At 48.7% G+C, this 144,179-nt stretch overlaps 1 protein-coding gene across 1 annotated transcript; it reads right to left on the reverse strand.

Annotated features, from left to right (window-relative positions):
- Nucleotides 1–1,237: 1,237 nt before the first annotated feature.
- On the reverse strand, nucleotides 1,238–104,819 carry LOC146194403 (uncharacterized). Its single transcript, XM_084596550.1, has 4 exons — nucleotides 104,670–104,819; nucleotides 104,444–104,512; nucleotides 21,636–21,725; nucleotides 1,238–1,375 (listed from the first exon to the last, which is right to left on the reverse strand). Exons 1-4 carry the CDS (start codon nucleotides 104,817–104,819, stop codon nucleotides 1,238–1,240), a joined length of 447 nt encoding a protein of 148 aa, XP_084452676.1.
- Between the last annotated feature and the right edge of the window lie 39,360 nt (nucleotides 104,820–144,179).

Below are 144,179 nucleotides of genomic sequence, written 5' to 3' on the forward strand. Positions count from 1 at the left end.
TGAGCAACGCTGGCAAAAACGACACCTCTCAACAAAAGTGGTGAGGCCAATATTCTTTCAAACTTTAGACCAGTGCAGGTGCTCATATTGTTTTCTAAACTATTTTATGATATAATTTATGACTGCCTAGATAAAGGCATTTTCATCGCGCATAAAGCGATTTTGTCACTTCAGTTTACTTTCCCGAAAGAAAAGTCTAGCGAGGATGCAGTGCTGGACATTGAGGAGAGTGGAACTCAAAATTTTGAAGATAAAATGTTTGCTCTTTGTTTATTCCTAGATTTAAGAAAATGCTGTGACTCTATCGGTCACGAAATTTTGCTCACAAAAATACACATTCACTGAATTCGGGGGTCGAGATAAAGTTAATAAGGAACTATATGTGCATAAGAAATCCATTTTTTCAACTTAACGATATGTGCCGTACCCCCTCGAACTCGGGAAGAGGCCGGGCTTTGTCGGGCTGGTTGGTTCATGTTGAACGAAAGGAAGAAACCGCTCAAACAGACGGGACGTGTAGAAAGGCGAGACAGACACATCAGCTGACTAAAAACCAAATGGTTTATTGCGACACAAGGAGCAATATAGCAGACAGCCAAAGCACATAAAACAAATCACTTGCAACACAATCATGGTCCTGAAATACACACAGCAGCTATCAGAACTCTCCCTGATTGAGATAAGTAAGCTCTTGTGAGAATAGAGCAACGGACGGTTGGCTGACACATATTTCACGAAATTTGTGAATGCATAATACAGATGCATAATAAAATTTTCATTACTCTCTGAATTAAGTCGGACAGCGCATTTCGGCAAAGAATGGTAACTATGATCTAAAGAGCGCACAAGAAGAATAGGAATGAACATAATTTTACTAACATGCATCAGAACAATCTATACGATCAGAAAATAAATCTACCAGTGAACACCTTACCATCACATTTAGTCAATTTTTCATCGCAGGGCGAAACAATACTATATGTGTATTTATTAAACAACTGTAATCCTTCGTATAACAAATCCTACAAGTAAAATTTTCGTTATGTATTGCCAGACAGGCGTTGTAATGACCGTGATGAAAAGGTTTAACGTGATTCAGCCTACACATACATAATCTCGTGACATATATATTTTTTTTAGGTTCGTCCCTTCGATAAAATTACTAACACTAGACAATCCGTGTATTTCCATAAAAATGGATCTGTTTTTGTTACTGCAACTTATTTGAACCTTGGAGTCACACCAAAAGCGAAGATATGGTAGACGGCTCCAGTGAGATGTTCATGGCAGGAGAGCAATGGGGTGACGAGTGAGAGCGACCGGCTAGCTTCGTCTGGTACAGCACCAAAGTGTAGGTGACGACGACACCAACCATCTGAAAAAAGCAAGAAGTCCTAAAAATGTTCGCAACATTTGGTTACGCCGAGGCGCTCCAAGAAAGAGCTGAGCTCGGAGGGCAAAACTGGCGCTATAAATAGCAGCATTATCACCAATACGAACCGGTAGTAATAAGCTCGAAATCCCTTGGCACTGCAACGGCCGCGATTTTCTGCGCCGCCCCGTCCACGTATCCAACTCGTGTTTCCGCCCAGCCGTGCTTGCACAACATTGATAAGATGAAGCAGTCATCACGCAAACATGCCAGTCTTTTTTCCCCGGAAATAAACATTTCCCTATCGCTGTTCACTGAATAGACGATGGACTATGGCACAGAAATATGGCAAATATATAATATAGATGCGGATATTATGCTTGTCCTTGCGTTGTGCCATTGCCAACGCTGGCCTTAATTGCATAGCTTGCAGGACAAGCAGCTTTCTTTCCTCGACAAGATTTTTGCTATGCCGAAAAACCTCGTGGTTTTCTCCTTTACAAGTACCACAGGAGAGCAAATGCACAAATCTCGTGAACAGGAACACACCTCTCTTCGTTGTATCCTGCCTGCAAACTGCGGCGTCTGCCCTAACACTGATATATATATACATATATATATATATATATATATATATATATATATATATATATATATATATATATATATATATATATATATATATATATATATATATATATATATATATATATATATATATATATATATATATATATATAGTCGGCGAGGCCTTGGCCTCGCCGACTGTTGGCTTCTTTCCTTTATGTATTATAACGAGCACCCTCATTTCCCCTTCATTTATCTGCTTGTCGGCGAGACCTTGGCCTCGCCGACTGTTGGCTTCTTTCCTTTATGTATTATAACGAGCACCCTCATTTCCCCTTCATTTATCTGCTTGTAGCTTACGGGGGTCTCGGTTCTGGCAGTCTTGAAGACATAGGTAGCGTAAGAGGGTTCTAGCACAGCTTTCGCCCTCGCTCTTGATCACGTTCTACGTGCCGCTGGCGGTAACAAAGGACGTTCCACGTCCACCGCTATGGTTGAGGGTGGCGCTGGTTAACACTCTCAAGGTTCGTATAAAGACAACATAAATACCCAAGAAAGTAGCAGGGGGGACAGCGGCCGATGTAGCTCAGTTGGAAGAGCACCGGACGCGTTATTCGGAGGTCGTGGGTTCGGATCCCACCATCGGCACGTTGTTTTTTCTTCTACTTTGTGTCTAATTATCTTTCCCCTTAACAGATTACAATACTAATTTCTGTGATTATCCAAGTAAACATAAAAAAAGACATGAATTACCATCCCCAACGCTTTCCTTGGCCTCGCCGACTGTTGGCTTCTTTCCTTCATTTATTATAACGAGCACCCTCATTTCCCCTTGATTGATCTGCTTGTAGAATACGGGGGTCTCGGTTCTGGCAGTCTTGAAGCCATAGGTAGCGTAAGAGGGTTCTATCACAGCTTTCGCCCTCGCTCTTGATCACGTTCTACGTGACGCAGGCGGTAACAAAGGACGTCCCACGTCCGCCGCTATGGCTGAGGGTGGCGCTGGTGAACACTCTCAAGGTTCGTATACAGACAACATAAATACCCAAGAAAGTAGCAGGGGGGACAGCGGCCGATGTAGCTCAGTTGGAAGAGCACCGGACGCGTTATTCGGAGGTCGTGGGTTCGGATCCCACCATCGGCACGTTGTTTTTTCTTCTACTTTGTGTCTAATTATCTTTCCCCTTAACAGATTACAATACTAATTTCTGTGATTATCCAAGTAAACATAAAAAAGACATGAATTACCATCCCCAACGCTTTCCTTGGCCTCGCCGACTGTTGGCTTCTTTCCTTCATTTATTATAACGAGCACCCTCATTTCCCCTTGATTGATCTGCTTGTAGCTTACGGGGGTCTCGGTTCTGGCAGTCTTGAAGCCATAGGTAGCGTAAGAGGGTTCTATCACAGCTTTCGCCCTCGCTCTTGATCACGTTCTACGTGACGCAGGCGGTAACAAAGGACGTCCCACGTCCGCCGCTATGGCTGAGGGTGGCGCTGGTGAACACTCTCAAGGTTCGTATACAGACAACATAAATACCCAAGAAAGTAGCAGGGGGGACAGCGGCCGATGTAGCTCAGTTGGAAGAGCACCGGACGCGTTATTCGGAGGTCGTGGGTTCGGATCCCACCATCGGCACGTTGTTTTTTCTTCTACTTTGTGTCTAATTATCTTTCCCCTTAACAGATTACAATACTAATTTCTGTGATTATCCAAGTAAACATAAAAAAAGACATGAATTACCATCCCCAACGCTTTCCTTGGCCTCGCCGACTGTTGGCTTCTTTCCTTCATTTATTATAACGAGCACCCTCATTTCCCCTTGATTGATCTGCTTGTAGCTTACGGGGGTCTCGGTTCTGGCAGTCTTGAAGCCATAGGTAGCGTAAGAGGGTTCTATCACAGCTTTCGCCCTCGCTCTTGATCACGTTCTACGTGACGCAGGCGGTAACAAAGGACGTCCCACGTCCGCCGCTATGGCTGAGGGTGGCGCTGGTGAACACTCTCAAGGTTCGTATACAGACAACATAAATACCCAAGAAAGTAGCAAGGGGGACAGCGGCCGATGTAGCTCAGTTGGAAGAGCACCGGACGCGTTATTCGGAGGTCGTGGGTTCGGATCCCACCATCGGCACGTTGTTTTTTCTTCTACTTTGTGTCTAATTATCTTTCCCCTTAACAGATTACAATACTAATTTCTGTGATTATCCAAGTAAACATAAAAAAAGACATGAATTACCATCCCCAACGCTTTCCTTGGCCTCGCCGACTGTTGGCTTCTTTCCTTCATTTATTATAACGAGCACCCTCATTTCCCCTTGATTGATCTGCTTGTAGCTTACGGGGGTCTCGGTTCTGGCAGTCTTGAAGCCATAGGTAGCGTAAGAGGGTTCTATCACAGCTTTCGCCCTCGCTCTTGATCACGTTCTACGTGACGCAGGCGGTAACAAAGGACGTCCCACGTCCGCCGCTATGGCTGAGGGTGGCGCTGGTGAACACTCTCAAGGTTCGTATACAGACAACATAAATACCCAAGAAAGTAGCAGGGGGGACAGCGGCCGATGTAGCTCAGTTGGAAGAGCACCGGACGCGTTATTCGGAGGTCGTGGGTTCGGATCCCACCATCGGCACGTTGTTTTTTCTTCTACTTTGTGTCTAATTATCTTTCCCCTTAACAGATTACAATACTAATTTCTGTGATTATCCAAGTAAACATAAAAAAAGACATGAATTACCATCCCCAACGCTTTCCTTGGCCTCGCCGACTGTTGGCATCTTTCCTTCATTTATTATAACGAGCACCCTCATTTCCCCTTGATTGATCTGCTTGTAGCTTACGGGGGTCTCGGTTCTGGCAGTCTTGAAGCCATAGGTAGCGTAAGAGGGTTCTATCACAGCTTTCGCCCTCGCTCTTGATCACGTTCTACGTGACGCAGGCGGTAACAAAGGACGTCCCACGTCCGCCGCTATGGCTGAGGGTGGCGCTGGTGAACACTCTCAAGGTTCGTATACAGACAACATAAATACCCAAGAAAGTAGCAGGGGGGACAGCGGCCGATGTAGCTCAGTTGGAAGAGCACCGGACGCGTTATTCGGAGGTCGTGGGTTCGGATCCCACCATCGGCACGTTGTTTTTTCTTCTACTTTGTGTCTAATTATCTTTCCCCTTAATAGATTACAATACTAATTTCTGTGATTATCCAAGTAAACATAAAAAAAGACATGAATTACCATCCCCAACGCTTTCCTTGGCCTCGCCGACTGTTGGCTTCTTTCCTTCATTTATTATAACGAGCACCCTCATTTCCCCTTGATTGATCTGCTTGTAGCTTACGGGGGTCTCGGTTCTGGCAGTCTTGAAGCCATAGGTAGCGTAAGAGGGTTCTATCACAGCTTTCGCCCTCGCTCTTGATCACGTTCTACGTGACGCAGGCGGTAACAAAGGACGTCCCACGTTCGCCGCTATGGCTGAGGGTGGCGCTGGTGAACACTCTCAAGGTTCGTATACAGACAACATAAATACCCAAGAAAGTAGCAGGGGGGACAGCGGCCGATGTAGCTCAGTTGGAAGAGCACCGGACGCGTTATTCGGAGGTCGTGGGTTCGGATCCCACCATCGGCACGTTGTTTTTTCTTCTACTTTGTGTCTAATTATCTTTCCCCTTAACAGATTACAATACTAATTGCTGTGATTATCCAAGTAAACATAAAAAAAGACATGAATTACCATCCCCAACGCTTTCCTTGGCCTCGCCGACTGTTGGCTTCTTTCCTTCATTTATTATAACGAGCACCCTCATTTCCCCTTGATTGATCTGCTTGTAGCTTACGGGGGTCTCGGTTCTGGCAGTCTTGAAGCCATAGGTAGCGTAAGAGGGTTCTATCACAGCTTTCGCCCTCGCTCTTGATCACGTTCTACGTGACGCAGGCGGTAACAAAGGACGTCCCACGTCCGCCGCTATGGCTGAGGGTGGCGCTGGTGAACACTCTCAAGGTTCGTATACAGACAACATAAATACCCAAGAAAGTAGCAGGGGGGACAGCGGCCGATGTAGCTCAGTTGGAAGAGCACCGGACGCGTTATTCGGAGGTCGTGGGTTCGGATCCCACCATCGGCACGTTGTTTTTTCTTCTACTTTGTGTCTAATTATATTTCCCCTTAACAGATTACAATACTAATTTCTGTGATTATCCAAGTAAACATAAAAAAAGACATGAATTACCATCCCCAACGCTTTCCTTGGCCTCGCCGACTGTTGGCTTCTTTCCTTCATTTATTATAACGAGCACCCTCATTTCCCCTTGATTGATCTGCTTGTAGCTTACGGGGGTCTCGGTTCTGGCAGTCTTGAAGCCATAGGTAGCGTAAGAGGGTTCTATCACAGCTTTCGCCCTCGCTCTTGATCACGTTCTACGTGACGCAGGCGGTAACAAAGGACGTCCCACGTCCGCTGCTATGGCTGAGGGTGGCGCTGGTGAACACTCTCAAGGTTCGTATACAGACAACATAAATACCCAAGAAAGTAGCAGGGGGGACAGTGGCCGATGTAGCTCAGTTGGAAGAGCACCGGACGCGTTATTCGGAGGTCGTGGGTTCGGATCCCACCATCGGCACGTTGTTTTTTCTTCTACTTTGTGTCTAATTATCTTTCCCCTTAACAGATTACAATACTAATTTCTGTGATTATCCAAGTAAACATAAAAAAAGACATGAATTACCATCCCCAACGCTTTCCTTGGCCTCGCCGACTGTTGGCTTCTTTCCTTCATTTATTATAACGAGCACCCTCATTTCCCCTTGATTGATCTGCTTGTAGCTTACGGGGGTCTCGGTTCTGGCAGTCTTGAAGCCATAGGTAGCGTAAGAGGGTTCTATCACAGCTTTCGCCCTCGCTCTTGATCACGTTCTACGTGACGCAGGCGGTAACAAAGGACGTCCCACGTCCGCCGCTATGGCTGAGGGTGGCGCTGGTGAACACTCTCAAGGTTCGTATACAGACAACATAAATACCCAAGAAAGTAGCAGGGGGGACAGCGGCCGATGTAGCTCAGTTGGAAGAGCACCGGACGCGTTATTCGGAGGTCGTGGGTTCGGATCCCACCATCGGCACGTTGTTTTTTCTTCTACTTTGTGTCTAATTATCTTTCCCCTTAACAGATTACAATACTAATTTCTGTGATTATCCAAGTAAACATAAAAAAAGACATGAATTACCATCCCCAACGCTTTCCTTGGCCTCGCCGACTGTTGGCTTCTTTCCTTCATTTATTATAACGAGCACCCTCATTTCCCCTTGATTGATCTGCTTGTAGCTTACGGGGGTCTCGGTTCTGGCAGTCTTGAAGCCATAGGTAGCGTAAGAGGGTTCTATCACAGCTTTCGCCCTCGCTCTTGATCACGTTCTACGTGACGCAGGCGGTAACAAAGGACGTCCCACGTCCGCCGCTATGGCTGAGGGTGGCGCTGGTGAACACTCTCAAGGTTCGTATACAGACAACATAAATACCCAAGAAAGTAGCAGGGGGGACAGCGGCCGATGTAGCTCAGTTGGAAGAGCACCGGACGCGTTATTCGGAGGTCGTGGGTTCGGATCCCACCATCGGCACGTTGTTTTTTCTTCTACTTTGTGTCTAATTATCTTTCCCCTTAACAGATTACAATACTAATTTCTGTGATTATCCAAGTAAACATAAAAAAAGACATGAATTACCATCCCCAACGCTTTCCTTGGCCTCGCCGACTGTTGGCTTCTTTCCTTCATTTATTATAACGAGCACCCTCATTTCCCCTTGATTGATCTGCTTGTAGCTTACGGGGGTCTCGGTTCTGGCAGTCTTGAAGCCATAAGTAGCGTAAGAGGGTTCTATCACAGCTTTCGCCCTCGCTCTTGATCACGTTCTACGTGACGCAGGCGGTAACAAAGGACGTCCCACGTCCGCCGCTATGGCTGAGGGTGGCGCTGGTGAACACTCTCAAGGTTCGTATACAGACAACATAAATACCCAAGAAAGTAGCAGGGGGGACAGCGGCCGATGTAGCTCAGTTGGAAGAGCACCGGACGCGTTATTCGGAGGTCGTGGGTTCGGATCCCACCATCGGCACGTTGTTTTTTCTTCTACTTTGTGTCTAATTATCTTTCCCCTTAACAGATTACAATACTAATTTCTGTGATCATCCAAGTAAACATAAAAAAAGACATGAATTACCATCCCCAACGCTTTCCTTGGCCTCGCCGACTGTTGGCTTCTTTCCTTCATTTATTATAACGAGCACCCTCATTTCCCCTTGATTGATCTGCTTGTAGCTTACGGGGGTCTCGGTTCTGGCAGTCTTGAAGCCATAGGTAGCGTAAGAGGGTTCTATCACAGCTTTCGCCCTCGCTCTTGATCACGTTCTACGTGACGCAGGCGGTAACAAAGGACGTCCCACGTCCGCCGCTATGGCTGAGGGTGGCGCTAGTGAACACTCTCAAGGTTCGTATACAGACAACATAAATACCCAAGAAAGTAGCAGGGGGGACAGCGGCCGATGTAGCTCAGTTGGAAGAGCACCGGACGCGTTATTCGGAGGTCGTGGGTTCGGATCCCACCATCGGCACGTTGTTTTTTCTTCTACTTTGTGTCTAATTATCTTTCCCCTTAACAGATTACAATACTAATTTCTGTGATTATCCAAGTAAACATAAAAAAGACATGAATTACCATCCCCAACGCTTTCCTTGGCCTCGCCGACTGTTGGCTTCTTTCCTTCATTTATTATAACGAGCACCCTCATTTCCCCTTGATTGATCTGCTTGTAGCTTACGGGGGTCTCGGTTCTGGCAGTCTTGAAGCCATAGGTAGCGTAAGAGGGTCCTATCACAGCTTTCGCCCTCGCTCTTGATCACGTTCTACGTGACGCAGGCGGTAACAAAGGACGTCCCACGTCCGCCGCTATGGCTGAGGGTGGCGCTGGTGAACACTCTCAAGGTTCGTATACAGACAACATAAATACCCAAGAAAGTAGCAGGGGGGACAGCGGCCGATGTAGCTCAGTTGGAAGAGCACCGGACGCGTTATTCGGAGGTCGTGGGTTCGGATCCCACCATCGGCACGTTGTTTTTTCTTCTACTTTGTTTCTAATTATCTTTCCCCTTAACAGATTACAATACTAATTTCTGTGATTATCCAAGCAAACATAAAAAAAGACATGAATTACCATCCCCAACGCTTTCCTTGGCCTCGCCGACTGTTGGCTTCTTTCCTTCATTTATTATAACGAGCACCCTCATTTCCCCTTGATTGATCTGCTTGTAGCTTACGGGGGTCTCGGTTCTGGCAGTCTTGAAGCCATAGGTAGCGTAAGAGGGTTCTATCACAGCTTTCGCCCTCGCTCTTGATCACGTTCTACGTGACGCAGGCGGTAACAAAGGACGTCCCACGTCCGCCGCTATGGCTGAGGGTGGCGCTGGTGAACACTCTCAAGGTTCGTATACAGACAACATAAATACCCAAGAAAGTAGCAGGGGGGACAGCGGCCGATGTAGCTCAGTTGGAAGAGCACCGGACGCGTTATTCGGAGGTCGTGGGTTCGGATCCCACCATCGGCACGTTGTTTTTTCTTCTACTTTGTGTCTAATTATCTTTCCCCTTAACAGATTACAATACTAATTTCTGTGATTATCCAAGCAAACATAAAAAAAGACATGAATTACCATCCCCAACGCTTTCCTTGGCCTCGCCGACTGTTGGCTTCTTTCCTTCATTTATTATAACGAGCACCCTCATTTCCCCTTGATTGATCTGCTTGTAGCTTACGGGGGTCTCGGTTCTGGCAGTCTTGAAGCCATAGGTAGCGTAAGAGGGTTCTATCACAGCTTTCGCCCTCGCTCTTGATCACGTTCTACGTGACGCAGGCGGTAACAAAGGACGTCCCACGTCCGCCGCTATGGCTGAGGGTGGCGCTGGTGAACACTCTCAAGGTTCGTATACAGACAACATAAATACCAAGGAAAGTAGCATGGGGGACAGCGGCCGATGTAGCTCAGTTGGAAGAGCACCGGACGCGTTATTCGAAGGTCGTGGGTTCGGATCCCACCATCGGCACGTTGTTTTTTTCTTCTACTTTGTGTCTAATTAGCTTTCCCCTTAACAGATTACAATACTAATTTCTGTGATTATCCAAGTAAACATAAAAAAAGACATGAATTACCATCCCCAACGCTTTCCTTGGCCTCGCCGACTGTTGGCTTCTTTCCTTCATTTATTATAACGAGCACCCTCATTTCCCCTTGATTGATCTGCTTGTAGCTTACGGGGGTCTCGGTTCTGGCAGTCTTGAAGCCATAGGTAGCGTAAGAGGGTTCTATCACAGCTTTCGCCCTCGCTCTTGATCACGTTCTACGTGACGCAGGCGGTAACAAAGGACGTCCCACGTCCGCCGCTATGGCTGAGGGTGGCGCTGGTGAACACTCTCAAGGTTCGTATACAGACAACATAAATACCCAAGAAAGTAGCAGGGGGGACAGCGGCCGATGTAGCTCAGTTGGAAGAGCACCAGACGCGTTATTCGGAGGTCGTGGGTTCGGATCCCACCATCGGCACGTTGTTTTTTCTTCTACTTTGTGTCTAATTATCTTTCCTCTTAACAGATTACAATACTAATTTCTGTGATTATCCAAGTAAACATAAAAAAAGACATGAATTACCATCCCCAACGCTTTCCCTGGCCTCGCCGACTGTTGGCTTCTTTCCTTCATATATATATATATATATATATATATATATATATATATATATATATATATATATATATATATATATATATATATATATATATATATATATATTGTCACTGACAGAAACATAATTTCAATGCGCAGGTTAGGTGACTAGAGGAAGCAGGCTATCCGGCCAATGTAATTTCTTGCCTTTGTGAGAGCCTTCTACAAAAACTGAAATCCAAAAATCCGCGTCAACGCGACGAAGGAAGGGAACCTGTGCACGGGAACTTGTACTTTCACAAGCTTTCGCACAATCTTAAGAAAGTAGCAAAGCGCTACAAGGTGAATCTGCGTTTTTCAGCACCATGCAAAATGTCTGGCAAATGCAGCATTCTAGAAAAGACAAAGAAAAAGCTGGAAGGATGTACGAAAAAACATGCGATGAAAGCCACAGCTTGTGCTACTGGTGTAGTGTACGAGATTACGTTATGTGCTATTGCATATATCGGCCAGATTGGCCGATGTGTTAATGACAGAATAAGAGAGCATAGGAGGTGTGTAGACCATTGCCGACCGTTGCAGGAAATGTAAAAAATGTGGCTCTGGTTATGATTGTGGGCCAGAGTGCGATTTTAAATTTGAACCACTGTACGATTAATCAAATACAAGGGCACGTGCAAAAGACCACCATGAAAGGGAGGTAGTTGAAGCTTGGCTTATATCTAGGGGTGGAGACTTGTGCGTCACCACTCCGTCAATTTGCTTGTCGCATGAAAGAAATTGCCTTTTTGGATGGCTTAATTAAATGATTATTTTTCGTTTCAAGGCAGGGATGTGCCTACAGTTTCCTTGTGGTGCTTTTAAACTGCTTTTTACTCCTGACTTTGCCTTTGCGCAGTTATGTCAAGTTGTTCCGAAAGTTTCCAATTGTTTTTGTTTCTGTTGTTTTTGTGGTTTTACTATTCTAACTCTCCTTTTGCTACGATGTTCCGGCTCTGCTTTTGCTATGATGACTCTTTTAGCATTTATCCTTGTTTTTGTTTACGGTTTTTGGTTTTGTAGTTTGAGTTAGCTTTTGCTATGATGATAAGTCGGAACTGCTAGTTGGTTAATGTTTTTAACTTCCCCTTTGGCATATGTGGCTGTGAACTTCGTCAGTTGATAAGATGACTGTCGTGCTGGCAATGATTATGCTTTGCTTCGTGTTTCCGGATTACTAGTCTTGTGTGGTTGGGAGTGTAAATTACGGCCTGTTTTTCATTAAAAATTCACTTGGTAGTCTGCGCTAGTCCTGTTTTTCAGTGTGTTCCTAGTGTCCCGGTTTCTTGTGATCCTGTTCTGCACGGTGCTTCACCGACTCGCCCACACGAAGGTATCAACCTACACGAGATATAGGTTGCAGGTAACCTATCGGAGGCGACGTAGACTGCTTGCTTCGTTGGCAAGGGATGCAAGACGCTACATATTTAAGAACAGATGATGAGATGAAGAGAAGGTGTTAGGCAAGGAGACACAATCTCCCCAGTACTATTCACAGCTTGTTTAGAGGAAGTATTCAGAGACTTGGAATGGGAGCAGTTAGGGATAAGGGTAGATGGAGAACACCTCAGTAATCTGCGATTTGCTGATGACATTGCCTTGCTAAGCAACTCGGGGGATGAACTGCAAATAATGATTAATGACCTAGACAAGAAAAGCAGAAAGGTAGGCTTGAAAATCAATATGCAGAAGACTAAGGTAATGTTCAACAGCCTCGGGAAGGAACAACAGTTTACATTAGGTAGCGAAATACTGGAAGTAGTAGGCGAATATGTCTACTTAGGACAGGTAGTAACCGCAAATCCGGACCACGAAAAGGAAATAACAAGAAGAATACGATTGGGATGGAGCGCATTTGGCAAGCACTCGCAGATTATGACTAGCAGCTTACCGGTATCGCTCAAGTGGAAAGTATACAACAGTTGCATCTTGCCTGTACTCACCTATGGGGCTGAAACGTGGAGGCTAACCAGGAGAGTTCTACTTAAGTTGAGGACAACCCAGAGGGCTATGGAACGAAAAATGGTAGGGGTAGCATTAAGAGATAGAAAGCGTGCAGAGTGGGTCAGAGAAATAACTCAAGTTACCGACATTCTAGTAGAAATTAAGAAGAAGAAATGGACATGGGCAGGACATGTAGTGCGAAGAGAGGATAACCGATGGTCGCTGAGGGTAACAAACTGGATTCCAAGGGAAGGAAAGCGTAGCAGGGGGCGGCAGAAAGTTAGGTGGGCGGATGAGATTAAGAAGTTCGCAGGGGTCAAATGGATGCAGCTAGCACAGAACCGGGTTAAGTGGAGAAATATGGGAGAGGCCTTCGCCCTGCAGTGGGTATAATCAGGCTGATGATGATGATGATGATGATGATGATGATGATGATGATGATGATGATGATGATGATGATGATGATGATGAGAGGTCAGGACAGTAGAAATGGTTCTTGATGCGGGCGTGGGTTTTCTTATAGCCAAGATGGCCAGCTGTGGAATTGCGGTGAAAAGCTTGCAGAATTTGAGGGCAGAGAACGGGCAACTACGGGAACCCAGGCGTGGCCAGGCGGGTATATAGTTGTGCCGAAATAGCGATGGCATCCCATGACTTAAATATTTTAGCTGATGACGGAGACGGGCATTTGGATGTTTAGTAACACCACCAAGACAGTCTACCAGCTGTCGACAGTATGGGTCAGCACGCTGGTAGTGAGCACAATCACAGTCTATTTCCGGCGCAGGATCAATGCATGGAGGCGGCGGTCATGAGTGTAGGTTTTGAACAGTGTGGCTCCCAAGGCGTAGGCAAAGATAGGTAGGGGTAGCGTTGCTACGGCGAGGCAATAGAACAGCGAAAGAGAGCGTCGGCGTCCTCGTGCTGCTGGCCTGATTTGTAAGTTACTGTGAAGTCGTACTCTTTGAGACGGAAGATCCAGCGCCCCGACACGACCGGACAACTTTTTCACAGATGATAACCAGCATAAGACGTGATGGTCACCGATGACAGTGAAGTGACGACCGTACAGGTAGAGACGAAATTTTGAACAACCCAGACGACGGCGAGACATCGTTTCTCAGTGATAGCGTAGTTTTGTTTCGGCGGACACAGTGTACAACTTGCGTAGGCAACGTTTTCGGTAGAGGAGTGTTGGCGTTGTATGAAAACAGCGCCAGTGTAATGCCCACTGGCGTCAGTGCGCAAATTGGTCGGAATTTTATCATCAAAATGGCAGAGGATGGGATCCGAAGTCAGAGCACGCTTTAGAGCTTCAAAGGCTGACTCACAAGTAGGAGGCCAGTCGAAGGGCGTGTCGGGGCGGAGAAGCGGTGAGGCAACAGAGGCGAAAATGCGGATGAAGCGGCGGAAGTATGATGCCAATCCCAGGAAACTGCGGAGATCTTTGACCCGAGTCGGACGCGGGAAGTGCAGGGTAGGAGCGATTTTCTCATGGCTAGACTGAATTCTTTCGCTGCTTACGAGAGGGCCAAGAACTTTATTAGATTTTGACGCAAAGCAGAATTTCTTAGTGCTTAGCTGAAGACCAGTGCTGTCGAAACTACATCGAGACGAGTGAGATGACCAGAAAATGTCGGAGAAAAACATTAGCTTGGGCGCTTAGCTTCAGTTAAGCCCGGTAGCTTGCGAAAGCAATAATAGCATGTCCCGTTCTATTGCCGCTCTTCTGTTTCCTGAACGCGGCGTTGCCGCCTACTTGCATTCCTACGCTCTTGACTGCTGGATGAACAGGGCGACAGTCTTCTCTGTTCAAAGCATTAATTACATTACATTCGGAGTCGTCGCCGGTTGAGGACGATTCAAGAGAAGCGCGATACGCTCGTCTAGCTGCATCTTGAGCGCGCCGTCGAGTGAGACACTGTTCCCGTTCTTCATCTCTCGCTGTAGCCCGCTGTCATTTCCAGGCTTCATCGAAATGGCGCGACTTTTCTTTCTGTTTATCACGATGCATAGCGAGTGCCTCAGATGAACAAGCGCGAGCATTTATATGCCCATCATTTTCTTCCTCCTCCTCCTCCTTTCAACTTCGAGAGAAGTAGTAACAGCAGTGCATCCACTCGGTAGCAGCGTGGCTCCAGCTGCAGCGCGCCGTGTCTACCGAACGCCGCCACCCGACGACTCACTTGGTAGCCCATCTCACGCAGCTCGTATGACGTCACAGTGACGTCATCATCTTATCCGTGGCGCACCGTACCTACCGAGCACCGCCAACCGACGACTCGACTAGGTAGCCCATCTCTAGCAGCTGGTATGACGTCACAGCCATCTGGAATCATTAACGGTCAAATGTTCCTACCGGCCGTGGCTACGCGAAGGGCTTGAAATATGAGTAGTATTGCTTTCACATTAAAATGACGATGTCGTCGAAGTAACAGAGACATGTTTTCCATTTGAGGCCTCGAAGAACTGTGCAGAATGCTGAAGGAGCGTTGCAGAGCCTAAAAGGCATGCATTACATTATTTTTATATAAATCATCCGGGTGTGACAAAGGCGATCTTCTCTTTGTCATCTTCATGCATGGGGATTTGCCAGTAACTTGATATTAGGTCAAGCCTGGATAAAAATTGGGCACCTTGCAGACAGTCGAGTGCGTCGTGAATTCGGGGGAGAAGATACAAATCCTTGCGAGTGATTCTATTGAGCGAACAATAATCTACAGTAAGTCTAACCAAACCCCCCTTCTTTTTGTGGTAGACGTAGCCGGCATAACAAGCAAAACTGTTTATTTGTACATCAGGTAATGGCGCCTGTTTTCGCTCTGCTTGGCGCGGTCGCCCATGCTAGGGTCTCCCAGCGGTCCGCCTGGTTAGCTTGCCGCTTAGGGCGCTGTCGTCAGTGGCGCCCACAACACCCCCCTTTCTTGAAAGGTTTGATCTCACAGGCCCAGGCGTTCTGGTCGCTTACAAACACGTCCACTTCTTGTGGTGCTCGTGTCCTGCAACGGTTGCAGGTGTCTTGCTGTACGTCTTGCTTGTCCTCTGTCGGTTTGTACAAAGTAGGACCTTGGTCCTGATGTTTTCTGTGTTACCACGCCGTGTTATGCAGCTCCAGCAAGTATGCGCACCGCTGTGCCTGGTGGTAAGCGCTCTCGGCTCCGTACCTTGTGCCGGGTGTCGTATGATCGTTTTGCACGAGCTCTGTAGGCTTCATTAGTTTGTCTGAATTCGCTGTCGTCCCACTTCGGGGCTAGCAGCTTCGAAGTGGCTGGTGTTCAGACGACGACCCATGAAGAGTTCTCCTGGTGAAAACCCTTCCACGCTGGGTGTGGCCCTGTAGGCAAGCAGTGCTTCTTGTATGTTGGAAGGCTTCCTCAAAAGCTGTTTTGCTGTCTGCACAGCTCTCTCAGCCATACCGTTGCTCTGCGGGTAGTAAGGGCTTGAGGTTGTGTGTGAGGCTCCCCAGTGATGCACTAGTTCTTTGAACTCTGTGGAAGTGAACTGCGGCCCGTTGTCTGTGCGTATTGACCTTGGAACACTGTACCGTGCAAACATTGACTCCACGACTAGGCTACGTTTTTTGTAGCTGTCCTCGGCAGCTGTTCTAGCTCGAAAAATCGGGAGTAGTAGTCTACTACTACAGCATACTCTTTCCCCTCCAGCATGAAGAGAGCCATGCCGACTGTGTCCCAAGGGTGTGCTGGCAATGGGGTTAGAAGCAGGGGTTCTGTTTCTGGTTTTCTGTGCTCCCTGCTAGTTGGACGCTTTTCCACGTAGTCTTCAATGTGCTTGCCTATGCCTCGCCACCATACGCATTCTCTTTCCCTCGCTCGTTGTGCCCAAGTGGCCTGCATGGAGTTTTTCCAGAACCTCTACTCTGATGTCTGGCGAGATTATTCTGTCGCCTTTGAATAGCAGACCATCAATGACCGAAATCTCACTAGCCACCTCGAGGCACCTTTTCAGGTCAGGTGACAGCCCATGTACAGTGGCCATGATGTAGTGCTGAAGGTAGCCACCCTGGAAAGAGTTTCGTCTGACTGGATGCTTGCCCTGATTTTGTCCAGCATTTGGTTTGAAGCAGGGAGCTGTTCAAGTGCTAATTCTTCAAACTCGCGCACTGCACTCTCGAGAGTTCTTTCTTTGTCTGCTGGTTTCCCAGATGGCTTCCGGGACAGAAGGTCAGCTGTGTACAGCTTTTTGCCGGGAGTGTGGGACATGGTGTAGTCGTACTCCAAAAGGCGCATCCTGAAACGTTGAAGGCGAGGACTCAGCTCGTCAAGTCGTTTAGTCGTCAGCAGCCGTATTAATGGCTTGTGGTCCGTTTACAGATGAAAGGTTGATCCCAGCAGGTATTTACCGAAATGTTCGCAAGCCCACGTGATTGCCAGTGCCTCCTTTTCGATTTGGGCATATCTTTGTTCAGTATCCGTAAGGGAGCGTGATGCATATGCCACAGGTAGGAGCATTTCGTGCGACTGCTGTAGACGTGCAGCCCCAAGACCGTATGAGGAAGCATCCACAGATACTGCGTGAGGCGACTGAGCGTCGTAGTGAGTGAGAATCGGCGTCCTGCCTAAAGCTTGCTTGAGTTTGTCGAAACTGTGCGGCTGAGCTGGGCCCCAGTGCCAGTCGGCGTCTTGGTGGAGCAAGTCTCTCGGAAGCTTCTTAAAGTCTGCCAGCTGTGCAAGAAATTTCGCTAGGTGGTTTGCAGAGCCCAACAAAGACCTGACTTCTGACACATCACATGGTGGGTCGAGCTGGAGAGCTGGACTATGGCCCTTACCTTTTCTGGGTCGGCGCTGACTCCTGTTGAGTTTACGACGTGTCCTAAGAATGTTACTTCTGTTTGTCGAAAGGAGCACTTGTCGATGTTGAGGGTAACACCTGCATCTTGCAGCTTCCTCAGCACCAGCAGTAGGTTGGTGTCGTGTTCCTCAGTTGACTTCCCTGAGACAATGATGTCATCTTGTAGACAACTCACACCATCTAGTCCTTCGAGCACACGGAGCATTTCTCGTTGGTAGAACTCTGGCGCTGTGGAGATTCCGAAGGGAAGCATCAGGAACTGGAACCTGCCAACTGGTGTGATGAAGGTTGTGTATTCACGAGAGTCCTTGGAAAGTGGCACGTGCCAGTACCCTGCTCGTGCATCTAGGCGGCTGAAAACTGTTGCACCTGCTAATTTTGCAAGACACTCGTCCACCGTAGGCATGAGCACACATTCGCGTATTATTTGTTGGTTCAGTTGTCTATAGTCCACGCAGATACGCAGCTCATTGTTCTTTTTTTGTGGCACAACCATTGGAAAACACCACTCGGTTGCTCGCTCGATCTTCTGGATGAGCCCCAAGTCTTCCATCCTTTCTAGTTCTTTCTTTACAAGTGGAAGCAGTGGAAGAGGCACGCGCCTAGGATAACTGACTATGTATGGCTCAGCATCCTTTTTGACTTTGACACGGTACTCAGTCTTCATGACTCCAAGCCCAGACGTTACCTTTGGGTATGACGCCAAGACTTTGGGGACATCAGTTGATTGTGCGAGGGTTTCGTCTAGCTCAAGAGGGCGCTGTAGAATCCCAAGTGATTCTATGGCTGTTCGACTGAGCAGCGGTTCTTTTAATCCTTTGATGATGAAGACTGCTTCTTGGACTTCAGTGTTGCTCCAGGTGACTGTTGCATCGATGTAGCCAACAGTGGCTATCGCTGTCTGGCCTGGGCCCATCAACAGCTGTTGCGTTGACTTAATGGGTCCCATGACTGTCCTGTCGTACTGGTCGTGTGCGATTGCAGTCACATCTGCGCCGGTGTCGACTTTGAAGGTAAAAGGCAAGTTGTTCACGGTAGCAGTAATCCTCCACGGCGTGTTCACTCCCACTTTGATTTCGCCTATATATAGCTCTCCGAGATCTTTTGGTCATTGTCGGATGCTCGAGGTCTCGTTATTCGGCTTAGACATGCAGACGCGGGCGTGGTGGCCTTTGTTCCCACACTGGTTGCACGTCTTGTCTATCGCGGGCACTGTGTCTTCGTGTGGTCACGCACACCACCACACCACTTGCAGCGTTCGTCTCCCGTCTTGTGTGTACGTTGAGGGCGCGACTTGAAAGGCACCTTCGCTTCGTTCCGGTGAGTTTTGACGTTTGTCTGGCCGCGAACTTCTCCCATGTCGAGAGCTGGATGTTCGATGGAGCGAATTTTCTTGTGTTGACGTTTTACGCTCTCTGAATTGCGGGAAGATGTGATTGCTTTTTCGAGAGTGAGTTCTGCGTTAAGCTGCAGGCTCTCGCTGAGTTTTACGTCTCGCAAGCCGACCACGAGCCTGTCCCGAATCAGTTCGTCTTTGAGAGTTCCGTAATCGCATCTTTCGGCCATCTTGAACAGTTCAGTCGCAAATGCGTCGACGTTTTCATGCTGCTCTTGTTTCCGAGAGTTAAATTGCGCTCTTTCATAGGTGACATTCTTTCGAGGTAGGAAATGCTTTTCAAAAGCACTCACCATGGCGGAGTATGATGCCATCTGTTCGTCTGTCAGTTTCAAAGCAGCGAGCACGTCCTCTGCTTCTTCGCCCATGGCGTAGAGTAATGTGTTGATTTGCGTCGTCTCGTCCTGTCCTGTCAGACCGGAGATGAGTCGGTAGCGTTCCCACCTGCGGTGCCATCGTGTCCAATCTTCGGGCTTGCGGAAATCGACCGTTGTCGGCAGTTCCACGGCGAGCGAGTTGAATGTCATTCTCGGAGTGCCGCTCGCGCGCTCTTCGCGCCGCGAGTGTCTGGCACAACGCTGCGGCCGCTTACGTTGGGCTCGCTGTCCTTCTGGGTGTCACACTGCGTTGGTTATCCCGCCGCTGCCACCGTGTGATAGACGTAGCCGGTATAACAAGCAAAACTGTTTATTTATACATCAGGTAATGGCGCCCGTTTTCGCTCTGCTTGGCGCGGTCGGCCACGCCGGGGTCTCCGGGCGGTCCGCCTGGTTAGCTCACCGCTTGGGGTGCTGTCGTCAGTGGCACCCACAACACTTTTAACTAACACAACGAGTGATGACCAGGAACTGGACAAAGGGCGTACTATTGGTAACAATAGTTCTTTAGGGCAGTTGTTTCATACTTTGCACATACAACGACCAGGGCTATAAACGGGGAGAAAGGAACAAAACGACGTGACGGGTGCTGACTACTAGTTGGTAATCAGCACCCGTCCTGTTGTTTTGTGTTCCTTTGTCCTCGTTTTCTACGCTGGTCTATTGATTTGCTAGGTGTGCTATGTTGAGGGCGAACATGTCAGAAACGTTTTCCTGGATAACCTTCCACTCGGTTGAGGTCCCACGATATAGCGGACGTCGTACAATGCCCGATTTATCGGTGTGAATGCGATGTGTTGCTGCATCGGTTGGACCCAATGCTCCAGAATTCACATCGAACGAGGCTGCGTGCTTGGTCAATACAACGAGCAATACTTGTACCTGGTGTGATGTGAGGTCGGTGCTGATCGTATTACAGAATTCTTCCCTGAGTGAAGCAGGGGATAAATCGGAGTGAGCCAATCTAGGAATGGGGAGAAGGATGCCAGGCTGGACGGGAGCGACTGATGCAAAGGTGGAGCCGCGGCGCAGAAGAATGGGCTGCGATTTTTTGTTGAAGGCGGCGAGAAGGGAAAAATTACTGTAGGGGGGGGGGGATTTAATGAGTGACACGATGGGTATAATACCGCTTGACAGGAGACGTGGACTGGGTGTAATCAAGACATCGCTATCAGTCAGGTCATCAAAAGTCACAGAAAGGATATCTTCGCAGCCAGGATAGAGTATGTGATCGGCGACCATAACCAAACGGGAGCAAGGGGGTTCTGAATCTGCAGGAGTGTTGTATAGTGACTTAAAGAGCAGGAATAGAGCACGCAATGGCTCCTGATGCATTGAGGAGGAAATCCGAGCTGATGATCAGTTGATGGACACATGATGATAGTACAGTGAACGCAATGTGGTGCAAGATGCCGTCAATCGTGATTCGGGCTGTACGAAGTCCAGATGGGTTGAAAGAATCTCCATTGGCAGCACGTAATGGAGGACCGGTGCAAGGAGAGCGCACTTTCATTGTCGTTAGCTCAGGTCAAGCTGCATTACGGAAATTGCGGCGCCGGAATCAGGTAAAGATTCTAGTGCATGGCCTTCAGCGACTACCATCAACATGTTCGATGGGGGCAGAAGAGGAAATGTAGCGACGGTAACCGGTGCAGTTTCACCTCCGAAAACTGCACAAGTCAGTTTTTCGTGCGGCAGCCAGAGTTCTAAGAAGGCGGGCGAAAGGGTGACGAGGTCTCGATAAAGGGTAATGGAGAGCGGCGGCGCGATGGACGTTCGTTAGTAGAGCGGTCAGAGGAAGTCGATGGGGAAGAGGGGCGATGGAACTCATTGTCGTAGTAAGACTGGCGAGGAGGAAACTGGTACTCGTCGTCACGTCGGAGATACCCGTGGCTTGCACGCTTATGTGGCATGCGTCGGCGACAGACACGTGTAACATGGCCGCGTATGCCCCAGTGAAACAAACTGGACGGGGTGAGAGTTTGCACCAAGCACCATACACCGGTGGTCGCGAGGACAGGATGGCGAGATTGTGCTGCACAGGTGCGGGATGGCAGCGTACGTCGGGACGTAGGTAGGGACTTGTGGTTCTGGAGCCACGGGAGGAGTGAAGGAAGTAATCTCGCTCTCGGTGATGTCCCACAACCCAGTAGATAGAACAGGTGGACGAGAAAAGGCAGGGGCTGAAGAAACATCACTGTGCAGCTCCTGACAAATAATGAGGCGAACTCATGGTGCGCCAATCGAGTAATATTCGAGTATGCGTGCCAATGGTTCGACAATAGGATTCGCGCCATCCCATGCCTGCCCGTCACGAGTTCTGAGCTCGTGGGCAAGTGTGGGTTATTGCAGGCAATGTTTTTTTTTTCTTTTTTAGGGCGACGGAGCTACTCTGAGTAAGGACATAAGTGAGAGCCTTGAAACATACCGGTCTGAAAACTGGTGTCTCCACGTTGAAAAAGCCACAGGCGTTGAAGGTGAACGCTTCTGGCTTGAAACATAGCAGCAGCGAATGCACCTGGGAGGCCATGCTTGTAAGCGGTCGTCTCGCAAAATGTTTTGCTAGTACAGCATTAACAAGGGAAGTTCATAATTTACACTCTCGACTGCTTCTTCTCTACATTCCTGGACCTACTGTGAAATGCGCTATGCACAAGATAGTACAGGCCAATAATGGGAGGGACTTAGAATGCTTGCATTTGTTGTAACTGGACAGTTTTGCGGAAGTAGAGTTTCGGGAGTTGCCAAAATTTTAAGCGTGAAACAGTTTATCCCCATTGCCGGCAAGCCAAGGGAACATAATCTGAACTTTTGCAATCAGTACAAAACTGTTTCTCTAAACTGTAAACAGCAATTAAAATTAAATCGTAATTAGCAGTTTCTATTTCATCATCACAATCATGTAAGCAACTTAACAAAAATTGCATTTAAAACACTGCAACGAGACAGGAATTTGACCGGACAAACAATAATATTACAAAGAGCCCAACCAAGGTAGGAACAAGATTACGATGACAAAATTTAATAAATATTTCATCGCATGTGAGTAGTTCGCTGAAACAATTCTTATAAAACTATAGATAGTTAATGTATGCATGAGCTTTGGACATGGTGCACACATTCAAAGCTCTGTTCCTGCATAGTCCGCAGAACGAATACTTGAAAGTGACGGTATGAACTATCAAACTGTTTTAGTGGGTATGTGTGCATGCGTGCGTGCGCGCGTGTGTGTGTGTGTGTGTGTGTGTGTGTGTGTGTGTGTGTGTGTGTGTGTGTGTGTGTGTGTGTGTGTGTGTGTGTGTGTGTGTGTGTGTGTGTGTGTGTGTGTGTGTGTGTGTGTGTGTGTGTGTGTGTGTGTGTGTGTGTGTGTGTGTGTGTGTGTGTGTGTGTGTGTGTGTGTGTGTGTGTGTGTGTGTGTGTGTGTGTGTGTGTGTGTGTGTGTGTGTGTGTGTGTGTGTGTGTGTGTGTGTGTGTGTGTGTGTGTGTGTGTGTGTGTGTGTGTGTGTGTGTGTGTGTGTGTGTGTGTGTGTGTGTATGTGCGCGCGCGCGCGTGTGTGTGTGTGTGTGTGTGTGTGTGTGTGTGTGTGTGTGTGTGTGTGTGTGTGTGTGTGTGTGTGTGTGTGTGTGTGTGTGTGTGTGTGTGTGTGTGTGTGTGTGTGTGTGTGTGTGTGTGTGTGTGTGTGTGTGTGTGTGTGTGTGTTTGAGAGAGAGACTGTCACGTATTTGCTTCGTTTAGAATTTTTACAATCAACGACCGTGGCCTGCAGACTGGCCCCTAAGTCAGCGGAGGGGTCTGTGGCCGTCCTCCACGGCGTTGGCGTGCGTTCGCCGTCAACGCTGCCACCATGTCGCTAAGCCTACCGTATGATGTCGCGGTCACTAAATGTTACTCTGGTGTCTGAAACGTATTCTGTGTTTTCCAGTAAAGGATACCGCTATAGCTGCAGACGGATAGATGCTCTCTAAAAATGGTCGTATTCAACGAAGTTGCAGTATGGAGGAGAACTGAGAAGTTCAGTTGTTTACAGTTACACGTTGTTTTTCATTTTTCAACCGAGCATGTGTGCTGTATGAGCGTCAAGCCCCGACACATCAAGGCAATTAAACTCTAAACCTTGTCCTTCGTCTAGCCCAGCAGCCGAGTGATGAAGATCGTCGATCGCGCTCCTTATATTGATTGAAGAGATTGCAATTGAATTGACACGCTGATGCAAAATTACACTGTTGGGCGCTTTTTTATTTACTTTAAGAAGTACAACTACCCGAATGCAAATTACGTCTTCGTATTCTTTACGGCTTTATTTTATTTTCTCTCCAAAACTCTGTCACACATCCTCTGAGACCTGAGCTGGCTGAACAAAGCGGAGTAGAAAGGGGACGAGGGTGAGGTGATTTGCTTTCTAAGCAGTATTTAGAAATACACCAGCAAAGCATGAAACATGTTCGGTTTTAAAGCACTGCCATATGACACCGGAGCTAGACATGTCTGAGAGCATCTCTGTTCACCACTGCGCAAAGCAACTAGCGTTTGTTTTCGTTTGATTCCCATATAAGCAATAAGGCACCATGTCCCCATAAAAATCATGGTGATAAGATATGTCTGAGGTATACGATTTTAGAGCAAACATTTTCGGACTATTAACCCCTGCACCACAAACCATCTAGTAGCCGAGAAGGGCTGACAGTATTTGGAATAATAATACATATTGCCCGCTTAATGTCTCCTGCATTCTATGGTATACTTTTCGCGTTAAAATGTTGTTATCAGCAGCACCGAATGAATTATTTACACTTGTCACCTGCCACCACTTCTCAATTGGTAGCACTGATAGTTTACTGGTGTCTACTCAAGGCTTTTTATGTTCAGCACCATCCCTTTAACCGAGCACTAGAGAGGTGGCACCCAGTGATGGAAATAAAGGATAACACGCCTCAATACTTTTAACGCGATAGCGTGAAATTTTCCGTTAAAAAGGAAATCCAGTGTCGGCTTTGTTAACGAAACAAATTAGTTGTGGTTTAGCTTGTGGTTAAACCTGGAGTTACGCGAGAGCAATATTGTCACGATATTGGCGACTAGGGATAGGCTATCAGAGCCGGTGCAGGTGGAATTATAAGGTCCAAGCTTTAGGTACGTCCTTCTAGTCCGGAGCCGATTCACTTCGTCCTCTTTCTCCGAGCGCCACTTCAACGTCTTTCGCTGCGAGCGCCCCCTGGCATTCCTCCCTCCTTAAGCGTGACGCACACGGCACACGTGCACACAGGTGGACAAAAGCAAACGAAAAAAAAAAAGTTTGCAGATGCCGTCTTTCAGTTACCGCGTAAAATACGGCTTCATGCGTAGGACATGAACTGTCTCTGGACGAGGTAGCCGACGGCCTCTCTGCTCTGGGCCATCTGGGAGGACCTCATAGTTAACGTCGCTGAGGCGCCGCAAGACTTTATATGGTCCGAAGTAACGGCAAATCAGCTTTTCTGATAGGCCACGGCGTCGAACAGGAGTCCACACCCACGCCTGGTCCCCGGTGTTGTAGGAAGCTTGTTTGTGGCGGAGGTTGTACCGGCGTGAATCCTTGTCCTGTTGCTGGGCGATGTGGACGCGTGCTAGTTGGCGTGCTTGCTCAGCATGTTGGGCAAAGTGTTCGGCGTCAGTAGAAAGCTCGGTATCTGTTTCGCAAGGGAGCATTGCGTCCAGCATCGTCCGAACCTCTCTGCCGTAAACTAGGCGAAACGGCGTGAAGCGTGTCGTCTCTTGGACTGCCGTATTGTACGCGAATGTCACATATGGTAGGATAGCATCCCAAGTCTTGTGCTGGGCGTCGACATACATCGCCAGCATGTCCGCAATGGTCTTATTAAGCCTTTCAGTCAGCCCATTGGTTTGCGGATGGTAAGCAGTAGCTTTTCGATGCGCCGTACCGCTGAGATGAAAAACTTCGGCCATCATTTGTGAAGTAAAGGCAGTCCCTCTGTCAGTAATAATACAGGTCGGAGCACCGTGCCGCAGCATGATCTGGTGTACGAAGAAATGGGCAACCTCCGATGCTGTACCACTAGGTAACGCTTTGGTCTCGGCATATCGAGTCAGGTAGTCTGTGGCGATGATTATCCAGCGGTTGCCCCCGGAGGATCGAGGGAAAGGGCCGAGAAGGTCCATGCCGACTTGATCAAACGGTGCGCGTGGTGGTATTATGGGCACGAGAAGGCCTGCAGGCTTTGATTGCGGAACCTTCCGACGCTGACATTGCCGACAGCTCTTAACATAGCGCTTAACGACAGTTGCAAGGTTAGGCCAGTAGAATGTTTTTCGTATTCTAGCAAGTGTGCGAGTATAGCCCAAGTGACCAGAAGTTGGTTCATCATGGCACGCGGAAAGGATTTCCTCTCGCAGTGCTGCGGGTACCACGAGGAGGTAGGTTCTCGAATCGGATCTAGAGCTGTGCTTATAGAGTACACCACTTCTCAGGCAGAAAGTTGAGAGGCTCCGAGAAAAGCACTTAGGTATTGTGGCTGGCTGACCTTCTAAATAATCGATCAGGGCTCGTAACTCTGGATCAGCACGCTGCTGATGAGACATGTCTGAAGCATCAACAGCTCCGAGAAAACTGCCAGAGTCACCCGTATGTGGTGAAGCGAGCTCGACGGGCGCACGAGAGAGCGCGTCAGCATCTTCATGTTTATGTCCGGACTTGTAGACTATAGTAAGGTCAAACTCCTGTAGGCGAAGGCTCCATCGCGCCAGGCGGCCGCATGGGTCACGCAGGTTGGCCAGCCAACACAAGGAATGGTGGTCAGTGACCACTTTAAATGGGCGACCATAGAGGTAGGGGCGAAATTTTGCAGCCGCCCAAATTACGGCGAGGCATTCCTTCTCAGTAGTTGAGTAGTTCATCTCGGCGCGGGATAAAGCACGGCTGGCATAGGCGACGACTCGTTCCACACCCTCTTGACGTTGCACGAGAACCGCCCCAAGGCCAATGTTACTGGCGTCAGTGTGGATTTCTGTTTCACCGTGCTCATCGAAATGGGCTAGAATAGGCGGCGATTGGAGACGGAGACGCAACTCGGTAAAAGCAGCTTCTTGCTCGTGACTCCAAACAAAAGGGGTGTCTCCCCGGGTGAGCCGAGTCAGCGGTTCAGCAAGATCAGCGAAGTTATCGATAAAACGGCGGTAATAACTGCACAAGCCGAGAAATCTGCGAACAGCTTTCTTGTCACGTGGAATCGGAAATTTCGCAACAGCAGTAAGCTTGTCAGGGTCGGGCTTCACGCCGGCAGCGCTTACGACATGACCGAGGAATTTAAGCTCTTGGTAGCCAAAGTGACATTTCTGTGGCTTAAGCGTCAATTTAGCGGATCGAAGGGCTTCGAGTACTGACCGCAGGCGTTTAAGATGTTGTGAAAACGATTCTGCGAAGACCACCACGTCATCTAGGTAGACTAGGCAACACTGCCATTTAAGCCCGGCGAGGACAGTGTCCATCATCCGCTGAAATGTGGCCGGCGCGGAACAAAGTCCGAAAGGTAGAACTTTAAATTCGTAAAGTCCGTCGGGTGTGACAAAGGCCGTTTTTTCACGATCTCGCTCATCTACCTCAATCTGCCAATAGCCACTTTTTAGATCGATTGACGAAAAGTACTTCGCACGCCGAAGGCGGTCGAGAGAGTCGTCAATCCGCGGCAAGGGGTATACATCCTTCTTGGTTACGGCGTTCAGCTTGCGGTAATCGACGCAAAAACGTAACGTGCCGTCTTTCTTTTTAACTAGAACGACTGGGGAGGACCATGGGCTATTTGAAGGCTGGATAACATCATCTTCGAGCATTTGTTTAACTTGTGACTTAATAACTTCGCGCTCGGTCGAAGAGACGCGGTAGGGGTGCTGGTGAATTGGGCGGACATCATCGAACGTCACGATCTGGTGCTTGGCAATGGGAGTCTGATGCACTTTTTACGATGATGCAAAACACTCTCTGAATTCAAGTAACAATGAAAACAGCTGTTCACGCTGGCTCACCGATAGCTCTGAGCTAATATCGAGGTTGTCGAGGGATGTGGACGGTGGCACGGGTTCTGTGGACAAGCACTCGGAGACTTCAGATATGCGTTCCGCGAAAGCTACGGAAGTATTCCGAAAAAGGTGTCGATACTCGTGCGAAAAATTGGTAACAAGTACCTTGGACTGGCCACAGTTAAGATGGATCAAACTGCGAGCCACGCAGACTCCCTGCGTCAACAGTAACGAGAGGTTAGTTTCGGCTATTGCATCACCATCGTGAAGTGCATTGCATTTGACATTAACGAAGGTGCTGGTTCGGGGTGGCAGCGTGACACTGTCCGCATAAACTCGAAGCACATTGAGTGGTCGCTGTGTACTGCTGAGGGCCACTGCTTTCTCAGTTGAAAACGAGACCTTAAAATCCCGGAGGTCAATAATTGCGCCATATTCACGAAGAAAATCTACGCCCAGAATTAGGTCACGTGAGCAGCTTTTCAGAACGAGGCAGCTTACCACAAATGTCGACTCTTGAATTTGAACCCTGGCCGTGCACATGCCTAGAGGAGTAACCAGATGACCACCCGCAGTGCGAACGTGTGTGCCAGCCCACGGAGTCAAAACCTTCTTGAGAATCGCGGCAAACTGGCTGCTCAAAATAGAATAATCAGCGCCAGTATCCAACAAAGCTCGAACATGGCGACCATCCAGTATTACTGGTATGTCCAACGACAGCTTCTCGCGAATATCAGGCTTCTGAGTGTTTGAGTGCTCTGCGTCGGTGTACGCGGTATGCTTCACCTGCAATTCGTCGTTGTTGCAGGCGCGTTGCGGTTTCCGTTCCACCGGCAATTCTTCGTCGTTGCGGGTGCGTTGTCGTGTCATCTGTTCCACCGGCAATGCGTCGTTGTTGCGGGTGCGTTGTTGCGTCGTCTGTTTCACCGGCAATTCGTCGTTGTTGCGGGTGCATTGTTGCGTTGTCTGTTTCACCGGCAATTCGTCGTTGTTGCGGGTGCGTTGGTGCGTCGGTTCTACCGGCAATTCGTCGTCGTTGCGGGTGCGTCGTGGTGGCGTCGAGGTAGCGTTATAATTGGCAACCGCGGACTTTTCCAATGTCGATTCGTAGAGTTTCCGTGTCCGCGTCGATGGGGGGTCTCCCGCGCAGCGAAGTCCAGCGAGCCTACCCCCGAAGGTCGCTGGTTTCAGTTTTCCCGCTGGGGGCTGGACGATCGGCCCTGCGCTGCCCATGAGGACCTCGCAGCAGATGGCGAAGGGCGAGCCCTGGGCGACGGTGATCGAGATTGCCGCAGACGAGACGGAACACCACGGCGCTGGTCATTGAGGAAATCTTCAACGGCTCGGGGCCGTTCGCCGTAGCGAGGCCGCGGAGAATCGGCGGAAAAACCTTCGAGGCCCAGTCGACGGTAGGGACAGCGCCGATAGACATGTCCTGGTTCACCGCAGTGAAAGCATAAAGGCCGTCGGTCGGGGGTACGCCACTCGTCTGCTTTCCGTCTAGACTGTCGGGAATCCGTTACGTACTGGATCACGGGGGCCGGTGTTGTTGGTGCAGCTACGTTAGCAGGAATTAGGGTCGGCGACTGGGGTGGCGAGTATTGTAGCACCTCAGCGTATGTGGGACGCTGGCGCTCAGGTGGCGTAAGGGGAGGAGCAGGGTGAGGTTCACCGCTTGGAAACGGAGGCCGGAGCGCTTGCTGCACTTCGTCGCGGACAACGCTCGCAATGGAGGTAGAAGCTGGTTGATGTGCGCCATACAGCAGTCTGAGTTCGTCGCGCACAATCGAACGTACGAGCTCACGTAGCGCCGATGCGTCCATGCCATGCGATGGTAACTCGGCAGAGACGGAGGTGGCGTGGACGGTACGATTCTGTGCCGAAGCTCGCTGCTGAAGCACTCTTTCTATTGTGGATGTTTCCGCAAGGAATTCTGCGACAGTTTTCGGTGGGCTTCGCACCAGGCCAGCAAAAAGCTGCTCTTTAACGCCAAGCATAAGGTAGCGCAGCTTTTTGTCCTCGGGCATTGCAGGGTCTGCCCGCTTGAAGAGGCGTGTCATGTCTTCGATATATGCCGCGACCGTCTCGTTGGGCATTTGAACCCGAGATTGGAGAGCGCGTTCGGCCCGTTCGCGGCGATCTGAGCTACCGTAAGCAGCCGCAAGATGACGCTTGAACTCACTCCAGGATGACAGCTGGTCTTCATGGTTCTCAAACCATGTCCGAGCGCCATCTTCAAGGCTGAAGTAGACGTTGCGAAGCCGGGCGGCGTCATCCCAGAGGCTGAAGGTAGCTACCCTTTCGTAGTGCTGCAACCAGTCGTCGACGTCTTCATAGGTGTCCCCGTGAAAGGTCTTTGGGACGCGGGGGTTCTGAATCGTCACGTAAGTAGGGGCCGCTCCAGGCATTGCGACGACGTCGTGGCTGCCGGTAGTCATAGCCGATGGGGAAAACTCAGGTGGTAGGCCTCGTTGCCTGCGGCTGGTGCGGTGAACAGGCGTTTCTTCGAATATATGACCAGCACTCCTGCTTAGCGGAGGGGTACGGGACATCAGACCTGACCTCCACCAGATTTGTCACGATATTGGCGACTAGGGCTAGGCTATCAGAGCCGGTGCAGGTGGAATTATAAGGTCCAAGCTTTAGGTACGTCCTTCTAGTCCGGAGCCGATTCACTTCGTCCTCTTTCTCCGAGCGCCACTTCAACGTCTTTCGCTGCGAGCGCCCCCTGGCAATATTCATTGCTACGCTTAGGTTCGGCTTGAAAGTAAACACAAGACTTTTTGACGTAGTAGTTTATGGTGCCAGCTTTATTTATGCCGTAGGGGAATCATTTCACGTATGAGCGCCCCTTGCCTCTCGTCGTTGACCAATCTCATTCGGGTGTAGAAGACTTCTAGTGGTATGAAATCGTCTCTACGTCAAACTCCGGGGCACACCGTCGTCACAACGTTTGAACGGACCTTCAAGTACCGAGTTATCTGTCTCCTTCTTCCTCTTCCTTTTCTTCTTTTTATTCTTCTTTATTTGCTCTTCGGACAAGCACGGACAGACATGGCGAAATGGCAAGAATGAGGTCAGTGCAGCTCTCGCTAGAAAACGCGGGCATGGTGTGGTGTTTTTTCCGTGCAGGCAGGAAACGAAGACAGCAGCCGTGAAGCACTCGGTGGGAATTTCTTTATTCCCGGAAACAGGTTACTGGCGAGCGCCAGCAGAGCTGGGCGCTGTCCCTGATAATAAGCCAGGGCGAAGTGCGCAGCAGCCCGCGGCGCTGCGGCATATATAGCCGTTATCACTGAGGGGCGTGGCGCACAGGACAAGTAGGCGCGCGACTACTACACTCCCCCAGTCTTATTTTGAATAGGGTGCATACAGTCAAAGAAAAATCACCACAGACTAGTTCAAGGCACATAGCGGTCTGGAGGGCGGCGGTGCCTTTCCGGATACCGCCGTTGTGTCGTGGATGGAGGACAGGACGAAGTTGGCTGAATCGGCGTCGTCGCTGGACGTGGCTGCTCAGAGTTACCCTGCTCTTCAGGAGTGTAGCGAGAGTCCAAGCCCACGGCCTGAATGATGTGGTTCTGGTGGCGCTTCCAGACGAACACTCCTTGACCGGTTTCCACTTGAAGTCGGTACGAAACAGATCCCGTTCGCTCTAACACGACAGCAGGCAACCACTTTTCACCCCGCCTAAAATTGCGCACTAGAACACTGTCACCAACAGAAAATTCACGTGTGCGCTGCTTGCGACGCACTGTCTGCACGGACTGCCTTGTCGAAACAGTCTGCTGCAGCGAGGGCTTGACTGCGTCCAGCCGGGTGCGCAGTCGCCTGTTGAGCAGAAGTGTAGCCGGCGCCTCGCCCGTCGTCCGGTGTGGGGTGCTTCTGTAGGACAACAAAAACTCTCCCAATGTTGTGGTTAAACTTGCAGCAGTACTTTTCCGTAGTGCCGCTTTCAAAGTTTAGACAAATCGTTCAGCTTGTCCATTACTACTAGGATGGTAGGCTGATGTTCGCACATGCCGCGTGCCAATGCTCTTAAGATACTCTGAAAACACCGCTGAGGTAAATTGCGGCCCATTATCAGACACCAAGACTTCAGGGTAACCAAACCTGCAGAAGAGTTCGTGGAGTCGATTGACTGTGCTTTCCGCAGATGTGTCGCGCATCTGGCACACCTCCGGCCACTTGGAGTGAGCGTCAACAGCCACCAAGAACATGGTTCCCTTGAAAGGTCCTGCAAAATCGATGTGCAGGCGCTGCCATGGTTTGGTTGGCCATGCCCATGGTTGCAAAGGGGCAGGACAAGGCATTGCGCTTTGCGTTAAACAAGCATTGCACGAACGGAATTTAGTCTCAATGTCGCGATCAATTCCTCGCCACCAGACGTAACTGCGTGCTAGCTCTTTCATTTTCACGATTCCAGGGTGTCCCTGATGCAATTCATCGAGCATCTGAGGCTGGTGTTTAGCAGGAATAACGACACGCATACCAAGAACGAGACATCCTAGTTGTGACGAAAGTTCACAGCGTCTGTGAAAAAACTGTTTCATTTCTTCACTGTCAACGCGCTCAGGCCACCCGTTCATTACGTGCTGCATGACGCGTCTAAGGATCGGATCTCTGGACGTTTCGCGTGCAACGTCACGATAGTTGAGTGGCAAGGATTTCAAGCGTAGGAGATAAAATTGATCATCCGAGCATTCTTCGCTTTCACTTTGCAGAGGCATACCAAGATACTTTGTTGGGCGAGTTGGTACTTATTCATTATTAATATAAACACCGCGAACACGAAAACAAGGGACAAGAAACAAGAAAGCCACAGTACATGCGCTGACTAACAACTAAGCCTAAGCCGTTTACTCCAAGGCCCAGAAAAACAAACATGAAGAAAACGAAACAGTCACGTGAAAAAAACCCCTGGGTTCACCTGCTGCATAAAAATTACTTTAAAAAATCACTTTAAAAAATCACTTAAAAAAGACACCTCTTTGCTTGAAAGAGCAAGTGACGTCTTGCTGACACACTTATTGTCCGTTGAAATAAAATACGCTTCCACTATCTCTCTCGTTATCTTCTCTTTGTGGCGATATAAAATCTTAACACTGTCAAACTTAGGAGTGCACTTCTTCTCCTTCTTCATTATTTCACATGACTGGCAATGGGATACCAGAAACGTTTTGTCCTTTTCAATTTCCAAGTTGTTACAGTGTTCTTGTAGTCTCTTATTTATACACCGTCCGGTTTGTCCTATATAACTGGCTCCACAAGAGAGTGGAAGCCTATACACCACACCTGTCTTGCATCCAACATAGGGGTTTCTATGTTTCACCCCACATTCTTGCTCCTTCTCTTCTCTTTCCTTTGAACAGCCGGGCAGATCCTCTTCATCTTGAGCGGGGCGGTCAGTGCGACGTCCACATTATACCTCTTGCCTACATTTTTGAGGCCATGCGAAATCCTGTGCACATACGGTACCACGGCAACCTTCCTCTTCCTCTCACCCATGCTGGGCAGGGATTTCAGTCTGTGTGTTCTTTTAAGGTTCTTCAGTACCCGGCAACTGGCCTCAATAATAATTGACTCCCGATAACAGGCCTTTGCAGTTCTCTTCACTTGTCTTTCAAAACTCTGGCCCATGCCATGGTAACAAGATTTCGTCAACGCATTTAATAAGCAAGTGTTTATCATCCCATTCTTCACTAATTTGGAATGTCCTGATTTGGAGCCTAGCAACGGCTTCATCGATCTCGGGTTGTATTCCCAACAAACATGATCATCACCGAATTGAATCAAAATATCTAAATACTGTAACTGATCGTCCACTGGTTTCTCAACAGTAAATTCCAGGCCGGACCCACACTCAGTAAAAACATCCATTATGTCCTTCATTCGTTGATTGAATCCCTCACGGTCTGTTAATACTAAAAAGTCGTCCACATACCTGAAGGTGGAATAATGCAAGCCTTCCAAGTTATCCTTCAGGTGTCTGTCCACGTACATTAAGAAGATGTCACTCAAGACCGGTGCAACACTTGATCCAATGCAGACTCCAGCCTTCTGCGTATACAGCTTGTTCTTCCATCCTATGAAGGTGGATTTCAGGTAGAACCTCAAAAGTTCAAGGAAACTTTCAACACTAACACCTGAGGCGTCAATGAAGTCACATTCATTATTGTCTTCTGTAATGCACATTTGTACTCGCTTAAGGAGGCAGTCATGGGGAAGGCTATAATATAAATCCTTGACATCCATGCTGAACCCGACACAATTTCTTGGGTTGTGTTCTTTGAGGAACACGACAAGGGCTTCAGAGTTAGGTAGCCTTAGAGGGTCTGATAAAGTCAACGAGAAAAGGTGCTTCTGCAAATACTTGGAAACCAGGTGCTGCCACGTGCTCTTCTCAGAAACGATGGCTCTGAACGGAACATCTGGTTTATGGGTTTTTGCTGAAAAGAATACTTCCAAATGTAGTTGCTTGCATTTCTTCACCTGTTCACGTATCCGTTCAAGCCCCAGATCATCTAGAAGAGCCATAGCCCTCTCTTTTATCTTGGTCGCTTCCATAGGAAACCTTTTGAAATTCTTCTCAACAGCAGCCTCGGCTTTTTCTTGAAACTGATTCTCAGAAAAAATAGTAAAATACCCTTCTTTATCTGATAGTATAACTCTGAGGTCTCTTGAGGCCATCCATTTAGCAATATAGTTAATAGGGCACCGTTTCCCCTTCAATCCTTGTTTTGTGTGCTCTAGCACTTCCATGCACTCATGGATGCACCGCGACCTTTCAGAATCTTCAACTCTATTTGCAATACAGCGTGACATGGTCACCTGTTCAGCCTCATCAACTCTAGGCTCAAAAGCATGTTTAGGACCCAGCCTCAGCATCTTATCAATGCCTAGAGGTATATCTTGATCAGCGAAATTCAATACCTTGCCTTGCTGATCTTTGTTCATCTTCTTCTTCCGTGGAAGCAGAGGTAGAACCACCTTCCAAAGGAATTCCGTCAATCTTTCACTCAGGGCACTCCACTCTGTGTACTTGCGAAACGCACGCTGCTTGCTATACATGCACTCACACACGTGTCGTAGACAATCCTTGAAATGGCCGGCTTGCCTCCACATCTCAGACACCATTATACGGCAGAGTGTCCTGCAATGACCAGTAGACGGCGTCAGGAACCCAAAGGTCTTCAGGAATTCCGGAGGCACTGTGCCGAGTTTGAGGTACCAAGAGGCCTTTCTTGCTTGGCAGACACAGAGCGCGATGGCAGGCGCTAACACCTCAGGGTCATTAAACGAAAGGTTCTGTAGGACACATGAAGAGCCCGTTGCGCAAGAAATATGGCTTACCAAGATACTTTGTTGGGCGAGTTGGTACGGCTTAGGCTTAGTTGTGAGTCAGCGCATGTACTGTGGCTTTCTTGTTTCTTGTCCCTTGTTTTCGTGTTCGCGCTGTTTATATTAATAATGAATAAGCACCAACTCGCCCAACAAAGTATCTTGGTAAGCCATATTTCTTGTGCAACGGGCTCTTCATGTGTCCTACAGAACCTTTCGTTTAATGACCCTGAGGTGTTAGCGCCTGCCATCGCAGTCTGTGTCTGCCAAGCAAGAAAGGCCTCTTGGTACCTCAAGCTCGGCACAGTGCCTCCGGAATTCCTGAAGACCTTTGGGTTCCTGACGCCGTCTACTGGTCATTGCAGGAGACTCTGCCGTATAATGGTGTCTGAGATGTGGAGGCAAGCCCGCCATTTCCAGGATTGTCTACGACTCGTGTGTGAGTGCATGTATAGCAAGCAGCGTGCGTTTCGCAAGTACACAGAGTGGAGTGCCCTGAGTGAAAGATTGACGGAATTCCTTTGGAAGGTGGTTCTACCTCTGCTTCCACGGAAGAAGAAGATGAACAAAGATCAGCAAGGCAAGGTATTGAATTTCGCTGATGAAGATATACCTCTAGGCATTGATAAGATGCTGAGGCTGGGTCCTAAACATGCTTTTGAGCCTAGAGTTGATGAGGCTGAACAGGTGACCATGTCACGCTGTATTGCAAATAGAGTTGAAGATTCTGAAAGGTCGCGGTGCATCCATGAGTGCATGGAAGTGCTAGAGCACACAAAAGAAGGATTGAAGGGGAAACGGTGCCCTATTAACTATATTGCTAAATGGATGGCCTCAAGAGACCTCAGAGTTATACTATCAGATAAAGAAGGGTATGTTACTATTTTTTCTGAGAATCAGTTTCAAGAAAAAGCCGAGGCTGCTGTTGAGAAGAATTTCAAAAGGTTTCCTATGGAAGCGACCAAGATAAAAGAGAGGGCTATGGCTCTTCTAGATGATCTAGGGCTTGAACGGATACGTGAACAGCTGAAGAAATGCAAGCAACTACATTTGGAAGTATTCTTTTCGGCAAAAACACATAAACCAGATGTTCCGTTCAGAGCCATCGTTTCTGAGAAGAGCACGTGGCAGCACCTGGTTTCCAAGTATTTGCAGAAGCACCTTTCCTCGTTGACTTTATCAGACCCTCTAAGGCTACCTAACTCTGAAGCCCTTGTCGTGTTCCTCAAAGAACACAACCCAAGAAATTGTGTCGGGTTCAGCATGGATGTCAAGGATTTTTATTATAGCCTTCCCCATGACTGCCTCCTTAAGCGAGTACAAATGTGCATTACAGAAGACAATAATGAATGTGACTTCATTGACGCCTCAGGTGTTAGTGTTGAAAGTTTCCTTGAACTTTTGAGGTTCTACCTGAAATCCACCTTCATAGGATGGAAGAACAAGCTGTATACGCAGAAGGCTGGAGTCTGCATTGGATCAAGTGTTGCACCGGTCTTGAGTGACATCTTCTTAATGTACGTGGACAGACACCTGAAGGATAACTTGGAGGGCTTGCATTATTCCACCTTCAGGTATGTGGACGACTTTTTAGTATTAACAGACCGTGAGGGATTCAATCAACGAATGAAGGACATAATGGATGTTTTTACTGAGTGTGGATCCGGCCTGGAATTTACTGTTGAGAAACCAGTGGACGATCAGTTACAGTATTTAGATATTTTGATTCAATTCGGTGATGATCATGTTTGTTGGGAATACAACCCGAGATCGATGAAGCCGTTGCTAGGCTCCAATTCAGGATATTCCAAATTAGTGAAGAATGGGATGATAAACACTTGCTTATTAAATGCGTTGACGAAATCTTGTTACCACGGCATGGGCAAGAGTTTTGAAAGACAAGTGAAGAGAATTGCAAAGGCCGGTTATCGGGAGTCAATTATTATTGAGGCCAGTTGCCGGGTACTGAAGAACCTTAAAAGAACACACAGACTGAAATCCCTGCCCAGCATGGGTGAGAGGAAGAGGAAGGTTGCCGTGGTACCGTATGTGCACAGGATTTCGCATGGCCTCAAAAATGTAGGCAAGAGGTATAATGTGGACGTCGCACTGACCGCCCCGCTCAAGATGAAGAGGATCTGCCCGGCTGTTCAAAGGGAAAGAGAAGAAAAGAAGCAAGAATGTGGGGTGAAACATAGAAACCCCTATGTTGGATGCAAGACAGGTGTGGTGTATAGGCTTCCACTCTCTTGTGGAGCCAGTTATATAGGACAAACCGGACGGTGTATAAATAAGAGACTACAAGAACACTGTAACAACTTGGAAATTGGAAAGGACAAAACGTTTCTGGTATCCCATTGCCAGTCATGTGAAATAATGAAGAAGGAGAAGTGCACTCCTAAGTTTGACAGTGTTAAGATTTTATATCGCCACAAAGAGAAGATAACGAGAGAGATAGTGGAAGCGTATTTTATTTCAACGGACAATAAGTGTGTCAGCAAGACGTCACTTGCTCTTTCAAGCAAAGAGGTGTCTGTTTTAAGTGATTTTTTAAAGTAATTTTTATGCAGCAGGTGAACCCAGGGGTTTTTTTCACGTGACTGTTTCGTTTTCTTCATGTTTGTTTTTCTGGGCCTTGGAGTAAACGGCTTAGGCTTAGTTGTGAGTCAGCGCATGTACTGTGGCTTTCTTGCTTCTTGTCCCTTGTTTTCGTGTTCGCGCTGTTTACATTAATAATGAATTTGCAGAGGCAGTCGAGATAAGCAGTCTGCGTCGGCGTTTTGACACGACGGCTTATACTTCAGAGTGAAGTTGTAAGCTGACAAAACTAAAGCCCAGCGTTGCAGACGTGCTGCGGCGATAGTTGGTATGCTTATTTTGGGACCAAAAATTGTCTGCAAGGGCTTGTGGTCCGTAACTAAAACAAAATAACGACCAAAGAGGTAGTAGTGGAAACGTTTCACGCCAAAAACTAAAGCTAGTGCCTCTTTTTCTAGCTGACTATAATTGACTTCTGCTGCAGATAAGGTGCGAGATGCGTACGCAACAGGATGACACTGACCGTTTGGCTGCACATGAGAGATGACAGCTCCTATACCGTATGCTGATGCATCACACGACAGCTGCAGGGGCGCACCGGGGTCGTAGTGAGTGAGAACTGCTGGCTGGGACAGCAACTCCTTGATGTTCGAGAAGGCTTCTTCGCACTCGTCATTCCAGGACCAGGGAACATTGAGGCGTACCAACCTGTTGAGGGGCAAAAGAACTCTTGACAGGTTAGGAACAAACTTCCCGTAGTAGTTGATCAAGCCCAGCAGCGAACGCAATTGCTGCTTGTCTGTAGGACGCGGAGCCTGTGCTATAGCTTCTAGCTTGTCAGTAGCCGGCTCAATTCCGTGCGCGCTAATGACATGTCCCAAGTACTGCAGCTTGTCTTTGAAAAATTCGCATTTTTCCTTCTTTATTTTGATGCCTCTCTCAGACAATCTTTTCAATACTGCCTCTAAATTTCTTAGATGCTCCTCTTCAGTCTTTCCGGTGACCATTATGTCGTCGATGTAGCAAGTAACGCCTTCAAGTCCTTTCAATATATTGTCCATGATTTTCTGAACGATCGCCGGTGCTGAGGCGATGCCAAAAGGCAACCGGTTAACAACATACAGGCCTTTGTGAGTGTTCAAGGCTTTTGACTCCTCGTCCATCTCGACTTGTTGATAAGCCCGATTAAGATCAATCAAGGCAATTGACCGAAGCACGGTCAATTGCCTTCTGAAATGTTAGGTGCTTGTCCTCAACAAACAGCTGCCTCTGAATGTCAATTCGCCGCAAGCCACAGACAAATTTGTCGCGAAGCGCATCGTCCAGAAAGAAGCCAAATTCGCAAGTTTGAGCCAGCCTGCGTATATCTTCCACAAACTGGGCTATCGTCTGCGTTTCACGCTGCACGGCGCGATAAAACTTCGCTCTCTCAGCAATAACGGATGGCTTCGGTGACAGATGCTTGCTCAAAATTTCCCTCAACTCGGTTAGTGACTTCGAAGTAGGCTTGTCAGGAGCAGTGAAAGACTTTAGGAGTTGGTAAGTTTTGGGACCGATGAGACTCACGAATACGTCGACTTCAAGGTCGTCCGGAACCTTGTTCGCCTTCAAGTACGATGCGAGGCGTTCGTCGTATGACGTCCAGTCAATCGTCGAGTCGTCAAAAGGTTCCATTAGTCCGAGCTGGGAGGCCATCTTGCAGTATCGGCACCAGGGCTTAGCTCCAGGGTCCCGCAGTCGATGTGTTGATTCTCGTCGCCATTATGTGGTGTTTTTCCGTGCAGGCAGGAAACGAAGACAGCAGCCGTGAAGCACGCGATGGGAATTTCTTTATTCCCGGAAACAAGTTACTGGCGCGCGCCAGCAGAGCTGGGCGCTGTCCCTGATAATAAGCCAGGGCGAAGTGTGCAGCAGCACGCGGCGCTGCGGCATATATAGCCGTTATCACTGAGGGGCGTGGCGCACAAGACAAGTAGACGCGCAACTACTACACATGGTCTTGCCAGGCGGTAGCTGGCAGCCGGCATTGCCAGGCACTGCATGATTCCCGGGTGGTTTGTGCGACCTAAAGAGTGGATTAAAAAGTTCAGAGGAGCTGCCAGCTCGGATTGCTCGTTTGGGGTGGGAAGGTGCAATAAGAATTAACCTTCCAGCGCTCTTGCGTGCGAGATTCCGTTCTCTCAACGGTAGGGCGCTTTAAGCAGCGTCACCTGGTGACAGATAGCGAAAATATTGTAAAAATTAATAAGAGCGCATTTAAAGCCCGCAGCGCTCGTTGCTTAAATGGCTTCATTAAATAATGAAATAAAAGAAATAAACAACGGCAATGGGGTTACAAGTGACAGGGTGGAGATATACCGAGCTTTCGTAGAATATTTTCGCTCCTTGGTAGGCCACGCAAGGCGAGTGGAGGAAAGATTTCAAAAACGATTTTTTGCCACTGATGCCAAGACTCGATGACACTGTGAAAGCAAGCTTGGAGAAGCCCATCAGCATGCGAGAGATAGAAATTGCTATAGATGACCCGACCGCTGGAAAATCGCCGGGTCATGATGGATTGGGCGCAGCATTTTACAAAGCTTTTAAGGGTGAAGTTTAAAAGTGAAGTTTCACAGGCATTCCATCGAGTTTCGAGAAAAGCATACGATAAAGAAGAAACCGATAGCAAACAATACCAAAGAGCGATACGATACCAAAAGAGCGGCGACCCCGTCAAATTGCTCTCACTGAAGTCATACCGGCCTATAACACTTGCCAATGTGAATAAAAAAAATCTTCATCAAGGTCCTAGCGACACGATTGCAGAACATAATTAAAGATATCGTAGGGCCACATCAGACATAATTAATTAAAGGGCGAAGCATTTATACAAACATTCACGTAGCTAGAAGCATTTTGGAATGCTGTGACGTGTTTGAAGATCGCGTTGCAATGTTGCAGCTAGACCTTGAGAAATCTTTTGACCGGGTTAGCCACGAAATTTTATTTTTAATACTGGAGCATGTAAATGTAGGCTCAGTCATATTAGGGGGAGTTCAAATGGCTTATGCAAATTGTTTCACTGGCATTATTGTAAGCAAGAAGTCACAGACAGCTTTCAGATAAGATCCTCCGTAAGACAAGGACGTCCGCTTTCTCCTCTGTTATTTGCCATATATATAGAACCTTTTTGATTAAAGGTGTTAAAAAATGAACGGATCCGAGGATTTAGTCTTATGGAAAGCGACGTAAAGATAATGTCATATGCCGACGACGTAGCCATTTTCTGTCAAGGTGGAGACAGCGTTTCAGAAACAATAAAAGATGCTACTCGATGTTGTAAGCAAACAGCCAGCGAAGACAACTTGGACAAATGTTTGGGGCTGCGGCATGGAGCTTGGTGCAACGCACCTTCCCTTTTCGAAAATGTTTCTTGGTCTGTCACACCTGCGAGGTACCTTGCAGTACCGCTGGAACTCTACAAAGATATGACAGATTACTAGAATGCTGAACGTGAACGTGTCCAGTCGAAAACAACAAAGTGGGGTGGCTTTGATTTATCAATGCTTGCGTGTTCAACTGTATGCATTTTGTTCATTGTTGCGAAAGTCTGGTATGGGTTACAAGCATTGTCCATGTCAAGGGTTGGCATCCAAAAATTTCACAGATTGCTAGCGGTTTTCGTCCGGGGTTCGGTTTGGGAGAGAACAAGCCGTACAAACTTGTTTCGCTCGGTAAAAAGCAACGGACTTGGTTTTGGCCTATTTCATTTTAAGACTAATTGTATCCAGGTTTATGTTCCTACGTAACCAAATCAACCCTTTTCTGCGCACGGTTTTCCAAGTTAAAATGAGTGAAGACTTACCAGAATTTGGTGTCCTCTAGCAACGTCAAACGCAGAAGGCTGAGTTTCTTTTTTTGCACAAAGTTGTGGCTTCCTTTAACATTTTAAAAGTGAGATTGTCAATGGAACACCTACGCGCTGTAACCCAAACGAAGCTGTATAAGGACCTTCTTTATGTAATGATGCCAGTGCTGTTGTATCAATCATTACACTGCTGAGGGGAAGGTAAGGATGTCTTAAAACGGGTTAAAAAGATGCCAGTACGGTCGTCAGCAAAAAGTTTTTTCTTCCTCTTACACACTGGCACATTACCTGTTACACTATGGTTAAGGGAAAAAGTGTCTTTGTCCCGTTGTCGGTGGACTGCTTGATCTGCCATAAGCCGGAAACCATAGACCATATTGTTCTTGGCTGCTGGGATGCAGTCTTTCTGTAGGATATCCTGCAGAGCACTTTGAGATAGAACTTGCCAATTATACATTATGGTATACGGTTGCTTCCGGTTCATAATCAAGTTGATGTGTCATACGACTTATTCATGTTGTTTTGCCTCCGCAGTGTATGGAAAACGAGAATGACTGTGAGACACGCGGACGTGGATGCTCGCTCCGCGAGGGACTATTTCATTAAAAATGTCAACAACCTGATCGCCATCTATAATACCCAAAGTGATAAACCTAAAGCGTTTTTAAATTTTAGTGAAGTCTTGCTAGAGCTCTTCGTGATATTTGAATTTCATTGTTAACAGGAAACAAAGAAACAAAAAGAAAGCTTCAATGGCGCAATGGATTGAAACTAATTACCTGAGCACTGAGCGAATAAAACATCTGTTCGAATCCTGTAAGTGTAATTTTTTTCTGATTTTTTTACGCGACGTTAAAATAACCTACTAAGATGTTTTCGGGGGTTCTTCTTTAAATTGCATTTTATGATGTTTTTAATTCTTAATAGCCACAAAACCATCCGTGAGCAGAATCACGAAGTGATGGCATGACAACTTACCGAACCATTTCCTGCCTTCAGTGAGTGTATGTTACATGTTACCTTTAGATTGCATTCAGAGACACTTCTAGGCCACAATCGCCGTTTAACCCGCTCATAGGCAACCAGTGAGGAGAAAGAAGTTGCGGGACCGTTGTGGAGATGGAATTTGCGCCTCTTGCATGCCAAGTAAGGCACGCTAAACCTAGGCTAAGTAGACACGTCCTTACGGCTTGGATAAAGCGCAGGCTTTACTGTCGGGTGGTCGCCTACGCTATAGCATTATTCCGGCGCAGCTTCAGCATCCCCCATCATCGCTTTCATGTCTGATTTTTCAGCTGCATTTTCCATCACTGCATTTCATGTACCATATAGCCCTCCATAATTACATCTGTGATTCAACAAGGTAGATAACTATGTGAGTTTGTAAGCATTCATTTTAAACAAGCCAAAGGACACAGAGAAGTAAACAAGACTACGCTGGGGCTAATAACTGAACCTTTATGGAAGGGAAGAAGACAACGAAGACTCGCACTGAGAAGAGCGCCCACACTACCTAAACCAGTGAAAGGGCAGAAACAAATAAAACTCATGATCCTACTATCGAGTTATCTTAAGGAGCGAATTGTTAACCAACGGCTTACCACATGCGTGTCCTTAGTCTTAGCGATGTAAAAAGCCTCAACTATCACCCAAATTTGTTTTTCATTTCCATAAATTCTAGAAATGTCGCTGAAATGAGGCGTGCAAAGAGACGGGTCGTTCTCCGATTAACTTTCCTGAGAGCTAGAGTGATCCGTCAGGCGCACGTGAAGACATCTGCCTGCCTGCCCATAGTAGCATCGACCACAAGACAGCAGAAAGCGATAACCCACGCTTTTTTTTTTTGCAAGTGGTAAGCCTTTTCTTACGTAACACTGTGCACTGTAAACGATTTCCAGATGTATTGTCGAGCCTCATTGTAACGTTGGTGCACAAGCCTCATCTTTTGTTTTTAGCTCTAAAGACAACGGCTACGTCATACCTGGCCGCAAATTTCTTGAGCCGGTGCGAACACCGTAGAGATAAGGTATGGCAGCCTGGTTTTTCTTTTCTTTTTTTTTTGCCGCTCCACTACGTTACCATCACCCTGCCCCATGTTACTTTTTCTCAAGCGAGTAAAACCATGCTCTGACTGACCGGCGAGATGGGCAGTTAGTTGGCAACTCAGCTGCCATAAACTTCGAAACCTGCTGCGAGAATACATCCTGAATGTGATGATAGCATTACTCATGTAAACCAAACTTATGCATTCTACAGTCAACCCATCCTCTATCAACCTCAAGTGGTCCGACTCATGAGAGGCTTTCCTGACCTCGAGCTGTGACCCCGACACACGTGCTCGTCTCCGAAGCACAGGTCCAAATCAAGAAACTGCAAATGGTCATCTTCAGTAAATTCAGAAGTAAAAGCCAATCCTTGACCACATGCCTTGAACATTCCTAAAACATATTGTGCCAACCTATCAGAGCCATCCTTGTCTAAGAGAATTAGGTAGGCATCTACGTAGCGAAACGCTACTACGCCGAAGACTTCAAAACCGGGCTGTAATGCAGTATCAGCTTACGATAGATAAATGTCGCTGAGCAAAGGCGCGACCTGTATCCCTATGGGTACGCCTCACTTCTGGACATACATACTGCCTTGCCAACAGACAGAAGTGAAGTAGAAGTAGAAGGAAAACAGCTCCGTGAAGCTAGCAACCGAAATTCCCCAGGTATCAATAAAGTCTTCATCATTACCCGCCGTGATGCAGTCTGCACATACCTCAGAGGTCTATCCTGTGGCAAACGATAGAACAGGTCCTCCATATCAATCCTTACCGCAGAGCACTTGACCGGGTTCCTGTCCATAAGAAACTCGAGGGCCATAGAACTCGGAATTAAAAATGGGCCCTGAAATTCATCTCCCAAAATTAAGCTTATCTTGTGTACTTGCGCGCCTATTCTCAGGAGGCAATGTCAAGTTTAGGTTTCCACATTAACTCCGTTAGTACGTCAGCCTTCTTGCTCCAGTCTGCTAGCTGTGCTATGCGTCGAATATCGCTGTTGCTGAAACAGCTGGAGTGTAAGAGTTCCCTGTAAAGACGGGCTTGCCTCCACCACTCCGAAGCCAAGATGCGACATATTTTACTTGAATGGTCAAGCGAAGGATGCAACCAACCGCGCAAGGACTGCATGTCTCAAGAGCCTTCGGCGCTTGCTATGACGCCGCCCGGGCTCTACAGATGCAGAGCGCTGTCAGAGCCACTAACACTGAGGCGTTATATACGCTGAACGTAAAACAGGGAAAAGATCCCAACTGACTACAAATAAAATTCAACAAGGTTGCCGACTGGCCGAATTGGTAATCATTCCTTTTAAGCCAGCCAAAAGACACAACACAGAGAATAGAAGCAAGCAAGGCGAGGCTGGACTAACAACTGCAGTTTTGTTGAAGGAAAGAAGACAACGAAGAATCGTACTGAAATGCGCGCGCACATATACGCAAACCAGTAAAAAGGCGGAAGCAATTCAGTCATGATCTTGCTATCGAGTTATTCAGCACTAGCAGCCGGACTCAGAGCCCCGGGCCGAAACAGGTGAGCTGGGCAGGAGTGGCCTCTCATGGGAAGGGGATGGAGCTGCAAACATTACAGTCTAAACTAGATCAGGCACTCCACCACATTCAAATTCTCACGGATCGAATCAAACACTTGGAGGAGGAAAATAGTAAACTAAAAGCACCCGCCATATCTAAGGACCCACCTCCGAAACCACTCCCATTGCCGGAAGTCACAGAAATGGAAACTACAGTGACCGCCTCAGTCGAAACCCCAGTAAGCGTAGTTAGCAAGGAAGAAACACCTCGCAAAAAACGAGCAGTAGCAGCTGACGTAAGAAATACCTCAGTGGAGGATAGAGCCCCAAAACTCGAACAAAAAGTGGAGGAGCACAGCCAAAAACTCGATAGTCTAACCCAAAGAGTTGATAATTTAACACAAAGACTCGAAGAACACATACAGGATGTAAATCACAAGTTCGGAGTAATTGACACCGTTTTACAGGAAATCTTACACCGGCTTCCCCGTTCAGCACAAGGGGCGCCAATCGATTTATCCCAGCAAAATGGCCAATTCTAAAACCGTAACAATTTGGCAGTGGAACTGCAGGTCTATGCGCAACAAAAAAAAACAAATCTGCAGTTACACGTTCAATCGCAATCCGAAAAACCTGACGTTATAGCGATTCAAGAACCCAGAACGTCTCGACTAAAACTGCCAGGGTACCGGGCGGTTCTGCCATGTCACATCAAAGAACAGCCTTTAACCATTACGTTGGTACATAGAAATCTTACCGCGGTTAACCACGAGATTGAAAACGTAGAGCTCGATTGTATAATAATGGAAATTCTGCCTAGCGGAAGAAACTCCTCTGTTCCTACTAAACGCATACAGCCACCCCAGGGCACCGGCTGGACCAGCGAAAGCCGCTATACTCAAAACCCTCCAAATCTCGGGCCGAAACCCAACACTAATTGTGGGCGACTTCAACGCTCAACACGTGCAATGGGGACACGCAACCATATCCAGGAAAGGAATGGCCCTAATGGATTTTATCCAGCAAAGAGGGCTCACCCAATACACGGACCCCATGCAGCCTACTAGGATAGGCAACAGCGTGACCAGGGACACGTGCCCGGACCTCACGATAAGCAAAAATCTCCCAGACTTAAGCTGGAGCAACACCAGACAAAATCTGGGAAGTGTCCATTATATCATAATGTCTAAAATTACCATTGCCAATTTCAAACCCCAACCTAGAAAAAACAAAATCACCGACTGGGACAAACTTATGACTATCCGCGACCAAAATAACGAACCATTCATCGACATAGAACACTGGACACAGACACTCCTATCGGATGTGGGAAAGGCCACTAAGGAACTAGTAGATGACGTAGGCGTAAATACGGTTGACAGCCGACTTAAGCACATGTGGGAGGCAAGGCAGAGATTAGAAAAAAGATGGCTTAAGAAAAAATATAACAAAAAGCTTAGAAACAGGATCGTCACACTCACGAAAGAAATTCAACACCGCACCGCAGAACTAGCGAGACAGCAGTGGACCCATATCTGTGAAAATGTGAATGGCAATCTAGGCACGAGGGAGACGTGGAATCTTCTGCGGCATCTCCTTGATCCGGAATCCAACAAAGCTACCACTCAAAAGGAAATCGCAAAAATTTTAAACTTAGACCCAGGCACGGATCAAGATATTATAGACACGCTACAGCAGAAATACTTCTGCACAACCCATGAAGGAAAGAAGCCAACAGTCGGCGAGGCCAATGAAAGCATTGGGAATGATACTTTGTCTTTTTTTTAATGTTTACTTGGATAACAGAAATTAGTAATGTTATCTGTTTAGGGGAAATATAATTAAACAAAGTAGAAGAAAAAACAACGTGCCGATGGTGGGAACCGAACCCACGACCTCCGAATATCGCGTCCGGTGCTCTTCTAACTGAGCTACATCGGCCGCTGTCCCCCCTGCTACTTTCTTGGGTATTTATGTTGTCTGTATACGAACCTTGAGAGTGTTCACCAGCGCCACCCTCAACCATAGCGACGGACGTGGAACGTACTTTGTTACCGCTAGCGCCACGTAGAACGTGATCAAGAGCGAGGGCGAAAGCTGTGCTAGAACCCTCTTACGCTACCTATGGCTTCAAGACTGCCAGAACCGAGACCCCCGTAAGCTACAAGCAGATAAATGAAGGGGAAATGAGGGTGCTCGTTATAATACATGAAGGAAAGAAGCCAACAGTCGGCGAGGCCAAGGAAAGCGTTGGGGATGGTACTTTGTCCTTTTTTTTTTTTGTCTTTTTTTTTCGCCTCGCCGACTGTTGGCTTCTTTCCTTCATGTATTATAACGAGCACCCTCATTTCCCCTTAATTGATCTGCTTGTAGCTTACGGGGGTCTCGATTCTGGCAGTCTTGAAGCCATAGCTAGCGTAAGAGGGTTCTAGCACAGCTTTCGCCCTCGCTCTTGATCACGTTCTACGTGGCGCTGGCGGTAACAAACGACGTTCCACGTCCGCCACTATGGTTGAGGGTGGCGCTGGTGAACACTCTCAAGGTTCGTATACAGACAACATAAATACCCAAGAAAGTAGCAAGGGGGACAGCGGCCGATGTAGCTCAGTTGGAAGAGAACCAGACGCGATATTCAGAGGTCGTGGGTTTGGTTCCCACCATCGGCACGTTGTTTTTTCTTCTACTTTGTGTTTAATTATATTTCCCCTAAACAGATTACATTACTAATTTCTCTGATTATCCAAGTAAACATTAAAAAAAGACAAAGTACCATCCCCAACGCTTTCCTTGGCCTCGCCGACTGTTGGCTTCTTTCCTTCATGTATTATAACGAGCACCCTGATTTCCCCTTAATTGATCTGCTTCTGCACAACCCGTGAGACGAAGTCCCTGCCCGATTATAAAGGAGAGCCTAACTCCATCCTGGATGCTGACATAACAATGGCGGAAATAAGAGCAGCCCTCTTTAAGGTACGTACAACATCCGCCCCAGGAGAGGACGGCATTAACAATAAGACACTCAGAAATCTAGACGACGCTTCTATCACAGCCCTCGCGGACTTTACGAACGAGTGTTGGAGGGAGGGAAAACTCACAGCGTCTTGGAAACATGCCATCGTTAAATTCATCCCAAAACCTAGCAAAAAGCTCGCGCTCGAAAACCTCAGACCTATTTCGCTTACTTCTTGCATAGGAAAACTGATAGAGCACGTCATACTAGACAGACTCCAATCCCACATGCAAATAGAGAATTTATATCCAAGCACTATGGTCGGCTTTAGACCACATTTATGAACACAGGATACGATGCTAAGACTAGGAAACGAAGTCCTATCTCATGAGCAAGAAAGGAGTACCAGGGCAATCCTAGCCCTAGATTTAACCAAAGCATTTGATAACGTTAAACACAAAGCAAGCCTAAAATCTCTTTCACTGCTGAATGTAGGCGCAAGAACGTTTAACTACATCAAGGACTTTCTCTCCGATAGGACGGCTAAAATTCAAATTGGCACTATCAAATCCAACAACTTCACTTTAGGAGATAGAGGAACTCCGCAAGGATCGGTCCTCTCCCCCTTTTTATTCAATATAACCCTAATCAAAGTGGCACACGAACTCGCAAGAATCCCAGACCTAGAACACTCTTTATACGCGGACGATATCACCCTTTGGACCACAAGGGGAGTATTGGCACGATACAAGATACGCTACAACAGGCAGTAGACGTAGTCGTAGAGGAGGCGCAAGCCGCGGGACTCGCGTGTTCCTCCCAGAAATCTGAATTACTCCTTCTGCACCCAAAGCGTCAAAAAAAAGAATAAAGCGCCTGCGATCAAAATCTACGCGGAACGTGCAGCCATCCAAGAAGTGGAAACACTAAGAATCTTGGGAATGCTCATACAGTCAAATAAAAAAAAACGACACACTAATTTAGAAACTGAAAAACACCGTCAACCAAATTTCCCTCCTCCTCAGACGAATCGCGAATAGGTGTGGAGGAGTTAAAGAAGCTGAGACCAGGAAACTAGTCGAAGCCTTCATTCTTAGCAGAGTTATCTACTCTACACCATACGTCACCCTCACAGTCAGAGAAAGAGACGACCTGGATTCACTAATTAGGCAGTCCTATAAAATGGCGCTTAACCTCCCTCGTCATAACCCAAATGAAACACTACTAAAGTTAGGAATTCATAACACCTTAGCAGAAATGATGGAAGCACACCTCAGCGCACAATACGAACGACTATAAAGCACTGAAACGGGACGTTTCATTCTACAAAAAGCAGGAATACAATATGAAGGGACCCGTGCCCACACTTTGCCGATTCCAAGACACGTGCGCGAGCAATTAATAGTCCGTCATCTGCCCAAAAACATGCATCCAGAATACGATACGGACAGAAGAAGGGCTAGGGCACAAAAATTACACGAAAGATTTTCAGTACAGAAAGACACGGCGCACGTGGACGTGGGAGAACATGCGGGAAGAGATGCCTTTTCCCTGGCAGTTGTCGATCATCGATGTTCTCCCCTCGCATCGGCGACAATCAATAAAACAAAATTTCCGGAGGAGGCCGAAAAGGCTGCCATAGCTTTAGCCATTACCTCCTCCACTGCCAAATACATCCTTAGCGACTCTAAAACCGCAATTCGAAATTTTGCAAAAGGAAGGGCCCACTCCGCAGCCATCAAAATCTTACAAAAAGTCTCCCATACCCGCCTTATCACATTGATCTGGGTCCCTGCCCATTCGGACCATCCAGGGAACGAGGCAGCGCACCAGTTTGCCCGAGGATTCGTAGTTAACCGGGAGGTGCGCTGCCCTGAGCTCAGGTCGGCCCGGGAGCGGATGACAACCTACAAAGAAATTACTACCCACTTCAAGAAAGAAAGACAAATCTTCCCAGAACCACATATATCTCTAAGTAAAACACAACAAGTCACCTGGTGGCAGCTTCAAACAGACACTTTCTTTAATCCGTGCATGTACTCCATATGGTTCCCAGAGCAGTTCAGCCCTGTCTGTTCTCTCCGTGGACATCAAAAGCCAGACACACCACACATCCTATACTCATATAATCAAGACAAGCCATCACAGAGTCTGCAGCTCTCTACCCAATCTCAGTGGGAGGCCGCACTGCTCAGCTCCGACCCGGAGGTTCAACTCCGAGTCACGGAGCGGGCCGAAGAGGTCGCCGAACGACATCGTCGGTCGGCCACCTGGCGTCCGACCTAGAAGAGGAGCCCACCGCGGGGACGGGAACGTCAGCCCACCCCACGCCTACGACCTCTTCTTTATATAAAGTTTACCTCCTCCTCCTCCTCTAAAAGAGCCAATAGAGGGTTTACAAAAGTACGTCTGGCAACCGTGAGCGGCACCCTGATCCCCCACTGGCCACCATAATTTGTTCGCTCTATCCGTTCGCTTTGTGTCCGTCCGTCAGCGCTCGCCGTTCTGTTCGCGCTTTTCACGTTTTAACCTAGTGTGCTGTGCTTGGACCTCTGTTCGGTCCCTGACAGTTCTGTTAGAGACGCCTAGAAGCATATTTTGACAGCCGAGACGTGGCGGGGCCCACCGGCTGCGCTGCCGAGCGCAGTTACAAATTGGTCTACGAGTCGTTGATGAATTCATATTTCACTGCATTGTATTCTTTTCGCCCCTCCTGCTAGGGCCCAGTTAGGGCCTGCAGTATTTGGTAAATAAAATAAATAAATAAATAAATAAATAAAAGAGCTAAAATATAACACACGAAGAAAAAAAAGCATCGTGCGTGTGTGTGTATGAGAGAGAGACACTATCGCGTTATACCTTTAATGGCGGAGCTTAAGTGACCCCCTACTTTTTCTATAACGATATGATATAATATAAATTTGATTTTATGAACACAGCCAGCTGCACAAGCCACAAACACTTCGCAGTAATGTGAGTTGACTTTTAAAATTTCTTTTCGTTTCAGCCGAGTTCTTCCTCCCCCGAGTTCCTCGAAGCTTCCAATGTCAGCGCTTTCATATGAGATTAGGGTTCCAAATGTTTGCTTTCTGACAGAGGGAATAAACAAGAAATCGACATATTTAAAAATTCCAGTGAATTTCAGGTAGCTGTCAATTAGCGAACCATCGGGTGACTCGAAAAAACACAAAAGTGAAGCGCACGCTTCGTTATTTTATCGGCCGCGCTGGCAGGTATACAACCTGAGCTGCACGCTCTGGACGTGGACCGGTCGAAACGGGCTGTACGTGAGCATATTACAACACACTAGTGGGATGTCATCTTTTCCTGCTTTTCTAGATGCCGCGGGTTTGGCAGCCGCTTGCTTTTGCAGCGTGAAACGCGCATCTCGGGCGCACTGGACAACCGTATTGCTCTCTGCACCAAGCACTACCATTTCGTACGACTGTAAAAAGTAGTTTCGGTAATCATGCCCACGTGTCTTAAATCAAATACACAATGGTAAATGTAACCTCATACAAAATGTTTCAAAGAACGTATTTGCACAATTGCATTCGTTACACATGCATTGCTCCTTCTCCCGTGTCCTCCATCGCAGCATAAGTTTATCCTTCAAGTTCACAAGGCTGCATAGCGCGCAAAATAATTAACCTTGCTGTTTTAGGTGATAGCACATTCTGTGAGCTAGCTCCCATTCAGAGGGACGTGCAGTAATGCTTTACATGATGCAAGTGACCCATGTAAAGCCGATTAGGACTGCAAACGAACGGTCGCATACACGCGTATACCTTGATTCCGTGCGCGTCTATGGCGGTGCGCTGGCTGCAGAAGGGCACGCAACAACATGCTGGCATTCCGAATAGAGCTTGGAGCTAACAGTGACTGCTGTGATGTTAAAAAATGAAACAATCACTTGTGAGCATTCCAATGCCCCTTTCGGTGCATGCACGGGTTCTACGAAGGCGCACGTTGACAGCGTACTCGATGGGAGGCGCGGGCGGACTGAGCAAAACATGGCAGCCGCACACAGTTTCTGTTTCTTTCACTAGATGGCGCTTACCTTTGTAAAGTGGCTGGGACCAGCACTGGCATGGAAGGCATAAGCAAAGTAGGTCAGGTGGATGCGAACCGTCAGAATTATTTAGAAGCAGCTAAGACACCGCAAAAAAAGGGAAGTAAGGAAGATTGAAAATCCCAGAGATAAGGACACAGATAACCGAAAGCAGGAGCCAACAGTTGGGAGAGGGAGAGAGAAGGCCCAGGTGCTTATCGCCGGAGATTCTAATATGAACAGGTGCAAGCGAGATATCTTGGAACGTGTAAGGGGTGATAATAGAGCGTTGGTTGGAGCCTTCCCAGGGAGAACAATGAGGGCTGTACTAAAAGAGATTAAAAATAGGCTGTTGAAGGATTCCGCAGAGCGCAGTATGGTAATAGTAGCCGCGGGTCTAAACGATGTCCTAAATGGTGACGCTGCAGGAGTGGTGGAAAGTTTAGCTAAGGGAGTTGACGAGATCAGGCAGATAGCACAGCAGACGCAGATAGTTGTATGCACAGTACCAGAGGTGCTAGGATTGAACGGAAAGATGGAAAAGGACGTGGTGACAGTTAATCAGGACATCAGAAAGTTAAGCCTGGAGAAGCGTTTCGAAGTGGTTGAGGTAAACAGGGAGGTACATAAAGCAGGTTTTGGTAGGGCTTTTCAGCGAGATGGCATGCATTTTAACAGAAGGGTCGGAGCAGAGATCGGCTGGCGCTTGGCAGGCAGGGCTGTAGCTTTTTTAGGGGGTCCGCGAGGACTCCGTGCACAGAGGTAGTTAGACGTGAAGCAGAAGAAAGTGTAATAATGGAGGCTGAGCCCCCAAAAATGGCAAATAGTAGGTCGAGAAAGAAAAGTACAAAAAAGAAATTTAACACTAGGATCAGCTACATAAACATCCAAGGAGGTAGAAAAAGAGCGAAATGGCTAGAGATAGAACAGCAGTTGAAGGATGACAAAATAGGTCGAGACTCATCTCAGGGATCTAGAAGATCAGCCGTTTATAGAAGGCTACGTCTGGGAAGGGTGCAACAGAACGAGAACGGAAAGAAAGGGTGGAGGGGTAGGTATGTTGATACACCAGGGAACAAATTGGCAAAGAATTAAATCATCTTTAAAGAACATATCTGGTTTTCAGGAACCATTGCCGGCATAAGGACATGGCTAGGGGTAGTTTATTTAGGAGCAGGACATCAATGCAGGCAAGAAAACAGGGATCTTATTGAATGTCTCAGTGACGATATAAGCCAGTTTGGAAACGGGGCCAATATTATTCTGCTGGGGGACATGAACGGCCACATCGACGATCTGGATGGATACATGGATTGTAACGGGAAGCTAATGCTAGACTTCTGCGAGCGACACGATCTAGTTATAGTAAATAGAGAAACAAAATGTGAGGGCCAAATCACGTGGGAATTCCGCAACAAGCAGACGACCATTGACTATTGTCTAATGTCGCAGGAAATTTATAGCAAGGTCACAAAAATGGAAATAGACGAAGAAGGGGAGTGTAGTCTGGGAAGTGATCATAAACGTATTAGTCTGCAGATGGGGCTCTTGATGAAAAGAGAAATGGAACTTAGACAAAACGTAAACGCAAAATTAAACGGCGATCAAATAGCGCAGATAGCAGCAGACATAGAGGAAGCAATGCAGAAAAGCCCCATGGAAGACTGGGATTATGAACAGTTAAAACTACTCATAAGGAGTAAAATTCAGGAGGTTAAAGTAGCAAACCGCTGGAATGGAAAGAGGAAGCCACGGAGCTGGTGGAATAAGGAAATCAGGGAAGCTATTGAACAACGACGGGCTGCTTCAAGGGAACACCGAATGGCAAAGAAAGCACAAGCTTCTCAGGAGGAAATCGACAAAAAATGGGAATCATATCGACAAAAGAAACTTCAAGTGCAGGCCCTCGTCCAAAGTAAAATAAGACAGTCCACCGATCGCTGGATGGCTGATATACACGATGCCTCTAGAGGCGGAGCAAGAAAATTCTGGAACCATATAAGCTGGCTAGGGAAGAAGAATCAAAGAAAGCAAGATCGGATTCAAGATAACGAGGGAAATTGTTTAAAGGGAGACAACGCAGTGAACTACATTACATCAGTTATAGCCGAGTGATTTAAGAACGACGATAGGGTAATCTCCGCAAATCAGGAAGCAACACAAGGTAGCAGAATACAAAGCACCTTAGAACTGACCAATCTAAACTGGAAAAAGGCAGAAAAAAATATTCCTAAAAACACATCTACAGGAATAGATGGAATTCCGATCAAGCTGATTAATGAACTCGGTCCAAAAAGTAAGGAAACGTTGTTAAAAGCTTTGGAAACAGTCATAGCGAATAAGCAAATTCCGGACAGCTGGCGGCAGAGTAAAATGAATTTGATTTATAAAGGGAAAGGAGAAAGGATGCACATAAAATCCTACAGGCCGATTACCATAACATCTGTAATGTACAGGTTAGCCATGCAGGCGGTGAAATTAAAGGTGCAAGCATGGGTTGAAAGTAACAAGATACTCGGAGAACTTCAGAACGGCTTTAGAAATGGTAGGCGCTTAGATGATTGCCTGTTCGTGCTTACCCAATGCATCGAAATATCTAGAGTGGAAAATAGACCTTTGTATTTGGGCTTCCTGGACATAAACGGGGCGTACGACAACGTAAGCAGGGAACTCCTGTGGAACATATTAAAAGAAGAAGGTAGCGGCTATGAGATAATAGAGTTCCTACAGGAAATATACCGGAATAACAAAGTAGAAATTACGTGGGAAGGGATAAGAAGTACGGAGCATGTCAAAGTATGCAAAGGATTAAGACAAGGCTGTCCTCTATCACCGGTGCTCTTCATGCTTTATATGATAAACCTGGAATGGAGAATACAAGACAGTAACCTAGGTTTTAACCTGTCATACAGATTAGGTGGAAAGGCGGTAGAGCAGCGCCTCCCCGGTTTGATGTATGCAGACGATATTGTGCTGCTAGCTGAGAGTCTGGAAGAATTGCAAACTCTAGTTAAGTATTGCGGAGACGAAGGGGACGCTCTAGGCTTCAGTTTCAGCGCAGTTAAGTCGGGTCTGATGATTTTCAACGGCTCAACTGATCAGGGTCATAAAATTCAAGGCCTTGAAATACCTAGAGTAGCAGAATATAAATATTTGGGGGTATGGGTAAACGAAGGATTGGCATACATTGGAAAGCATGAGCAATCACTTAAGGCCAAAGGGCGAAGGAGTGCCGGGATAATGAAGCATAAGGTTTGTGGGGATACAATAGGTATGAGGTATTGAGGGGTATTTGGAAAGGAATTATGGTGCCCGGACTTACTTTCGGAAATGCGGTTTCGTGCCTAAAATCAGAGGTACAGTCGACATTCGAAACAAATCAGAGATCCGTTGGACGATTAGCACTAGGTGCCCACGGCAAAACTACAAATGAGGCGGTACAGGGAGATATGGGCTGGGCGTCTTTCGAAGTACGGGAAGCTCAGAGTAAAATATTATATCATGAACGCCTGAGGAAATTGGACAGTAACAGATGGGCAGCTAAGGTATTTAAATACCTGTACCTAAAAAGCGTTGACTCACAATGGAGGAAAACAACTAGGAAACTAACTAGTAAGTATGCTAGTAACAAGGACGGAGAAATAAAGAGCATTAAGCAACAGGTGAAAAACACAGAAGGTAAAAATTGGATAAATTCGATGGAAAAACAAACAGAGTGTGGAATTATACCGAAAGTGGAAAATGCAGATCAGGAAGGAAGATTTCTTTGATAACTCAAGAGGCAGTGCCCTACTTTTTGAAGCTAGATCAGGGTGCCTTAGAACACGCAGCTACAAAAAGAAGTTTAACAATGGAGATGACGCATGTGCTGTATGTGGAAACTCCAGTGAAACAATTGACCATATTATACTCGAATGCAATGGTATCCATCCGGAAGTTGATGCAGGCGCAATCACTGTTCCTGAAGCTCTGGGGTTTAGAGATAACAGTGGCCGGGTGAATAAACCAGCGGTGGAAACTAGCAAAAAACGGCTGGAAGATTGGTGGCTTAAAAGCAGAGAAGTGACATAATGTTAGTAATGTAGGAGCAAAATTTAATAAATAGAATGATGGTTTAGTTAACCATTTTAAATCAATAATTATGATATATGGAGAAAAATGAGCATGATAGCTACTGCTACCACCCCGTTTCAAAGGGGACGCTCCTATATTCCATCCATCCATCCATCCTCTATTGTTAACCAATGCCTTAGCCACAGCTTTACCGATGTAAAACGACTGAACTATCTCTGGAAAAATTTGTCTTTCATTTCCATAAACTACAGAAGCGCCATGATAAATAAAAGGGATACTGTACACAAAAAGCCAAGGACTAGAAGTGAACACCACAAGCGCAGACTCGCGACTAACTCGCATTCTCTCTTAAACTACAGAAGTGTCGCTCAAATCACGCGTGCAAAGTGACGGATCGTCTTTCGATTTACATTCCCGATATTGTACATGCAATGCCAGATTAGCGTTCGCCTTACCTCCACTTGAAATGCTCCGTCAGGCACACATTTAAGACGTCTGCCTGTCTGCCCGTAGTAGCATCGACCACAAGGCAGCGGAATGCAATAAACCACAATATTTCTGCAAGTGATGAGCCTTTACATATGTGACACTGTGCACTGAAAAGGATTATCAGATGTGCTGTGGAGCCTCCTTTTAACGCTGGCCCGCAAGGCTCTTATCTTGTTTTTAGGCTGTAAAGACGACGGCTATGTGTTACTTCGCCGCATGTTTCTTGAGCCTGTGCGAAACACCGTGGAGGTATGGAATAGCAGCCACCTTTTTTCGCCGCGCCGCCACGTCAGCAACCTCCGGAATCGTTCGGTCTTTCTCAACCTAGTCAAAACACGCTTTGACAGGCGCACGATATGGGCAGTTGGAAACCCAGTTGTCACTAACTTCGTAACCAGCCGCGAGAATGCGCTCTCAACAGGGTTATAGCATGCCCTGCGTAACGCGGACTTGATGCATGCAGTTGCCAACCGATCCTTTACCCACCTCGAGTGGTCCGACTCATAGCTAAGAAGAGGCTTCCCTGCCATGAGGCTGCTGCCCCAACACACATTATCGTCTCCAAAGCGCAGGTCCAAATCAAGAAACTACAAATGGTTATTTTTTCGAAACTGACATGGTAAAAAGACACGCCTTGACCGCATTCCTTGAACATTTCTAAAACATCTTGTGCCAACCCATCAGAACCATCCTTGTCTAAGAAAGTCTAGTACTCGTCCACGTTCCGAAACGCTGATATGTCGAAGGCTTTCACACCGGGTTGTAATGCAGTGTCAGCTTCAGATAGAAAAATATTCTAGGAGGCACTTTGAATCAGTAAACTGCGACGAGGCGAAAGCCTCTATCGCGCTGTGGTTGGGCGCCCTTTACAACAGCATCTCTTTCTCTGTTTTCACTCCCACCTTTGCGATGATGTGATAGCGTAAGCTACCAGCCAACATATAAAGCCGCGCTTTGACCGAGAAGTATGAAAGTGCCTGCGTGGCCTTGGGATAACGCGAATTCATGGGTCTTGGCAGTCTGATTTTGATGTCACACTCCTATACGAAAGGAGAGGTCCGAGTTGGCAGCTCCTGCCAAACGCAATGTCAGGAAACTCTACGTCCAGTTAGTGCTCGGCCATGTCAGCTGCCAGCTACCACCTCTCACATAACGAAAGTGTTACGGATGAACGGGAATGATCCACGAGCATGAACCATTAAAGGTTATCGCCTTAAAATGTCGCTGTGCATAAGTACGACCTGTGACCCATTGCATATGCTTACTTCTGGACGTACAGTCGTTTTCAAAATTTTAGAGCCCAGCCGTATATATTATGACTTCTTTAAGAATTGTGGAAGTCCTAGTCATAGGAGAAGGTAGGGCAAAAAGCTATCTGGGGATTAGCTTGTGGTCAAACCTGGAGTTAAGAGAGAGCTATCTGCATGGCTACGCTTACGTATGGCTTAAAAGAAAAGGCATGGTTTTTGTACATAGCTTTTGCACATAGAAGTTTATTCAATGGTTTAAGCTTTATTTATGCCATAGGGGGCACTTTTGGCCACTAAATTGCGATGAGGCGGAACCCTCTATAGCGCGGTGGTTCCAAGCCCTTCACTACGGCACCTCTTGCTCTCTGTTTTCACTCCCACCTTCGCGATGACACGATGCGTAAGCTACGAGGAAACATATAAAGCCCCGCTTTAACCGAGCCGTATCAACATTCCTTTGTGGCCTAGAAATAACGTGAATGCAAGTCTTTTGGCAGGCTCATTGTCACATCACCCTCTCATATAAAACGAGAGGTCCAAGTTGGCAGCTCCTGATAAACTTAAAGTGAGGAAGCCCTATGTCCAATTAGTGCTCGGCCATGTCAGCTGCCAGCTACAGCCTCCCACGACTACTACTACTACTTCTTTCTTCGCTGCTCAGACAGGCACGGACAAGCACGGACAGGCACGGCATGACGAATTCATTTGTCGGTGCAGCCTTTCGTTATTCGATCACCACTTGTGTAACTCCATCGAAGCGGTGTGACAGATAGCGTTGGCTTCGTTGTAGAGCTTCACAGCCTCCTCTTCGTCATCTGCAGAGGTTGACAGGTCGTATACATAGAGGCTTTGCTGCAGCGGGGTCGCAGCGTAGGGAAACTCTTCCTCGCAAGCTTTTAAGTGGTTCTGAACATTAGCGGAGAGCGGAAACGAGCTTTCGGTGGTTCTAAACGGTGCTGGCCTCATGCGCCACGTTTCAATAGGAGGCAACGAAGTAACGGCCTAGGGGTCTCTTGAAACCAACAATATCGCAGAGCGTCTGTGTCTTGCTTTCGCATTTCAGTTTGTAGATAGGCCTTCTCATTGTCCGCGACAAACTCAACTCGATATTTGCGGAAATTAAGCAAAATCCCGACGAGGTCTGCCAATAAGTTAGGTCCCGTTTCTAGGTTTTGGATCAAGACCTTTTGGAATGTTGGCGTGAGAAGAAGCGTCAAATACGACCTTCAATTGTGTGGAGTCACGAATGACTGCTGCATGTGGCAAACGCAGTTGTTGAGGTCGGCCTTGCCTTCTACCTGTTCGGCCACATCCAGAACGCCGTACTGCCTGATCACCATATCATATGCTTTTAGAAGGTGAGGAGCCTTTTGAGTCGGTTCGCTAATTGATTGTGGCGTTTCGGATCTTATTTCTCGGTTATCCTCGAGAGAAATCTCGGATTTCCAAGGCAATGCAACCTCATAGTGGTTACCGACTTCTTGATGTTGTTCTCAAAGAACTCTAAACCTTGACACGTTTGTAGTTCTCCCCGATATCATTTACTCCAAATGAGTTCAAGTCCCAGAATTTCGTCAGGATATCTCTCGTCTGTTTCTCGATTACAGATGTTCGTAATACCACGGTTTGGAAGCAGTGGTTCTGCTCGACATCGTCCTCAATGGGTCCTTGATCAGTTCAGCCTGCTGATGTTTCCACTGCCCTCAGTCGGTTTCTTAATTTGACCGATCTACCTGCCGTGAGGTCCCATATGTGGTCGAATCCGATAAGCAGCTCAACTCCTTCCGGAATGCTGTCAATTTACAAGTCGTCCTGTTCGTACCCAAAGGACTTTGGTCATCTCATTATTTTTTCTGGTGGTGAGGGAATAGGTTGATCGCAGATGGTATTGTTTCCAGTACTTCGAGTTCCCGCTGGTCTCCTCGCTTAGTCTTTAGCGTAGTTTTTACTCTTCGGAGCTCGCATTCGTCTTGGTGGCATCCGAACACACCGACGGTCAACCTCGCATGCCCAAAAAGCGCATCCCAATTTCCGCGAGGTGTCAGCTGTGGCGTAAGAGCACTGACTTCCTTCGTCGAACAAAACTCGTACCTGAGCCTTGCAAGTCTCTCCACCACATGATGCAGTTGCGGTCTGCAGCAAAATGATTCTTTTGGGAGTAGAGCTGTTTCCCGTTGTTGTAGTGTCGAGGCTTGCGCGTTCGTCACTGTTGGGTTGGGTTCAGGTGGTCTGTTACCGGTGTACAACGGGACGCACATTGTGCTGGCATGCATCTTGCAACATTTGTTGCAATGCAGGCCAACGCTGCATGCTCGTGACTGATGTCCAGTTATCGTGCACTTAAAGCACCGGCCGCACGACCACTGAAGTCATTTCTTTTCATCCAAAGTTTTCTCGGCCTCAAAGCTCGGTGTTTCGTTCCTGTTGGAGCTACAGAATAATTAGGTCAACGGGGTGGTATTTTGACGCAGCATCGCAAACACTCGGACATGTCTGTCATGCGATTTTCCCTGCAGCTTCAAAATGTACTTAAAGCCTTTCTTCAGGTTCGAAATGCACTTAAGGCCTTCTTCAGGTTGTTGCTTGAGGTCCATGCCTTGCAATGTAGTCAAATTCTCCTGATTTCGACCTTTACTCTCAGAAAGGAGAGTTACTTTAAGAACGAAGAAATAGTACCTTTGCCGCTTTCGTTCGTTGCGTGTGACGACGCATCGGAGAGGGAGCTCTGTTGGCAGGCGGGGGGACACGGAACGCAGCGAAAGTGCGTTCTGTGTCCAGAACGCACTTTCGGCAGAAGTCCAAGATTTCACGTCACATTGCTCTTTGCACGATTGGAAGCAGCATCGAGCTGTATGATTCCAGCTTTTGTTCGAGCGTCTCAAGATCTCTGATGTGTGCCACCAAAGTGTCGTAGAGACGGCGAAGACCACGGATATCTTCTGATGAGCGCACGCGCTTCAGGTCGATCAGCCTCTTCTGATGTTCTTGAATCAAAAACTCCTCGTAGCTAAATCGTTTCTTGAGTAGATGAATGGCGTCGTTGTAACACCTTGAAGTCGGTGGAAGACCAGCAAATGCCGCTGCTACGTCTCCCGTGACTGATGTTAGCAGGTAGCGAAATCTGTCTATGTCAGACAAATCTGCGTTTTTGTCAACCACCTGCTCGAACACATCCCAAAAGGGTTGCCTGTCAGAGCGTCATCCCGTGAATTTGACTAGGTTAATCTTCAGCAGCTTGACTCTCGTCTTCAGCGAGGCGGTCGTTTGAGCGGCTGGCGTGGCCGTTTCAATAATGATGATACTGCCCGCCGATTCCACGGCAGCCTGCCACTATTCTCAGAGGACCACTATTCACTTGAAACTGTAGTCCAGCGAGGTAGGTTACAATCCAGTCTTGGCATTCAAACACTGGTTCATACTCATTTTCTGCGTCTTCTTCTGGTACCAATAGTTCGATTTCGCTGTCGCCAGTCTCAAGCTGTTGTTGCAGCTTGCTAAGTCTATCGTGCAGTAACGAAGCACCGATACTTGTGACGCTTGCCGCTCGTCAACTTCGTTGGTGAGCTTCGTAAATTCAGAACTCAAAATTTTCCGTGTTTTTAAAAGGCGCTCCACTTCCTTCTTCAGAATTACCAAGGCAATAAATAACCTCACCGGATCGATGACAACGGTAGTTGTGACCAAACGTTGCTGAAACGTCACTGGCGTGGATGCGTTGATGTGAGCGTTGAATAGAAGCGATGATCACACAAATCCACGGCAGACCGAAGTCCCGGGTTTCGGCACCAAACTTTTGTCGACCTTATTTTTGCGGTTGTGTATGCGTTGGTCACACAATAAAACTCCAGTGAAACTTAGCAAACTGATTTATTGGCTACACGATAGGAAAAAAGCTGTACAGGAATTCTAACTGACGACCGTATCGTTCGGCGTCTTGCAAGCCACTCTTTTCACCGACGATTGGCCGTGTTCCTCTCTTTTCCAGGCCTTCCTTTTTCTTTAGGGGGACACCCCGCTCTCGTGGGCTCTTGAAACCTAGCAGTCGCGGCACTGGTTCGGCGGTGTCAGTAACAGAGGAATCCTCCTCGCCTCTTCGGTGTCGGCTCGCGGCCCCCTAAGCAAGGAATTATATTCGAGAACTAGAGTTTTATCACACAATCGCAGCGTACTTCCTGTGAAGACAAAAATCTTAATCTATCAAGCCTTCTTTGCTTCTTATTTATCTTACGGCACCTTAGTTTGGTGCACAACCATAAAAGGTAAAGGCTTTTCATGATTCAAAAACGAACGCTGTGGGCTTGGCAGCACGGGCGCGATGACATCGCCTCACCGCACACCGATGTTTTTTGCGCAGCTACTTGCCCTGGCCTTCTATTCCTGCGGAGCAGACAACTGCTCTATCGGAGGTGATCCTGTACTCGAATCTTACCTGCTGAACGACCTGGCTGGACCACGGCAATGCCATCTGGATTCCTTGACTTCCATGCATGGTTCAACATCCGCCCACCGGTTCCTTCTACCACAGCGATGCCCGGCTGCTGACATCCCTGCGGCCCCCTCCCTACTGCGCATCCTCAGGTCATGGCCATGCACTTCCGGATTGTCGTCTCTACGTCACAAGCCCTACGCAAATCACCGCGACATCGCCACCACTTTTAGTGGGCTTGGCAACACGGGCGCGATGACATCGCCTCACCGCACACCGATGTTTTTTGCGTAGGTAACAAACTGTTCTTCCTTATTATCTAAGAGCACGCGCTACCGCGGTCTTTTAGTGCTGCCAAGCCCACATGCAGCGTATGTCATTGTTGGTAACTGTGCACGTGTCATTCAAGCACTTCTGCAACAGTCCGGAGATGTTGAGCTAAACCCAGGACCCCCCATTACTCGTGCCTCTGCTAGCGATGACCAATCTGCTTTATTAGACGCCCTGAATGAACTGAAAACCGGGCAGGCAAAGCTATTAGATGAGGTCCGAAATATTCGTGAAAAGCAATCCGACAATGATAAAACGCTACAAGATATAAAAGAAAGATTAACCGAAATTGAAGAAGAATACCAATCCCTTACGATAATTAAAGCAGATGTAGAAAGTGTTCAGACGCTCGCAGAGGCAAACGCTTGTCAGATTGAGCTTTTAACTGCCGGGGAAAATTACGCCGAACATAGGGCGCGGAGAAACAACCTGGTGTTATACAGGGTGGACGATGAGTGCGATGAAGGTTGGCCGAGTTCTGAGGAAAAGATAATCGCCTTCACCAAAGAACATTTGAAACTTTCTATTGAAGCGAGGGACATAGAGCGTGCCCATAGGCTTGGGCGCTTTGCCCCAAATAAAACCAGACAAATTCTAGTGAATTTTGCCCATTTTAAGGACAAACAAATGCTACTTGTGACTAGCAGAGAAAACAAGCATCCTAATATTAATGTAGCCCCAGACTTTTCTCTAGCCACCCGCTTAGCCCGAAAAAACTTGATCGATTTCAAAAGAAACAAAGCTTTCGCAGTACTCTTCACTCCAACAGACTATATGCCGGAAAGGACACATACGTTTACGATCCGGTCAGCAAACAAGTTGTTCTTCGTTCTCTAAAGCGGTTAGTTACATCGTCGCCGTGACTTATGGGTAGCATAGCGTCTAACATTGTGGTGACGGGACGACCGTAGACTAGCTGGAATGGCGCAAGACGCGTCGTCTCCTGTTCAGCCGTATTGTATGCAAAATTTGCATACGGAAGGCGCTCATCCCATGTGCAATGTTCAACGTCGACGTACATGGAAATCATGTCTGCAAGTGTTTTATTTAGGCGTTCAGTCAGTCCGTTTGATTGCGGATAGTAAGCAGTAGTCCTACGATGACTTGTGCGGGTAAGGCTGAAGAGAGCCTGCATTAGTTCGGCAGTAGAGGCTGCACAGCGGTCCGTAATAATAACCGATGGGGCACCGTGGCGCAGTACGATGATCTTGAGAAAAACTGGGCTACTTCAGCAGCAGTCCCTACTGAAACATCCCGTATAAACTTATACAGAAAATTGTATACAGGTTTACTGTACAGGATCTGGGATACTGGTTTCTGGGCTATCTCATGAAATTCCTGTACGACCCTGGAAAATCCGGAATAAAACCGCGTGGAGCTCTGATGCTGGAATGGCCTGTGTGGTTGACGGCCCTCGTTTCCGGAAAGAAACGCCTCGCCAGGCTGGAATAAGCATGCAACAATATAAAAAACACGACTACATTTAAAAATAGAGAAAAACTTTGGAGGACGCTTAAGCTTCGCCTTTAAGAATGGAACGCGATAGCGTTTAGCGCCCCATTCGCACCGTCTACTCATTTGCTTGTCCCGCTTTTGAATGACACAAAGACGTAGTTCACATGCTACAACACTCGTTAACTTGTCCAAAGCATGACTGTTTGGTAATTACTTGTTCTGAAACGTGATTTTGACATTAGACAATCTTCCGGGACGTAGGAGCGCTGCCAGCCACCTTGCCGAAACACGCGGGCCTCAATTTGCAGTCCTAGTTCGTCGGCAATATCACTGCCGATCCGAGCCGGCGCGATGAAGATCTCGGAGGCCATGCCCTGTCTATCTTATTCCGCCAAGTGATGAAGTACAGCGGAAAAGTAATTTGCCACTCGCTGAACTGCGTGTTCTGTAATTCTGTAATTTACATGCTCATAATTATTATTATACGCCACAATACACTTATCTAAGGGACATTTTTGAGACAACACCGCAATTAATAGACGCGCCTTTGTCCATTTCAAACCATATAGCTGGCGTGGCGGAGTGGTTAGCGTGTTCGTCTCGCACCCCGGAGGCCCACGTTCGATTCCTCAGGTCAGTGATTTTTCCTACTCCTTGGTATTTATCAATGCTTCTGGGATTTTCCGCTCACGGACAACGTCGGACGACGCGGGACGGCGGCCGCCGACGACGACACCGACTTTCTGCGACACGGGGCCCTCAACGCTATCGCGTTAATAACGCATGTAATGTTTGCTACATACAGTGATATGCGGTGCACCAACGATTGTAATACTGTTCGTTTAGCTTCACCTGCTGCCAGCGGAGCAGCGACGTTAATGAATATACTTCCGACCAAGTGTTTTGCCTAGGTAAACACTCGAGGAAGCGACTACCGATGTCCGGCTAACCTGTGCATATTTTGATGGTTAGCGATGTGTTTCATTTATTCTCGAGCGGATTTTCATCCTCGCTAACAAAACGCTACGTTCTTGCTTGCATTTTCGCGTTGAAGGTGGCAAATATGAAGGTACACTGAAAGATCCTTCAAGCTGCAGCGGCTACTGCACACGCGAAATCAACGCCATGTACGTATGTACTTGCTAGCGCACACATCCACAGCTTCATATCTTCTAGGCATTTGTGAAACACCGTGTACTCCACGTGTACGAAAGGTTGTAACGTATAATATGTATGGTTTCATGCTTATTTAGGGTACAGGCATGTTCCGATGTGGTCAGTCTGGTTGAGCTTCACGATCCGCCCAAATTCTGTTGAGAAGCGGAAATACTCTGCCCCGTATGAGTTCCGTTCATGGCGGGTTTGTCCGGTTTCAATTAAATCGGACATGACCTGCCTGTATATGATTTCAATACAGGACTCGTCAGCCCTGTTTCATATCTATACCGGACAGGGATGTCCTATATCAGTTGCATACTGTAAACGGGCTGTCTTGTAATAACTCCATACCGGAGCGGACCGTCCGCTTGAGATTCATACCGGACATGACCTGTCCGGTATAAGCCTGCTTAAACTTCATACAGGACTGGTCACGCCGGAATGAAATTTATACGGGATAATACAGGAGTGGTTAAAAACCGTTTGGCGCGATACAAGATTTTTCACTAGGGGTTGCACGGGAAAGTGGCTGTGTCTCTGCATATCGCGTTAAGTAGTCCGTTGCCACTACTATTCACCTCTTTCCTGATGCTGACGTTGGGAAAGGGCCCAGAAGATCCATGCCCACTTGCTGAAAAGGGGCATTTGGCGGAGGTATTGGCTGAAGGAGCCCTGCAGGCTTCAGTGGAAGTGTCTTTCGCAGCTGACAATCTCGGCATATTCTCACGTAGTGCTGGACTGAAGGCAGCAACTTAGGCCAATAGTTCTTTTGTCGAATGCGTGCTAATGTTCGCGTGGCTCCCAAATGACTAGCCGAAGGCTCATCGTAGCATGTGTGCAAGATTTCTGGCCGGAGGTCAGACGGCACAACGAGAAGAATGGTTTCCTTGTTGTACTGAAAGTTTCCCTTGTATAGGACACAATTGCGAATGCTGTAGGAGGATAAACCCCGTGCGAAAGTACGTGGAACAGCTACGTCAAGGCCTTCGAGATGCTCAATAAGCAGGCGTAAACCGGGGTCAGCCCGTTGACGCTGGGCCATGTCGGTGGTCGTGACTACAGCAAGAAACGGGAAGTCATCTTCGCTCTCGAGAGGGGCAGCATCAAATGGTGCACGCGACAAGCAATCGGTGTCGTTGTGCTTACGGCCGCACTTGTATACAACCGTAATGTTGTACTCTTGAAGACGGAGGCTCCACCTTGCAAGCCGTCCAGAGGGGTTTTGATCCGATCAGTGTTCGCTCTTGGAGAATTGAACGGGGTGCACGGACGCGTAAGTCTGCACATTCGGTGGTGGTGGCTGCACACTAGGCACGGACGGTTCCGGGACGATTTGCCTAACTTCCTCACGAACGACCTCCGCGAGTGATGGAAGCCTCGACGACGACGTTAGACCCAGTAGCTACATGTGTCTCAGCCCCCACAGATCAAATAAGCTCCCTTAATGCATCATCAGAACCGTTGAAGCTGGAAGCATAAACAACCGGTGACATGATGGACAGGTCGCGGTTATAGTACTGAGCCGTGTGTCGAAGCGTTTGTTCTATCGTGGTGTCCTTCGCTAGAAACTCTGATGTCGTGCCAAGTGGATTGCGCACAAGCCCTGCAAATAGTTCTTGTTTCACCCCGCGCATTAGGCGGCGCACTTTCTTCTCCTCTGACATATTTGGATCAGCACGCCTAAAAAGGCGGATCATGTCTTCGTAGTGCATTCCAATACTTTCGTTAGGGGCTTGGTAGCGAGATCGCTGCGCCGACACCACACGCTCTCTTCGGTCGTTGGCGGTGTAGGTCCAACAGCTGGCTACGAAAGAGGTCCCGTGGTGATAGCATCGTTTCGTGCTTCACGAACCATATCCATGCTGAATTTTCCAGAGCAAAGTACACATTATGGAGCTTCCTTTGCTCATCTCAGCCGTTGTAATTGGCGACCCGTTCGAATTGGTCCAGCCAGTCTTCAGCATCCTCATAAAGATTGTCATGGAAGGACAGTGGCATTTGAGACTGGAGCACGACAACTGGGGCGATCACACTTCGTTACCCACAGTGTTCGTGTTGTATCTGTGCACGTTAGCCATAGGCGTGCAGGATAAAGGCCAGACCTCTGGCGACTGACCTCGGAGGCAGCGGCTGGAAGTACAGTAGACCGGTCTCAAATCCTTGGTGACTCTCGGTTGACCTGGAGGGGGGAACTCAGAAAAAGGAAAATCGTACCCCGCACCTTCACAAGCCAATGTAACGAGTACAAGGCAGCGAGCACTGATCGGGTCCGTTCCACGCATTACACTCAGTTTCGTCCTCTTTGTCCTCGGTTCAGAGAGGCACGCGGCAATATAGATGTGGAGGGAAAAGCGGTCCCGGCATTCGAGCAAATGAGGGTGCTAGGAATGGCCCTCTAAACAAACAGATGCAAAGGAGAAATGATAAAGAAACTGGAAGGACAGGTCATACAAAGGAATAACTTTATGATGAAAATAAGCAATAAATATGGAGGCCTTCAGGAAAGTAACCTACTAAGGCTCATACAACTTTTCGTAATAAGCAGGGTCGGCTATGCTATGCCATACTTAGACTTGCAGAAGGCAGAAAAAGATAGGGTCGATAGCATGATCAAAAATTGCATTAAAAGAGCCCTACACCTCCCGGCAAGTATCTCCACGGACAGGCTAAGGATGCTGGGAATACTAAACACATTTGACGAAATAATTGAGGCAAGGACACACTAGCTACACAACGAAAAAGGCTAGAGAAAACTGGCGGTGGAGGTAACATACTCAGAGAAATGGTATGCAACCGAAGGAATAGTTGGTAAGACAGAGGAAATGAGAGGGAAGGACAGGGAACGGATCAGTAAAGTTCCGTTGGGGGTTCTTTTTACCTTGTTCACCAGGGGTGCGCCGTCAGAGACGGTATACCATGTTGCAGCGGAAGTTCCTTGCGCCAGAGACGCCCTGTCGGAGACGGTATGAGCGGACTTGAGGGCGGAGTTGACGAGGAGAAAACTGAATTTTGTACACACAGCAAATATTTACATTTACAGCAGACATACAGGTTAGAACTGGCTAAAAAGAAATATTCCCACCTCGGCATAGCCGATGATGCCGAGCATCAGAACCTAGTTCGGAACGCCGGACCGTGCCCTCGGGCTCGGTTTTAACCACCTTAATTCCAGCCCAAATTTCTGCAACGACCAATCACAACCAACATCAACCTGATTGGGTCGTTCCGACGTCCAGTGCTCCCATCAACTTTAAGAGGACTAAACCTCTCTCTCATAAAAAAAGGAAAGGCAAAACTCCGAGGGCCACGTCCTTCCATTGGGTGCTTGCATTGAATGAGCGTCTCACCTGCCCCCGCGATGTCGAGACAGCGCGCTCAACCCGGTGTACAAAAAAAAAACAAAAGAAAAGGAAATAAAAGAAAAGAACAGAGTGGTCCTGTCACGACCCACCTGTCGTCACGAATGCAGTGTCATTGTTAGGCGCTCGCCACAGCGTCCCATCGGGGCCCGCGCTAATCTTGTGCCCGTCGGTCCCTTACAGGATCCATATCCCCTATTACCAAGAACATGCACCTGAATATAATACGCAAAGAGAAAATGGCAGAAACACAGACACGGATATTCGAGGCCGAGAGTCAATATAGAATTGCATATGTAGGCGCTGCATATGGCGCCAAAGGAAAAATGAATGCAGTCGTAGTCAATGGCAAGCAAGAAATGGTAACAGGAATCTCTATAAAAGCAAGATCGATACAGACAGCAGAAGAGGCTGCAATAGCACTGGCTCTTGCTCCGACCGAGGCAATATACATAGTCAGAGCTACACCGCAGGAGTCATAGTGACGCCAGCGGGTAGAATTATCGATCAAAAGCCAGTAGAAAGAGTTGTCAGCCTTGTTCGGACGCCAGCCAACCCAAGCATGCCAGGAAACGAGGCGGCACACAAACTAGCCCGAGATCTCGCACACCGGGCTCAAGGATTGCCACCGGAACAAGGCAAAAAAGAGGACCCGATTTTATAGTGATATAACAATGCGCTATAGACTGAGCAGAAGATCACATAATATAGGAATGTGCGACGCCATCAGACAGAGCTAAAAATATAACTAGACACCTGGGAGACCCTTCTGCGAAGCTCAGACCCAAGAGCCCAAAGAGGAAATGCTCCACTGAGCGAATATACCGCCGCGGTTCAAGAACTACCGGCCTGCAACTACGGCGACTGTCCCATCTTCCAGGTGTAATCCCAGAAGAGCGGAATAGTCACTCTGTTGGTCAACTAAAAGTTCTCTTTTGCTCCCCAGTTGCCCGGACTCACCCAGCTCAACGAGCAGAAGCAAGCCTAGGCAGTGCTGCCAGAACAAGCCTGGACCTTCTGCCTCTTCACCCAAGCAAACATCCATATGACAGCGACTACCAGTCTACAACACGCCCTTGCGAAATTTCAAGACGCAGTGGATGTTAAAGCAAAAGCTACAGCAGCGCAAGCAGAAGCCGCCGCCCTTCGTCAACATGTCGCCAAACTGGAAGCCCAGATAAGTGATATTGCCACTGGATCGCCAGTTTCTCCTTCCCCGCTACCACACCTCAGGCTCCCCCGCCTAACCCATCCACCGGCAATGCCTTGTCCAAGAACCCAAACTCTAGTTCCCATCTTGATTTGCTAGCTATGGACGCTAACGCGGAACCGCCTACAAACTCTACTCCGCACATAATGACCCCTCCATCCAACTCTACTCACTCGATAACTTGGCAATCATATACTTGGGTCATTTGCTGCTCGATGGCAGGCAAACTTGCAGGAAGCTATTACTCACATCAACCAGGAATATGCGACTATCAAAGACGAGGTAATCCGCATAACTAAAGACAACGCTATTCTTAATCACAGATTAGATGCCCAATCTCAAGAATTCTCTGACCCCTATATGTTGAGTTTCGGCTCAATTCTTACGCAACCCGCCTTCCAAAGAGCTAGAAGCCCAAAGCAGCAGGAGGATAAGGAAATCCTCTCCCTGCTATAGCTCATGAATCCCACCATTCCATTTCAGCTACCCCTTCTGTATGTTCTCATGATGGCATATCGAAGCCGTAATCTTACGGTTTGGCAGTGGACCTGCCGGGACTTTGGTCAGAAGTGTCATGTGGTCCACCAACTGCGGCCCTGCGCTACAGGAACCGAAATCCCTGCTCTACAGGAACCCTTCAACCCACTCACCCTCCCCTGCTATACACCTATTTTGCCTACATCTGCTCCCTCTCAAGTAACATTTTTGGTTAGCCGCTCTCTAGCCACCATCAAATCCACTAGCGATTCCAGAAGTTGATAACCTTCTGATTGAGATTGTGCCACAGCACGCTTGTTTAAAACGTGTTTTCATCTTAAATATATACTGCCAGTAAAAATCACATGGGTTCTCCTTCTTCTTCTTCTTTAAATCTTCCGCACCTCTCCAAGCTAGGTGCTCCTCGATTCGGCGGGCGACGTGCAGTTCACACGCGAACACACTGAGACGAAGGCCAACGAACTTGTAGTAACAAAACGAACATTAACTTTATATAACAAGAACACGAAGCACAGGGTACAGAAAACTTATTCACACCAGACAGAGAGGCGACACACTTTACAAAAGAGACTGAGCTAAAAACTAACAGCAAAACGAGCGCATCGCTCTTTTTAACGACTTCTCAGTCGGGGCCTGCCTGCTACGCTATCTCCATCAACGACTAGCCTTAGCACAAGAGCCAGAACCAGAACCGTCAGTAACTGCGCGGCGCGCTCTTAAATAGCCAGCGCCGAGCCTTCTAGAAGCGGGGGAGGAACGGAAAAACAGCTTAGCGCTGCCAAAGCTATGCCTTCCCCCCTTGGCCTTCTGGAGAAGCCTCGAACATTCTCGAACGTGGTCAACACGGACGGCCCTCCCGCGAGAAGCGAGGAGGAGGGCCGGGACCGTGCGGGGGGATGCACGCTTGACTCCGCGCATGGCGACAAGGGCGAGGAGGCGCAGCACGGTGGCCGAGATGACGCAATCGGTCGCGTCGATTTCTCGTAGCTTGGGGAAGCTTCCATCGCCGTTTTCTGCGGCGCGCGCCCCGAAACATTAAAAAAAGGGCCACCGCGGCCTTACACTGCCATTCTAAGTACCACAAAAACAACTATGAACGGCTATTTACACTTACAAAGCGCGTAGCAAACAAATGTCCCGTATTCGTTGTTGGAGATTTTAACGCCCTACTTACAGTCTGAGGTTACCCGCACGACATACCGGAGCGACGTCGGTTGTGGTTAGCCGCTCAGCAAACAGGTCTCTCCCTTCTCACCATCCCTATCTTTCCTACCCGCACGGGAACCAGTGTTTGTAGAGACAATACACCAGACCTTACTTTCGCATATCCTCCCTCACGCGTCTTGATGCAATACAAAAGAGAATCTATGGAGTGATAATTTTATCATCGAAATTTTTCTAAACATTAAGCTGCCCTGTAGGCTTCCCAGAGGTTCAAGCTTCACGAAGTGGGATTATTTCCTAACGTGTAGAGCAGCCCGCGCCTAGGCCCGTATTAATGATATTGCTGAATGGTTCAAACTACAAAGCGATGTCAAATCAGTCATTTGTCCCCTACCAGATGACTGCCGAAGCGACATGATTGACTCCCGCCTCCTACATTTATGGGAGGCTAAAGGCGATCTAGAAAGAAGCTATAAATGGCAGCGTTGGAACCGGACACTTAGACACCGCCCCGCCCGTCTTAACAAAGAGATACAGACGCATGCAGCAACTATTTCACGACAGTACTGGGGACCACTATTCAAGAAATTAGATGGAATTATGAGTCTATTTCAGACTTGGAACCTCTTTAGGCACTTAATAGAATCTACTAAGACAAATACTACCCAAAGAGACAATCTCCCTAAACTAATACATGCTTGCGATATACCTCTATCGGAACTTCTTCAAAAACGACGAGATCACTACGTCCCTAAAACCCTTCTGTAACACACCCCGGCTAATCAGGATCCCCTAACGACTTCCTCGCCGAACACATCACAGTATCAGAGGTTCACCCTGACCTCCAAAGGCTTAACACATCTCCAGCCCCCGGACCAGATGAAATACATATTAAGAGACTCGGAATCTCGATGCCCAGTCTATTGCCGCCCTTACCGAGAACTTTAACAAGTGCTAGCAAAGTGGCACCCTTCCGCCGCAATGAAAGACGCCAAAGTTGTCTTTATATTAAAACCTGGGAGACCTCTGGTAATTTCAAACTTCAGGCCCACCGGTCTCACCACTTCGGTCAGCAAACTAATGAAGCATGTACTCCACAACAGAATTAGTCAGTACTTAAAAGGCAAAAATATCATGCCCACCTGCATGTTTTTGGATGTCGTCCTGGCCTTTTTACACAGTATGTCTTCTTACAGCTAAAAAATCACATTCTCGGCTGTCATATGACACCAAAGCTATCAAAGGTGTGGATCTTACTATGGCGTTTGATAATGTTACACATTGAGGGCCTCGCCTTCAGAAAGGGGTTCGTGAGCCATGGTCTTGCCCGACGAGTGACAATTCCAGTCTTTTAAAAAACACCGGTTTATTTCCGGATAAACGCAAAAATATTCGCTAAAAGGGACATCAAACAAAAGAAACGCCACTGCGCTAGAGACATGCTGTCGACGCGCACGACAATACACTAACAAGGATAAAACCTAACGAGGCTCAGGGCTTCACCGCGGCAAACACAACACACTGCGGCGCGAACAGGACGAGCGACACGGCCAATGCACTAGCTGCGGCACAACATACATTGCTCCTCGCGTGGCAGCCACTCCCGCGAAAACGCCTAGGCAGCTTCTGCAGGCGCTTCATCCATCTTCGTGTCGCCGGTCTTCTTTCGTTGTCTGTGTACACCCCGTTGTCCCGTGACGCTCGCAGGCAGCCCCGCGATGGCCTCCCCGGCGGGTCGAAAGGCCTCGCGCCTTGCTTCCGACGCGCTAGTCTACCATCCCTCTTCGCGCCCCCAAGATTATCTGCTCGCTCATGCACACTCGGGCTACCCACGCAAACACAATACAAATAGGAAAACGCGCGCGTGGTTTAAAACACTTCAAGGGGCTACGGAGCCCCACACTCCCCCCCCCCCCCCCCCCCCTCTCTAGACGGGACACCTCCCGAGGTGTCAAAGAACGAAAGAAAGAAGGGGACGTGGAGGGGTGCAAAACAATGCTGATGCTGACTAGGTGCCCGCTTGAAGGCATCTGCTGGGTTGGAAACATTTATCGGACGATGCTCCAGGCGGCTCACATCTGGTAGACCGAGTGCCTCTACGTACTTTCCGCCCGCTCGTAGTAGTTTCTGAGGTCGGCGACGTTAACTGGTCTGTTCTCCCAACCACCCTGCACATGACGAAGCATGTAAGCGAGCCGCGAGAGACATTTTATTACCACGAAAGGGCCAATCCACTGAGGAGCGAGAGAGGCGGCAAACCCTTCTGCGGCATCACTTAGTGGGTGCGAGCGGAGGAGTACTTTATCCCCAACCTCGAACTGCAAAGGACGCCTGCCCTTGTTGTACTGGCCGCAGTGTTCCGTACGGGCAATGTCCAAGTTCTCCCTGGCCTCCTTTAGTGTTCCAGCGAGACGACTGGAGAGGTCCTGGGTGAATCTGGAACATCGCATCCCGATAATCTCTCTTCCCTCAGTTATCTTGACGCCGTTAGCGACCACATAGTAATCCACGGAACATTTAACTGCATGCGCAAACGTCCGAACGCTAGAACTAAAAAAATATCATTATACGACAAAGGTGATTACATATCTATCAACACTGAGCTCGAAGAATTCTGCGACATATTCCTTTCTGAGTTTAAAGAACGTTCAGTTGATGTAAACTGGTCAATGTTTAAAACTAAAATGCAGTACCTAATCAAAAAGTACATACCTGTGAAGATTATTCGCGACCGTCCTTTATCACCATGGTTTACATCATCTCTTAAACGATTAAAAAACAAATCAAAACGACACTTCAGAGCGGCAAAATTTACTAACACCCCCCGTGCATGGCAGAAGTATCATTCTACATTAAAACTTTTTCGCTCGCTCCTAGTAAAGTCTAAACGATTATTCTTTTCATCGACACTACCTTTATTAATCCGCAACAACCCTAAACAGTTATGGAGGATTATTAACCCAAAACGTTCAAATACACGCGTCTTCTTAACTGACGAGTCAGGCATTCCTTTATCTGATGGCGGCATTGCTGAGGCCCTCAATCGTACTTTCAGTGCGGTTTTCACTCGAGAGACTAACGCAAACCTCCCTCCCTTTTCCATTTTAACTCATCCGAACATGACGGACATCACATTTACACCTCATGGCATAGCAAAAATTATAGACTCTTTGAAGCTCACATCATCGTCAGGAGTTGACGGAATCAACACAAAGGTTTTGAAGAACACCAAGCATATAACTAGCATAATCCTAACACACATTTTTCAGCAGTCTTTATCATCTGGCACAGTCCCTCAAGACTGAAAAGTGGGCAAGATCGTTCCAGTTCCTAAGAAGGGCTCAGGTAACACTTTTCGCCCCATTTCTCTCACAAGCGTATGTTCTAAAATCATGGAACACGTTATTTACTCACATGTCGTCAACTTCCTAACATCCATCAAATTTTTCCATCCCAATCAGCACGGTTTTCAGAAAGGCCTTTCTTGTGACACGCAACTTGCATTGTTTTTAAACGACATTAGTTCCAACTTAGACCTTAATATTCCTACTGATGCACTCTTCTTAGATTTAGAAAAAGCATTTGATAAGGTTCCCCACAAGCGACTATTACTAAAACTGTCAAGAATTAACTTAAATGCATCTGTATTTAATTGGATCGAAGATTTCCTTACTAACCGCTCCCAGTTTGTTTTCGCTAACGATTACTCTTCCAGCCTCACCCCTGTTCTCTCCGGTGTACCCCAAGGTACCGTACTTGGTCCTCTTCTTTTCCTTATTTGTATTAATGACCTACCCAACACCATCTCTTCTAATATCCGCCTTTTTGCCGATGACTGTGTCATTTACCGTCCCATACATAACCCTAATGATAATTTGGCTCTTCAGGCCGATCTGGCAAAAGTCGAGGAATGGTGTCGAAATTGGTTAATACCCTAAATGTTAACAAAACGGCCCTAATTACCTTCCACAGACGCCAACACTATTCTTCGTACAACTACTTACTAAACGGAACCACTATCTCCTCGGTATCCTTTTTGAAATATTTAGGTGTCACAATTTCCAGTGATCTTACATGGCATTCTCACGTTACATCCGTTACTAACGATGCTACCCGCACACTTGGCTTTCTTGGGCGTAACCTAGCTCAGGCACCTTCTTCTGTTAAACATCTAGCTTATGCAACCCTTGTAAGGCCCAAATTGGAGTACGCATGCGCATTGTGGGACCTGCATCTTCAAAACTTGATATCTACTATTGAATTAACACAAAACCGTGCAGCTAGATTTATCTTCTCTGACTATTCTCGTAATACTAGCGCCACTAATCTAAAAGCTAATGCCGGTCTCCCAAGCTTGCAAGCACGCTGTAAAATATCCAGACTCTGTTTATTTCATAACTTTTATCATGCCTTATCATCTAGCACAGCAGTCATCATGCCGATTCACCGAACATCCAGTCGCATCAGCCACACCTTTGCTGTTTATCTGCCACATGCCCGAACGACAACGCACCTCAACTCATTTTTTGTAAGGACAGCCATCGACTGGAACGATCTTCCCACTGACATCGTCGCTCACTCTAACCCAAGCCATTTCAGAACCGCCATTGAAAACTTTTTTTGTTAAATACTGTCAAGCCTACCCCTCATGTAAAACCCCGTACTCATGGGGTCTTTGAGGTATTGGAAATAAATAAATAAATAAATAAATAAACCGGGAGTATCTAACTGTTGCGGCGTTTAGCCGCCGATAGTCGACCCACAACCGTGCTGTGCCGTCTTTCTTAGGCACAGGAACAACAGGGAATGCCCAAGGGCTTTTTGAGGGTCTCGCCGCACCAGTGGCCAGCATTTCGTTGAGGGTTCCATCCAATAATGCTCGCTTGTGGACGCTCAAGGGACTTGGGTTGAACCGGATCGGACGAGTACCGCCGGTGCGATCCTGTTGGTGAGAACGTTGGCCTTTCCTGGAGCTTCCGTGAACATTGTAGAGAAGCACCTCAGTGTCCTCTCGATTCTGCATCTTTCGGCTGGTGAACCCCTGAAAGACTTCAGAACAGTGAGAATACCACTTCCAGTTGCGGTGCCCGAATGGCTGTTGGTGGCCAACAACTGTGGCTGCAAAGCACCTGGTTGTGCTGTGAACCTAAATGCCGCAGTATTCATGCCGTACTGGTAAGTTTGGTTTCGAATGTCTATCACGATTCCTGTCTTGGCTATGAAGTTACGGCCCAATATCACTAAACAGGAAAGGCCGCGGAGGTGTAGAAAGCACTGTCTAACCTTTCGCCCATTGATAGCGACTGTTAAACGGGCTGCCGAGATTGCGGACGTTACGTGAGCAGACGCCATACGCAGGTTGGTGCTTATACTCCGTAAACGCAGGTGTTTCGCATCACAGGCTTTTTGGACTCGATCGCCGAAAACTGAAACTGTACAGCCTTTGTCTAAATGTGCAGGCACTTGTATTCCAGCTACACCGCAACCAGCGGCATATTGCCGCGAAACCTTCAAAACAGTATTTGTTGTTTTTTAACAGCCGCCGGCATACAGGCTTATCACTCTGATTCCGGACCGCGTATTAGTTCCGTAATTTTTGTTTGTTACTGCTCGATGTCGCGAGTCACACCTTTATCAGTTTTGTTGTAGTGCAAGACGCACCGAGATCTGTCTCGAGAGTTCCGGCCACTCGCTTGTCTTTTCACAATGTTCCAGCCCGTGCTGGTAGCTGTTTGCGACGTTATCTAGATTCTTCTGTGCAGCATTTAAATTGAGCGTTGCCGAGTGTGACGAGCATTCTTTGTTCGCCGATCGACGAGCACGTTTGTTTCTATCGCCGCCGCCGAGTTGCTTATTTCTTTTGCGGGCGCAAGTCAGCCCAAATAAAGAGTTTCTTTAGTGCAATCATCGACCCCCTTCATTTGTGTCGCCGACCTTGTCGCCACTACGTGACATCTGGTGGAGGTGCTGCCTTTTATCCTTCAAGCGAAGAGCCAAGCCGTGTTCCTGTCGCCCTGGAAGACCAGCCTACAGGTCACCGAGCCAGCCGCCGACTTCAAGGCCTACAGCCAGAGCACGGTCTGCTACCTGACCCCATTCGATTTCGGAAGACATCGACGCTGACAATGGCCCAGCCTACAGCACCGGTTGTTTTCGTTCAACCCCGTGAGCCCCCCTGCTTCCATGGACGACCGGACGAAGATGCAGAAGACTGGATGGACCTTTTCGACCGTGTTGCAGAATTCAATGGCTGGAACGACGCCGCGAAACTCAGGCAAGTCTACTTTGTTCTTCAAGGACATGCCCGAGTTTGGTTCGAAAATCATGAGGCAGCTATGAAGGATTGGGAGATTTTCAAGGAAGCGTTTCTGACTGCCTTTTCAAGCGCCGTCCGAAAGGAAAGAGCCCAGGCCCTCCTTCAGTCAAGACTTCAACTCCCTAACAAGCCTGTCTTGGCGTATGTTGAGGAGATGAAGCGCCTCTTTCGCCGCGCCGACCCTAATATGACCGAAGGTGAGCAAGTCAAACTTCTATTGCGAGGCGTTAAAGAGTCGCTCTTTGCGCGTCTTGTGCGAAATCCGCCAAGAACTGTGGCGGAATTTGAAACGGAGGCGTCTACTATTGAGAAGACGTTGGCCACCCGAACGCGCCACTACGAGCGACCACTTCAGCCGGACTGCTCAATCCACTACCCCAGCGCATCTACAAGCGGAGAGAACCTTCGGGACCTCATCCGGGAGATCGTGCGAGAGGAGCTCCGCCGACTGATGCCATCATCGCAACAACCGCAGGTGGCGACGCTCGCGGACGTCGTCCGTGAAGAAGTCCAGCAGGCGCTGGGTGTTCCTCAAGCGACGGCTGCGACTGTTCCAGCACACGAGGCAACAGCGATGAACTACGCTGGTGCATTACGTCGCCCTCCGCCCCGACGTGATGACTTTCCGAGCCCTCGCCGCAACCGTCCTGTTCCTGAAAACCGCCCCTTGGCCCCCGCCCGCCAAGCCTACCAACGACCCCCAAACCCCAGGAAGTGCGACGCCTGGAGGACTGCAAACAACCGGCCATTATGCTTCCACTGCGGTGAGGCCGGCCACATTCTGCGGCACTGCCCGTACCGACGAATCGGTCTCCGCGGATTTGCAGTCGACGCTCTACGACCACGCCCTGGTGAACGACCGCAAGAAATCGACAACTATCTGCGTAGCGGTGAGATTGCGCCACCAAGCCGTCGATTCAGGTCTCCATCGCCGTACAGGGCCTGCTTTGCGTCGCCAGGACGTAACTATGACGATAGTGTGCGCGGAAGGTCCCCAAGCCCCCGTAGGGGAAACTAAAGGCAGCAACCTTTGGAGGTGAGGTTGCTAAACGGCGAAAAGACGAAGATCCTCCGCCGCCGACGACCACTAACGACGACGCAGCCGTTTCACCACCGCTCCACACGACATCATCGACGAAAACACGACCAAAGTGCAAACAGAGACCGCCGCCCAGCGAAGTAACAACGGTATGCCCCGGCCATGACCTGAAGAAACGACGCAGCCGGGATCGGACACTAAGGCCCACGTGCAATGCGAGGACGCGAACAAGTGACCTTGAAGTTGATGTCGACGGTCGCAGAGTCACTGCCCTAGTAGACACCGGAGCTGACTATTCAGTCATTAGTGGACCGTTAGCCTCTCAGCTAAGAAAAGTTACCACCGCTTGGGATGGCCCGCTGATTCGCACAGCAGGTGGCAACCTGATTACTCCATCGGGACGATGCACTGCAAGAATAACCGTAAATGGGCGTACTTACCCCACCAGCTTTGTGGTCTTGCAGCAGTGCTCCCGCGACGTGATTTTAGGCATGGACTTCCTAAATGAACATAGGGCTATCATCGACCTGCGATCCAAGCTCATCAAGCTCTCTGCAGACAAAGCAATTCCTGCTACGACGACGTCGATGCAACACATCGCTCTAAACGTCATCGATGAAGAATTGACCGTCCCGCCCCGATCAAGCATCGCAGTCTGCGTAGGTAGCGCAAACATCGAAACCGCTGAAGGCATCGTCGAAGGAAATATCCAATTGCTCTTAGAACGAGGTGTCGGTATCGCAAGAGGCATCGCGAAATTCCGGAGAGGTCAAACTCAGGTGCTGGTAACAAACTTCACCGAAAAATACCGGCATCTCAACAAGGGCACGACGATCGCTTTTCTCGACGAATTAGCCGACCTCAAAGATGTATTCGCCCTCCACGACCAAACGCTGGAAGACTCACCGGACCAATTCCGTCAGCCCAAATTTGACATCAACCCGGCATTGACCCACAGCAGGAAAGACCAGATTCTTAGTCTTCTTCGAAGCTACGGGGAGTGCTTCTCGTCATCATCGAAGGTACGACAAATACCACTGGCCAAGCACCGCATTATAACGGACAAACACGCCCGACCTCTGCGCCAGAGCCCTTATCGTGTATCGCCGCGAGAACGCCAGGCCATTCGCGATCAAGTTGAGGAAATGCTACGTGATGACGTAATCCAGCCCTCGAACAGCCCCTGGGCGGCACCAGTCATTTTGGTCAAGAAGAAAGACAGCACACTTCGCTTCTGCGTTGATTACCGCCGCTTGAATAGCATAACGAAGAAGGATGTCTACCCGCTTCCCCGCATCGACGACACTCTAGACCGGCTCTGCAATGCAAGGTACTTCTCATCGATGGACCTGCAGAGCGGATATTGGCAAATTGAGGTCGACGAAAGAGATCGCGAAAAGACCGCATTCATCACACCGGATGGCCTTTATGAGTTCAAGGTGATGCCATTTGGCCTCTGCTCCGCACCAGCCACGTTTCAACGAGTAATGGACACAGTCCTGGCAGGCTTGAAGTGGCAAATTTGTTTGGTATATTTGGACGACGTTGTTGTCTTCTCGTCAAACTTTGAAGACCACCTAAAACGACTACAAACAGTGCTGGAAGCCATCAAGTCATCGGGACTAACGCTAAAAGCAGAGAAGTGTCACTTCGCCTACGTAGAACTCCGGCTCCTAGGTCACATCGTTAGCAAGGACGGTATTCGCCCAGACCCGGAGAAAACAGCTGCAATCGCACAATTCCCACCGCCTGCCGACAAGAAAGCTGTGCGCCGATTCCTTGGGCTGTGCGCTTATTATCGACGATTTGTTAGAAACTTTTCGCGGATCGCCGAACCGTTGACGCAGCTTACAAAGGCTGACGTACCTTTTAAATGGGAAGCGCCGCAAGAAGAAGCCTTCGACGAACTTAAGCGCCGCCTGCAATGCCCTCCTGTACTTGGCCACTTTGATGAAAACGCCGAGACCGAAATTCACACCGACGCGAGCAGTGTGGGCCTAGGAGCCGTTCTTGTCCAGAAGAGTGCCGGACAGGAGAAAGTAATCGCCTACGCTAGCAGATCCCTCACAAAAGCCGAAGTCAATTACTCGACGACCGAGAAGGAGTGCCTTGCAATCATCTGGGCCACTTCTAAGTTTCGTCCATACCTATACGGCCGACCATTCAAGGTGGTAAGCGACCATCACGCGCTCTGCTGGCTGGCTAATTTGAAAGATCCTTCCGGCCGCCTTGCCAGATGGAGCCTACGACTTCAAGAATTTGACATGACTGTAGTCTATAAGTCGGGCCGGAAGCATTCCGACGCAGACTGCTTATCCCGCGCTCCGGTCGATGCTCCCCCGAAGGACGATGACGACGACGCCTTTTTGGGACCGGTAAGCGCCAGCAGTTTCGCAGAACAACAGCGATCAGACCCTGAGCTGAAAGCGCTAGCCGATTACTTGGAAGGAAAGACCGCTTCCCCTCCTGGTGTGTTCAGGCGACATTTATCATCCTTCACGTTAAACAATGGCCTCCTCGTGAAGAAGAACTTCGCACCTAACAAGACCACGCAGCTTCTCGTAGTGCCTAAAACCCTTCGGCAAGAAATTCTGCAGGCGTTGCACGATGAGCCCACAGCAGGCCACCTCGGATTTGCGCGCACATTGCGTCGAATCCAGGAGAAGTATTACTGGCCGCGACTGCCTGCCGAAGTTGCCCACTACGTGAAGACGTGTCGTGAGTGCCAACGACGCAAGACGCCGCCGATCAGACCAGCAGGACTACTAAACCCGATTCCGCCCCCAATCATGCCCTTTCAACAAATTGGGACGGATCTCCTTGGCCCCTTTCCATCTTCGTCTATGGGTAACAAGTGGATCATCGTGGCCACTGACTACCTTACCCGTTACGCCGAAGCAAGAGCACTACCAAATGGTACCGCGGCAGAAGTCGCCAAATTTTTTGTCGAACAAATTCTCTTGCGACACGGCGCCCCAGAAGTGCTCATCACGGACAGGGGAACAGCGTTTACGGCAGAGTTGACGCAAGCCATCCTGGAATACAGTCACACAAGCCATCGACGAACAACTGCGTACCATCCCCAGACCAATGGCCTTACGGAGCGCCTGAACAAAACGATCGCGGACATGGTCGCTATGTACGTCGACGCTGAACACAAGACCTGGGACGCCATCTTGCCGTACGTGATCTTCGCGTATAACACGGCAGTCCAGGAGACGACCAGAGCGACCCCGTTTAAGCTTGTGTACGGCAGGGAGCCCACGACGACGCTCGACGCAATGCTGCCGCACGTAACCAGCGAAAACAACCTTGACGTCGCCGCCTACCTGCAGCGTGCAGAGGAAGCCCGACGACTCGCACGGCTGCGTATTAAAGACCAACAGCGCACCGACAGCCGACGATACAATTTACGACGACGCCACGCAGGGTACAATCCAGGAGACCAAGTGTGGGTTTGGACACCAATTCGCCGTCGCGGATTAAGTGAAAAGTTGTTGCGTCGATACTTTGGGCCATACAAAATCCTTCGCCGCGTCGGACCACTGGACTATGAAGTCATTCCCGACGGAACATCAGCATCACAACGGCGACGCGCACGCCCAGAAATTGTACATGTTGTACGACTGAAGCCATATTACGCGCGTTAAAGAATCTGTGGTGTTTAAACTTTGCAGTGTTTATGCTTAGGTTTCTTTGTTTTGAAACATCGAGGCGATGTTTTTTTAAGGGGGGAGTAATGCCGCGAAACCTTCAAAACAGTATTTGTTGTTTTTTAACAGCCGCCGGCATACAGGCTTATCACTCTGATTCCGGACCGCGTATCAGTTTCGTAATTTTTGTTTGTTACTGCTCGATGTCGCGAGTCACACCTTTATCAGTTTTGTTGTAGTGCAAGACGCACCGAGATCTGTCTCGAAGGTTCCGGCCACTCGCTTGTCTTTTCACAATGTTCCAGCCCGTGCTGGTAGCTGTTTGCGACGTTATCTAGATTCTTCTGTGCAGCCTTTAAATTGAGCGTTGCCGAGTGTGACGAGCATTCTTTGTTCGATGATCGACGAGCACGTTTGTTTCTATCGCCGCCGCCGAGTTGCTTATTTCTTTTGCGGGCGCAAGTCAGCCCAAATACAGAGTTTCTTTAGTGCAATCATCGACCCCCTTCATTTGTGTCGCCAACCTTGTCGCCACTACGTGACAATATTGTCAAGGTGGGTCTCATTACAACGAGAGGTTGACGGAACAGCGCTCACTGTTTGTTCCTGAAACTTTTTGGGTAATGCCGGTGGCTCCCACGTTAATCTGGGCCGGGTGAGCGGTTCTCGTCTCTGCTTCACAGGCGGTCGTTCGCGGTTGTATTTGTGGCAGCAGGATGGTGCGACGACAAAAATACCCTGCTTCGTAGTGTGGTTCAGGCCCGCGTCGCAACCCGAACTCCGTCAACGGGAGGGGGCGGACGGCGACTTGTACCCACAACTCCATGAAAGGGAAGGGGCGGACGACGACTTGCACCCACAACTCCATCAAAGAGAGGGGTGGACGACGTCTTGCACCCACACCTCCGACAGCAGGAGGGGTCGTGGTCTGGCTTGCGATGCCATGCATTCGGCTCGCCATCGGAGGAGCTGCACCAGGGACTGCGACCTTGTGGAAGGGCAGCAGAAAAACCAGGGCTCACGCCCTTCACAGACAGTATAGCGACGACCAAGAGGTCATCTACGTGGACGTAGCGAAACACACGTCATGCTCCCGTATGGTCCTGGCTGTAGCCGATAATCAAGCACGACTGCTTACATGCAGTTCGATAACCACAAATTCCACCACAGAGATAGAAGAGGCAGCCATCGCGCTTGATCTCATCTCTACATATGCCACAAACGTTATCTCCAATCCCAATTTTTCCACTCTAAATTACGCCAATGGCTATATACCCCGCACCGCGGCTCGCTTATTACGCTTCTGGTAACCCCGGAGCCCCGTCAGCCTCATCTGGACGCCAGCACATGCCGGCCTCCTTGGCAACGAGGAGATTCTCTAGCCCGAGGTCTTACATTCCGGGCTAGAAGAATGGAGCCCCCTCGACAGGCTGGAGAGTGTCTGCTCTGCTTCCGAGATATTCTCTCGCACTACCGGGACAAACGAAGGGAATATACACCCCCCGCCCCATCTCGCAGGCCGCACACTGACGAAGCTTGCAGACTCAGACGGCTTCATACCCTACACTTCTACACTCCCGATACCCCCCAGACAAGTTTTCCTGTTTTCCTTAGGCCCTTCCCCGGTTGCGCCCCTGGCCGATATCGCTCTAACATTCGCGTTAGCACTCGTAACCGTTTAACAGAGCCCGTGTGTGTATGTGCCTCCTACATACGTGTCCGATATATTAATAAAAATATATCAGTACATTATTCTTACGTTATACACATTATGTTATAAACATGGCATACGTACACGATGTCATATTTAGAACACGTTTTTAAGCATACACACATAGCACTTCATGACCTTGCGTTTCAGCCCCTATCGGCGGGGGTTGGTTGTATTTTTATCTTTTAAATAAGCAGCGTCACTGCTAGCCGTGACGCGCGCCCATCAGACTGCGTTCGTAAGCGGTGCCACAAAACTAGTACGGAAATGTGGGCGCACGAGCGGGCGGTCGCGAGCGACGCTGACCCAGCACACAAAGTACAGTTCCGACACGATGGCAACGCGACGGCAAAGCAGGTAACGCGGTAGTGGCCTCTGAAGGCTCCTCCTGGCGATGACTCAAATGGATAGCTGCTGCTATGAGCACAGTGCACTTATTTTGGCTATCTGAAGGGCTGGGGCACAGAGGGTGAGTGCTGCTTCAGTGTGTGAAGGTTCTTTAGAAACAATCACCACCAAAGAGCTGCTTAGATGGGAATAAAAAGCAAACACGGCCTGAACAGCCAAACTCATCATCATCATCATCATCATCAGCCTGACTATACCCACTGCTGGGCGAAGGCCTCTCCCATATTTCTCCACTTAACCCGGTTCTGTGCTGGCTGCATCCACTTGACCCCCGCGAACTTTTTAACCTCATCCGCCCACCTTTCTGCCGCCCCCTGCTACACTTTCCTTCTCTTGCAATCCAGTTTGTTACGCTAAGCGACCATCGGTTATCCTCTCTTCGCACTACATGTCCTGTCCATGTCCATTTCTTCTTAATTTCCACTACAATGTCGGTAACTTGGGTTATTTCTCTGACCCACTCTGCACGCTTCCTATCTGTTAATGTTATCCCTACCATTTTTCGTTTCATAGCCCTCTGGGTTGTCCTCAACTTAAGCAGAACTCTCTTGGTTAGCCTCCATGTTTCAGCCCCATAGGTGAGTACAGGTAAGAGGCAACTGTTGTATATTTTCCTCTTGAGGGATACCGGTAAGCTGCGAGTCATAATCTGCGAGTGCTTGCCAAATGCGCTCCATCCCAATCTTATTCTTCTAGTTATTTCCTTTTCATGGTCCGGATCTGCGGTTGCTACCTGTCCTAAGTAGACATAATCGCCTACTGCTTCCAGTACTTCGCTACCTAATGTAAACTGCTGTTGCTTCCCGAGGCCGTTGAACATTACCTTAGTCTTCCGCATATTGATTTTCAAGCCTATCTTTCTACATTTCCTGTCTAGGTCATCAATCATTATTTGCAGTTCATCCCCCGAGTTGCTTAGCAAGGCAATGCCATCAGCAAATCGCAGATTACTGAGGTATTCTCCATCTACCCTTATCCCTAACTGCTCCCATTCCAAGTCTCTGAATACTTCCTCTAAGCAAGCTGTGAATAGTAATGGGGAGATTGTGTCTCCTTGCCTAACACATTTCCTTATGGGAATTTTGTTTCTTTATGCAGCCAAACTATTTGAACATTTATCCCTCACGTATAGGACGATCGAGGGGATAACAACTAGCATATGATGCAAAGACAAACAGATTTTTGCAATTAGTTGGGCGCGAAATGAGTAGAATGATGTTTCCGTGTCGAGTATCGTCTTGCGTGTGCCCGAATGTCTTATGGTCGAGCGATGCAATGCGTTATATAGGCGTTCCCGGTCGTATTGGCCAGAACGGCGAGAAATGTACAAACGTCTAGGCTCGCCTGGGTCTGGCCAGCTGGCGGCTAAACAACGGGGAGGTACCGGGTTGAGGCAAGAGGCTTCTCCCCACTGGAAAGCACCGGGTAATCAATCGTCAAGGCGCGCAAGGTGTACCGGGTTGAAGCAAGAGGCTTCTCCCCATCGGAAAGCACCGGGTAATCAATCGTCAAGGCGCGCAAGGTGTTTGAGTAAGCCCGAAGAAGAGAAGCTATTGCACAGCGTGCCGGCTATGTGCCCCAGTTCAAGAGCCCGAATGGAGACGGGTAACTTCAGGCCTGCAGTCACACTGGACACCAAGATGGCTGGAGTCAGCGTGCAAGTCCAGGTATGGTCACACGGGTCAGAAGGGATAGTCGACACGTAAGCGTGGTAGGACGCGATCAGCCGGAGCTCCTGTTCCTCTCCCGTTATCCAGCAACGCTGCTTCGCCATTCTGGACGCGATGCTGCCTTCTCCAGCCGCACTGTGTTCCGCACGCCTCCACGAACATAACAAGGGGGTGTCACTCGTTAACAATTATGCGTTATTAACGATACGCCGATAATGGTGTGCACACACCCGACACCCTAAGAGTGAGTTCCGGTCGCAAAGGAGACGCCCTCGACGCGCGTGGTGAGCTCAGCCGGAAGTCAATTACATTGTAGTGACAGAACGTGGTGGCCGTTTGATGCCCCGCTTTCGCCGGTTCAAGCCAGAGTAAGGGTCAAAGTCAGAAGTGACAAACAAAAACAAACTATACACATCAAGATACGATACAGAGGGATACACACGAACACCTAAAATCTGCAGACGAGAGGTTAACAGAAAACAAACGCTAAGCATACAACTAAAGAGGTATTCAATAACACAGAGGCTTACAATACAGAACAACACACGAGTCAAATAAACAAACGACAAATTGTTCACCGGGCACTGGCGCAGACCGAAACTTGCAGAGTCACGTTGTGACAGCCATGTAAGACGAGCCCCGCTCCCTCGCAGGTCTGGGGGCTTGCCAGCAGCGGGTCAACCCCGGGAGTCAAGCAGTAGCACTTATAAACTCGCCGCAATACTAGCTCAAACGCTGGCTGGCTCGAACGAGCGACTCGACCTCAATAAATAGGGTGCGCCGCGTCTGTATCTTACAGTCCGCCAAAGCCCGCGCATACCGCACACATACACTTAACTTCGCTCATGTAAGTCCTCTCTTCCTGCCGCCGAGCCGCGCATCGTCGTTGGTAAGACGCGGCCGAAAATTCTGGAAATGAGTATCTTCCAGCCGGGTGAGTCACAGTGTGTCACCGTCGCCGCCGGGTGGGGAGAAGGAGGGTGAAGCCAATGCATACAGCGGAGAAGGCGTTTCTGGAACGTGGTGGAACGTTCGACGCGGACGCCGCGCGGGCTTCCTTCACGCTGCGCTGGCTGAACAATTTTCAGCCGATTTCGCGGCACTGCCCCTACCGTAAAGAATATTTTCCTACATATTTGCATACACACGAACATCACGAGCACATGCATGCGCTCACAAACTACATGGGCAAATGCAAGCATAAGGCACATCATTTTCATAAGTTTCACAAACTTAATGAAGCATCGAAATACACATATCAATGTCATGACGTCAGAACATAGCATTTCACCATGGTTAAGGCATGGTGAAATACCTAGCATGCCTAGTGCTGTTCCCTGTAAGCCTTCTCGATTCCTCTGGGCTTGTGCTGGTCTCTTTCCCGTTACGCTTCGTCTTTAGGCCGCTTCTTCCTTGGTTTTCTTAAGGACCCTTCCCGCTCGACGTTTGCCTACATCAGTAGGTTTGAATTTTTTTTCTGTCTCACTTTCTTCTTTGGCTTCCTTTCGGACATTCCCGCTCCGATTCCAATTCCATCATCATTGTTTTTCTCTTTTGATTAAACCTCTATTTGAGAACCGCTTCTTTGACCGGTTCTGTCAATTTTCCTCTCTCTATTTGAGACCTTCCATCGCATTTTTCAGAGCAGGGCTCATGATGCACCGGAGCCTCATTCTCCTCTATTTCTGAATCACTGATTTGATGATCTCCACTTTCACCCTCATCTGACAAATAGGCGTCCTTATCTTCCTCAGCGCGAAGGTCCTCCTCGGTAGTCGAACCATGCCTCGAAATCGGCTCTTGGATTTCTGGAAGAGTGCTGTCCTCAGCTTTAGCTCCATCCATGATTTCGTGCTCACTGTTGTTTGACGGCTCGTCCTCTAGGTCAGTCATGCACTCGGACATGGTGCAATACTGGCCCTCTTCATCTTAAAGCAAATAGTACATCAATGAGCCTTCGGGCTTGACAACAACCTTCGCAGCTTCTGCGCATCCTGTCGTATCGGAGGGTCCATTTTGACTTTCCTGAGATATCTTAGCTCCAGTAAATTCCTCTCCTTCTGAAATTTCTATTCCAGGAACAGGCTGTTCCACAACCTCATTCTGACTTCTGGAGCTAGTTTCCACAGCACCTGTGGCTGTCAACGAATCTGTCATTTCGCTGTATCTCCTAATATAGGGAAAGGTAACCTGCGGAGGCTCGGTGACACCTTTCAACCACTGAACCTCAGCCAGCTTCTTTTGTTGGAAATCACTCTCTTTTAATAATTCTTTCTTTTTGAAGCCTTCGCTTGTTCCATTCTCTGCCTGCTTCTTGGCCCATTTTTTCTCCTCGTTGCTTCTCTGCCTCGGCTTGCCTCCTCTGCCATTATTTCTCCCTTACTGCATTAACTTCTTTCGTTTTTGGTTCACGTATTCTCGCAGTTCTGCTCCTTTCAGACCCTTTCGCTAGCTGTTTTTTGCGAGGCGTCTATGCAAAGGACGCGGAAGAAAGGACACACCGGGCGGAGAGGCCCAAGCTCGAGCAACGGTGATTACAACAAAGAGAACGCTTATTTCCAATGGCGAGCTTATATAAACTGTGCCACATGGTTATTAGCACACTAAGTGAGTTATATAGGTTGCCAGCATGCAACGTGAAAAAGCTAAACACTGAAACACTAAATCGTTCCCTTCGCAAAAAAAAGTCACCGGTAGAAGTCCTGAAAACGTGAGTGAATCCGTTGGACTCTGAATTTTCTGGGGTGCGAACTCACATGTAGGTTCCCTCCCGAAACTTCGGAGCCTCCGCCGTTCGCCTTTCGTCCCTATAATGTTTCATATATGTATGCCTTGCCTAACACGGGCACGTAGCGGCCGCATCACCAAAGAAGGCTCTTCAAAGAACTCCTTGCATGGCATGCCTACAATGTCAAGGCGAGTTCTGGGCTGGCGGCGATGGAGTAACACTGCCGGGGATGCTCCTGTAGTAGCGTGCGGTTTCGCCCGGTACACAGCCAAATACTCGACGATGGTCGACTGGACACATCGACACTACAAAGTAGTAAGTTGAATAAAGTCATTTAAGCTTCTGTTAAACCATTACACTCAGCCGTTGCCTTGCTAGTGATACACCGAAGATACACTGTGTTTAATGCACCTCCCCATTACGAAATTCTCAAACGCTTCTAATTTAAACTGCGGTCCATTGTCTGAGGCAAGTTCTTCACAGTAGCATTCACGGCTAAATATCACACAGAACGTTTATGACAATTTCAGACTACTCTATTGGCGAAGTAGACTTCAAGCCATTTAGAATGATAGTCTATGAGAGTTATTATGAACTTCGGGCTGGCTTGCTGGATGTTAAGGGACCAACAATGTCAATAGCCAGCTTCGTTCACGGCATCTTCGGGAATGTAACAGTCTCCAGGGGTGCGCAGGCTTTTCAGACTTGTCAGCAGCTTGAAAACATGGCAACTTCGCACTCACTGCGTGTTCCACCTCTCGGTCCATTCTTGGCCATCACTATCTTTTCCGAAGTCTTTGCTTCGGTCTTGTTATACCTGGGTGCATGTCATGCACGAGCACCGCCAATTCTGATGTCAAAGTTGAGGGCACCACAATTGCGTCCTCTCTAAAGAAAATGTTGTCTACCACTGATAGCGCATCCCTCACAATGTATTAATACAGTATTTCTGGGGTCAAAAGTATTTTGGTGGGCCATTCGAAAGGAAGGTATTTAGCCACATTCTGTACAGTTTCATTTTGAACGGTAGCTGCTTGTGGTTTTCCTTCGGTAATACTGGATAGCACAATGCAAACCACTTCTTCATCTAACACAGGCTCAGGCGTGGATGTGACGACTAGCCTGGACAAGGCATTAGCAACTACATTACCACTCCTTTTCTGGTACACAATATCAAAATTGTAGTATAGAAGTCTAGCAGGCCACCTTACAATCCGTAGCGGCTTTCTACCAACATCTCTTGTCGATAGCAACGTCACCAACGCTTGATGATCAGTTCAAGTGAACAAGCCAGTATTCGCACGTGAACAGACATGAGAGCCTCTTTCTCTCATGCGTAGCGTTTGCGTTCCGATGCTATCAATTACCGGGATGCAAAGGCTACGTTCTTAGCTCGTTCCCTGCTTGCTGCTACACAACAGCGCCGAGCCCTGTGTCGGATGCATCTGTAGTCATGACCACCGGCAGTTCTGGGTCACACATGTTGGCTACGCTGCATGATGATAACGCTGCTTTTATTGTATCAAAGCTATGTTGTGCGGCTTCGTTCCAGGTGAATGCTTGCTCTTTACGCAAGAATTTTCTCAGTGATTCCACGACGTCCGCAGAGTGTGGCACGAAACGGGAAACCCCAAGAATGATCGTAAACAGGCGCATATTTTGGCGTGGTTGCTTGGGCAATAGTTTCCATCTTTGAGCGCATGGGGGGAAGGCCGTCACTACTCAACACATGTCCCAAAAAGGATATTTGGTCTATATAAAAAACAAATTTTTCATTCATTGTGAGGCGTGCATTAGAGATTCGTTTCAGAACCTCTCGCAAATTCTCGTCATTGTGGCGGGCAGTCTTACCCCAAACTATAACATCATTGATGGAGCAAAGGACCGCACAGCACCCTTTCAATATGGCTGACATCAACTTCCAAAAAGCTGCAGGTGCAGAGGCTAGACCAAAGCACTCTCTCCTAAACCGGAATAGACCTTCGTGCGTCACAAATGTCGTAAACTTACGGCTTTCAGTTGTCAGTGCAAGCTGATGGTAAGCCGCCTACAGTAGGATGTTGTCAGGCTCTGTGGTGCAATATTTCAGATATAATAGAGAGTTTTAGCTTACCGTGATCCGCGATCCGCTACCGTGTTCTGCCACCGCGCGTTCCACTGCGCATGCCTAGGCCCCTCTTGACGCCGATAGATGGCTCCACATACTAGCCGGAAGTGATTGTGCAGGAGATCCGGGAGCTCATGGCCTCTTATAAGCAGCGCCTGGTATTTTGCTCTGTCCCGGAGGTAGCGACACGCGGAAAGGAGATACAGGCAAGGGCAATGCTTCTTAACGCTCAGCTAAAAAAGCTGTGCACGAGCAGGCCGCGTTTGTTGATGGATCACGGTTACTCGAGGGTGACAAACGACTGGCGAGGGATGGGTTGCACTACTTGGCTGCCACAGCAACGCAAGTAGCGAAAGCGGATGCATCCGTAGCTCGGCCTTTTTAGGGCTACAGCAGCCACAGCGGAGAGTCTCGCAGTCCCACACTGACGAAAGTGCAGGCTCTAAAGGGTGCTGGAGGTACCCGAGGAAAGTATGGCTCACCTCAAAACAAAAAGAGCCCAGCCGACAGGAAGGGTGGTACGCACGAAAGACTTGTGTCCGAGGAACTGGAGCAGATAGGAATACTGGGCAGTCATGTGGGAGTGGGCAAGGCGGGCTTCCCAGTAACACAGAGTCTTGCTCAAGCACAGCCCAACTCAGCTCAGTCACAACGGTGTGACCTACCACCCCCGTAACGCAGATCATGGCACAGATACCTATTGCGTGGCCCCCGGGACCGGAGCGGATACCTGTGACGCCGCCACACAGGGCCCCTACCTCCCTCCGGACGGCCCAACCACTCCCAAGACGGCAGCAGCTTCAACAGTTCACGGGGCCCTTGTGGGAAACTCAGAGCAGCTCGGAACTCTACAGAATGGTAGCCGAGTTGGTCGGCCACCACTTATCTTAACAGTGGCCCCTGTTGACCCAGTAGTGGGAGCACACCCTACGCAGCAAGCGCAAGATAACTCTGCACCACGTTCAGTACAGGAAGGTGGAATAGAGGCAGCAGATGAGAGATGGGGGCAACAGCCTCACTTGGAAACCCATAAGCGTCACTTTAACCTTCGAAAACCAAAGCATCGGCGTGCTCGCCGCCGCGGCCAAGGCGGATGGAGTAGTTTCAGAATTGGGTTTTTGAATATGCACGTGGCTCGTCGCGCCCAAAAGTGGGCAGAACTATATCGTGTGCTGGACCTTGAACACATCGAGTTGTATGGCGTTGCTGAAACCCACCTCCGGGATATGGAAGAGCCCCCAATTCACCCTGAATGGGGCTGGATAGGGCGGAACAGAGTATGCCGGGAGCATGGTGGTGGGGGTATTGGATTCCTTTGGCGGCGGGGCCTTGAATGGCGTCGCCTGGAGGGAGAATGTATGGATCACCTGTGGATTGAAGGCACCATCTTGGGAGTGCCGACAGCAGTGTGCGTGGTGTACCTTGGCGTGCATCACACACAGCAATCCGAAAATGCACAGCTGCTGGAGTGTGTGCGGGCCGACGCCCACAAGTGGGCTACTGGCAGGCAGATAATCATCCTCGGCGATTTCAATGCCCACATAAGTGCCTTGGATGGATACACCGACGTCAATGGCCGATTGCTTCTAGGGCTGGTGGAACAACTAGATCTGTTGGTGATGAATCTGGACCCACAGTGCAAAGGACAATTTACGTGGTGCGCCCGCGGTAGTGCCACATGCATTGATTATGTGTTGGTTTCTGCCCATCTCCATGCCCTTTCCCCAAAGCTTCACATTGATGAAGATGGGGCGGCCAGTATTGAGAGTGACCACAACCGCCTTCTACTACAGCTTTCGCGCTCAGGAACGCATAATGCTCGCACACATCATCGACGAGCGAAGTGCCTATACCTGCCGAATCGGGCGCTGGAGGCGTTTTCCGAAGGGTTTTAACTCAGCTCGCAGTGTATGCAGGCCACAACCTATGAAGAGTATGTGGCTGCTCTGCGGGGTGTTATGGAGAGTCACATGGTGAAGGCAAGACAGCCGGCGCGGGGTACACGGAATGCGTGGTGGGACGCGGAAGTAGAGGCAGCATGGCGAGCACGCCGTCAGACTAACCGAGTACACCGCCAAGCCGTCAAGTCACAAGACCCCAAGGCCTCTGAGGCGTGGACGCAATACATTGTACTCAAACAAAGACTACAAGCTCTGGTGCAGGTGAAAGTGGCCGACCATAACTTGCGCCTGACGAAATCTTTGCGCCAAGACGGCAGGTCAGCGACGCAGAAGTTTTGGAGGTACATCAGCTCCTTGGACAGAAGCACCCAGCCCTCAGCTCAGCTCACGGACTCTGCAACGGGATTGCCAGTGACGAACATGACGGAATGCCTCACCGCCCATTTTGCCAAACTGTACCGACGTACAACTACTCTGGAAGTCAATGCCTTGAGTGGGCCGTCACCGTCGTGTATTGGCCCTATCGCAGACCTACCGGAAACAAGGGAGCCGGAGTGGACCATCTCCGGGCGTACGCTAGATCGGGCCTTGACGCGTCTGAGTGCCAGCACTGCTACGGGGCCAGACGGACTGCCAGCACGGGTGGTCAAGATCTTCGGTCCTGAGGCTAAGGAACAACTAGCCGAGCTGCTGACGAGTGTCATTGCAGGGGCGCAAATTCCTGATGACTGGCGGGCAGGGAATGTCATCCTTATCCCAAAACGAGGTGGGGACGCGGATCAATTGAAATCGTACAGGCCCCTTACAGTCACCAGCGTTGTGTACAGAGTGTTTGCGCGCATCCTGAAGGATTGGCTGAGTGGCTGGGTAGAATCGGCTGGCCTCCTGACCGAGCTCCAAAACGGTTTTCGCCCCGGTCGCCGCTTGGATGACAATCTGTTCATACTAACGGAGTGCGCGGAAATAGCGAGGAAGGAGGAGCGATCGCTGTGGTGTTGCTTTCTTAATTTTGAGCAGACTTACGACAACGTGCCTCATGAGGAGCTCTTCAGCCGCTTAGGGGAACTGAAGCTTCCGGAGCGGCTGGTGCAGACCATCCGACGCCTCTACGAGGACAATAGGGTCGTCGTTCAGTTCGGTCCTGCTGTATCGGAGCCCATCACCGTGATGAGGGGCTTGAGGAAGGGGTGTCCCCTATCACCCCTCCTGTACATCCTGTACGCAGCAATCATCGAGCAAGAACTGCTCAGGTCAGGCATCGGTTTCCGGCTGAGGTACTCTCCCCTTGGCATGGACGACACTCGCCGACTACCGGGCTTGGCCTTCGCGGACGACCTTGTCTTGATGGCGGAGACACCCCAGGATCTGCAGAGTCTTCTGGATATCTGCCAAAATGAGATCGGTCGCCTGGGCTTGCGGTTCAACGCTAGAAAGACCACGGTTGTCCAGCTGGCAGGACTTGACGGGGCGGAGACTGAGCTGACGCTTGGAGGAGAGGTCCTTATCCGAAGCTCGGGAACCAAATATTTGGGAGTGGAGCTCTGCGACTCTGCAGCCATGTATTCCCGGCACGAGGCTAAGTTCAGACAGACTGCACTGCGAGCCCAATGCGTCCTGCGTCGTCGGTGCCTCTGGGGCTGCAACCGGTTCGTGATGGTACGCGATCTGTGGAAGATGGTCCATCTCCTAGGTCTAACGTTTGCGAACGCAGTTGTGGGCCTGGCAGCGGATACCCGTGAATGGCTGGAGCGACAACAGCGAGAGGTTGGCCGCACGTCGCTTGGATGTCATGGCCAGGTGGCAAACGAGGCAGTACAGGGAGACGTAGGTTGGTCCACCTTCGAGGCTCGAGAGGCGTACAGCAAGCTGGCGTTCTACGAGCGTCTTCGCTGCATGCCTCGAGCGCGTTGGGCTCGCCAGGTGTTTGACTACCTGGCTGCCACCTGTCTCCGCACGCAGTGGACTAAGCGCTTGTACCAGCTGGAAAAGAAGTACGGCTCTTTCCAGAACCATATTGACACCGATTCCGCAACAAAATGGGCAGCGGAGGTCCGTCGGCGTGTCGGGGCAGCTGAGAGCGAAATGTGGCGGGATGCAATGAGCAAGAAGACCATGCTCGCGTTGTACAGCCGCCATAAACTAGCTCCCAAGCCCGCAACACTGTATGACAACAGTGTCGGGAGTAGCCTCCTATTCGAGGCAAGAGCGGGGGCTTTGCGGACCCTGGTGTACAGAAGCCGGTTCGACACAACTATACACGACACGGCGTGCAGAGTGTGTGGTGCGGCGGACGAAAGCGCAGAGCACTTGGTTATGCACTGCCAGGGCCTCCAGCCGCCACAACAAGAGGGAGCCACGTTCCTGAAAGCGCTTGGCTTCTCGACCCCATCTACCAAGCAGCCGCAGGAAGAGGACGCGGGCGGCAGCGTCAGAGGGGGAGCTGTGGAGACCACCAAGAAGCGCCTAGCCGAGTGGTGGAAGACTGTGCGCCGCCGATAGGGTGTGTTTGCTGGAAGCTACTGCTTGTGTGTGCTTGTGTGAGTGACCGATGTGACCTATGTGCGCGTGTGTGTGTAACAGCGCAACTCAGTGTATGCGGAACTGTGTAACTCTTTTTTTTCAATCTGGCCGGATACTGTGTGAGTGTCCACCCGCTTCAACATCATCATCATCATCGGCACACAGACCTGCCGCGTCGGGACCAATCAACTTGTGCGACCCGCCCACGCGCGGTAGAGAGTCACGGTGGCGGATCGCGGATCACGGTAAGCTAAATTTCTCTAATAGTTGCGCGAAAAATACACACGCAAGACAGGTCACGGGACGAGTACCCTGTCTACGGAACGAATACCCGTACCCTGCCTTGTGTGTGTCTGTTGCGAAACTATCATGTCCGAAGTGAGCGGCCTTCAAGTCCAGTTTAGAGAACCTAGTTACACCTACCCGTTGATGCAGCAGCTCCTCCGTGGGCGGAGGGGGAAACCATCCACTAGGATGGCCTTGCTCACCGTTGGGTTTCCGTACAACGACTATCGGTGACACATTTTCGGATGCATACACTCGTTCGATGACACCTTACAGTTCCAGTCGGCGCAACTCGGCAGACACACATGCCCGCAGTGCAAGCGGCATTCTTAGTAGCTTCGTGACTACAGGTCTCTCTGAAGGACGGATTTTACTTGGTGCACGAAGCCCTTGACCAAGTCAAGTTCACCGGAGAATACGTAGGAAAACTCGCCTCGCAGGTGGACTGGCAGCAGCGATGAAGTCGCTGATTCTGTTTGGAGACAACGGAGCGTACTCACATGAATATGCAGTTGGAGATTCTGCATAGCATCAAGCCCCAGAACCGATGCAGCACGCTCTACGTCATGAAAAAGAACGGATTTTTGAACCTGCTTGTAGGCTACGTTTGCCAAAAATGTCCCTTTTATTTCATTCGTTGCTTCGAGTAGTCCACTAGTCTAAATTTTTCGTCAAGGCGTCGACAGCCGAAGAAATGTTTTTCAAACATTACCTCGCTGAGAAAGGAGAACGACGACCCAGCATCGATGAGGAGGCTCAGGGTATTATTGTTAACATCAACGTCGATGTAAATACCTTTTCCTCGCACACCGCCGGGGCTGAGGTTGAAAAAGGAAACTGCATTCATCGCTAGACATGTCCTTTCTTTTCCAGTTGTCCAGAGACTCGCACTTACCCCTTGACTTGCACAATGATGCAAAGCCGCAATTTCGTTTTTCACCTTCTTGGCTCGACACTTTCTTGCATTCACACGATGATCGGTACATCCGCAACTGTAGAATGTTGTAAAACCTCTAGAAGCCCCACGTGCCGACTTGTCACCTATTCTCTGCACGACCGAATCAGTTGACAACTCCTTCAATTCGTGATGCGTTTATTCAATCTGCCTTCCAAGCCCCACACCGCGACTCAGCGTAAGTCTTGTTCCCTCGAAAAGCAGGCGTTCACGTATTTGCTGCGATGCAGCCCCTTAAAGTAGCTGGTCTCGTACGGCTTTCTCCGCTTGGGCACCGAAGTCGCAGCTTGTGGCGAGCTCGCGCAGTGCAGCGTCATACGGTTCAAGGGCTTATCCGGCAGCTGACGACGCTATCGAAAGCGGTGTCGATCGTCAGCTCGTTGACGCTAAAAGAACAATGTTTGTCGAGTAGTGCGGGTGCCTCGTCGAAAACATTGGTTCGGCCTTGACGTTTACGTTGATGAGCTCCGACTCGATTATTGGCGCCAGACTGGAATATATTCGCTGTCCCTGTGCATTTACGATAGCCTTTCTGCGTCGCTACGTGAGGTTCCCCGCACTGATGACCTCTAAGTAATTGAGGAACGCAAGCTTCCGCTGTTTCCGCGGCACTGCTGCAGGACCGGGCGTAGCAAGAAATTGAGGAGGGTTGCAACTGAAGAAGGCAGCCACGGCTTAACGCGGCGTGGAGTGAGGCGCAGGTAAGCGCCAGAACAGCGATCCAGCAATCAGCGAGGCCTAACTTGCCGGCGTGGTGTCGCGAACGACGAAGGCGGCTGTCGAAGATGATGCGATTCGATCTCGCATCCTTGAAGTAGACGATGTTTCGGGAGGAGGCGTGCGTCATGTACAATGCAGTTTTACCTTGTCGCCATTTATGCTGTTCCGCGAGGCGCCTATGCAAAGGGCGCGGAAGAAAAGGACACACCAGGTGGAACGCCCCAAGCTCAAGCAACGGCAAATACAACAAAGAGAGCGTTTATTTTCAGTAGCTAACTTATATAATCTACGCCATATGGTTATTACCGCACTAAGTTAGTTATATAGGTTGCCGACATGCAGTGTAAAGATAAACACTGAAGCACGAAACTGGCTTATCTTGCATTTTATGCCGTGCGAACGAGGAGCATACATCCAGTTATACACAAAAGTTATATAAACAAGAGGGCAAATACGGGCTGGTTCGTACATGCTTAAAGCCGCGTTCAGACTACAGTAGCACCCGTCGTAAGTACTGTAGTTATCGCAGTGCGCATAGCGGCTGGAACTCCCGTTTACGTAGCTTGCGACCGCGCATCTTCACACTGGACCGTTCGGTAAGATGTGTTCTTTACGACCGGCCAATCACCGCTCTCAATAGGGCGCCGGTTACCAAGCGACTGATAGCGGAGGTATGGGCTCTTCAAGCTCAAAATGAGATGTGAAAGGAAAGACTGGACACACAAATAAAATACGAGAAGGAACAATGGGTATATTAACAATTAACTATTAACAATTAACGACTCGATTACAAATACACTTCTTCGTTTCGCACACGCACGTTCGCACACAGTTTTCAAACGCCCGTTCACTGTACTGCACCGCTCACTCCTTCGCACATTTCTTCACGCGCTCGCTCTCATTGTAGACGCACTGCGCACTTCTGCTCGGCGTCCCGTGATCGCACTCTCTAGCACCAAAACAGGCGTGCGGTCCGCCTGCATCCCTGCTTGCGATTTTACCAGTGCCCCGGAACGATCTTGGAGACAAGCCGGGGCGGTGACTCAAAGGTCGTACTACTGACTCCAAACAATGAGCCGGGGCGCGCGGTAGACACGGAAACATTCGTGGAACCTCGTCCCCCCTCAGAAAACGCGGTTTTCTTTTTCTCTTTTACGGTGCGCTTCTTTCAAACTTCGACGAGTCCGCGCCAGCTCCGTTCTGCGGCCCGACCGCTACGTCGCCCCGCATCGGCCTTTCGCTGCAGGCCAACTGTTTCCTCACTTGTCAACGGAGCCGATGGGCTGCGAGAATGCACTGAGATTAAACTAGCATCCCCCACCTCCATAACCAAGGGATAAGCAGTGCTACGCACCTACTTCGCTTTTGATTAACCATGCAAATCGGCCGTAATGTTTTGTTTTTTTTCTCTAGCCCTATGAGCTCACTGCAGTGTTAATGAATTGAAGAACCTTCCCACGATGGGAAGCGGGTGGGAGAGGCAAGCAAATATACTGACAGCTTCTATTTTATTAATGAAATGTATGTGCTATGTACATGGCACATGTATGCTTGCCACATGTGATGTGTTTCATGTAAACGTTTGTTTTGATGTGCACGCGGGTTCACCATCTGCTTATTTTTTAGAAAAAAAAACGTATTTCAGAGCACGTTATAACGGTACGCTCTAATCATATAATGTTTTTGAGCGACATTTTGTGTTGATTGCTTTTTTTTTTCAATACAGCAAGGAAATAATTTCCGTTTAGTGATTTACATTTTACCGTTTCGACAGTAAGGAATAAGCGCTCCCGACGCCGTCCTAGATCATGCCATAATTTCCTCAGTCACCTCTCGCTTTCTTCCCTTATTCTCCGTTTATCCCTCTCTGCACGTGTACGGTAGCCTGAGCATCGCCTAGTTACCCTCCCTGCTATTCCGTTCTTCTGTTTCTCTGTCTCTCTTTCTCAGACATCTTTCGCGTTTCGCGAGAGCCTTTCACACGCACGCGCATGAACATTTACCCGACTAGGTGTAATGCCCAACGTGTGCCTTCCGCTATGTTAGCAGGGTAGATGTGTAGGCCAGTTGGTGAGACATAAGGAAAATAAAACCCGCCCTGTGTCTGCTGCGGTTTTATTTTCCTTATGCTCCACTATGTCGGTTGCGTGCGTGCGTGCGTGCGTGCGTGCGTGCGTGCGTGCGTGTGTGTGTGTGTGTGTGTGTGTGTGTGTGTGTGTGTGTGTGTGTGTGTGTGTGTGTGTGTGTGTGTGTGTGTGTGTGTGTGTGTGTGTGTGTGTGTGTGTGTGTGTGTGTGTGTGTGTGTGTGTGTGTGTGTGTGTGTGTGTGTGTGTGTGTGTGTGTGTGTGTGTGTGTGTGTGTGTGTGTGTGTGTGTGTGTGTGTGTGTGTGTGTGTGTGTGTGTGTGTGTGTGTGTGTGTGTGTGTGTGTGTGTGTGTGTGTGTGTGTGTGTGTGTGTGTGTGTGTGTGTGTGTGTGTGTGTGTGTGTGTGTGTGTGTGTGTGTGTGTGTGTGTGTGTGTGTGTGTGTGTGTGTGTGTGTGTGTGTGTGTGTGTGTGTGTGTGTGTGTGTCGAACTCTCTCTCTGCGCTGCTTTCCGCGCTCTACACAATTCAAGCCGACACAAGATGTTATAAACTTAAGCAGACTTGCTGACCTTACGGTAACTAGCCATAACGCGGCTGTTCGAAAAAGGTGGGCAGCATAGCCAGTAGCTAACACTAATTAATACTTTGATACTGCGAGCTCTGTCAGCTCGGACATAAACCATGATGCGTCAGTGCTGGAGCTATTTCGAAAATCTGTCGATTCTTTCTGTTTACGATGAGGTCCTTAAACGTTTTAAATCCTGCATTTAAAAGCCGCTGATATGTGAACGTGAGATGTCATCGGCGCTTATAAGGAGCAATGCCACTTTCTGCTCTCATTCTGCGCCAACCCACAGCGAATATTCTGTCGTCGTTCTTGCTCCTCAACTGCAACGCTCCTCATGTTACAAACACACTCAGCCTCTTCGTGCGTAGCTGCTGCCGAATTTCCGACAGCAAGTATGTCATGACACACTGAAACCGCAACGCCACAACGTATTTCACTTGCCCTCACCCAAGGCTTCCGAATCGCGGCATGCACCACAGCGGCTCGGTTCATGGAGCATCGTCGTTTTTCATAGTTGGCTCCAGTATATAGTAGCAGACGGCAGCGCTTCTTTTCTATTACTTTTTTTTTTCTCTTTTTCTTCCTAACGCGTAACTCGACTGTATGCTTACGTAACCCGGCATCATCCTACTACACACGTGACGCGTACGTCACAATTTGAACAAAATGGTGAATAGTCGAAAATATGGCCCCGAATCCCCAGCGCTTCGACTTCACTGGGGCCGGCGGACCACACGGAAAACTGGCTGTAATCATGCCTCTCCTTCTAGTTATCCAGGTTGGTTGCTACTCTTCATGTAGAAACGATAGCCGTATGTTGCTGGTCCTGTCGTGCCCGCGGCGTTGTATGCGCATGTCACATGATTGCTTAATTGTATGCAAACTGCTCTTATGCGGTGATATAGAAAGCAAACCTGGCCCCCTTGTTCAGGAAAGGTTCGATAAAATCATGGAATCCCAAACCATCATATAGCAGGAAATTTCTGAAGTGAAAGCATTTCAGAGTAAGCTAGATACATCTCTCCTTAGCAACTAGGCTAGATCACGTAAGACATCTTAATGAGGTCCTTGAAAAACGTCTTGGTGTCTCAACGTCATCCATTGCCCGTATAGATAGAATATGAAAATGCAGATAACAACACAAACCGTCCTGTAATCGCCTTCTTCCAAGATTTCAATGAAAAAATGGCTGTATACGCGTATGTTAGTAAACTTAAAGTTTTAGCTTTTTCCATACAAAATAATTATCCCAAGGAGACCGAAACTTGCTCTGGGAATCTTGCAAAATCGAAAGGAAGGATGGAAAGAAAGCTTATCTTGTTCATGACAAGCTCGAAATCGGCAACCGCATGTACGCTTGGAACAATTCAACTGAAAAACGAATTAGCCTTTCACCTCTCTCTTCTAGTAACGCAGATTGACAGACCGGTTTAAATAACCCCGCTCTTCGTGACGTTATTATCTTAAACATAAATGCCCAAAGCATAGTGAACAAAACAACTTCCCTTGAGATCGCCCTGTTTACTGACAGTCCCGATATAGTTTTTATAACTGAGACCTGGCTTCACTCTGATATCACTAATGATTGCACCTTTCTCCACGATACACTATATTTAGGCGCGACAGGGGGTCACTACGAGGTGGCGTAGCCATTTTATTAAAACGGACCGTTTTCGTCATAGTTCCCAATTCACCAGAAAGACGTGAAAGCCTTGCTCTGAAAATCCCGCATCTTGACTACACTTCCATCTTATCTTCACTGTATATAGGCCTCCTAAATCAGACCTGGACTACCTGCATAAGCTACAGGATATTTTGTTTAACTATACAGAAGTAAAACTTTGATACTTGCGGGGGATTTTAATCTGCCAATCATCAACTGGTCTAACCAAAACCCTTCATGTCCTGAAAATGCTGGCACGATATATGATATAATGTTGTCCCACGACTTTCAGCAAATAGTCACAGAACCAACTAGAATACATGGTTCTACTGAGTCCATTTTAGATGAAGTATTCATAAAACTATTTTCTGTGATTACACAGTGTCTGTTCATGAAGGGATATCTGACCACAAGTTAGTAGTCGTATCTTTATCTGCAGTTCACGGCCGTAAAGAAAAAGCAAGGCATAAGACGGTAAAAGATTATAAAAAAGCACTGGATGAATCCATCCTTGATTACTTGGAATTGGTTTATGAAAGCTTTGAGTGAACCAGTGTCACACAGTTATAGAACATGTTCAAGGAACACTGTAAATACTGCATCAATAGATTGATACCTGATAAGAAAAAGCGCTTAAAGAAAGCAAATGCCTGGCTAAATCGGCATATTATTCACATAAAACGAAGGCTTAAACAGGTAAAAAAATAAGAATGCCAGTTCTAGTCAGTTCACTACTTTAGCAGAAGAGCTTTCATCTAGCATTAGATCAGAAAAAAAAAAACATTACAGACAGTCGTCCACAAGTTCTACAAAATAATCCCCGTAAATTTTGGGATCACATTCGAAATTCATACAAACAAATAAATCAAATCACTGTGCATAACAACGTGATAACCTGTCCTCAATCAATTGTTACACATTTCAATAACTGTTTTCATTCTGTATTTTCCGAAGAAAGTGCCAATGAATATGTTTTTGATTTTTCGCCTCAACAATCCATCACTGTGCCCTATGAAGGCGTTGTTGAATCCCTATTCCGGTTAGATGCCAAAAGTTCACATGGTCCAGATGACATACCAAACGCCTTCTTAAGCCTTTATGCAGAATCTTTAGCTCATTTCTTAACCAAACTTTTCTGTTTATCGTCTTTTTCCTTGCCCCCCGATTGGCTAACAGCCAGAATTAAAAAGGGAGACCGCACGTGTTTAAACAGTTACCGTCCGATTTCTTTGACGAGTACTTGTTTAAACTAATCGAACACATTATAGCTAACCACATGCTTGAAATAATAAACTCTAACGGATACTTGTCTCCATTCCAACACGGCTTCAGGAATTGATTTTCTACAGTCACGCAGTTGGACGCTACTACCCATAACTTTAGTTCTGCATTAGATAAATGAGGACAACTGGACACAATTCTTTTTTAGACTTCAGCAAAGCGTTTGATAAAGTTCCCCACAATAAACTTCTTGAAAAACTCAAATTAATAGGTGTGCCCTTGACCTTGGTAAACTGGATTGCTTCCTACCTACGAAATCGAACTCCGTTTGTGGATATTGGTGGCATTTCTTCTGCGTTACTTCCAGTGACATCTGGCGTTCCCCAAGGAAGCGTACTCGGACCGTTCCTATTTTTTATTTATATAAATTACATTGCATGTTCCATTCACAGAAATGTTAAAATTTGTTTATTTGCTGACGACTGCAAGCGGTACGCCCCAATAAGTTCTGTGGCTCACAAAACGTTACTGAATGATGCTTTCCGCGAAATTGTATCCTGATGTGACAGATCAGAAATAGTCTTTAATCCTGATTAGACAGGGCTTTGCGCATGATAAGAAACATTCTATCCACTTTAGTTACTCTGCTTGCGGCACTACTATTTCGGAAGTTGAAAAATACAAATATTTGGGTGTTTTAATAAATTCGCAGCTTAACTGGAGCGACCATGTTGATTACATCTGCTCATTTGCGTTAAAGAAACATGGACTTTTGAAACACAAGCTCAAAGGAACACCCAGTCACGTTAAGCTATTAGCCTATAACTCTCTTATTCGACCCAAACTTGAGTATGCGGCTATTGAGTGGGACCCGTACAGCAAAAAAGATATAGCGAAAATATAAAACATACAAAGACTGCATGTGCGAGTCATTTGCAATAAATTCAAGCGAACTGATTCCCCATCTGCTTTAATGGCTGCCAAAGAAATTAAACCTCTTCATAAAATACAGAAAATTGCTCGAATAATATTTCTTCATTCACTCATTCAGGGAAAGTTTGGAATTTCTTCTTCACCTTATGTTCTACCGTCACCCACACGAAAAACCCGTCACCAACAGCACCACAATTCGTGAAAACAAACTCGTTTGAATAGTCACACTTTCCGCGTACAATAAACGAGTGGAATGTACTGCCTGAAGAGATTGTCTCAAGTGAGAGTTTTTAGACACTCTTATCAATAAAATATAAAAAATATGCAATGTGTTTCCTTTGACTTGTTTCGCTCATTTGTCTCAGGTGTTAAACCTTTTGTATATGTTCTAACTTTATGGCGTTTGAAAATATATCTTGTTATCTTACCTTCCTGCTTGAACCACATGAGGTCTGCAGTATTATGTAAATAAAAAAAATACAGGATATTTTTGAAAAGCGGGGTCTTGAACGCTATCGCATTAAAATCGGACAGCGGATATCGGTCCCTCGTTCCTTTCACTGCGAAAGGGTCGGGGTTCGGGCTAGTGGTCACAAGCGCCCGAGTTTGAAGCATGTTCCATGATAGACACACATGGTGATCAAAAAACGAGAGTGATAATAGAAAATAGAAAAAAGGTATGGAAAATATGCATTACCACTCCATCTCCTACATTTTCAAGAGAAAGACTGTTTCTTTAAACTCAAGACAGTGGGCGATAGCGGGTAAAGTGCTCACAAGTATATATTTTGCGAGATTTTGTTGCTATTACGCACTGACACATCATTTGGTTGATAAGATAATCCTGCCTGTTTCTTTATAAAGCTGTCAGCGCCAAGTAAAAATTCGTTTAGTGGAAGTTGGCGCTCGTGCTGTGTCCCTTCTTTGTCGTACGCTATGGGACGTCTTGCACTGTGGCAAGCATACTAGCGCTAGGGTTGCCCCTTCCGTCCGAAGATCGTCGACTTTCTTAGCGACTACAGCCTCACCTCTTTCTGAAACGATCCTTTCACACTCGCTCTGGTCCGTGTCATCAGAGACTCCTTCAACGATCGCGCCTGCAAATGAATGTTTGAAGGGTCACAGATGTGCAAGGAATGGATGTCGCGTGTCGAGAACTCGACCACTTTCACATCGTGCACAGCGTGCAGTGGCCTTGCCCGTGTTTTCAAAGGCAGGCTTTGTCATGTGCTCACTGAATGCGAATGTCCTCACCTGCTCTGTCACATTGTGCGCGTAGTAAGTGGCCACGGCCAACGTGAATCCCGAGTGGCCGACGTATGCGACAGCCATGACCTTGGATGTGTAGCCAAGGTGTATCTCTGTGGTCACCATGTAGAATGTCATAGTGCACGTATTGACCATCACCGAGGCGAAGGTCACCAAGAGCGGGATTCTGAGAAATGTGTCCGCCGTCAAGAAAAGCTGCTTCAGACTTCGAATTGTGTGGCGGACTTCACAGAGGAACTGTTTCCTCGCAGCTGTTCTGTTCTCGAACGACGAATCTGCAGAAAGAAGAAGAGAGGGGAGACGGATTCAAACAAAAAGGCCCCCGTTATAACTCCAGGGTGGCACTTGTATGCCGATAAAAACTTCCTCGCACTCACGGCAACAAAGCAACGTACGAATAGGAGCGTTCACCCAGAAAGGAAGATGGCTTTGTGCTGGAATATATCTGTAGGTCAGTGCAGTTTGATAATGTGGGTAAGGAATAATACGGTCCCATAGTATTTGCTTAGCTGCAGATGAAAGCTGTTCTGAAAATAAGGAACAGTGCTGCGCTAGTCAGTGGTTAGAGTCGTGAATGGACGTGCTCTCCCTATAGTGGAAAAATGAGGGGAGAGAGATGGATTTGGGAGCTTGTCAAGCTGCAGCTTTTTTTCCCGGGGCCCACTGCTCTTTAGCAAAAAATAAATAAACTGAACTGATATAGTTGAGCTAGAAATTTCTGCTGTTGACCATGCGATGATCATTTGAAGGATTTCGGCATGCTTATCCTGTGCGTAGTGCACACTAGGAAGGGAATGTGAATTTCCTCTGATCTACGTAAGACGACCTTATTTCAGGCAGTCAAGCTTCTGCTATGTTGTTAGATAGGCAGGTAGTTGTTAGGCTGTTGGTTAATGAGGTTCAACGTCCGAAAGCAACTAACGCTATGAGAGACGCTGTAGTAGAGGGCTCCGAAAATTTCGACCACTTGGGGCTCTTTAACGTACACTGAGAGCACACAGCCCAAGGGCGTCTTGCTTTTTGTCTCCATCGAAAAGGGGCCGCCACGGAGGATTCGATGCCGCATCCTTAAGTACAGAAGTTAGGCACCCTAACCACTTCACCACCACGGCGGGCGGGTAGTTTTTAGGTAGGCGCACCTATTCTTCTAACGTCACTAATGTAAAGCAGCAAAGCGACCTTTGCAAGAAGCTTTAATGGGCTGTGGCGAAACTAATTATTTCGTGTGGTGAAGCACGTTTTAAAAAGGTGTCATTCTCAAAAATTACGAAAGCATATTAATAACGCGTAGGTCTGGCTTTTTTAGACTTTCTCTACGTTCTCCTCTTCGTTTTCTTTTTTTGCTTAGCTCCAGCAGCTATCCCCCCAGCTCAAATTTGGCAGTCGGTAGATAAACTGGCTGGCAGCATTACTCCTACGAGCAAAAAAAGAACGGTTACGATGCGGCAATGCGCCGTAGGCAACATGCTGTGCCCAGGCGCCTCAAGAATTGTGTCACTCGGAGCCTCCAAACTGCTTTCCTCATTCGCTGGGCCGCTACATACAAACGCACTGTTGCATTCTGAACCACTATAAGAACTCGTGTAGCTGATAATAGTTCCCGCTCAGCTTTTCTCCACGTTGTCCTGTTAGATGACCGCACACAACGCGGGGCTTCAACAATGTGAATGTTCACGCCGATAAGCGAAGTCAGGTTGCACCTCTCGCTGGACTGTGAGGGCCTTATGATCGGCAGGCCAAGCTTCAGTGCATGTGCTCCTTATCGTAGGTTACTTTTGCAACAGCTTTATTAATGTTCTCAGGCATGCTCTAATCAGCAGTAGTCGTCTCAAAATACTCGCAGAGCGCCCCCATAACCTAATAAGAATATGGGTATGCCAAACTGGATCCATAATTACCGCGAACTATGAAAGCTACATTTGGTATTTTCAACAGCTGCCCGCACACGATGCGCGGAGAGGCCTTGTTTCAAGCTCAGTGCCGCCGAGAACCGGCTTTACCGCTTTCTTTATCACGCAAAATGCGCCGAGATATATCTCCAACGATTCTAGCCGCTCGCTTCCCATTTCCACAATGTTCCAGTTTCTTCTGATCACCTTTGTGCGTTTATCTAGACACTTCTTCGTCGACTTTAAATTGAGCGCTACCGAATACTTGCCTTACATCGAAGACCGACGAGTACGATCTTACTGTTATCGCCGCCGCCGAGTTGCTTCCAAGTCTCATCTATTGTTGCCTACGCCTTGTCACTACCGCTTGACAATATGTTTTCAGCGTATCTTCGTCCTGAACGCAAGTTAAATGGCCTTAAAACTGAGATTCGTCCCGATTTTTCTTTAACTACGAACTTTCTGAGAAAGCTGTATAGATTTCTTTTGTAGCCGTATGGCTGCGCTTGGGTGCATGTCAATGAGTAATTACTCGTCTATTACAAATCTACTCCACCTTGGATGATTCCCCTAAATATTCGATCATCAACCAATGCTGCTTAATCAATAGTTTTAAAAATATTTTTTTTTGGTAGACGTAGCTGGTATAACAAGCAAAACTGTTTATTTATACATCAGGTAATGGCGCCCGTTCTCACTCTACTTGGCGCGGTCGCCCATGCCGGGGTCTCTCGGTGGTCCGCGTGGTTAGCTTGCCGCTTGGGGCGCTGTCGTGAGTGGCGCCCACAACACTCACCTTACTTGAAAGGTTTGATCTCATAGGTCCAGGCGTTCTGGTCGCTTACAAACACGTCCACGTCTTGTGGTGCTCGTGTCCTGCAACGGTTGCAGGTGTCTTCCTGTACGTCTTGCTTGTCCTCTGTCGGTTTGTACAACGTACGACCTTGGTTCTGATGTTGGCTGTGTTACCACGCCGTGTGATGCAGCTCCAACGAGGATGCGCACCGCTGTGCCTGGTGGTAAGCGCTCTCGGCTCCGTACCTTGTGCCGGGTGTCGTATGATCGTTTTGCACGAGCTCTGTAGGCTTCATTATTTTGTCTGAATTCGCTGTCGTCCAACTTCGGGGCTAGCAGCTTCGAAGTGGTTGGTACTGTGGTGTTCAGACGACGACCCAATAAGAGTTCTCCTGGTGAAGACCCTTCCATCCTGGGTGTGGCCCTGTAGGCAAGCAGCGCTTCGTGTATGTTGGAAGACTTCCTCAAAAGCTGCTTTGCTGTCTGCACAGCTCTCTCAGCAATACCGTTGCTCTGCGGGTAGTAAGGGCATGAGGTTGTGTGTGAGGCTCCCCAGTGATGCACTAGTTCTTCGAACTCTGTAGAAGTGAACTGCGGCCCGTTGTCTGTGCGTATTGTCCGTGGAACACCGTATACCCTGCAAACATTGGCTCCACGACTAGGGCTATGTTTTTGTAGCTGCCCTCGGCAGCTGTTCAAGCTCGAAAAATCGGGAGTAGTAGTCTACTACTACGACATACTCTTTCCCCTCCAGCGTGAAGAGATACATGCCGACTCTCTCCCAAGGGTGTGCTGGCAAAGGATTTAGAAGCAGGGGTTCTGTTTCTGGCTTTCTGTGCTCTCTGCAAGTTGGACACTTTTCAACGTAGTCTTCAATGTGCTTGCCTATACCTGGCCACCATATCCATTCTCTAGCCCTCGCTCGGTACCTCGTTGTGCCCAACTGGCCTGCATGGAAGTTTTCCAGGACCTCTACTCTGATCTGGCGGGTTGATTATTCTGTCGCCTTTGAACAGCAGACCGTCAACGAGCGAAATCTCACTAGCCACCTCGACGTACCTTTTCAGGTCAGGTGACAGCCCATTAACAGTTGGCCATGATGTAGTGCAGAAGGTAGCCACCCTGGAAAGTATTTCGTCTGAGTGGATGCTTGCCCTGAATCTGTCCAGCATTTGGTTTGAAGCAGAGAGCTGTTCAAGTGCTAATTCTTCAAACTCGCGCACTGCATTCACGAGAGTTGTTTCTTTGTCTGCTGGTTTCCCAGATGGCTTCCGGGACAAAAGGTTAGCTGTGTACAGCTTTTTTGCCGGGAGTGTGGGACATGGTGTAGTCGTACTCCAAAAGGCGCATCCTGAAACGTTGAAAGCGAGGACTTAGCTCGTCAAGTCGTTTAGTCGCCAGCAACTGTATTAACGGCTTGTGGTCCGTTTCCACGACGTGAAAGGTTGATCCTAGCAGGTATTTGCGGAAATGTTCGCAAGCCCAAGTGATTGCCAGTGCCTCCTTTTCGATTTGGGCATATCTTTGTTCTGTATCCGTAAGGGACCGTGGTGCATATGCCACAGGCAGGAGCTTTTCGTGCGACTGCTGTAGAAATGCAGCCCCAAGACCGTATGAGGAAGCATCCACAGACACTGTGTGAGGCGACTGAGCATCGTAGTGAGTGAGAATCGGCGTCCTGCTTCAAGCTTGCTTGAGTTTGTCAAAACTGTGCTGCTGAGCTGGGCCCCAGTGCCAGCCGGTGTCTTGGTGGAGTAAGTCTCTGAGAGGCTTCGTAAAGTCTGCTAGCTCTGGAAGAAACTTTGCTAGGTGGTTTGCAGAGCCCAACAAAGGCCTGACTTCTGACACATCACATGGTGGGTCGAGCTGGACTATGGCCCTCACCTTTTCCGGGTCGGCGCTGACTCCTGTTGAGTTTACGACGTGTACTAAGAATGTTACTTCTGTTTGTCGAAAGGAGCACTTGTCGATGTTGAGGGTAAAACCTGCGTCTTCCAGCTTCCCCAGCACCAGCAGTAGGTTGGTATCATGTTCCTCAGTTGTCTTCCCTGAGACAATGATGTCATCTTGTAGACAACTCACACCGTCTGGTCCTTCGAGCACACGGAGCATTTCCCATTGGTAGAACTCTGGCGCTGTGCAGATTCCGAAGGGAAGCCTCAGGAGCTGGAACCTGCCACCTGGTGCGGTGAAGGTTGTGTATTCGCGAGAGTCCTGGCACAGTGGCACCTGCCAGCACCCTGCTCGTGCATCTAGGCGGCTGAAAACTGTTGCACCTGCTAATTTTGCAAGACACTCGTCCACCGTAGGCATGAGCACACGTTTGAGTATTATTTGTTGGTTGAGTTGACCATAGTCAACTCACAGCTCATTGTCCTTTTTTCGTGCGACAACCATTGGAAACCACCACTCGGTTGCTCGCTCGATCTTCTGAATGTCTCCCAAGTCTTCCATCCTTTCTAGTTCTTTCTTCACAAGTGGAAGCAGTGGAACAGGCACGCGCCTAGGATATCTGACTGCGTACGGCTCAGCATCCTTTTTGACTTTGATGCGGTACTCAGTCTTCATGACTCCAAGCCCAGACTTTAGATTTGGGTATGACGCCAAGAATTTGGGGACATCAGTTGATTGTGCGAGTGTTTCGTCTAGCTCTAGAAGGCGCTGTAGGATTCCAAGTGATTCTATCGCTGGTCGACTGAGCAGCGGTTCTTTTAATGCTTTGATGATGAAGACAGCTTCTTGGACTTCAGTGTTGCGCCAGGTGACTGTTGCATCGATGTAGCCAACAGTGGCTATCGCTGTCTGACCTTGGCCTATCAACAGCTGTTGCGTTGACGTAATGGGTCCCATGACGGTTCTGTCGTACTGGTTGTGTGCGATTGCAGTCACATCCGCGCCGGTGTCGACCTTGAAGGTAAAAGGCAAGTTGTTCACGGTAGCAGTAATCCTCCACGGCGTGTTCACTCCCACTTTGATTTCGCCTAGATGTAGCTCTCCAAAATATAGCTCTCCGTCTTGTGTGTACGTTGAGGGCGCGACTTGAAAGGCACCTTCGCTTCGTTCCGGTGAGGTTTGACGTTTGTCTGGCCGCGAACTTCTCCCATGTTGAGAGCTGGCTGTTCGATGGAGCGAATTTCCTTGTGTTGAAGTTTTACGCTCTCTGAATTGCGGGAAGATGTGATTGCTTTTTCGAGAGTGAGTTCTGCGTTAAGCTGCAGGCTCTCGCTGAGTTTTACGTCTCGCAAGCAGACCACGAGCCTGTCCCGAATCAGTTCGTCTTTGAGAGTTCCGTAATCGCATCTTTCGGCCATCTTGAACAGTTCAGTCGCAAATGCGTCGACGTTTTCATGCTGCTCTTGTTTCCGAGAGTTTAAACGCGCTCTCTTATAGATGACATTCTTTCGAGGTATTAAATGCTTTTTAAAAGCACTCACCACGGCGAGTATGATGCCATCTGTTCGTCTGTCAGTTTCAAAACATCGAGCACGTCCTTCGCTTCTTCGCCCATGGCGTAGAGTAATGTGTTGATTTGCGTCGTCTCGTACTGTCCTCTCAGACCGGAGATGAGTCGGTAGCGTTTCCACCTGCGGTGCCATCGTGTCCAATCTTCGGGCTTGCGAAAATCGAGCTTTGTCGGCAGTTCCGCGGCGAGCGGATCGAACGTCATTCTTCGGAGTACCGCTCGCGCGCTTTTCGTTCACGCCGCGAGTGTCTGGCACGGCGCTGCGGCCGCTTACGTTGGACTCGCTGTCCTTCTGGGTGTCACGCTGCGTTGGTTATCCCGCCGCTGCCACCATGTGGTAGACGTAGCTGGTATAACGAGCAAAACTGTTTATTTATACATCAGGTAATGGCGCCCGTTTTCGCTCTGTTTGGCGCGGTCGCACATGCCGGAATCTCTCGGCGGTCAGCCTGGTTAGCTTGCCGCTTGGGGCGCTGTCGTCAGTGGCGCCCACAACAGTTTTGGAACTTGTTATTCCCCGCCTGATTCAAGAATATCTTTTTGCGAGGATCTTTATTACAGCCTAAACCAAGTACTGGTCCGATTATCCAGTCCACCAGTTTTCCTTTTGGCTGATTTTAATTTCGCATCAGGCCGATGTTCTCATTCATGTCCATTTGCAAAGCCGGCTTCCGTTGAAACTGCTACATTTCAATCTGTCTCAACTAGTTCGCCATCCTATACACGCGTTAATTTTACCATATCTTCTTTACTTAATTTTATATTAATTTCGTCACCTGATAGCTCATCGCCAGTACCTGACTTGACCGTACTCGGTGATCATGACCTGTTACATTTTTTGCTTCCGTACCAACCTTTAAAAATACAGGCTCCTGAAAGTTGTTATCACGGATTATAATAAAGCTGACTTTGCCGCTATTAAGGCCGAACTCTCTTTTCTCGACAGCATTTTATTGAACACTAACGCATCAGTCGAAGGCATATGGGCATCTTATTAAGGTTAAGTGATGCAATTATTAAAAGCATACATTTCATTAAGGAAGGCCTTTCAACCATGTAATGCGCTTTGGTGCACTAGAAACCTAACCGACTATCAAGCATCAAAGGCAGTGAAAAAATCGCCGATTACTCATAAGTGATCCGCTTATGCTGTCACAGCAAAAAAGTACACTAGGACTCTGAAGAAATCAAAACCTTATTTCTTTACCACTCTCCCATCGTTATTTAGAACAAACCCAAGGCGTTTTTGGAATGTCGTGAAAAGCCATGATAATGAAGCTGTAATTTTCACTAATGAATTAAGTGATGCTGTTGATGAGGTGATGACCAAGCAGTCATTGCGCTTCTGTACTTAGCCTCGCTTTCACCCATTCATTTTTCCCCGCATCCTCTAGCAGCGTTCCATCATTCAAATTAGCTCATTTATATCCAACGAACCCGATTTTATTTGATTCATCCGGTATTCACTCTATTATTAACAATCTAAAGAGCTCGTCGTACGGCATCGATGGCATTACGTCCAAATCATTGCAGGGTACTATTGCATATAGTTTCATTATCTTAAACATAATTTTCACAAAATTCCTTAACAGTAGCTCTTTACCAAAGGACTGGAAAACAGGCAAAGTGGTTCCTCTTAACAAAGTCCGGCAACAAACATAGCCGCTACAACTATAGACCTATTTCATTGACATCAATGCCATGTAAAATATTTAAACACATCCATTTTATCTCCCATCTGCCCAACTTCTTGGAAACATAATATTTTTTTTTTTTTTCATAGCAGTCCACATGGGTTATGAAAGTCCTTTTCTTGCGAAACGCAATTATCAAAATACTGTAACTATCTTCGCCCATTCCAAGACACTGGCTTTACTACCGACCGTATATTTTAGGTTTTGCGAAAGCATTTGATAGAATTACCTGCCACCTACTCCTATTAAATTTCGGCAAGCTAAACATTGATCCTTCGGTTTTAAATTGGATTCAACGATCCATTTTAGCTCCGTTACTTTTCTTAATTTACATCAATGACCTTCCTAACCAAATCTCAAGTTCCACCTATCTATTTGGGGGCGATTATGTGATATATCCCAAAATCGAAAGCAGTAACGATACAGTAACACTCCAGCAAGATCTCAACAAAATTGCAGACAGGTGCGCGCCTTGGCTTATGGAACGAAACTCTGCTAAATTTAAAACAATGAGTATCACTTGAAATCAGTCAGCATACCCCATTTGCGTACTTAATAATACTCCATTTGACCAGGCTGTTTCATACAAATATCTATAGGAGTGCATATCACGAGCAATCCCACATAGAATCAACACAATAAATACATTGCGTCCAAAGCTAACCGCATTCTCAGCTACCTCAAACGTAACCTTTCCTTAGGTCCAGCACCTCTAAAAAAGAAACGCTACGTCCCTAATGTCACGCCTAAAACTATCGCGATTTCCGCAAAATCTGCTATCATAACCATATATCAAGTCTCGGCACACCAGAATCTTACATCTCCCCACTTGTTGATCATCGTTTACGTTCGCAGCGCATAGTCCCCTACTCATAATCATTCCTATCAAGGACCTATCGCGAGTGGAACCACCTGCCTGCATCATTTGGTTCCTATCACCGACACCGATCATTTTCGCAAAGCGCTAACAAACACATTACAAATCGACTTTACTGTTTTGCTACCCTTCTGTTTCCTTTCTTCTTCTTTCGTGTAGTGTAATTTTGCCATTTTACTCATTTGTCTCTATTTTTTCATTGCATTCGTGTTCTTTACCGTGTTTTTATTTCTGTTTATAATCGTGTATAAAAGCCCCTCCCTTCTAAACGCTTCTTGTGGGCCCTGTGGGTATAAATAAATAAAAGGTAACTTGCTCTATCCCGGAAGATTCATTTTCTTTCACTCTCTCATCTGAATCGAGTAGCCCAAGCTAGAAACACCAGCCAACTCTGTAATTTTATTTGGTCACTTGAAAACGCGACAGCATGAAAACTTCGTTCTGAGCTTCCACGAACGAGCACGCATACCAAGTTTTATGCACTAACATGAATTACTGCACATGTGCATTGAACCAGCACACGCATATTTCATATTAAATAAACTTCTAGCGCAACATTATATAAGCGTGCGATGAGGCAGAAGAGCCGCGAGTCGAACAAAGCACGTCGGGCGTTCGGCTCCTCGGGAAACAATCGCACTCTGCTCCTCACTGCTGCCCTCATCGCGTTCATCCAGGACAGGTCTCACTCTTCTACAAATGTGGCCGCTCTGTTTAGAAACACTACCGCACGCCAGATAATCCTCCATCTTCCATACTCTTCCTCCTCGCATCTAGAAAAAAGACAACGAAATTCCACTTCTCCGCTTTGTCCCCAGCCAGCTGTGGTTCGCTGCTCTTCCGAATGCCAAATTCAGTAGGTGGCCTGGTTCATACCATGGCGGCCGTCTTTCGATCTCTCCCGCCACTCCCCAGTATAGGAAACGGCAATTTCTAACCCTCCACTTTGCAGCATACGCCAACCGTTGCAGTTCCGGTGATAGGTTGCTCTTGCCTTTTGCTGTTGACAAGTATGTCAAACCGGCGTTTAGCTGCAGTCCAATAAAAGGAAAATGGCCCAACATAAAAGAATTTCCTATAGGGCCATTTGGATGGACATTGCGCTTAGGTCTCGTGTTCCTCCACTTACCGCACTCTCGTACGTATTCGATGGCCGCTTCCAAGTACGACTTCATAATTCGCGACGCGAGGCACACCGTCGTAACAGCCAGTGTACTCCAGGTAAGCATGTAGACAGCTCCCGCCAGCACACACACGCGGAAGGCAGTCTCCCAAGGACTGGTCGACCGTAACACCGCCATTATTCTAGACGCGCACTGCAAACACGAGCACAAGGCGCCGTATACTGCCATCGCTAACACCAGTCGCTTGGCGCCCCTTTCGGCGCCCTTCGGCAGGGGCCTGCGACGTTCTAGACTCGCGCACTGCCTCAGAAACGAGATGAGAAGCGGGGAACCTCCTACGGCGGTGGTCCAGTTGACCAAGCACAGCGTAGTGATCACGGCGGAGAATAATACGTGCAGACGGGCTTCCAGGCTTCCTCGGCTGCAAGAATCGGCTATGGCCTCAACAACTGTGATTGCTGCCAAGAGCAAGGAGAGTGTGCTGTAAGCAGCATACCAGGACAACCGCACGCATTCGAGACGCGACGGGTGCTCTCGCACAAGACCCCGAATAGGGCAGCACCCAGAGAGCCGGTAAAAAACGGTCAAAAGCTGAAACGACGCGTACACAGTCATGTTCTGCCGTCGCCAGCTTGTCTCAAAATGGTGTCCTCCTTCTTGATGGGCCAACAAACACTGACTAGATATCCCAGTCTTTGACCGCTCACAACGTGTCACGTAGCTCTGTAGTAGCCAATCGCGGCTCGCGCGGCCTATTACTCTCTGTTCGGTGACGATGCTATTGGTCGGTTGAGACGCGCGTTCATCGGTCTCTTCTTTCTCTTTCTTTGTCTATTTTCTTCTGTAGCCGCACGGGGTAGCGGAGTGGCTCAGCTAGAACCAGTAGCAGATTTCCCCTACCCCTTCCTCGCTATCCCTTTATTTCCGCCGCCTCAGTTCAGGTGCTTCAGATATGATATAGCAGATACCGAGGCTGGCAAACATCTTTTCCTTTCTTTAGTATATAAATAAAATAACCACTACCACCACCACCACCGTGCAGTTTCGTTTCCTTCTTCCTACAGTCGCAACAACAACGATGCTATTGGTCGGCACGTTGTCACCAGATGAGCCAAATGTGGTCGAGAAATGCTATTGGAGGGCTTTCGCATCGACCTGCGTGCCTTGATGACGGGAATACTTTGAGCCTTCTTAGGCTGAATCAGTAGCAGAAATGTGCATAAAGAGCATAACTGTGATCACCTCATTCAGTGAGTGCCTTTCAGCGCGTTCAGAATGATTCGGTAACAAAAGTTGCCGCCGATGAAAAGATCATTTAGAAAGAGTATTGTTCTCTATCCCCTCGGTATCCTTCCTTATAAATGACCGGCAAGAATATTTTACTTGGTCTGCTTGTTGCTTTCTTCGCGCATATGTCTTAATCCTGGCGATATTGACGTGCCATCGTTTCATTTGTCTGCGCTCGGACAGAGAGCCTAATTATTGTCTGTGTCCCCCATATGATGTATGCAAGCTTGAAGGCTGCGCTAGTTTTGTTTTTGCAGGTTGCTATGGGAGTGAACGCGCCCCGTTTTGTGTTACAGGTGCCGCTCGTTGTGTCTTAATGAGCTCATTCCTCCATCTCGTCCATTCTCAAAGCGCTAGTTTGTTCTCAAAGCATTCGAATCTGCATCACACGAAAATTTGGTTCCGTGCCTTTCTTTCATGGCACTTGCGTAGTGACCTTGTCGCAGCCATTTGCAAACGCAACGCATGAGCAGCCAAAGGTGCTCTTGGTATCAAAAGTTTTTGTAAACTAGATGCGTTGTTTATAGTTGTCGGAATCTTACCATTATCATCCTTTGATTACAGTCTCTTGCTCTAATCTTTGATTTAAAAGTAAGAGTAATCCTCATTGCGTTTCCAGTGCTCTGAAATGTATTCTGCTAAAAAATTAATTAGGTGGCCAGCAATACAGAATGTAGCACTTTATTTTCGTTTGGTTGTTTTGTGCACTAGCGACTTAAGGCGCGGATTTGATGAACTGGCACTGCGACCCCTCCCCGGCGGGGATAAGTCAGAATGCATGAGCCGCTTGGCTGAGAAAAGCCCGCTCTCCGAAACAATCCCCCCCCCCCTCCCACCCCTGTGCAGGAGGCCTTGTCTGGGGTTGCTGTAGAATGAGGGTGGTTGCTGGTTGAGGTCTGTACTCTCACAGGAGGACTGCACCTGGTGCATCCTCCCGTCCATCTGACAAGGCAAAGGCATGTATGTATGTCATTGCACTTGCTCCTGTTTTAACGAATTGATGGTCCTTGAAGCACTAGCCGTGAAGTGTGATCAACAAAATTTTGAAGTGTAGAGGGTTTCTTAAACCTAGTGATACAAGCGAAAGCTGTGAGAGTAGCCGCGGTAATCCCTGTAAACCCGCCTTTTCAATTCGCGATTATTTTTCTTTTATTTTACAATAGATTTTAGGGAAAGGAAGGCGCAGTATACTTTTTCGTGTATACCACAAAACAGTGGACCCCTACACCTAATAAGGTCACTGTTACGTTTTCATATATGTTCCTTTTTTTTTGGCAATTGAGGAAAGGAAGGCTCGGTATTATTCGCTGCACACTTGTACTTAGGTCAATGTCAAATCACCCTTTGAAGCGAAAGCTTTATTGCGCAATATAAAGCCGAGGTCACAGTGTGGAGCCACAGCCGCTACTGCGCATGCGCCGTATCCATGCCAGCCTGCTGCGCCATTGTGTTCCGCTGCTCCGCTCGCTGCAGATAGGAGGAGGATGGGGGTAGCGGCATCCGAGCAGATACGCGCACCGGCGTGGAGAGAAGGCTAGTTACCGCACTGCGCATGCGCGCACCGCCGCGGTGAGCAGGAAAGCACCGGATGGCACCGGCCGACATCGCATGCGCAGGGCATAAAGTGGATGATAATAATAATAATAATACTATTAATAATAATATTAATGATAATAATAATAACTGGTTCACAGGAAGGGAAAAGCATTGTATCCTTTGACAATAACATTTTGTCGCAACATCAGCACGGCTTCAGGAAAGGGTTTTCTACGGTTACACAGTTAGTCACCTTATTTTACTTTCTTGCTTCCGTAGTAGATAGGACCGGCCAAGAAGACAATTTTCTTAGATTACAGCAAAGCGTTCGAATTAGTGCCGCATAACAAACTAATCGAGAAACTTCAAATTATAAGATTGTCCGATTTTGTTGTTGTCTGGGTATCGATGTACTTAATGCAACGCAAATAGTATGTTGCAATTAACGGAGAAGATTCTTATGCTCTTCCGGTCACATCTGATGTCCCTCAGGGCAGTGTGCTTGGACCGCTGCTATTTTTGGCATATTGTAACGATATTGTTGATGTGGTTAATGAACCTGTGCAGATCTGTATGTATGCAGATGACTGCATTATTTTTAATGAGATCCGGTCAGCTGACGATCAGGCAATTCTAAACACAACCCTTAACAATATTCTCACATGGTGTTGTAGATGGGGTATGAAACTTAACTCTGAAGAGACCGTCTTGCTACGTGTTACAAGAAAACTTCATCCATTAAAATGCTCTTTCTTTCTGGGTTCAGGTCCAATTGCTGAAGTTAGCGAATACAAATATCTTGGTGTGATATTAAAGGGACACTGCAGCGGTTTTGAAATGTGCCACTAGTATAGATTTTTTAAGTAAGTTATTTTTTGATCATGCCTGTGAAGTTATGTTTTCGATTATGCATAAAACACCTACGCAATCGCCGACTGAAAGCGCGCAATTCAAATTTCCCGCACCCCGCACGACTGCTACAGAGGTGGAAAGCGGGGAGATAAACCTCGCTTCTCCGTCCGTCGTGACGTCACCGTGAGGAGCCAGAGGCATTCAAAGCCAACGGAGGGGGCTTTCGGCGTGCGCTGTTCCCAGCACATTATTAAGAAAAGCCCACTGCTGTGTCGCCGCTAGATTGTGAAGACTTTGCGGAATCCTTTCCAGCACAGCCCGTGCCTGATAGGTTCGTGGAACCCTTACGGGAGCATTATTAGAAGATAAGGACTGTACTGCACAGCTGGGTATGGGCTCATTCAGGTAAGGAGCGCACAGAGCGAGGTTTCCTTCGATGCGTCCAAGCAAGCAATCATCGAAGTTGTTCATATGCATGGCCTTGCGATTTTGCACCCGTTGCTGCCTCGTCATTTTACATAGTCCTGTCTTGTTTTAGGATGCAAATTAAGTTGGAAATGAAAACGACGAGGCTCTTGTGAAAACACATTTCGGAACATGGTTTTCCCTTGAAGGTATGGGTGCGGAGGAGCTGCAGCTTGGCTTTCAACATACGTCAGCCGTCAATTCACTAAACGGGTATTGTGAGAGTACAATAAAAAAGAAAATGTTCTCTACGTCTGCGAAATCTCGTATGACTAGAGCAGCGTTGTGCGCGCATTTGACTTTGTCTACAATGGCCCCGTCAATGCCTCGCCTGCATTGCAGAGCTCGACAACCGCGCTTCGCTTATTGTTCATTTGTCTGGTGGCAGCTGTGTACTGATTCACCCTTTCTATAAAATTTTTCGTTTCCCCAAGGTACGGCGACTGGCACTCAAAGCAGGATTTGGATTGGTACACCAAGCCTTGGATTCATTTTTCACAACAATGACCTTTCGTGTGAGGCAAGAGGCTAATTGATACGGAGGTAGTTGGCTAGGGCATTGTTCGCTGCCCTTTCTTTCCAGGAATATACGTGCCGAGGTTTCACTGAGGGCCATGTAGTTTCTGCTAATAACGACGCACACTACTTTTCAAAATGCCTTGCTCATACCAAACCAAGTTTTCATTACAAATCTACGCTCCCCACAACGGAAGTGCTGCATCGTTTGTGGGCGCATCTGGTACGGGTACATGCGGGAAAAATCCCGATGGTCATTCGTGTGTAAATGGCAATGTCATAATGACATTCACAAAGCCGCAGAGAGCTGCGATCAGCACAAGGCGCAGCGAAGGGGCCGCGTCGGCAGCTTCTCCGGTCCTTCAAATGTCGTCACTCGACGTCTTGGCCAATCACAGCCGGCGGCGCGACCCGCGATGAGCCCCGTCGCGCGGGCTGCGTATTTCTGCTGAAGAAAGGCTGTTTCTGCTTTCTTCTGCCTAATTTCAGCCTGATATTCGAGTTCGCAGCATGAAAAACTGAGGGTTTCTGCTGAAAGCCCAATTTTCGCAAAACGTGCTGCAGTGTTTCTTTAACAGGCAACTTAAGCTGGAACACGCACATCTCCAACATTTGCTCATCAGCATTTCGAAAACTTTGCTTGTTGCGCCATAAACTAAAAGGATGTACCCCTCCAAATTAAAAGATGAGCATACGAAACGTTTATAGATGCTAAATTAGAGTATGCCTGTATTTTATGGGACCCATATACTATTACTAACATAAATGCACTCGAGCGAATCCAAAGGAAAGCTGTCCGATTCATGTTTTCGCCGTACAGTCGAACTGTCTCGGTCTCTGCACTAATGCAATCGAATTCAATACCTATCCTTCAGTCCAGGCGACAATTTCTTCGATTAAAATGTTTATTTTTATTATTTAATCATAAACGTGGAAGAAATCCTTCACCGCACCTAATACTATCGAACACCAGACAAACCTGACACTCCCATCCTCTTTCTCTGACCCCGTACTTTTCCAAGTCTAGCTTATTTCAACACTCTTTTTTTTTCCAGACCATTCATGATTGGAACTGCTTGCCAGCCTCCTGCCTATAGTCTCTTGACCGGATAAATGACCATGTTTAGCATAATTTCGTGCTCTGCTATTATCAATATTCATTTTCTGCTGTTTGTGCTCTGTTTTGTTCTCATTTTGATATTACTGACCACTGTAATAATTTGTTTTTAATCCACTCCTGCTTGGGCCTCATGGCCTGCAGTATGTAATAAATAAATAAAAATATGTTCGACGGAACGGCGGGTGTGTTCGATGCAACGCTCGGTGGTGGTGGCTAAAACATTTATTAACAATTAAATGGTTACGGAGAGGTGTTTAGGTTAGAGACGCATCTGTCTCCTCCCCTCACAATGCTAGGTGGAGCCCCTTTTCCGGGGCCCCTTTGGCAAGCAACGCCGCCCGCGTCCGTTTAACCAAGGCCTTTTGAGCCTTGAGGTCTTGACAGCCGAGCAGGGCCGCCTCCCAGTCTTCTTTAGTTAGATTGGGGTTGTGGGGGATGGATTGTTTTGACTGGCACGCCCCGACCATGCGGAATGTGTCAGCCACCTCCCCACAGTACTGGCAAGCACGATCAAAGGACGGGTTGAAATGTTTAAGCACCGCCGGGCACTTTACAGTATCGGTAAAAATTTTGATGAGGAGGCGCTCGTGAGCGCAATCCAGTCCTTTACAAGGGGCCGGGTAGCGCCCGGGCTCCTACTTGTAGTAATCAGTGATGTCTTTGAATGCAAGAGCCAGATTGTCTGATTAGGAGTAGGCTTCCAATGACAGGGAGATAGCCCGGGGAGAGAGTGCCCGGGTGGCCTGATCGGCCTGTTCGTTTTCCTTGAGTCCCTGGTGACCGGGTGTCCAAATGAGGTTATGCAGAATTGGGTCTACGTATCGGCAGCTAGACTGCAGTATACGCCGGGATATGGGGGCAAGCCTATAGTTCCAACAGGCCCCTCGCGAATCGGTGATGTGTTTCCACTTGGGCATACTGAAAGCCAAAGCGATAGCAATCTTCTCCGCGTCATTTATGCTGTAGGCTTTGAACGTAACCCGGTAACCATGTTTGTGTTGTGTACGACTGTAGCTGTATACCACCCCCCGTGGTATAAGCCGACAACATCCACATTATACACGTATTGCTGATGACCATAATATCGCTCTAACGCTTCCGCGCGCGCCTGGCGACGACCATTATGGTCTTTGGACATGTTGCAGGGAAGGGGTCGGACCCGGAGGGCGCGTCTGCAGAGTTCTGGCACTCTCACCCTTTCCTCAATGTGGTAATCGTGTTTGATGTGTAGTCGGTCCAAGAGGCGGCGACCGGACGTGGTCTGTGCAAGACGCGTGCATTGGCTTAGTAAGTGGGCTTCTCGTTGCTCCCGGAAGGTGTTCACCACGCCCAGAGCCAGAAGTCTCTGATTGGACGTGCTGACCGGAAGGTCAAGAGCCCGCTTGATGACTTTGCGGTGGATTGCCTCACTTTTATAATCATCGTGTTTACGCAGGTACAAGTAGGGGGTCGAGTAGAGGATTCTGCTCGTTATAAAAGAAAGGGCAAGCCGCAGTGCATTCTTGCATCGTAATCACCCTCGCTTGTTGGAGACCTGGTAGACCATACGGCCTACCTGGTCTCCCACTATGAAACTAAACGTCTCCGAGTGGTGTCAACCTGCGTTGATGGTGTATGAAGAGGCCAAGGACGCGGATCTCTTTGGCCTCCTGGATCGGTCCCGAGGGGAGACTGATGCGAAGCTGAGTTGTGTCTCGAGGGGAGGGACGTACGTGCACAAATTGAGATTTAGCTGGGGTGCACTGGAGTCCGCAGTAGATCTCGTAGTCGTCGACTACGGTCGCCGCTGCCTGCAGGCAGGACTCCATGTGGCCCAGATTACCTTGCGCGGCCCAGATTGTGATATCATCCGCGTAAAGTGCGTGATGTATCCCAGGAAGAGAAGCCAATTTGGAGGGAAGATGAAGAATGGTTAAATTGATGAGGAGGGAAGACAAGATAGCGCCTCGAGGTGTTCCCATCGAGCCGATGGTGTATAGTCCGTGTTCCGCATCTTGTATGCGTATGTAGGCTTGCCGGTCTGTAAGGAATTGTTTTATGTAATTGAATGTTTTGTGACCACAGTTGGTGTGACTAAGGTGATCGAGGATTACTTCGTGCTTCACATTGTCGAATGCGCCTTTACGGTCCAAGGCCAGGACCACTTTGTCATTATAGGAACATTCGACAGGATCTAAGATGTCGTGGTGGAGCTGAAGGAGTATAGCCTGTGCTAATGTTTGAGGGCGGAAACCGAACATGGTGTCCGCGAAAATGTGCTATGGTTCGAGAAATTCGGAGTCTGTCACGCACCATGGTCTGCGTCAGCTTGCCGACACAAGACGTGAGAGAGATGGGGCGAAGGTTCTCCACATCAATAGGTTTGCCGGTTTTTGGGATAAAGGTCACGAGAGCCGATTTCCAATAGAGAGGGAGAGGAGCGTCTTCGTCCCAAATACTATTGATGTATTTGAGAAGCACAGCATATGCTGCATCGGGAAGGTTGGCCAAAAGCCGCCCGGAGGTCATGGAGCTGGAACGGAGTGCCCAGCTCCGTGTTCTCTTTGCCAGGCAAAGAGCAACCGCCCGGGGGTCCTTGGTGGTGCACAGGTATCGGTCCCTGAGCATGTGCGCCAGCTGTATTGTCGTTCCTGTGAAGTTGTGCATGACTTTATGTAAGTGGCGTTGGATTTTCGTGCGTGTTTGTGTTCGATCGAAGAGCACGCGGAATAGGCACCACGTATTACGACCAGACATCTGGCGCGCAGCCGTGTTGCGCCTGTCTACCCAGTTAGTGTCGTCTAGCTGAGCAGCATATTCCGCGGCTTGATGTGTGAGTTCTAGGACGCGTTTTCTGAGTCGTTTGTTACGTTTTTGTTATTTTCCATCATTTGATGAGGCTGCGGCGGACCTCCCAAAGATGTAGGAGGTGGTTTTCTACGTCCATTTGCGTTTTCGTAAGCTGTATCTGCCTTTCGTGTTGCTTAAGTGCAGACGTGAGTGATTTGTACCAGGTGTCATATCCCGACTGGAGGGGGTCTGCGATAGACAGAGAGGTGCGGAATTTTGTCCAGTCCGGGACACAAGCTTGTGTTTGTGGGCGTTTCAGTAGACGTATGTAGATGGTTGTGTAGATTATACAGTGATCGCTACCAACAGTTTCCTGTGTTCAGCCAGTCGGCATGGTGTATGTTGCGTGTAAATGTTAGGTCCGGCCAAGTGTCACGTTGAATCGAAATTGGGTTGGTGGGGTGTCACGAAATCGGCGTACATTTTTATTAAGCCGGCGCGGCGCGAGGCCCACGCGGCGTCGCATGGAAAGTTCGAGAAAAACCTCCTTCCCCGCCCGAAAGAGCGCGTAGCTTTGTACGCGTCGCCGTCGCCCTCTTTCTCATCACCCGGTCGTGACAGTGACTCATCAGTCTGGAAGATGCCAGAGGTCTCCAGAAATTTCTATGGGCCTTAGCCAATGACGACGCGCGGCTGGACGAGAGGAAAAGGGAGCGCTCTAACCAGCGAAGCTAAGTGTATGTGCGCGCTAGCCTTAACGCGCCTTAACAGACAGACGCGGCGCGCCCTATTTATGGAGGCCGCGCTGCTTGTGTAGTCAGTCAGTAAGTCAGTCAGTCAGTCAGCGATTGTGGCGTGTTCGCAAGTACTTCAGCTGGACTCCCGGGGATCACCCGCTGCTGGCAAGCCTACCGACCTGCGAGGCAGCGACGCTCGTCTTGCATGGCGTCCACATCGTGACTCTCGAGGCGTCGGACTGCAACAGTGCCCGGTGAACAATTTGGTGTTTGTTTATGTCTCTCTCTCGTGTTTGATCTGTGTTGTAAAGCCTCTGTGTTATTGAATACCTTTGTAGGTGTATGCTTAGCGTTTGTTTTTCCGTGAACCTCTCGTCTGTGCAATTTTATTGTTTCGGTTCTCCTCTGTATCGTCTCTTGCTGTGTATAAAGTTTGTTTTGTTTGTGTACTTCTGACTCCGACCCTTACTCTGGCTTGAACCGGCGAAAGCTGGGCACCAAACGGCCACTCCCTTCTGTCACCACAAGGTAGTTGAATTCCGGCTGAGCTTGCCACGCAGGTCGAGGGCATCTCCATTGCAACCGGAACAGCTACCCCCCCTCACTTTAAGGGTGTCTGGGAGTGTGAGCGCCGTTAAGGGCGCATCGTTAATAATCCTTCATAATTATTAACAGGTGACATGGGGTCAGTGTGGAGAGTGAGTTCGAGTGTAGAGAGAAGTTCCGCAAGTTTCTTCCCCGGGTGTTCTCCCGGGGTACCTCCAGAGCCTGCTCTGATCATTAAAATCACCGACAATCAGAAGTGGGTCCTTTCCCGCTACCTGCATAACTTGCGTGAAAATTTCGCTTAACGTAACATTCTTAAGTTTCGGGGGACAATAAATGTTTAGAACGTGTACAGGTGTGCCAGACCGCCTTAGGGGCAGTACCGACACCATCGTGTGCGCGAATGGTGGAGTTGTGGGGAGTGGCGCTGTGGGGGGGGGGGGGGGGGCACAGCACCACGTCTGCAATGATGAGCTCACCGATGTTTTTGTTTCAGGCGTTCCTTTTGCTGAGCGTTTCACTAGAAGCTCCATCTGCCACATCCCGGCTGAAGTCTACCTGGACTGACCGACGCGAAAATTGGAAGCGGATGCCAATTCTGGACAGCTGCCACCGCCTCCGCTGGCAACCAGGACGGACTACGCGTATCGGCGCTATCGCTAAAAGAAGCAAGCTATATCTACCGCCACTTCACCGCCCCCCGCTGGGGCACAGCGCCACGTCTGCAATGATGAGCTCACCGATGTTTTTGTTTCAGGTCAGTTACCTTGACTGCTCTTACTGCCGCGTAAAAAGCGACAATCGTTTTCTTATTGTGGAGCTGCGCCCCAGCGAATGGTGTGCTGCCTTCATGAACCGTGAGGGGTTTTAAAAATCCTGCTTTGTAGGATGCTATTGCTCTTGTCAGGGGACGTTGAGACGAATCCTGGACCTAGCCCTGAAGAAGTTCTGCCAACTGTCTTAGAAACCGTGCAGAGAATTGAAACAGGGCAGCATGATCTTCGCAATGATCTTTGCGCTCTAAAGAATTGGCAGGCGTCCGTTGACGTTGAACTGAGGCAGTTGTCAGCTCGAATTCGGGTGTTAGAAGTTGACTGTGCTACACTAAAAAACACCAGTGCTTTACCAGTTGAGACGCCGCAGCCTGTTCTCGGAATCTCGGACAAGTTAAAGTATATTGAATCGCGCTGCGATGACGCAGAAAACCGGCTACGTCGTTCTAATCTACTTTTCTTTGGCCTACCGGATACCTCTGACGAAACCTGGTCATCCGCGGAGACTAAAGTAATAAACTTATGCTCGGAAACCCTCGGTGTGACAGTGGAGCCGTCTCAAATAGAGCGCGCACATCGCCTCGGGAAGCATCAAGAAGGTATATGCAGACCTATTATCGTAAAATTTGCCCTGTTCAAAGACAAACAGCACATTCTGGTAAAGGGGCCCCAATTCAAGGATACATTTTATGCTGTACGAGAAGATTTTTCGTTAAAGACACGGATAGCTGGGAAACACCTACTTGATTTTACGAAGTCACAGAACACCTCGTATAAACTTAACGTCGACAAACTGCACGTTGATGACAACACCTACGTATTCGATGCAGTATCTGGGAATGTCGTATTGTAACGTAACGTTACACAGAAGACGTTCTGGCACTCTGACACCGAAGGACACCAACAGCCAGTCAGGGCAGCACGAAAGCGGAGCACTGTTTCGCTTCGTCGTCTTTACCGAATCGCCGGTTCAAATCTTCGTCGCCTATGAATGGCATGTGTCATTGCCCCCCTTCTTGCCAGCATCTCCTCGATGCTGCAAATGCTGCTTGATGCGATGAGCTGACAGATGTTATGCTAGGTTGGTGTGGGATACCACAACACAAAACGGGGCCCCATCAGTCTCAAGAATAGTCAGCGGGGCGATCGTGGTAGGGTTTCATCCGGACGACGTGCACAACATCAGTGAACTTGCGTCGTCTGCGGCTTGAGGGATCTTGGGTCGCGGATTCAACTTCGTAAGTAACGTCGCTGAGGCGGCGGAGGACACGATATGGGCCGAAGTACCGGCGCAGCAATTTTTCAGACAGCCCACGATGACGAACGGGCGTCCAAATACAGACATAGTCTCCAGGCTCGTAGGCAGCGAAGTGCCGTCCCTTGTTGTAACGGTCAGCGTCTAGTTGCTGTTGTAGGTATATGCGCTGCCTTGCCAGCTACCGTGCTTCTTCCGCACGCTGGGTAAAACTAGCGATGTCCAGGTCAAGCTCATCTTCGTCGTCGGTGTATACGGGCAGCATTGTATCCAGTGGAGTGGTCACTCGACGGCCGAAGACAAGCTCGAAGGGTGTGAGCCGCGTCGTCTCCTGAAGTGCCGTATTATATGCGAACGTGGCATATGGGAGGATTTTATCCCAGGTCTTATGCTCTATATCCACGCACATAGACAGCATGTCAGCCAGAGTTCTGTTTAGCCTTTCCACCAAGCCATTAGTTTGTGGGTGGTATGCCGTGGCCCGTCTATGGCTAGTGTGTGTAAGGTTCAGTACAGCCTTAGTCAGGCGGGCCGTAAAAGCTGCCCCGCGATCGGTAATGATAACAGCCGGAGCGCCGTGACGCAACACAATGTCGTGGACAAAAAACTCTGCGACTTCGGCGGCAGTTCCATTTGTAAGCGACGCGGTCTCAGCATATCGGGTCAAGTAGTCCGTCGCGACAACAATCCAACGCTTTCCATTACTTGACTTCGGGAAAGGACCAAGAAGATCTATCCCCACTTGTTGGAAAGGAGTTTTCGGTGGAGCGATCGGCTGAAGAAATCCAGCTGGTTTCACGGGTGGAGTCTTTCGGCGTTGACAATCACGACAGGTTTTTACGTAAGATCGCACTGAAGGTAATAATTTCGGCCAATAGTATTTCTCCCGAATTCTTGCAAGCGTACGACTAACTCCCAAGTGGCCGGAGGACGGTTCGTCGTGACAAGCGCTTAAGATGTCAGGCCGTAGGTGCGTAGGCACTACGAGTAGAAATGTCTCTTTGGATCTTTCAAAATTGCGCTTGTAGAGAACTCCACTTCGTAAAGCGTATGTCTGCAAGCCACGACGAAAAACAAGCGGTACTCTACCACCGTGTCCTTCCAGATAATCGATGAGCGGCGCCAGCTCCGGGTCCTTGCGTTGAAGGTCAGCCATATGTGATTGGGTAATGGCCCCAATAAAGGGAAAACCGTCGGCGTTTTCCACTGCAGTGGAGTCCAATGGCGCGCGTGACAAACAATCCGCATCTTGGTGTTTATGTCCCGACTTATACACAACAGTGACGTCATACTCTTGAAGACGGAGGCTCCAACGAGCTAAGCGTCCAGACGGGTCTTTAAGGCTTGCCAGCCAGCACAAGGAATGATGGTCGCTGACAATACGGAAGGGTCGTCCATACAAATATGGTCGAAACTTGCTGATGGCCCAGATTACCGCAAGGCACTCCTTCTCTGTTGTCGAATAGTTCGTCTCTGATCGTGAGAGTGTTCGGCTCGCGTAGGCGATAACCCGTTCTACTCCGCCTTGCCACTGAATGAGTATCGCGCCGAGGCCAACGTTGCTGGCATCAGTATGTACGTCGGTTGCGGCGTCTTCATCGAAATGGGCGAGTATTGGGGGTCTGTGTAGGCGGCTTCTAAGCTCCTGGAAGGCTTGTTCTTGATCGTCTCCCCATAGGAAGGGTATGTCTTCTCTGGTTAGTGCTGTCAGTGGTTCAGCTATCTTAGAAAAATCTTGGACGAAGCGTCGGTAGTATGAACAAAGACCTAGAAATCGTCGAAGTGCCTTTTTGTCGGTGGGGCGTGGAAAATTTGACACTGCGGTAGTCTTTTCGGGATCAGGGAGAACGCCCTGTGCACTGACAACATGGCCGAGAAAGCGTAGTTCCTTGAAAGCAAAGTGGCATTTCTCAGGCTTGATCGTTAGTTGCGCGCCTTTGAGTGCTTGAAGCACGATGCGCAACCGGTCCAAGTGTTGCTCGAAAGTAGGCGAGAAAATACCGACATCATCTAAGTACACCAAGCACGACTGCCACTTCAGACCTGATAAAACCGTGTCCATCATACGTTGGAACGTGGCCGGTGCAGAGCAAAGACCAAACGGAAGCACCTTAAACTCGTATAGGCCGTCGGGCGTCACAAATGCAGTCTTCACCCGGTCTCTCTGATCCACCTCAATTTGCCAGTATCCGCTTTTGAGGTCTAATGAGGAGAAGTACCTGGCGTCGCGTAGTCGGTCGAGGGCATCATCAATCCTGGGCAGCGGATAGACGTCCTTTTTAGTCACGTTATTTAACTTTCGGTAATCGACACAGAATCTCAAGGTGCCATCTTTCTTTCTGACAAGGACCACTGGCGATGCCCATGGGCTCGTCGAAGGCTGGATCACGTCGTCCGCAAGCATTTCATCCACTTGCATTTTAATGGCGTCACGTTCTTTAGGAGAAACCCGGTACGGGCGCTGGCATACCGGTAACGGGGACTCATCGGTGATGATTCGGTGCTTGGCGACAGGAGTACGACCAACCTTAGAGCCTGTGGCGAAGCAGTCTGCGAAATCGCTCAGAAGAGCCGAAAGAAGATTCCTCTGATCGGGCCTCAAGTCGGGGTTAATTTTAACAGTCTGCAGAGCATGACAAGGTGCGGCCTCCTCTTTAGGGTTCGCTCCGGTGGTGCATAAATGAGGCAAGGCAGTAACATCGTGAAGGACGGCAACAGCCGTGTCCTTGGCGAGATGCCGCATCTCCTTAGCAAAATTTGTCAGGAGGACAGTAGCACAACGGTTCTGGAGTTGTACGAGTCCTCGAGCAACGGCTAATTCCTTCTCGAGTAGTAGCGGAAGGTGCCCATCCGCGATGCCCTCGTAATCGTGGAATAAGTCATGCTTTACAAGAACCAACACACTAGAACGTGCCGGAACCCTCACGTCATCGTCGGCTATACGCAAAACGTTCAGACCCGGATCTTCGTTTTCAATGCGCGCCACGGCTCGTTTCGTCGAAAAGGAAACACGCGCTTCTTTCAGGTCAATGACAGCGCCGTTGGTCTGCAGGAAGTCTAGACCGAGGATCAAGTCTTTCGAACACTCAGGAAGCACGATAAATTCTCCGACATACACAAAACCACGGATGCCGATCCGCGCTGTGCACTTGCCTGCAGGTTCGATCAAGTGACTTCCCGCCGTGCGAATTTTCGGGCCGGACCAATGTGTCAAAACTTTCTTCAATTCTCGGGCGAGACCACGGCTCATTACTGAATAATCGGCACCAGTGTCGAGTAACACGGTGACATCCACTCCATCAATCGTTACACATAAATCGGAGGTAGTATGCCGGATGCTGTCGCTACCTGACACAAGCGAAATCTCGTCGGGTCGGCCTGACGATGACGGAGGATCTTCACATTTCCCGACATCAGCGACCCTGCCTCCGAAGGCCGCTGGTATTAGTTTTCCCGGCTAGGGCTGGGAGAGGAGCGGCGTCGGGAAGTATGGGGACTTGTAGAGCGGTAGCTCGTCGGGGACGTAGACCGATGCTCTTGGTAACCGGACGTTACGGGATACTGTCGCGCTGCAAGGTCGCTTGCAATCTCAGTAGGCCGTTCGTCATTCCGAGGGTGGAGTTCCTCCGAGGCGAAACCCCGCATATTGACGCGGCGGTACGGGCACGCCCGGTAAAGGTGACTGGCTTCCCCGCAATGATAGCACAGGGGGCGACGGTCCCGGGGCCGCCATACTTGACGGGGTCGCTGGTAGATTGGCGGAGGGGAGTAGTGAGGCCCCATGCGGCTCCATGCGAGTCCCTCCATGCGAGGACCCTGCGGCCCCATTGCTGGAGCTGCGGCGTTGATACTATGATCCGGCGGGGGAGCCCTACGTAATACGGACGCGTAGGTGGGCCTCGCGTCGATCGTCTGGTGGGGAACGCGCTGCTGGGGAACGTCAGCAACTTGCTGAGCTGCCATACGCACCTCGTCCCGGACGACTTCAGCCAGTGAAGGAAAAGCTGTTGTGTTGCAAGGCATCCGGAGCGCTTGCAGTTCCTCCCGCACGACAGAACGGATGAGATTTCGTAGCGCGTCCATGTCGCTGCCGATATGCACAGGAGGTGCGTCGGACCCAATGATGTTCACGTCACGGTTGTACTGACGGGCTCGGTGTTGCAGCGTTGTCTCCATGGTCGCTGCCTCGCTGAGAAACTCCGCCACAGTGCGCGGTGGACTGCGCACCAGTCCGGCGAAAAGTTCTTGTTTAACGCCCCGCATCAGGTGACGCAGTTTCTTATCTTCAGGCATTTGTGGGTCTGCACGCTTGAAAAGGCGTGTCATGTCCTCAAGGAACATACGCACGCTCTCGTTCGGGCGCTGATTGCGCGAGTGTAGCGCAGCTTCTGCTCGCTCCCGGCGGTCGGCGCTAGGAAAGGTGGCTTTGAAATCACGACAGAAGGCTGCCCAGGATGGGAAGGCAGCCTCATGGTTTTCAAACCATGTCCGTGCAGACTCTTCAAGGGCGAAGTACACGTTGTGGAGCTTGCGCTCATCAGTCCACCCGTTGTAACGAGCAACTCGCTCGTAGTTCCCAAGCCAGTCCTCGGCGTCCTCGAACACGTCGCCATGAAAGGAGGGGGGAGTTCGCGGCTGATGACACAGGATGTGGGTGGGAAGCCTGCTCTCAGATGTCATTGCAGCAGGTTCGACAGCCGTCTGAGGATGCGTCGTTCTGGTAGCAGCCGGAAGGGGTCCGAATTCAGGGGGCTCTCCACGTAGGCGGCGGCCGAGGCGTTGATGTACGGGGGTAAGCTCCGTATTGGCAGGTTGATTCTGCAGGACTGGATCGATACCTGGCGATTCCTCCACCAGATTTGTAACGTAACGTTACTCAGAAGGCGTTCTGGCACTCTGACACCGAAGGACACCAACAGCCAGTCAGGGCAGCACGAAAGCGGAGCACTGTTTCGCTTCGTCGTCTTCTCCGAATCGCCGGTTCAAATCTTCGTCGCCTATGAATGGCATGTGTCAGTATGATCTAAAAGATAGCTCGCACGGGAAAAGGTGGCTGGTACAATCGATCTTTGTAACTCTTCACGTCGTAAACACTCGCCATTACAATTACATTTATCATGCACTAATATTCATAGTCTGCTACCAAAACGTGTCGAACTAACTTCGTATCTGGAGAACAGTGAGTGTGGCATTTTAGCATTAACTGAAACTTGGCTTAAACCTGATATTTCTGACACTGAAGTACTGCCCGATACTAACGACTACGTAGTCTACCGCAAAGATAGAGAAAACAAAAGGGGAGGAGGTGTTCTAATAGCCTTCAGGAAGCGTGTAGCACACCAACTTGTCAATTTACCCAGTCCTCTTGAGATTATTTGGATTTGCATCAAATCATCACTTGTTCATTCAAAAATAGGTGTATGCTACATATTGCTAGAGAGCTCCGATGTTTTCATTTCTCAGTTGCGCGATAGCCTCAGTGGCATACGAACCAAATTTCCTAAAGCAAATATATTTCTAATGGGTCACTTTAATTACCCGGATATTGACTGGTCTAACCTATCCTCTAGCTCTTGCTGCTCTAAAGAATTCATCGATTTAATTTTGGATTTTTCCCTAACCCAGTTAGTAAACCAACCCACACGCGGAACTAACATTCTCGACCTAGTTCGGATGCCATGCCCCGAAGACAAGCACCATTTCTACTACTGAGGGATTCAGTGATCATCAGATTCTTAATTTTACAGTTAGCATACCATCACATGCACGGCATCTCAAATCAAAACTCATCTTCAACTATAAAAAAGCTGATTGCAATGCCGTTAATCTTGGTCTGCAGGAATTTTCTTCCACGTACCTTTCTACTTTCTCTTCCCGTACTGTCAATGAAAATTGGACCTTGTTTAAAGAAAAGTTGCTGTCATTAATGCGTGCTCACATACCACAAATCTCATTTCGGGTCAACATTTCTAAGCCATGGTATCATAGGTCACTCCGTTCACTTAAGAATAAAAAGAAGCGCTTATTCAAAGCCATGAAAAAATCTCGATCCCCCTCGCTGAAACTGCAACAAAAACACTGCGAAAAGCAATACTGCCATGCCGTCCATAAAGCGAAACACAAATTTTATTCCCGTGACCTTCAATCCCTTATGCACAACAGCCCGAAAAAATTCTAGAGTACCATAGCCCCAGCCACCACGCAGGCCCAAATCGCTCTGCACGATGAGGACGGAAATTTCACTACTGACGAAGAAAGTGCGACCATATTTAACAATTACTTCACTTCAGTATTCACCCAAGAAGACCATTCTAACATTCCCGCCATCGCCGGAGTCGACTATAGATATATGAGCCCGATTGAATTAAGTGTTGAAGGCAACACGTCTTTAACCAATAGCCTTAAAGTGTCTTCTAGCTCTGGTGCAGACGGAATCAACGCCAAAATTCTAAAACTCACTTTAACTTCTAGTAGCTTAATCATGTATCACATTTTTCAGCAGTCCCTATCTACAGGCGAACTTCCGTTTGATTGGAAAATTGGCGAAATCATCCCCGTGTTCAAATCTGGTGACAGAAATAATATTAGTAACCACCGGCCCATATCTTTAACAAGTATTGCATGTAAGCTTCTAGAGCACATCATTGCTTCAAACGTTGCGCAGCATCTTGAACATAACAGCTTTTTTTACCCCCATCAGCACGGTTTTAGAAAAGGACTGTCGTGCTATACACAACTCATGGAATTTACCCACGAAGTGCATTCTAACATGAACGATAACCAGCAGGCTGATTGCATTTTCATCGATTTTTCTAAGGCATTTGATCGGGTAGCACATTGTCGTTTAATTTCCAGACTCTCCGCTTTAAACATTGACTCATTAACGCTATCATGGATTAGAAATTTTCTCTCATTTCGCAAACAATTTACCTGTGAAAATAACTGCTCATCCTCTTTTTGTGAGGTATCGTCCGGTGTTCCTTAGGGCAGTGTTCTGGGCCCATTGTTATTTCTAATATATTGTTACGTACTCAGTACGTAACGGGGGTGTTTATTGGTAGTCTAAAGCGCTGCGAGTCACGCAAGGAACACCAGCACACACCACTGTGTCTTCCGTTTCTTCTTTTTCTCTCTAGCCTCTTCTTCCTTTCTTGACGCCCCGAAGCACGTGACACTTCCCCCCTCGCAGACGAAGCCCCAGTACAAGCAGTTTAAGGAAGGTGCCGGGGATGGAACCTTTTTAGCCGAGCCACATGCACCACATGGGTCCGGCGTGAGAATCGGTCACTTTCGGTGCGGAGTGAAATTACATAGTTCACGTCACTCAGGCGCTCCAAAACGACAAAAGGGCCGCTATAACGAAACAGCAGCTTCTGGGCTAAACCACGCTTGCGCAGCGGCGTCCACAGCAACACTAAATCACCGGGCACATAAGAGACAAGTGGGCGTCGGTTGTCATAACGCTCCTTCGAATGTTCCTGTGAGTCTAGGATGCGGAGGCGGGCAACGCGGCGAGCTTCTTCGGCTCGACATAAAGTAGTGGCGATAGAAGGCTCGTTGTAGAGGGAGAAAGGAAGGATGGTATCAAGACAACTGCGGGGAACTCGAGCATACAGGAGGTAAAACTGACTGTAGCCAGTCGTCTCATGCTGTGCAGTGTTATACGCGAATGTAATAAAAGGGAGGATTTCATCCCAGTTCTTGTGATCAGGGTCCACGTACATCTCCAACATAGTGGTCAGAGTGCGGTTGGTCCGTTCAACAAGTCCATTCGATTGCGGGTAATACGGCGTTGTATGACGGTAATCGCAGGTGCATAGACAAAAAAGTTCTTCGATAACTTCAGCAGTAAATTGGCGCCCACGGTCACTGATCAGAACTCGAGGAGGGCCATGGCGCAGGACGAGAAATCGCAGAAGAAATAGGGATACTTCGTAAGCAGTGGCTGAGGGTATTGCGGCTGTTTCTGAATATCGAGTGAGATGGTCAACACATACCACTATCCACCGGTTACCGTTAGAAGATCGCGGAAAAGGACCCAAGAGGTCGATGCCCACCTGCTCAAAGGGTGTGGTCGGAGGCGCAATAGGATCGATGCAGCGGTCCAGGTGGACGGGAAGTAGGGAGCTTGTACTGCTGGCACTTGACGCAACTGGCTACATAGCGCTGAATGACTTGACGCATTTTCGGCCAGTAAAAGCGTTCCTGTGTGCGATGAAGGGTCCGGGCGACACCCAAGTGGCCCGACGTGGTATCGTCGTGCATCATTTCAAAAACGGGAATGCGGAGGTTTTCCGGCACGACGAGGAGAAAGCGTGCACCTCCGGGGTTGAAATTCTTCTTGTAAAGTAGGCCGGCACGAACGCAGAAACGCGCATCTCTTGAATCATGAGCGGCAGAGAAGAGCGGTTCCAATGTCTAATCGTTGCGTTGTTCTGTCTGGAACAGTTGAGGGCCAGGAAACGTTGCCAAGATAGGCGCCAGGTAGTCATCAAAGTTGTCATCATCACTACCAGTTGATGAAAGCGGAAAGCGTGGCAGACAGTCAGCGTCAGCATGTTGGCGGCCGCTTTTGTATGCCACAGTGAAGTTAAACGCTTGCAACCGCAATGCCCATTGAGCGAGCTGGCCGCAAGGGTCACGAAGATTTACGAGCCAACAGAGCGAATGGTGGTCAGTGACGATGGTAAAAACATTGCCATATAGGTAGGAACGGAATCGTTGCACCGCAAAAACCACTGCGAGGCACTCTTGTTCAGTAACGGTGTAGTTGCGCTCTGCCTTGCTCAACGAACGACTAGCATAAGCTATCACGTGCTGATCGGTGCCATGACGCTGGATGAGCACAGCACCAACGCCCACGCCACTAGCGTCGGTGCGAACTGCGATGGGGCAGAAGGACAGAAGTGACGTAGGATAGGTCCTGATGTCAGAAGGAATTTGAAGTGGCGGAAAGCAGAGTCGCAGTCAGTAGTCCAATTGAACGGTGCATCTTTGTGCAAAAGGCACGTGAGCGGGTATGCGATGTCAGCGAATCTGGGCACAAAACGACGAAAATAGGAACACAGTCCTAAAAAGCTCCGAAGCTGGTTCACTGATTTCGGTGCTGTAAAGCTGGTTACAGCCGCAATCTTCTGAGGATCCGGCCGAACACCATCCTTATCGACCAAGTAACCAAGAACAATTGTTTGGCGTTCGCCAAAGTGGCACTTCTCAGAGTTGAGGACGAGGCCTGCTCTCAATGCAATCAAGAACAATGGCGAGGCGGCTATTGTGTTCCTGAAAGGTCTTGCCGAAGATCACAACGTCGTCCAAATAGCACAAACAAATTTTCCACTTGAGTCCGCGCAGAATGGTGTCCATGAATCGTTCGAACGTGTCAGGCGCATTGCACAATCCAAAGGGCATTAAATTGAACTCATAGAGACCATCGGGGGTCACAAATGCCGTCTTTTCTTTGTCGCTTGGGTTTATCGGTATCTGCCAGTACGCCGATCTCAAGTCTACCGAGGAGAAGTATGACGGCGAATGAACACTGTCGATTGCATCGTCAATACGTGGAAGTGGATATACATCTTTTTTGGTGACGGCGTTAAGGCGACGATAGTCCACACAGAAACGCTTTTTAACGAGAATAGCTGGAGCCGCCCAAGGGCTTGAAGATTCCTGGATAACGCCACGTTGGAGCATGTCATGAACTTGTTCGTCAATAAGCTGACGTTCGGCCGGAGACACACGACAGGGCTTCTGTCTGATCGAGCGAGAAATTCCAGAATCAATCGAATGATGGATGCGAGAATTTGGAATCGGTGGCTGATGATCTCTGGCGAAGTCGAAAACCGAAACATGCTTGGAGAGCAGGTCTGTCAAAATTCGGCGCTCCTGTGCTCCCAACGCTGTGTTTATCATTGCCTGGATTCGAGACTCTGCAAAATGAGATGTTTTCTCTTCAGGAGCATGGTTACTTAGTGCCGCCACGTAAATCGACACACCTTCGTCGTAATGAGTGAGCCTCATACCACGAGGCAACACGGCTGGCTCGTCTGAATAGTTTACAGTCCACAGCAAGGTGTAGCCTCTGGTGACTGAAACTATGCAACGAGGCACCAATACACTCTTCTTTGCACAGGCCAGCGTTGTAGGTTCCACTACGGCGTCGACATTCTCTCACAAATTCGTAGATGAAATAACTTGAATGAATTCTCTTGACATCGCAGGTACAACTGTATCTTCAGACACAGAAAAAGCTCCTAAATCGAGCGACGAGGTTTCTACAAGGGCCGACATCAACGCAGCATTAAGCGAGATCTGTCCACTACGGCAGTCTAACGTTCCACCACACCACACTGTTGCAAAAAGTATATACCTAGAATTACTTCATGCGTAGAACGAGGCAAATTCTGTTCGAAACGCTTGGCCCCCAATCACAACTTTCGCATAGCACACACCCAAAGGCACCAATGATTCACCGCCAACACCACGGAATACCATAGCTTGATTCACGCTAAACATCACTTTATGTCCTAATCGATTCTTGAATGCTAAACTCATAACAGAGACTATTGCGCCAGTGTCAATTAGTGCCATGGTGGGGATGCCGTCAATGGATACTTCGAGTTTGTTCTTTAGCATAAACACAGGCAGAGGTATTGGGAACATTGATTTTCCGGCGACCTCACCCCCATCGGCCGCGTCTTCTAGTTTCCCGAAGGGGAAGAACGGCGCCGAGGAGACGGTGATTGTCTCTGTCTTTGGGTTGACGGCGTCAAGCTGCGGTTCAAAGCAGGCGATCCGTTTCGCATCTGGTAGCAGGCCCCGCCGACGGCAATACCGGGAGATGTGTCCGGTCATGCCACAGCTATAACACACGGATTGCTGGCGCCACTGGTCCGAGTAAATGCGGGCGGAGACTGGTTCTGGTTGGCGGTAGTAATCGGGACGGCGTTGCTGACGAACCACCTGGCGTGTGTAGATGGTTCTTCGGCCCATCCGTGGCTGAGAAGTGCTTAAATCGTTATGCTGTCTGCCCTCGCCAAAGCGTGATGCATTTAAAGCCGGAGTCCAGGAAGTTGGTGGAGTCGCGGGTTCTGCTTGCAGCGCGCAACCGTCATACTGGTGTTCGTCCCGGCACGCAGAGTCTGTCACGCAACAATTCTTCCCGCACAATCCGGCGTATCAGATCAGCCATGGACTCCGGAGCACTGACATCAACGCTCGCAACAGATGTGACGTTGGCCAGTCGCCCAAATTTAGGAGGGATACGGTGCAACTTCAAGGTTTCGAAAGTGCGGCAGTGCCTGATGAAGTCAACTGTAGAGTTCAAATTGTCTTTGCTGATAAGAAAATTATAGGCATCTACAGTGATACCACGTGATACTACAGTGATACAACAGTGATAAGCAAGTGCCCCACTTTATCTTCCTCGGACATCCGAGGGTTTACCACCTTGCACAATTTCACAATATCCTCGATATATGCGGTGCACGTCTCGCCAGGTACCTGGGCCCGCTGAATCAACGTTTGTTCTGCGCGTTTCTTCTTCGCGGATCCGTCGCCAAAGCAGTCCTTTATCTCTTCTGTGGAACATTCCCAGCTGGTAAGTGAGTCTTCATGATTATCAAACCAAACTAGGGCAGTGCCTTCCAAGAAGAACACTACGTTCGCTAGTTTCACGGTCGCGTCCCAACGATTGTACCGGCTCACCCGCTCGTAGTTGGTTAGCCACTCGTCGACGTCCTCGTCAGATTTTCCACCAAATGTGCGCGGCTCGCGGTAGTTCTGCCAGTTGCTCACCGCAGGTGTTGTTCGGTCAGCGTCGCCATCTTGAGCCATGTCAGATGGTAGGGGTGACAAACAAGCGACCCGGCGGCTTCGTCGAAGACAACGGGGATCCGTGTTGATCTACACCGCAAACTCCACCCCAACTGTTGCGTACTCAGTACGTAACGGGGGTGTTTATTGGTAGTCTAAAGCGCTGCGAGTCACGCAAGGAACACCAGCACTCACCACTGTGTCTTCCGTTTCTTCTTCTCTCTAGCCTCTTCTTCCTTTCCTGACGCCCCGAAGCACGTGACAATATTGTTACTGAGTGGTACTCGCTGGCCGTGCTGACGAAAAAGAAGTGCGACAGACTCCCAGACGAAGAAGACGCAGACGAGTGCTGTGCTGTGCGAGTGCTGTGCTGTGATCATCCTCAGGGGTGTGGACAACTGCCTTACTGTGAATATTTCCCGTAACATCTCTTGGTGGAGGTCAATCTTTCGATCCCCGTCACAAGCTGGATCTCCGCAGCGGCCGACGCATTATTACCACCAGTATGACTACTGACGCCGCTACATCTACTGCCGCCGCACCTGCTGTCGTCATGGCCCATCCCCGTGACCCCGGAACCTTCTGTGGGACCGACGACGTTGATGTCGACGACTGGCTGGCTCTATACGAACGAGTCAGCAAGCACAACAGGTGGGATTCCACACTTATGCTTGCTAATATCATCTTTTACTTGACTGGGACAGCGCGGGTGTGGTTTGAGACCCATGAAGAGGACCTCACATCTTGGGACATCTGTAAGCAGAAGCTACACGACCTCTTCGGAAAGCCCATTGGCCGTCACCTTGCCGCGAAAAAGGCGCTCGCTTCTCGCGCGCAAACGTCTACAGAGTCTTACATCACTTACATACAGGACGTCCTATCCCTGTGCCGCAAAGTCGACCACGCCATGCCTGAGGAGGATAAAGTCGGCCACATAGTAAAAGGCACGATGCTTTCAACCTCCTTTTATGCAGGGATTGCTCCACCGTGGACTCTGTACTACAAGTGTGCCGACGTTTCGAACAAGCGAAACAGAGACGCATATCGCATCGTTTCGACCGTCTACCGAACACGGCTGCCAGCTCTTCCTGTGTCGATCTTCCGCCTCCTCGACCGCCAACTAATGACACTACTTTGACCCGCATCGTCCGCTAGGAGCTCGAGGCAATGACTCCTGCAGCTTCACTCTCGCCTACCCCCGACAATACCTTGGCTGCAATATCACTCATTCAGGCTGTTGTTCGCCAAGAGGTTGCCAATATGGGTCTTCCTTCTACCTGCCGCACCGACACCGTGGATTCAGGACCTGCCCCTCCAGTAATTGCAGCTGCCTCACCTACCGCCGGTTTCTCGCCCCGATATCGGTACCGCAATCCGAATGAGTGGCGTACCCATGACAATCGTCTCATCTGCTTTACTTGTTCCCGCGTTGGCCACATTTCCCGTCACTGCCGTAGCCGTTGGTACACGCCATCTCGTCAATTCACCTACGTCGACCGCCGCGGAGACTATGCCCTTCGCTATACCTCACCTCGCCCCGACCAGACCACTGTTGACCCCGGTGTCCCTGCTCGTGATGCCAACCGTTCACCATCCCCGCAGACCCGACGCTCGCGTTCTCCTCTTCCTCACCGCCGTTTGTCCCCGTCTTATTCCAGCCACATACCGGAAAACTAGCCAATGCAGCTCCCGGAGGTGACGCTGCATTTGTGACCCGGACTAAAAAACCTCTGCTGACCCCTGCCCTACAAAATAATCACATCGACGTCCTTGTGGATGGTGTTCCCGTTTCTGCTCTCATTGATACCGGCACCCAACTGTCCGTTCTCAGCTCCTCATTTCGCCGTCGCCTCAAAAAAGTCCTTACTCCAGCCGTCTCGGCCACAGTTCGCGTTGCCAATGGAAGCCCTGCTGCCGTGGTTGGCATGTGCACAGCGCGAGTTACCATTGGTGGTCGTCATGCTCCAGTGTTGTTCACCGTCCTCCAAGAATGCCCCCACGACGTTATCCTTGGCATTGACTTTTTAACAGCCCACTCTGCCCTCATTGACTGCTCTACCGGCCTACTTCGCTTGGACCTTCCGCTCTGCTCTGAAGACCACTCCTGCTCACCCCGCCTTCGATCAGCACAGTTCTGCCGCCTTCCTCCTGAAGCTGCCGTCTACATCCCTATGTCACCATTCCCACCCGTCCCAGACGGCGACTATCTCGCGTGTCCCATGACTGATGTCATCTTGCAGCGGCACGTCACCCTTCCTCATCTGATTGTGCATATCTCCCAGAACCGTACCACCCTCCCGGTCCTTAACTTCAGCTTATCAACTCAGGTTCTGCCCGAGGGAATTTCACTAGCAGAGCTGTCGCCGATGACCGATTGTGCCATTTCAGCTCTGACTACCGATAATCCAAACGCCGTCCCTGCAACACCTCCCTCGTCCTCTACATCGCGCACTGATCCTGTTAAAAGCATGATTGCAGCTGATCTCCAGCCTGAATTCGCCGCAGAGTTAAAACAGCTTTTCCTCCCCTACAGTGACCTTTCTGACTTCGGTACCCGCCCATTGGGTCAAACCACAGTTGTCAGTCACCGCATTGACACCGGTGACGCCAGTCCTATTCACAGGCGGCCCTATCGTGTTTCGCTTGCCGAGCGATGCGTCATCCAAACAGAGGTTGATAAAATGTTGGCGAACGACATAATTGAGCCTTCCAGCACCCCTGGGCATCCCCTGTTGCGTTGGTCAAAAAGAAAGATAACAGCTGGAGATTCTGCGTTGACTATCGTCATCTAAATAAGATAACCAGAAAAGATGTGTATCTTCTTCCGCGTATAGACGACGCACTTGATACTTTGCACGGAGCCAGCTACTTTTCGTCCATCGACCTTCGTTCCGGCTACTGGCAGATCTCTTTCGACGAGAGAGACCGTGAAAAAACAGCGTTCATCACCCCTGACGGCCTTTATCAATTCAGTCATGCCTTTTGGCCTTTGCAATGCCCCAGCAACCTTCGAACGTATGATGGACTCTGCTCCGAGGCTTCAAGTGGACCACTTGTTTGTGTTATCTTGACGATGTAATAGTTTTCTCGTCTACATTTGAAAGCCATCTTCGTCGCCTTTCTACAAGCCTAGCGCTTTTTCGCCGCGCGGGACTGCAACTAAACTCCAAAAAGTGCAGCTTTGGTCACCGACAAATCAAAGTCCTTGGTCACTTGGTTAATGCTGCCGGCGTTCAGCCTGACCCCGACAAGATTCGTGCCGCCAGAGATTTTCCCACTCCACGTTCATCCAGCGATGTTCGAAGCTTTATTGGCCTATGTTCTTATTTCCGACGATTCGTCCCGAATTTCGCAGTGCTAGCTCGTCCTCTCACCAATCTCCTAAAGAAAGACGTTTCATTCTCCTGGGGGCCTGAACAAGTTGCAGCTTTCTCGGAACTTATTGCTGCTCTCACAACTCCACCCGTCTTGGCCCATTTCAACCCATCTGCCAATACTGAACTCCGCACCGACGCAAATGGCCACGGCATTGGAGCTATACTTGCCCAGCAACAACACGGCCACACAAGGGTGATTGCGTATGTCAGCCGCCTCTTATCTACGTCCGAACAAAATTACTCTATCACAGAGCGAGAGTGCCTGGCACTTGTTTGGGCTATTACAAAATTCCGCCCTTATTTGTTTGGCCGGTACTTTACTGTTATAACAGACCATCATGCCTTGTGTTGGCTTTCCTCCCTCAAAGATCCTACAGGCCGTTTGGGGCGCTGGGCGCTTCGATTACAAGAGTATACATTTTCCGTCGTGTACAAGTCCGGCCGGCTTCACCAAGATGCAGACTGCTTGTCCCGTCATCCCGTCGACTCCCCTAGCCCTACCGACTCTGACGATGACGCATGTGTCTTGTCTGTGTCGGCCTTTTCTAACATTGCCGACGAACAACACTTAGATCCTTTGCTCCATTCCATTATCCTCCGTCTGACCTGCGACCGACCTGATCCATCTCTTGCCTTATATGTACTCCACGAGAACACCCTTTACCGACACAATATGCGACCAGACGGCGCAGACCTTTTGCTCGTCGTTCCTCAACATCTGCGTTCCACCATCCTTGACCAGTTTCATGATGATCCAACAGCTGGCCACCTAGGTGTCTCTCGCACATACGACAGCCTGCGCCGACGCTTCTACTGGCCGGGGCTCTATCGCTCCGTCCAACAATACATTGCCGCATGTGAATTGTGTCAGCGTCGAAAGAAACCCACAATTTTGCCTTCAGGCCATTTGCAGCCAATCCCCATACCCACTGACCCGTTTTCTCGTGTAGGTGTCGACCTTCTTGGGCCCTTTCCAGTTTCCGCCTCAGGGAACAAAGGGATCGCCGTCGCCACCGATTATGCTACGCGGTATGCTATTACCAGAGCCATCCCGACCAGCTGCGCCACAGACGTCGCTGACTTCCTCCTAGAAAACGTGATTCTACATCATGGTGCCCCTCGTGAACTACTAACTGACCGTGGCCGCTGCTTTCTGTCGCGAGTGGTTGACGAAATTCTCCGTTCGTGCTCCGTCCGTCACAAATTCACCACAGCCTATCACCCCCAGACTAACGGCCTCACGGAACGCCTTAACCGTACCCTCCCAGACATGCTGTCCATGTATGTGTCTGACGACCACCGGGATTGGGACGCTCATGACATTCGCCTACAATTCATCAGTCCATTCTACCGCTGGATACTCCCCATTTTATCTGTTATTTAGCCGACACCCGTTACTGCCCTTCGACACCTCACTACCCGCGGCAGACGCCACCAGTACTTACGCCAGTGATGCCGTAGCCCGCGCTCATGATGCCCACCGGATAGCTCATGCCAGGCTCTCTGCATCCCAAGACTCTCAAAAGTTCCGGTACGACAGTCGCCACCGTAATGTCCACTACAGTCCTGGGTCACTCGTCTTGCTGTGGCTCCCGTGCCGTCGCGTGGGCTTGTGTGAAAAACTTTTGCCCCGGTACACAGGCCCTTACCGAGTTTTGCGGCCCGTGACAGACGTCACATACGAAGTTTAATCTGTGCCTCCGAAATCCTCGTCCAGAGCGCCATGCTCTGAAATAGTGCATGTGTCCCGCTTAAAGCCCTATTATGCACGTTCTGTTTCACAAACGTAGAACGCACCGGGACTGTGCTTTTCCCGAGGGGGGTAGTGTTACTGAGTGGTATTCGCTGGCCGTGCTGACGAAAAAGAAGTGCGACAGACTCCCAGAAGAAGAAGACGCAGACGAGTGCTGTGCTGTGCGAGTGCTGTGTTGTGATCATCCTCAGTGGTGTGGACAACTGCCTTACTGTGAATATTTCCCGTAACAATATATTAACGATCTGCCAACCGACATTACCTCTAACATCCGTTTATTTGCTGATGACTGTATTATCTACCGTAAAATTTCTAATCCAGCCGATCATCTTGTTCTACAGACAGATCTCGACTATATAACAAACTGGTGCTCTATGTGACAAATGACGGTTAACACTGACAAGTGTAAATTAATGACTTTCAGCCGCAAACTATCAAATTCCTTTTTCACCTACTCCCTCAACAGCAACCAAATCACTGCAGTGCCTTCATACAAATATCTCGGTATTTACATAACTCCAAACCTTTCTTGGTCTGACACACATTAATAAAATAACAGCTAAGGCTTCGTGAACCCTCGGATACTTAAAACGTAGTAATCTTCATGATGCGCCATCTGACACTCGAAAACTAGCTTACCAGGCGTTTGTCCGCCCACAACTTGAATTTGCTTCGCCCATTTGGTCACCTCACGAAAAGCATCTAACACACAGTCTTGAATCTATACAGAACCGTGCTGCACGCTTCATTGCTCGTGATTATAACTGTCATTCCAGCGTCCGTAACATCAAGTTATCGCTATCACTTGCGTCTTTAGAATCACGTCGTACAGTAGCACTTCTATGCTTATTTCATA

The sequence above is a fragment of the Amblyomma maculatum genome, chromosome 3, assembly GCF_055883805.1.
Source record: "Amblyomma maculatum isolate TAMU_Amacu chromosome 3, ASM5588380v1, whole genome shotgun sequence".
In the NCBI taxonomy this organism is placed as follows: Eukaryota; Metazoa; Arthropoda; class Arachnida; order Ixodida; family Ixodidae; genus Amblyomma; species Amblyomma maculatum.

Coding starts and splice junctions, on each gene's coding strand:
- LOC146194403 (XM_084596550.1), bottom strand. CDS start 104,819: ATGGTCAATACGTGCACTATGACATTCTACATGGTGACCACAGAGATA. Junction 104,513..104,669: donor CGCACAATGTGACAGAGCAG/GTGAGGACATTC, acceptor ATTCATTTGCAG/GCGCGATCGTTGAAGGAGTC. Junction 1,376..21,635: donor AGACACCAGTTTTCAGACCG/GTATGTTTCAAG, acceptor TGCTTTTTTCAG/ATGGTTGGTGTCGTCGTCAC.